Source organism: Diplotaxodon limnothrissa, linkage group LG7, assembly GCF_057381915.1.
Source record: "Diplotaxodon limnothrissa isolate DT_005_m linkage group LG7, D_limnothrissa_male_GT1.1, whole genome shotgun sequence".
Classification (NCBI taxonomy): Eukaryota; Metazoa; Chordata; class Actinopteri; order Cichliformes; family Cichlidae; genus Diplotaxodon; species Diplotaxodon limnothrissa.
Genome location: NC_140602.1, coordinates 31,056,793 through 31,196,857, shown reverse-complemented (window position 1 = coordinate 31,196,857; position 140,065 = coordinate 31,056,793). Strand labels below are relative to the sequence as shown.

Below are 140,065 nucleotides of genomic sequence, written 5' to 3'. Positions count from 1 at the left end.
CTTGACAATCCACATTGCTGGCATTGCATCTTTCAACATGCTTGTGGGTAGATTTGAATGCACATGATTTATGTGAGTGAAGTTGGCCCCCAAACGAAAAATTTTGCAGCACAAACGTAGCACAAACGTTTGATACCACTTTTGTTAGATTTGACGAAGGTGGGGGGCCAACTTCACTCACATGCCAGATGCAAGTGCAGCCACTCAGCCTCTACTCAATGTGGTGATAGAACCAGGTACAGATGTGTGTCTCAAGTTAATCTGGTCGTGAGATATGGCACCTGGCCACAGGTGGCAGTAGTGGACTGAGCTCCATTTGAGAGTGCTCCAGCTGCTAGGTGATAGTCAGTAGATCTGCTACAGACTGAAGATCATATGCAAGTTTTGGAAATTAAACTATGAATATTCTTAACTTGGCTTTAAAACCAAAAAATTCTAACTCACCGAAAAAATCAAAACCACACCACAAACCAACTGACACACGTAGGTCACTCACTTTCTTAAATCTACTCAAGCTCGACTCAATCTCACTGGCTCTGTTTATTACTAATCACTGTAACTGCTGTAAATTCACAGTAACAACCATCTCCCTACAAATGTTTGTTAAATTAACCAAATTTATACAGACTGTATATAACTACAAACTCTCTCCAGCCATCTTGATGAATTACCTATATTGGATCAAAATGTTCATTTCCGGAGAAAAGACGCAGATGTCTATTTATTTGCTGTTTTCGTAGTTGCCTCATGCATGAGAATATCACCACATAAACTTGCGACATTTTTAAAATACTTTGTTGTTCAAGAGCCAGGCAGACTAAAGGTTCAGTTAAGAAACAAGGGGACAGAGCGGTTGTAGCACAGTGTGGAGCACTAGTAAAATTACTGCTCACTCTAACCCCATGATTACACTCCAAAAACCACTACACACCATTCCAACCCCTAACTGCACTCAAGTAAATGCAAGTTTTTGGAAAAATATAGTTTTAAAAGTACTTTTATTGCACCATGTTCATTCACTCATGAGCTGCTGTAACATGAATCAGATGGCTGAATAGCCACTTCAGCATGTAGTCAAGTTCTATAGTCTTGATTTTATGAGCTTTATTTTATGACCAAATGATTTATTCTCTTGTAGATTTTTGGTTTTTCCGTGTTTTTTTCCACTGTGACATTTAGAAGAGCTAAGAAGATCTCTTCAGAGCAACAGTTAGTGTTTTGAAACAACCTTCTGTATCTCTGTAAACAATATTTTCAGTAAACTGACCGCTCTGTGACCATCACTAAATGAATATATTAACATGACTCCGGCTTAATCAGGATAATACTTTCCTGTTGTGACCACCTGAGCTTCAGATAAAGAACAAACTAACACAATACACATTTTTTTAAAAAAAGGTAAGAATTCACATTTACAGAGGTTCAAATTGTTATCAGCAGCTTTTGCCCTGCCAGGTTGTTTTTTATTTAACTTATTAGAATACACCAAGAAACATGAAAACATGCAAGGCTAATGCAGTTTCTGAAAACTGGATGGAAAAGTAGGTGAGCTGTGAATAATATTTAAGCTCCTGAAACTCAGGATTTTTATTTTTTTAAGTAAGTAACAACTGTGTTACATCTTCCAGTTAATAAAGGAAGCTTAGTTGGGCCAGACAGGAATATAAACTCATTACAAATAGTTAGGAGAAAATTAAAAATAGTTTAGGTCTCAGGGCTGCTATTTCTCTCACCCAAAACACCCTTTCACGTGAAATACATCAGCTCTAAACTTGTGCTGTCTATAAAAAAAATTAAATTCCATGTGATGACGTTTTCAGCTAAGTTTCTTCCTGAACAGTAATGGCGGCGCACTGCTGAAAACGTGGTTTGTGACTTTGGCATTCCTTTAGTTTTTAAAGTAGCCTGTGGCATTAACAGAAAACAATAACATACTCATAAAACAAAATACAGTCAGCTGATCTAGAAAGCACAAGAATGGCTGCCGAGTCATCTGCGTTGTTCCGCTGGTTCTTGTGGTTTTTCAGCATTGTCATGCTTGTCTCTGCAGGTGAGCGTTATTTCTTAAACATTCACATTTGGTTTATAGAAGTAGTAGTATCCGCCCATTTTACATATAAATACTGTTTCTTGAAGAATTATTTTCATAATGACTGAGTTTCTTTGTGTGTTGACACGAGGCTGGTGGTGGTTGTTATACACACAAAGCAAGGCTACGCTACGCTAAGGCAACACGAGGCTGGGTGGTGTCTGTGGCCTTGTAACGTTTTGACTCCATGTCTGACCACAGAGACCAAAGAACTTTACTGCCTGCAGCATCTGTAGTTTTCAGAATGAGTCTCCATTGAATAAAGCTTTTTGTTCAAAGAATAAAGGCCAGCAGTGGCTGCACTGAATAGACACAGTAACCTATAATGAGGGGACTGCATATTTAATTGTACCATGGCATGGTTTTGTTCTGTAATCTGTATGCACTGATTTACACTACTAGTAAAATGTTTTAGAACACAAATTCTTCTAGTTTTTAAATTTTTATTTCAGAATCCTACAAAAAAGCCTTTTTCAGGGAACAAGAAATAGCTTAACAACTTAAAGCTGTTCTGCAACAGTAGAGATTGATCAAGCCTTCAAAGTCGATGCTACCAATTGCTACAGGTGTCCCAATTTTTCTTGATTACTTACAAACTGGTCTGTCTGCTGGGGGCAGGGGGTTGTAAATGCAGTGTTGGAACACAATGAGGTACCATACCCTTAATGTACTCAGTTGTACTGCAGTAATGTACTGAAGAAATTTGTGTGTTGCTATAGAAAAAGAAAGAAAAAAGCAATTAACAATGGATGGCAGACAACTCATCATAAGGTTTAAAAGTCTTTCCTACAGTGAATTTGCAAAGAAAGTCACTGTGTTAGTTGGTACAGTTCCCTTCACCATCAAAGGGCACTCAGAACCTGGGGAATCTCAGACAGGAAGAGGTCTGGCAGACCACAATAAAAATCAACAGACAAGTTTCTGGGAGTCAACAGCTTATGTGACAGACTTCCCAACTTCAAGCACAGCGAGTTACAACAAGAAACCATTGGTAAGTCGTCAGAATAAGAAAACGAGACATGCCTGTGGCATGAAACACCACCGATAGACTACTGAAGACTGGAAGAAGGTGCTATGGACTGATCTATCAAAATTTTAACACTTCATCATGCATAATTTACGTAAACCACCGGGTATTGTTTTGCTGCGGTTGATGACTGTTACAGAATGAGAGGCAATGAAGCAACCACAAGGTGGACATTTTTCCCTCTTCATCCTTTCTGGGTTTTTTCCCACTAGTTTTGCTTTTGGCTAGTGTCAGTTTCATTACCTGTAGCATGAGGCGATACCTGGACCCCACAGTAACCAACTCGTCCAGAATGTCTCATCATTATGTGCCACTGCCACAAAGTTTGCTGTGTCTCAGCACAGTCTCAGAGGCACGGTACACTGACCCAACAGTGGTCTGTCTCACTCCTCACTGTGATTGGCTGTTGTAGAAGCAAGCAGTTATACAATGGTTGCTCTAACCCCTCTACTTTGTGTTGTTTCCTCTTTTAGAGCTGAAAAACATCACAGCTGAGTCTGGACTGAACGTCACTCTGCCATGTCGAGCTCCAAACAATAACATCCTGATCTCAGTTGTAGAGTGGAGCAGGCCTGACCTGAAGAGAGATGAGTATGTGATCTTATACCGGGACAACCAACTTCATCCAGATTACCAGGATCCATCCTTTAAGGGCCGGGTGGACCTGCAGGATAACCAGATGAAAGATGGAGACGTCTCATTGGTGCTGAAGGATGTGACGATTAGTGATGCTGGAACATATGAGTGTCGTATCATCCAGAGGACAGGAACAACTCGAATGAAGAGAACTTGGCTGACGACTGACCCCATAAATATCATCAACCTGAGTGTTGTTCCTTCAGGTGAGTTTGAGTTCAGTGTGTGCAGTTTGAAGAGGAAATTGATTCTGGTCTGTGCTTCAGTGATCACGTTCCTGTCCCTCACACCTATTTCTCACCTACAGATCCACCAGGAGGACACAGAGAGGACAGATGGGAGGAAGATGGATCTGTTGGACTGATAGTTGGTGTGCTAGTTTCTTCTACAACAGTGGTTGTTGTCAGTGGTCTATTGATTTACAGAAAACTTCAAAGGCAACAGAATCACGGCTCAGCAGCAACAACAGGATGAAGTGCAAGCCTCCTGGTGCCGTCTCCAGTGTTGACATTGAAGACTTGACTGAACGCTCAGTATTTGGTTTGATTTTTACATGCCTCTTATTATCCTCAGTGTTTATACACCAGTACTTTCTTTGGGTTTTCATTACTGTATTTTTCGGACCACAAGGTGCACTGAATTAAAAGCCGCAATAAGCAAAACAAAACAGTCAGATAAGTCAGACTTTATTCATGTAATTTTTCTTGCTTCCTTCACTTCTGTACCATTGATTCATTAATGTTGAATTCTCTCGCAGCTTCTCTGTTCCCATGTTGTTGCAGTTTATTAATGACTAACCTCGTATTGTGGATGGATCATCTCAGTTGTTCTCCTGACCGAAGTTTGGTCCGTTTACAGCATCCTGCCATGCGATTGCATTTTCCCCCAACCATCGGGAACCCTCGTGTTATCGTTTATTTAGTTGAAAAAGGTTAGCGTTCATCCTCCAGCTTCACTGTGTTTATGTTATGCTAACATAGCTGTGTCGCTAGCGATCACATAGCACATAATTATATACCAGCTAGTCCAACTTCAGTAACCCTGCAAACGTCACTGCTGTTTAATTTTCTGTCTTCATTTATGCTGGAAGTGATAGCACAGCTGTACGTTTGAATTTTTTAGAAATCTCTCAGACAGAACATGCTAAACTAATCTACGTTAGATCTTACAGACACTGAGCTGACTGACAACAAATACACTGTGTATTACTGTAGATTATAAACCAACAGTTGTTACTAAGCTGTTTAATGGTGCAGGACCTACTGGTTGATTACAGCTGAATGACCTCCAATTTCAGATGGGGGAGTCTTGTCTACGCCTCTTCCTGTTGGTACTCTCACTACAGATTGTGTAGCATGAGTTTGTGTACTGCTAATAAATGTCTGCATCACTTTTTGTAAGTCAGTCTAGTCTTTTGTTGTCCTTGGCTGTAAAAGTTAAAATTCATCTTCAACATTTAAATAGTTGTAATTAAACAGAGCTGGAATCAGTTCAAAGCAAAGAAATCATCACTGAACCTGAGTAAAATCTAGACCAACCAAGTGATAACTTCTAGACTGCAGTTTGCAGTCTAGAAGTTATCACCTGAAAAGCCATTTAGTTTATTTATTTATTCATTTAAAAAAAAAAATTATATTTAGTGGAGTCATCAGATCTGCTAATGTTAGCTAGCTTAGTTAGCGAGCTCCATTCATATGCACACACTTTTACATCCTCTCCTCGTGTCCCATCACAGATGTGAGCTTAAGTGTTAAGGTCAAATTGAAGCAACAGCTGGAACAAAAATATTTTCATAAATCATTCAATCGCTTTTAATGATCTCAGGCATAAAAGTGTTCATGGCATACTTTACACACCAGGCCAGTTCTAATTTAATCACAGCACGGCATAACTGACAGAATCAAACTTAAAAAAACCAAAAACTCAAAAAACAACAACAACAACATTAATCTTCAATAAACTCCGATGTGAAAATGAACATCTCTTCACGGGAGCCAAGAATCCAGCGACTGTGGCGTTATAGGTCGGAGCCCTCACTGTCTTCTCCGTTCGTCAGCTAACCTCACGTTAGTTACAAGCCGCCTCTGCTTCGTGTTCGTTGTTTCTAAACTACGTTTACCTTGTTTACCTTACTGCTGTTTCCTATGATCAAATCTGTGTTTGGGTCCACGTCCACGTCCTGGCCTCTGGGCTCCCTCTCTTCCGTGCCTCCTAACAGACTTCAGTCTTCAGTTACTCACCTTCACAGGCTCGTGCTGCAGCAGGACTTAATGTCGTTAAAGCAAACCTTCAGAGAGTGTTTTTCCTCACACACACAATCCAGACGTGTCTGCTTTAAAAAAAGTCAACATACAGCCAGAAACCACCTGTTACTTTGCTTAACAGCTTCTTGTAATGGACCGTGCTCTCCTGTGAAGGCTCAAAATGCACTCAGCACACCCAAATAAATACGACAATAAGAAAGATATTAAGGTGAAACTCAAACTCAAAACACACAGAAATGATAAAATTACTCAAGCAGCAGCAGAAATTTTTGCCCCATTGGTGTGAGAATCCATCTAACACAGGATCATGGCAGTTTGTGATACGGTCATCTCAAAACACTGATTTGTGTCTGTGTGTACAAAATAAATATTTTCCTATATAAGCAGGCATCAGCAATAATTTATATTTTAATTAGGGCAATGCGGTTCCTGTGTAGAGAAAAAAAAAAGTGTGTTGCACTGAGGTTTTCGGGTAATGTTATCAGTACATGTTACAGAGCTCTAGTATCAAAAATATCTCAGGTTGAGGACAGCAAAGAACCAAAGTTTGGGAACATGTTTCCAGCATTTTCTGGTAACATCTCCTGTGGTATTTCAAATAAATTAAGACAAATTTACATTTATTGATGGGGTGCACAAAAAGACATGCTGTTCTTGAGCATTAAATGTGGTGCAATTTAACTACTCTAATATACCAAAACATTTGCATTTTGAGGGAAACACCTACATATCCAATAACGTAAAAAAATGAGTGTAACCACACCTTTTATTTGGAAATATTGACCCCGGGCTTCTTCTTTTTTTCTTTTTTTTTAGCAAAAAAATAAATAAATCTTTTAATACCAAAAGACGGGTTTGTGCTGGTTGGATTTATTTAAGATGTTTTCAACAGAGTTCTTCACAGAAAAATTGTAAATAAATTGAAATATCTCAGATGTAGTTGAAGACAAAGCAAAACGAATATAAGAAAAGAAAAAAGGGGGGATTCTGACAGCCTTTTGATTAAAAAAAAATAGGGTATGTAACAATTAGAGAAAGACCAAGTTTACAGACAGCAAATGCTCAGAGAGAACCAAATTAATAAGGATCAGGTGAACAAAATCAGGCATTAACAAAGACTGGACAAAGAAGAAAAGGAAAATAGTAAAACAATATATTGTTAATGTAAGAGTGATGTTAGAAACCAAAATTATCAAAAGGTTTTTTAACAAATGTGATTTTCTTTTTTGAAACTAAATGTTGCTGCAGCTGTTTTTACATTAGTGTTACATGGCAGCTCAATAGAGGATTTACCTCGATGCTGCCCCAACATTTCGTTTTGTTTGCGGAGTGAGTCAAGTATACAGCGCCACATACTCTAAATATGGAGCAAAGCTGTGAGCATTAAAAACAAGGTATGTGTTTATAGTATCATTGAATAATAAATAACTTCTCTTAAAAACAACGTACAAATACCAATAATTATCAAGTTGTTGCAATAATTAAAATTAGTAGGCATTGTGTTAAGAAAGTGACGTTGACAGGATACCATTATGAGGTAAAAAAAAAAAAAAAGAATAAAAGTAAAATAAAACTATTTTTTACTATTTACTATTTTTTTTTTTATTTTCAGGTGTTACATATGGGACATACATGGCTGGTGGAAGGGAAAGGGAGAAAGAAAGAAACAGCAGGGAAGAGGAACAGTGATAAAGGGCACAAAACAAAAAATGAGGTGGGGGGACAAAAAAATACATATATATATATCACCTGGATCACCTGTTGAGAGAGAAAAAAAAGAAAGAAGAGAAAACAAGCAAAAAAGAGAGCGATATAATAAACAACATCATCACGATAATCTATGTGTATATAATATATAATATGGAATATTATTGTGCAGCACGTAGGATCGACAGCGCACAGTGTGCTTTGAGGTAGCAGCCAAAAAAGGTGTAGTTTGTGTGTGTGAGCACCCGTGTGCACACCTGTGAGCGTGAGCGCGCTTGTATTCAAAAGGTTCCTTCATGTAATGATCTGCTAGAGGGTGTGGGGGGCCATAGCCCCGTCCTCCAGGGCATGAAGCAGGTATGGAGGAGATCCAGGCTCCAGACATCCAGAGACCCTCAGAGTACAAGAGTCCAAGGAAGACTAACAGAGGGGCAGCCGCGCCACTATCCCGGAAAGAGCTGAGGAGAGTCCCAGATGAGGGCTCACCCAGCAGCCACGGAGCAGAAGCCAGATGGGGTTGCAATGACGTGCCCGTGAGCTCCGACGGCAGCCAGCTGTGCCAGAGTGACTGAGCCCTAGGCCCAGGGGCACTTTGTTGTACCTGTGACTTTTAAATGTGCTATAGAAATAAAATTGAAATTGAAATTGAATTATGATATCAAGAGAGCCAGTATATGGGACAGTATCGTTTCTCTTTCTACCAGGGTGTCAAAAAAATTATCTATTATTCTGGAAAAGATGGGCCTATGGGGGTAGGTCACCCCTTACATGCTAAAAAGAAGTGGGACAATTTAAAAAATCAAATACAAAACATGTATATGTGTTATCAATAATATGAATTTGGATGGATGCATAGATAACTGTCATCAGCATATTTTATTTAATTTTTTTTTACATCTATAACATAAAGATAATTTGGAACATTTTAAATGTCTGATTAATAAAATAGAAGAAAATGAAAAGGTAACAACAAAACGAGAATATATACAAGAAATCAAGAATATTTACAGGATAAGAAAACAACTATGTACAGGTATTTATAGTGCAGACCACAGGATTAATCTGACTGACCTGTACCTGGATTGTTTCTTTGAACTTTAATAGCACAGCAGGCCCGATGTTTGCCTGGACAGGAAGTCTCTGGCAGTTTCTGCTGAAGCTAGATCAGAGAGAGGGATGTTGTACTGCTCCTGAGACCCGTATCTTGTCTTTTCTGGTCGGGTGGTCTGTAGAGAGTGCTTTGGATGCTTCCTTCCATTGTCCATCGGTGGCTGCCACTAAGATGAAACAAAAAAAATGTGGATACTAGTCACTCTTCAACAAACAAAACAGGTTAACAAAGCACTAAAAAAAAACATAAGAGGAACCTATACTTAAATTTTTTAGCTTGCCTGTTAAAAGTAGTCGTGTTCTGGTGTACCTCCTCCAGGACAGCAGAGAGTTTGCTCTGACAGAGAGAACCCCTGACTGCCTCCAAACCAGCCATCCTCTCAACCACTCCTGCATATTTCTCAGGCTCATTCTGCGGGGCCATGATGTCACCAGCACGGAAGCAGAAGAAGCATATGCTGTTATGACCTCCAGCACTTGCAGGAAGATGGCTCAGAATCTGGTCTTCATAATAGAATGTGCCCTGGAATATTGGCTGTTGACGCGCTGGGCTCCCACAGCTTGTACTTGCCTTTTGTAGGGAGTGATGAGGCGTAATGGACATTAGAGTCATGGGTACACTCCATCTGCCAAGATAAAATGCCCTTGAGGAGGGTAGACTGACTGCCTGCACAGTGGGCTGTGGCGGAGCAGTCTGGACTCGTACACTGACCTGAGGCTGGTCAGGTACGCGTCAATAAAGCCCTGATGGTCACAAGCCGCCTGTAAGATGATGGGCCCTCAGAGGCTTAATGTAGATGTGGCAGCAATCGATTGCACCAGCTGCTTTCAGAAAAACTCTGAGGCATACTAGCCCTGCAAACGTATGGGACACTACCTCCATGTCTTTGACGGTCTTGGGGATCTGGAAGACCTGGTGTCCACGACCTCCTCTGTGAGTCTGTGGACTGTAGAAGACTCTAGAATGAGGCACCCCTAACACCTGAGAGCAGCCTGTGGGATGCTCCACTTGCCAACTAGCAAAGAAAAAGTCTCAATTGGGGCACCCCATCCATGCTTCCGATTCTGGTTCAGTGGATTAAGCAGCACTGCCAGAAACTACCAGCTCAGCTGAAATTCAGGCTTGGTGTCCTCATGGTTAAAGACACTGTCCAGCACTGGGACACTGCAGTACAGAGGTCTGCTCTGGTTAAGGAAAAGCTAAAGAACAACATAAACAGTTTTACTATTAAGGTACGATATGGGCTATCTTCAGAGATCAAAGCATTCAGAATTTTACACTTAATTAAACAAACTAACGCACAGTGAAAAGACTCCAATGTTGTACGCCTTACCTGTGCAAATCAGGTTTGTTGTGAACTCAAACATTAAAGAGTCTGTTTTCAGTTTTGTGACATTTTTCCACACACACAAGGAGATCAACTGAATCGGTGCCAAGGTTGCACATCTAATCTTGGACACTTTTAAACCTGACCCTTCCTGGCCGCCAGAGATTCTACGCGGCGCGGAGAACAACAAAGGACGGGCCGCTCATCCGAGGCGCAGAACAAAGAAGCGCCGGGGAAAACGCGCTGGTATTAGGAACAGACTGAGACAGCAGGCGCATCGCGCACCACTGCCCAGTATCCTACTGGCCAATGTACAATCCATGGAGAACAAGCTCGATGACCTAAGAGCAAGGGTCACCTTCCAACGTGACATGAGGGACTGCAACATTCTGTGCTTCACGGAGACATGGCTGTCCCCCACCGTGCCGGACCAGGCCGTAACTCCGTCGGATTCATTCTTTGTGCTCCGCGCGGACAGAACGGCAGAGTCGAACAAAACCAAAGGTGGAGGAGTGTGTTTCATGGTAAACAGAAAGTGGTGTGATGCCAGGAGCATTTCTACTCTCTCCAGCGGCTGCTCGCCACATCTGGAGTTCCTGAGCATTAAGTGCCGCCCTTTCTATCTGCCCCGTGAGTTCACCTCAGTCATCGCCACGGCGGTCTACATCCCACCCCAAGCGGACACAGGTATGGCTTTGTCCGAATTACATGATGTGCTGAGCTGGCTTCAAAACAAGGACCCGGGCGCAGCCCTCATTGTAGCAGGAGACTTTAACAAAGCGAACCTCAGACAAGTCATGCCAAACTTTTACCAGCATGTCTCGTGTCCAACGAGAGGGGATCGGATTTTGGATCACTGCTACACGCCATACAAGCAGGGCTACAAAGCTGTCTCACACCCGGCTTTTGGGAAGTCTGACCACAACGCCATCTTCCTCATTCCCCAGTATAAACAAAGCATACGGAGGGAAGACGTGACCACGAAGGAAGTAAAACGGTGGACTGCCCAATCAGAAGCTACGCTACAGGACGCACTCAACGACGTAGACTGGGACATGTTCAGAGCATGCGCAGTCGACATCAACAAGTTTACGGAAGTAGCAGTATGCTTCGTCAATATGCTAGCGGAGGAGATTATCCCCACTGCGAGAGTCACCACATTCCCAAACCAGAAACCGTGGATGGACAGATCGATCCGCACTGCAGTAAACGCCAGGACCACCTCCTACAACGCGGGTCTCGCCACTGGCGATATGAGCGCCTACAAAGCGGCCTCATACGGCGTGCGGCGCGCGGTGAGAGATGCCAAACGCAGGTACCGGGAACGTGTGGAGTCCCGCTTCCACCAGGGCGACACACGGAGTATGTGGCACGGACTACGCACCATTACGGACTACAAAGCCAGGGACACTGCGCCGATCAACGCCGACTCTGCATTCACCAACGAGCTGAATCGGTTCTACGCCCGTTTCGAGGTTAGCCAGGCGGCTAATGCTATCTACCGCCTGACTACCGAGGACAGTGACGTCATCAGCGAGAGACCGGTGACCAGCATCGCGGAGCATGACGTCCGAGCGGCACTGAGGAGAGTGAACACAAGGAAAGCGGCGGGGCCAGACGGCATCACCGGCCGTCTGCTGCGCTGCTGTGCTGACCAGCTAGCAGGTGTGTTCACTTACATCTTCAACGAGTCCCTGGCGAAGTCTGTGGTCCCCACATGCTTCAAAAGATCCACCATCATCCCTGTGCCCAAGAACAGCAAACCCTCATCCCTGAACAATTACCGGCCAGTTGCACTGACCTCAGTAGTAATGAAGGTGTTTGAGAGGCTGCTGAAGAACATCATCTCCTCCTCCATCCCAGACACCACAGATCCGCTGCAGTTCGCCTACAGATCCAACAGATCCACAGAGGATGCCATCGCCCACGTCCTACACACCACTCTCAGCCACGTGGACAAGAAACAGAGTAACTATGTGCGAATGCTGTTTGTTGATTACAGTTCAGCGTTTAACACAATAGTGCCCTGCAGACTGTTCACAAAGCTGAGGGATCTGGGACTTAACAGCCGTCTGTGTGCATGGGTGTTGGACTTCCTCACTGGCAGAACTCAGGTGGTGAGGGTGGGCAGGTGCTTCTCCAACAGCATCACCATCAACACAGGAACACCTCAGGGATCTGTCCTCTCGCCACTGCTCTACTCCCTCTACACTTCAGACTGTGTGGCCACCCATGGCTCCAACACCATTGTGAAGTTTGCTGACGACACAGTGGTGTTGGGTGCCATCTCCAACAACGATGAGGCGGCCTACATGGATGAAGTGAAGAATCTGGCATCGTGGTGCCAGGACAACCACCTCCAGCTGAACGTCAGCAAGACCAAGGAGCTGGTGGTGGACTTCAGAAGGGGTCAGCACAGAGACTACAAGCCCATTATCATCAATGGAGCTCCAGTGGAGAGGGTGCAGTCCTTCAAGTATCTTGGTGTCCACATCTCCTTAGACCTGACATGGGCTGCCCACATTCAGGTCCAGACCAAAAAGGCTAGGCAGCGCCTGTATCACCTACGACAACTGAGGAAGTTCAGGGTCTCTCCAAAGATCCTCAGGATTTTCTATACAGGCGCTGTGGAGAGCATCCTCACACAGAACATGACATCGTGGTTTGGGAACAGCTGTGTGAAGGACCAAAAAGCTCTCCAGAGAGTGATCCGTACAGCAGAACGCTGCTGCAGGATTGCTCTCCCCCCGCTTCAGGACACCTACACCAGGAGATGCCGGACTAGAGCAGCGCAGATACTGAAGGACCCGTCCCATCCTGGCAACAAACTGTTCCAACTTCTGCAATCTGGTAGAAGGTTCCGCATCTTCCGGACAAGGACAGAGAGACTCAAGAGGAGCTTCTATCCCCAAGCCATCCGTGCCCTAAACACACACACCCGCCCTCTCACATCATCTATAATTGACTGAGACAGGACTCTTCCAGACACTAAACCAAGGCACAATGTACATTTCAATTCCTTTAATTTTAAATATGTTTATATTGTCTATCCTGTAAAATAGTCAGATATCTATTATATATATATATATATATATATATATATATATATATATATATATATATATATATATATATATATATATTTTAGGGGTGCAACGATATTCGTATCGATATTGAACCGTTCGATACAGTGCTTTCGGTTCGGTACGCATATGTATCGAACAATACAACATTTGTAATTTATTTTATCAATTTTCCTTCTGACGATGCTGTCTGTGTTGAGCGCTCAGTGAATCTGTGTTCGACTACTCCGCCTAGGCTGCACTGTCGAGCGCAGATCCACTGAGCGCTCAACACAGACAGCATCGTCAGAAGGAAGAGCGCAGGGCAAGCTAGCGAGACAGAAGTTAAGCTCTCCTTGCAACAGGCAAATTGAACGTCATTCAGATCTGGCGTTTGGAATTATTTTGGTTTTCATGTGACGTATGACCCTGAAGGTAAGCGAGTCATGGACTAAAGTAAAACAGTATGTTGAATGTGCCATGCAATGCTCAATTACATTGGTGTGAACTAGTGTGTTAGCGCAGTTAGCTCGTTAACGTGTTGGCCGTCTAGCCCCATGCATGGAGTGATCGGCGGTAGCTCGTTAACGGAGATTTGCCGTGTTGTGGCGTTAAGGTAATTTCAACGAGATTAACCTGAAAGCACTAGTGGGAACACAACGAATATGACTGCACATTTACGCCGACATCATCGTAGTGCAAAGACAAGTGGAAGCAGACAAAAAAAAGCAAGCATGCTACTAACTTTAGCCGAGTCATTTAGACAGCTGTTAGCACATGATTCTCCTTATGCTGCTGAGAATATAGCCCAGAAGAAGCGGATGGTATAGCTTTTATTTTGGAAAGAGACATTTCTCTGTAATAAACTCTCTTTTCCAAAGATGAGTGAGTCCTCAATCAGATACAGGGCTTGCAATATCGCTAGCCCGACGTCCCGGAGCTAGCGATTTTTTCAGTTGGGCTACCAAAATCTATCTCTTCCCTGCCCGTCGGGCTATTGTAGGAAAAATATATGTCAATGCTTTTGCATTCTTTCAGAAATGTAGCTGGGTAATTATGTCATTGGCATCGGTGAGCCACTGTCAATATGTGACATATTGAAGTCGCGTTTGAATTTGCGCTTGTTTTTTTGCTTTCACTTTGCAATCGTGCGAACTGTGTATAGAGAGCGACAGCACTGATCTGTGAGTGATGATAATTTGTGCACCAATTCCTCTGACATCGTCTTATTAATCGTTAGCTTACTATGCAAACATGACAAGTGAAATCTCCCGCAGCTTAAACATGTGAGAGGTTGATCGTGCAGAGAATCGCTGAGCTTATGTGAGTGAGTGTGTAAAAGCATTTCAGTTCTGCTGAGCCAAATAAGACAGGTCAGGGTGAAGAAGTGACAGCCAAAGAAAAGCTTACCACAAAACGGAGAAGTTATGACAAATCAGACTATGAGGCAAAAAGAAAGTGCAGCTTTATGTTTCTGTAAAGCACTTTGAATCACCTTGTTGTTGAATTGTGCTATACAAATAAACTTGCCTTGCCTTGCCTTGCCTTTATGGTTTCATGGACAAAAGAATTTCTGTGGCTGCAATATGACGAGCTAAATAACCAGGGGTGCACATAAGTGGTCCGCAGGTGCGCATTCGCTGTCAAAATAAAAAACACGCACAAGGGTTAGGGTTAAATTCAAAAACTGTACTTTTGAGTTAAAATATATATTTATAATTTTAATAAATGACAAATTAAAAATGCATGAACATTTTTTTGTATCGAAAAAATATCGAACCGTGACACCAAAGTATCGAACCGAACCGAACCGTGAATTTTGTGTATCGTTGCACCCCTAATATATATATATATATATATATATATATATATATATAATATCCAGGTAAATAAATATATATATAAATATAAATATAAATATATATATATATATATATATATATACATATATATATATATATATATATAATGTTCTTCCTCTACACCCCCCCCCCCAATTTTTGCACATGTCGAGGAGCGTGTCAGGCTACATTTCACTGTGTGTTATACTTGTATAACTATGCATGTGACAAATAATAAAGAACCTTGAACCTTGAACCTTGAATATTAGAAAATGCTCTATTTTAAATTTGAAAGATATATTTAGTTTTTCTAGCTATAATAAATGTGTATATTTGATCACCAATGATTCAGTTCCTGAAATTAACCATAAAACTAGCTAAAAACTTACAGATTAATCAAACTATTTTACCTGGATATGATAATCTGTCAGCTTTAGATACAACGGTACAGCTCCTGCAGCTCTCTGAGGATTTTTTTTAAAGGGAAAATTTCAGGTTCCATTTTGACACCACTGCAGGTATTTCACATTTTCACAAATCTGCTCAACTCTTGTTGTGTGTTTGTGTTCTTTCCTTATACACACTGTGCTTATGTGCTACAAGTGAAATAATTTCCAATTAGTGAAACTAGCCTACTAAATGAACAATGGGCTGTGAGGTCAGTTCCATAAGGTTGTGAAAACCTGCAGTCAGCTGAGACTAAAGAAGTCACTTGAACCGAAAGTTTGTGCAACACAAACCAGCACAAACGTTTGAGCGTGCAGAAAGACATAACCCAGCTAGGGTTCACCACTCTCTGATGGCCTGTAGGAGGCAGCACGAGCAGTCAGCCGGTATACAAAGTATAGAAAAAGAAGTGTTTCCGGGTGGCAGGTAGATGTTTTGGTGTGGGTCGGGTTGATTAGGTCGTTACAGGTTCTCCATTAAACCGTGTCTTCTGTCCGTGCACACTTTGATGCGCTCCCCTGAGCTCTGCTAGCCGGATATCAGTGTCGCCCCCCTCACTCGCTCCGACCCTGACATGGCCTCCAGGCGGCCGGACAGCTTCGACGGGCTCGGGTACCGTGGCCGGGATGACCCGCTGTACGGAGCGGGCTACCCGGTTCGGAGCGCCGGAGCCCCCGCCGAACCGCAACTCCACCACTGGGTCACCACGCCGCCCGACATCCCCGGCAGCCGCAACCTGCACCCTGGAGAGCGGACACCTCTGTTCGATGACGCCCCGGGAGAGATCGCAGGTTCTGCAAGCGGCTGGGAAGCTCCAAATCCCAGCAGGCCCCCCGCTGGTAGGTTGTTGTGCAGGTTCAGAGTCACCTAGTCTAGCTGGCTAATGACAGGATGAAGCCAGAGCTGGCCAACTAAAGAGATAATGGTCTGATAGGCGCCGATGACCTGTCAGCATGCATGCTAACCGGAAGCTAGCGCACAAGCTAATCAAGCTCAGAGTAATTATGTAATAAACGGACTGGGCTAGCGGCTAGTTAACTAGAAGGCTAATTATATTAGCCAGTTGGCTAACAAAATGCACAAATAGTAAATACAGTAATATAGTAAAATTTTGACTCGCCCATCATTTCCTCAAATTTTGCAAGAAAAATGGGAAACGCAAAATGCAAAGATGTGTTAAAACATGCAAACATACCTGGAAATACAGTAAGTAACGCAAAACAGAGTCTAACTCCAACGAGCTTGACAGTAAATATCTGGTATGAGCAGCTTTATTCTGCAGCACCGCCTGAACTCTCAAAGGCAGCTTTCTGTAATTTGTGTTTGTTGTGCTATGTTTAGTTTACTACTTATTAACTAACTTTATTGGAGTTAAAAGTTATTAAAACAGTGGAATCATCCTCGGTGATGAATGAACTAGACAGCAGACTGTTTGGTAGCTTATGTGAATAAAGCCGTTATTGATTTTATTTATGGACGTCCTGCACTGTGCGAGTTTATCGTGTTTGCTTTTGTCGTTGCAGAGCAGTTGAATCGATTCGCTGGCTTCGGGGTTGGATTCGTCAGGTGAGGAAATCGTTTCTCATGGTTTCAAGATGAGCAGAGGCTCGGACCGAGTCACTGCATGTGGACCAAGCTTGAATGAGTTTATTCAGTCTGAACTGTTTGGACTCCATGGTTGGGAACAATCACACATCTTTCTGTTCTCAGTGTTTCCACTGAAGCTGAAGCTTCATTTAGTTTCAGCGACTCACTGCAACAAAAGTCTCCACTGTCGAGTCAAAGATGCTGGTGGTGATTTTGGTTCTAATCACAGGGAAAAATGAGAGCAAAAAAGGGACGAGACTGTGTCAGTGCTCGCCATTAGTGACAACCAAAAAGCGAGATGTTTTACTTTTTGACACTTTCATCCCAAAAACAGGCTGAAGTGTGAGTTTGGAGAAGTCAGGGGGTTTCTAACTAAAACGTGTGTGTGTGTGTGTGTGTGTGTGTGTGTGTGTGTGTGTGTGTGTGTGTGTGTGTGCACTCAGTCTGTTCACAGAGAACGTCCTCTCTCACCCCTGCATTGTGTTCCGCAGACAGTGCCAGGTATGACCTCACCTTCTTATCAATAAATGATCCATAAATAATGATGGCTATGGATTAAAATACTTTTATTAACGCTGTGGGAGAAACTTTTTTATTTCATTTTTGTGCGTTTTGAGACATTAAATGTTTTATTTTCCTCTTTCTGTTGCTGCACTCTGATTGGCTGTTTACATCAGGTGAACTACCACGCCCGGTGTTATCACCTGACTCCATTCAGCGCTGTCGCTGTAATGTACAGCATCACCAAAGCTCAGGTAACGGGACACACTAAAACCCAAAGATGAATAAAAATATATGTAAAAAGATCATTTTGAATATGTTTGATTGTTTCTTATAAATTATGATAATTATATTTGTATAAAAAGCAGTATAAAAATATTAATCAAATAGGAAAATCTAAATGTATTTGGACATAATGACATTTAGAATATTTCTTTTAATAATACAAAGTTAAATATATTAAAATTAAAATGGAAAATGAAAGTATTTTAACATTATTTACAAATAAGTTTAAAAAGTTTAAATATTGCAAAATAGTAAATGCAGATACAATATGGAGGTTTACAACTGATCAGAATAATCTAAATAAATAATAATACAGTATAATGTATTTATTATAAATACAATATGAAAACTCATAGATAAATATTAAAAGAATAAAAATAGAGACTTAATTATTGATGATGGAGGGGGCACTGTGATGTTGCCTCACAGGAAGGAGGACTACTACTGATCTACTCCGGCTTCCTCCCACTAACCTGAGTCGGCCTGTCCACACGCATTTATACTTCAGGATATAAATTGTGTTATTATGTTGTCGGTGATTAATATGTTGTGTTGATCAGGGTGTGAAGGCTCTGTGGAAGGGGATGGGCAGCACATTCATCGTTCATGGTGTTACGCTCGGAGCCGAGGGCATCATCAGCGAGTTCACGCCACTGCCACGGTAACCACCTGCTCCCACTAGCACATGGATACAGTATTGTACAACGTCACTCTGACGTGTGTGTGTGTGTGTGTGTGTGTGTGTGTGTGTGTGTGTGCGCGTGAAGGGAGCTTCCTCACAGGTGCAGCTGGAAACAGGTGGCTGGGCATTTGCTGCTTAAAGGGTCAGTTTTTCTTCTTCTTCATCTTCTTACCTGTCAGTTCTTTTTTTTTTTTTTTTTTTTTTTTTTTTTTGCTGTTAAACAGAGACTGAGATACAAACTGACCCCGCCTCCTCTTTCTCTCTCTCTCTCTTGCAGATTAACGGCAGTCGTCGCTCTTCCATTTTACTGTGCCAGCCTCATTGAGACCGTGCAGGTCACTGATTATTGTTTATTGAATAGCGATGCCTCTTTTATGACAGCAGTCAGTTAGCAGCAGCTCATTAGCTTTCCTTTTATCACATGATGAGGTTTACCAACTAGTGGTCTAGATCAGAACCTCTTTCTCTGTTCATGACATCACTCACAGAGCAACCAATGAGAGTGAGGTGTTGTTGCGACTTTTTGATGTTGGTTTATGCCTTCACTGCCATGAGATCACATAAAGTGGTGCATAATCTCTCCAACACCTTACCAGCGTTGTGTGAGATTGATGACGCCATCAGCCACACGGCTCCTGTTTGAAACAACGAGAGCATGATGATGTCACACAAACAGGAAGCTGAGAAGCAGCTGTTAGATGACCTGCTGTTCAGTCATTTAGAACAGCGGTCTCCAACCTTTTTTGCGCCACGGACCGGTTTATGCCCGACAATATTTTCACGGACCGGCCTTTAAGGTGTCGCGGATAAATACAATAAAATAAAACTAGTACCGGTACCGAAAAAAAGAAGATTTATTCATAACACACGTGAAAAGACCAAGGAAAACGAGTTAACGATAAAAACGATAACAAAATAACGCTGAAAACCGATAAAAACCCTTAAAACTATACATTTCACACCTGAGCCTCAACTCTTGTGGCCCGGCACCAAACGACTCACTCACGGTCCGAGGCCCGGGGGTTGGGAACCGCTGATTTAGAGCAATGATTAGCTGGATGTGTGTGTGTGTGTGTGTGTGTGTGTGTGTGTGTGTGTGTGTGTGTGTGTGTGTGTGTTTTTGTTTTTTTGTTGTTGTTGTTTGTTTTAAATTGATCATTTGATCGGACCTGTGTTCCTCTCTCCATCTTCAGAGCGAGATTGTGCGGGATGAGTCGTCCTCTGGCCTGCTGGACTGCGTCCGTGAGGGTGTTGCTCGACTGCTGGGTGTCGGCGCACCTCACAGTTGTCGCCTGCTTCCTCTCAGATGCCTGCTGCTTCCCGCTGCGCTGCATGCCATTCTGCGCTATGCCGTGGCTACCTCCATCCAGCGGGTGGTGCTGTGGCTGCACCAGCGTAGCAAGAAGCAGCGGGCAGAACCATCCAATCCACTGGATGCCTACTTCCCCGAGCTGGCGGCATCTTGGGCGGGTTCTCTGGTGGCTGACGTGGTGTTGTTTCCTCTTGAGACGGTGCTACATCGCCTGGCTCTGCAGGGTACGCGCACCATCATTGATGCCACCGATGGAGTGGTCGCGGTGGGAAATGGCGGGAGCCCGCTGGTAGTGCCCGTAAACACGCAGTATGATGGCTTCTCTGACTGCCTGCACGCCATCAGCCGCAAGGAAGGCGGGGCTGGCTTCTACCGAGGTTTTGGCGTGCTGGTAGCCCAGTATGCTTTGCACGGAGCGCTGCTGGCCGCCGCCAGGACGCTGATGAGGGTGCTGCTGCTGGATGCCAAGGCCAGCTAGGTTGTTACTACAGAGACTGTTGTCATGACAACAGGACATTTCTCATCTTGTAAATGAGACGAAAAAGACCTGCTCGTGTGACGACATCAGCACTTGAGTCCTGTTACCTAGCAACCACTAAGAATCACCAGATTGTGTCACCTCCTCCCCAATGATGTCACTTCCTGCTTATGTTTGGACAAACAGTGGTGGCAGTTGTTTTCCTTCACGTAAACTGAGCATCACTTCCTGTGTTTTTGTTCAGCTCTGACAGCTGATTGGTCACCCACTACTGATATACAAACAAACATGTAAACAGATGTTTTTGTATAAAGTTGTAAAAAAATAAAAAAAAGTTCAGTGTAGATTTAGACTAAATTATTTCTGATCGATTGGTCTCTAAAGCGATACTTGGATGAGATGAGCCTGGCTTTTCAAAATAAGTGTCTGTTTAAGCTGGTGTAAGGTGTAATGGTGTCTGTAAATGTTTAAATGTGAAATAAATCAATGTTAATTTGACATTTTTCTTCTTTTTGAAACATTTTTAAATGGATTAATTTGGATTATTTTGAAATTCAGCTTTTTAAGTTTCATAGAAGAAATTTCAAACTTTTCTGACTTATTTTGAAAGTTTTAAAAATGTGACTGCATCTGTGTCAAAGCACTGTGAAGGTAAAAACTCCTGCAGCCTCTTCTCTCCTTATGTCAGGAGCAGAGATCTCCCTCAGCATGATAAGGGTTTCTTGCTCAGAGGTGGAGGACAGACATTTGAGACGTGAGAAAAACCATCACAGAGGATCCTGTACGTGTCACAGGTAGCAGGGGTACTTTCTAAAGTCTGCTTCAATGTTTTCAGCTGCAGATAATAACCTGACCGGTGGAGACTGCAGCGTTACTGGTTGTAATAACTGTGTTCTTCCACAAGGTGAAGCTGTTTACAGTAAGGTAAAGCATTTCCCTGTAGAGCCCTTAGTTCAGTTCGATTATATTTATATAAGTTTCCTAAAAGCGCTTTATATTAAAGTGTAACACACTGTTTGCTACTACAGCTACACATGTTTCTTTTCCAACTATTTATTTATGAGTGACTTATGTATGTATATATATGTATATATTGTACTATTCTTAGTTAGTGTATTGTCTGTCTTGTCTTAATATTGGTTTAAAATGGAGCACTGTAACAAAAAATAATTTCCCCCAGGGATCAATAAAGTATTCTGATTCTGATTCTAAAGACTTTACAGTAATACAGAGAAAACATGTGGATTGACTTTTAATACAGATACTTTAACTGGGGTGAAAATAAGCATCTGTCTGAGATTCTCTTTATTTCCAAACAGGACTAAGGAGATGAGAGGAAAACATCACCAATGCTTTATTCTTAACCTCCAGCTTTATCTGGATAGTTCACATGGAACAGGAACAAACTCGTTATTGATCTGTGTAACTTTATTCAAAAGTAATTTGCAGAGTGCTGCGACATACAAGCAAAAGCCTGACAAATTCAGAAACTGACGGAAAAGTCTCTGAGAAACAGTTTCCATTTATTCACAAATGAAATACAAATTTCAAGATCATAACGTATAAGGTAGTTATTTGTAGAGTTATTTGGTTGTAATAGTTATTTGGCCCAAAACTTGAGATAATATACAGAAAAATACATCTACATTTTTAAATATGTAAACTATAACACCAAGCTAAATCACTAAATGATCCAGAAAAACACAATAATGATAAAAATTCAGTATATATAATCCAGTATATGTAGACAGAAATAATAGTACTCTATCACAAGAAAAATTCTTTCAAAATCAGACATATTTTACAGTATTCATAATTTGCATTATATAATAAAATATACAATTATATTTAAAAGATTTTGTTGCAACTGTTGTGTTGCATTTGAAGAGAAAGATGTTAATGTTTTTGAAGTGATTTGAAAATTATTCCAGATTTGTGGACCACTGCATGGTCACACTGCAGGCACAAATGATAATTAAGCTGTTATAACAAACACATTAAATATCTTCATCCTTTCATGAACATTAAAGCATTTTCTTTATCTTAAAATAAGCTCCTTGAGCCGACTGTTGTGATTTGGGGCTATATAAATAAAACTGCAGTGAATTAACTTCCTGTGCTAATCATGTGTTGTTAGACAATACCTGCTAAATATGTCCACCTCGGTCTCTTGTTACAGCAAAGAACAAATAACAGACAGACTCTGATAAAACATTGATGTGTTCCTCCGCTTCCTCTCTCAGCTGCTGCTTGTTAGACACATCGTCCTGCTTTCTTCAGCTTCCGGCTGCTCAAAGACTCCTCTTCGTCAGCCCACTTTCATTCAGTTCAGTTATAAAACAAACCAAACCGATAGCCTGCTTCTATATTTCACTGGTTTACTTTTTCTTTTCTACTTAATGTATTTAATTTAGAGGTAGGGTCAAGTTTTATTCATGCATTACTTTCAGTTTTTAAAATGTCATCATGTTTATCCAAAAGACAAAAGCAGGGAGGAGGTGAGGAAGCCGTCGCTCCCAAACCTGCGTCACTGCATTTCTCTGTGTTCTTAACTTTCATTGTCAAAGAGCATTTGCGTTGAATAGAAAACATCTGCTGTTTCTTTAAAATGTGCATTAGACTGAGAACGTCACCAGGTGAGTCAGACTATCTAATATAATAATGTAACACTGAAAACACCTCAGCTTTCTGTTTTTAACTCAGAATAAACTTGGCCAGTTTTCTAGAAATGAGATCTGCACCCTCGCGAGTTGGATAGATGTGGTTGCTCTCAATGAGACCAGGTTTTAACCCAAACATTTTCCAGTTATTTATGAAGCCTACATTGTTTTCTGGACACCAGTTAGACAGCCAGCAGTTAAACGATGACAGGCTTCTAATGATGTGAGCATTGGTTCGACTGGGGAGGGGACCAGAGAAACCTACAGAATCCGACATCGTTTTTGCAAAGTTACACACCGACTCAATTTTAGGTTTTATGACCTCCAGTTGATGATTCTGGATGTCGTTATTGCTGACATGAATTACAATTTTATCAAATCTATGTTCATCCTGAGCCAGGAGTTTCAGTTTAGCCTCAATGTCGCCTGCTGTGGCCCCTGATCTGTATGTGAGTGTAGTTGCTGGAATCTCTGGGTCCACATCTTCAAGAACACAGTCGCCGATAACCAGAGTTTTTTTCCGTGCGAGTAGATGAAAAATGGTCTTTAAATCCTGATATAATTTCTTCTTTTTTCCTCTCAGTGTTTTCAGTAGTTTTTCAAACGTCTCTTCATCTGCCAGCCGATGAAGGAGAGGTCCACAGTAAAGCCTGACAAAGCAGAAAATCTCAGTTAAAGTTGATGAAGTGTGTTACACATCTGTGGAGCGCATCATTGGTCTGGTGTTTACCGGGCACACTGAGGTTCTGGTAGAGGGGAACACAGCAGCTGGTTCAGGTGGAGGCTCTGCCTCATGCAGCACAGCCATTGGCTGAAAGCATGAGCCACACGGGGCTGCCATTTCCTCCTGATAGCTGCATCCTTTAAAGTTTTCATCTTCCTCTCAAACTCGTCCTCTACAGACAAAATAAGACAAAGTTTCAGTGACACAGAACCAGAGACCAGCAGCAGTTTGTGTGGAAGCATCAGGAACTCTGACTACAGTCCATCTGCTGACTGCTTTCAAAGAGACTATAACCTGCTGTAACATGCAGGGAAATATCCTCTGTATAAATAGTCTATGTGGACCCACTTCCTTAACCATAAAGAATGTAATTATGTAGATAACTGTAAAATTTAAATGTTTAGACTTAACTGTCTTTGTGAAACTGTAACAAAATGCCAATTTATAAGAAATACAGCTAATAAACTATGTTTCACAGAGTTACAGCAGAATAATGAACACTGATTTCCTTTTTTTTCCCTTTCAATCAGCAGTGGGACATATTGTCTTGAAAACAGTGTGATGCTTGCAGACCTGTGACCTTCATTCAGCTGTCTCTAAAACCATCTCTCCAGTCTGAGAGACAAACTAAGCCTAATCTAACTCTGCTCAGGTTATGATGTCATGTAGATGTCTACTTTATTAGCAAAATCTATGAAATATAATGTATAAATATAATGTATAAATATAATGTATTTTTCTCCTCATTCAATGATATTATTACTTACATAGTAATAGTAGTGGTAGAATAGTTACTTGCATATTTCCACAACCCTCTATCCATAATCACATACTGTGTATGCAACCATTGCATGTAGCGTATTATCTTACTTATTTTGTATTTGTTTATATTTTATTTGTATTTTTTTTTCAATTTTTCTTCTGCTATCCGTACCTGAGCTGAGGTAATGCACAAATTTCCCCACCACGGGATCAATAAAGTCTTATCTCTCTTATATCATCGAGGTCATATTGGGACCACTTAAACTGAAACATGCATCTCACCTTATTTCACACTTTTATATTATTTTTGATGCTTTTTGGGCTGAATCACATTTAGATGTTCCTAATAATTAGTCCACTTCAATGACAGACACAAAGAGAACAAAATAAACAACAACACTAATTAGGAGTGAAAACAATAGCAGGCGTATCACAAGTGTTACTAATAAAGTAATGAGTGAAAATACTGATTTACACATATTTCCATGTATTTGCTAGTAAAATATCAGTCATGTTGCTCAGTGAGCTCAGAGACTTACCTGGACCATCACGATCACACACAAACCCCAGTAGGAGGGCGTGGAGGCAGTGGACAGTTTCAGCTTTTTGGCCAAGCTTTAAGTTGTTAAACCAGAAAACAGTCACACAGACTGGCAGCTTCAGCTGGTCGGGGATGTTTTCTAAGGCTGAAGTCTGAACCTGCAGAGCTTCTTCAAACACTCTGCGACGCAAACCCTCAGGAGCCTGCACAGAAAGGTACCACACAGACAAGATGCTCACATGTACCACAGAAACACATCTATGACCTGTCAGAGTAATTAAACACATATTTCATGATTAACCTCAGTACCTTATGCAGATGCTCTAGTTGCAGTTGTTTCCCTATGGATGGGACACGTTTGTCTTTGATCTCTTCTCTATCCCTGTCATATTCAGTGCACATCTGACCTCCAGTTAACAGTCCATAGAAGTACTGTCTGATGGGGTAAGCAGCTGTGTAACTACTGTGCTGTGAAAAGTCCTCCACAAGAGCAGGCAGCATCATTATCTTCTGATCCACAACACTTATGACGAAAGTGGTGATTTCTCCACGCTCAACTTTTTTACTCACCCATGATGGCAACTCAGAACTTGTTTTTTCTGGTTGAACATACTTTTGAATGGAGAGTTTGAAAGTTTGGTTTTCTTCTTTACCAACATGACTTAAAGCTTGACTCAGAGCACGTTCTCTCTTCTGTGAGTCGTTCAAACCATGCAGATTCACTTTACTTAAAAACCTGAGTATACCATCCAGTCTTTTAATCCTGTACTCACCAGATGAAGATGATTCATTTGCAAAGGTACCATTGTCTTTTAATATTGAATAATCATTTCCTGCTATTGAAGCAAAGACTGGCATGAGAGCAGGGTCCAATTTAAAATGCTCACAAAACTTTGAACGTGTGTAGAGCTTAGCAGGAATCTTGCCATCCTTCTTTCTTTTCCACTCAAAGTTGTCAAGATGAAGGAAACCTTTGTTCACATCATAGATGCAGAAATCTGCGTCATGGGACAGCACAGCACATTGTTTCTGATTTGCAGCAGAAACAACTTCAGGGTCTGCCTCTCCTAAACACTGTTTAAACTCTATGTCTTTCTCCTTCAAGATTTCTATGAAGACATCTTTTACCAGAGGTGGTAAGACGTTACATCCTTGTGGTGCAGCGTCAGGCTCACTCTCTGCTATTGTCTTTGCATTTTCTAGTCTACGCTTTAGACGCGAATGAAGAGTTTTCTGCTTCTCTGATCCTGCAGCTCCATCCAAGAAGATGTATGGAGTGACTTCGCAGTCCTTCAAAGCCTCAAAGAACTTACAGACATCGTCTTTAAATCCAGGATAATCTCCTCCACAGCGCTGGTCCAGCTTTGGATCAGAATTATAATACAAACAATAATAAAGAGCTGCACCATCAATAATGAGACTTGTTTTTTCTACTTTAACCTCTTCACAGAAACACAAATCATCTATCATTCTCTGTAACTTTGAAATCCCCATGATTCCTTGAAGAGTATGAAGGCGAGCCGTAGTTATTGTGGTTTTGCCTCTGTGTCTGTAGATTTTTATGTACCTATGGAAACAACATATAGGTACACACCCACACAGAAACTGTCACACCCAGTGTTGGGGAGTAACGGAATACATGTACCGCTGTTACGTATTTAAAATACAAAATATGAGTAACTGTATTCCGTTAGTTACCGTTTAAAAAGGTGGTATTCAGAATACAGTTACTTTGTTGAAATAAATGGATTACACTGCGGTACTTTCCTGTTTCATTTTGTCAGGACTGTTTGGGTTTTGTTTGACAGCTACGCTCTTTGTTCCAGGCGGCATGCGGTTGCCATGGTTACAGGGCGACGCTCTCTCTCTCTCTCTGCGACTGTGTGTTTCTTACAACAAACGATTGATAGATTGATGCATATATACCATCAAAACAGCGTACATCACTGTGTTTATTTTCATTCAAAGGCTTTATGATTTTTCCTATAATGGTGGGCCAGTCTCTAGTCAAAATACCCGGGCCAACTTTCTGTCCCAGTCCAGCCCTGTATGCAGCTCATCTGCAGTCTGGTGTTACCTACATCTTCCTATTCGGAAGGCAGGATTTCCGAGTTCTGAGTACAATTGAAAGCACCACGACTGCAGTTTTTGTGTTGGATGTAAAAAGCGCACATGACGCTGTGACATAGGCTAGAATCATGGCAGCGTCAATGACGGTCCAGGCGTGGCATTTCTCTCGTGGAAATGTGCACATTTTTTTTCTTTATTGGTAGGTGGCACAGTGCACTTGTGGCAAGTAAGCAAGCTAGAAGACTGGCAAAGTTATGGAAGCAACACATTAACAAGAGAATTCTGAGTAAAACCAAAGTTACTTTCCCTAGTAACTAGTTACTTTGAAAGTAACAAGTAACTTGAAGTAACTGAGTTACTTTTGATAGAAGTAACTAGTAATGTAACTAAGTTACTAATTTAAAGTAACTTACCCAACACTGGTGTTCAGTAACTATGTGACTGAGTGTGCAAATAAGCATGTTGTTCCCAGGTCCAGTTTGCAGAAGATTTGTGGATGTTTGTCTTGTTTTTGAGTCTTTTGGTGAGTATTGTAAGGTGTTTGTAAAAGTGTTTGTGTATATCAGTCCTTTGGTGGTAGTCAGTTGAGGGCTCAGACTGCTTGAGGGTAAAAGCTCTTACAGTGTGTAGTCGTTACATTTTTGATGCTGCAAAACTGTCTGCCAGATGGAAGGAGGGAGAACACTTCATGTGAGGGGTGGAAAGTTTCCTTCACTATGCTGTTCGCACGTCGGATGATGTGTCTGTCGTCGAGTTGGGAGATGGGTGGGAGAGGCCTCCAATGATCCTCTCTGCTGTCCTCACTATCTGCTGCAGAGACTTCTTTTCAGCAAAGGTGCAGTTCCCGTACCAGATAGTGATGTAGCAGCAGAGGACACTCTCAATTAGAGCTGGGCGATATAAGATTTTTTCATATCACGATATGTTTTTTTCATTTCAGGCGATAACGATATCACTATATTTGTAAGATTTAAATGTGCTCACAAGTAAAATGTGAAATAATCAGCAGCGTGTTTTTATTTAAATATTTGTTTCCCATAATAAGTTCAACAGGGTAGATGTACTTAAGGAACATGAGACTTTTTCAGATAAATAAAGGCAAATATTTCAAACTACACAAAAGGCAGCCGCTAAAGTGTTTAAGTTTCAAAATAGAACAAACGAAACAGACTAAATTGTCAATTCCACTTAGAAACAAAATATTAATTCTAAAAATAAATCTTAGTTTGTTTTACAGAAGAACAGACAAAACTGACTAACTTTTGTCAATATCAAATAAACTGAGAACTAAAAGGAAATTCTCAATCTCTCCTTGTTGTATAGCTGAGCTTTTCAAACAGTTTTAACAGTTACTTTAGTCTGACAAAAGCCGAATGACGAATTAGCGCTTCCAGTCAGAGACTGAGGCTACGTCCACACGTACACGGGTATTTTTGAAAACGGAGATTTTCCGTTTTCGTTTTAAAAAATAATCCCGTCCACACATAAAGGCAGAAATGAAGGAAAACGCTGCTATGAACATGCCAAAGCAGCAGGTGGCGCTAGATTCCTAACCGTGCAGAAATGTTGGCCAATCAGAAGTCTAGAAGCCTCGGTGGGAAAAAGTAAACAAAGCTGGGGCATAGAAGCAGAACCGAGTCGTATGTGTGGAGGGACAGTAACTGTGTGTATATGTAAGCATTTAAACACTGCAGAGAGTAGAATTAACAGTAACAGTATTGTAGAAATTCATTTCACCGAAACAATAACGTGGCGCACAGTGTGACGTCAAAAAATGTGCACACCTTTGACGCTGCGTTTTCTCAGTTTTCCTAGTCCACACATAAATGCAAAAATGGAGTTTTCAAAAATCTTCGTTTTCAGTGACCAAAAACGCCGTTTACGTGTGGACGAAAGGTGCAAACGCATAGAAAAATCTGCGTTTTCAAAAATACCCGGGTACGTGTGGACGTAGCGCATGCACCAGTTCATTGTATTTCCAGACTTGCTTTCGGCACAATTTACAGTGCACGCTACTCTGTTTTTTGTCAGACTTGAAATAGCCGAAATACCTTCACACTACGGAACTTCTATGGCTCTTCCGTTCGACAATCTCTCCGGCATTGGAACCATCTGTTTTCTCTTCGGTCACGCTCGGTTGATTTTTCTAGTCGGCACACTCATTTCCTCCATTACCCGGGCGGTACGGTGGCTGGCTGCTTCCCAAACAAATACACATGTGCGGCTTGGCACTTGTGCTGTACGTATCAAGTCACGTGACGTGACGCACCTTTTTTTTTTTTTTTAAGAGGACAAGAGCGGCGAGGTCTATCGCGATAGTTTAATTTTTCTATCGAGAAAAAGTTCTATCGCAACACATATCGTTATCGTTCTATCGCCCAGCTCTACTCTCAATGCTTGCCTGGTAAAATGAGGATGGCAGGAGGGAGACTGTCCTTCTTCAGTTTTCTAAGAAAGTGAAGACGTTGTTGGGCTTTGTTCATGATGGTGGTGGTGTTCAGGTTCCAGGAGAGGTCATCTGATATGTGCACACCTAGGAACTTCACACTGTTGGCCATCTCAACAGCAGATCCGTTGATGTGCAGTGGGGTGTGAGTCGTTGAGCTCTTCCTGAAGTTAACAACCATTTCCTTGAGAGTTTGCTTGCTAAACATGATTGCGCCTGTGTGTTTGGCACGCCGTATACTGCTCTCTCGTATCTGTCTCATTTTATTGTTTTTAGCTAATCACTGGCACACAGCTTTGAAACCTCACCTGAGTTTTAGCTCTCAGTGGTTAAACACTGGACTTAATTCATTCAGGTTCTGTCTGTCGGGTCACATTTAGTTCGCTGTTTTATTTACAACTGAGCAAATCGGGTTGGCTCAGATTAAAGTTACGTAACTGCAGTTTTACTGAAGTTTAATGTCTCACTGGTACATGAACCAAGACTGGACCATTCATTTTTCTTTATTATCTGGTGTGATTTGGATTTTTAAACAGTGAATTAGGAGATTAAACTGACTTTTAATGTCTTTTTATACAAAGAGAAAAGAGAAGGTGTATTATCACCGAGAGGAGCAGAGCTTTCAACAGCATGTTCATCATAATGACTGCAACCTGTACAGAAATATTACATTATCTGTTTTTTAATAGTTATTCAACTGTATTATAAGGATCAGCTATCTGTTAGAATTTTCCGAGTTTACTAACAACGTAACAAATATATTCAAATAAACACATTTCTTATTTTGGAACTAATCTTTCAAGAAGTGAAAACAGTCTGTCCATCCTCTCCCTGCTCTTCTCTCCTCAGCATCTCTTTGCTGCCTCATGCTGGAAGTTTCTTCCTGTTAAAAGGGAGTTTTTCTGGATGAAGCTTGCAGCCATATGTTGTATTTGAGTTTTATACATTTTCTAGCTCAACACATGGCAAAATGTGAAAAAGTGAGAGGTGTGTTTAAAACATACTGAAAATAAGGAGGGAATTTCAAGTCCAGAAACAAAAACTAATAGATTAATTGTTGTGTTGTGCTGCTCTCTAACAACAGAGTCTGAAACAACCTTCCTGGAAAAACCAGGAAGGTTACTTAAACCTCTGATGCCATAAACACATTAACCTACAACTTTGCTATTGTTTAAGCAGTGAGGTCAGGTATCCAGGTGACCGTGTGCTCCAAAGAACAGCTTCAACCTGTTCACCCTGATCTGTGGAAGCCTTTGAGTGTTCAGGTCTGAAAAGACAAAACTGCTTGCACCTGTTTCAGATTTTCTGTTAAATCACATGACCCAGAGTCTCACCTAATCCTCCACCCTCCTCACTGATTCATGTCTGTTTCTCTGAGGAAAGAAAAATCAGCTATTGCAGACTAAAAACATCCTGTTCATATGTGCAAATCTACATTTGCTGTACAGGAAGTCGTGGTTTGTTCCCCGGTTGCTCTACTTTGTGTGTTTTAGTGTCCTTGGGTGAAATACTGAAACCCGAGTTCCCCCCAGTGCACCTACTGGAGGATGAGTGTGTGAATTTTAGGTCAAAACACTCTGAAATATAGAACTGTATGAATGGATTAATAAACCAATCAGTTTCTTTGTAAGAATTTAATAGCAACAGGTTGACCAAAGTGCTGTACAAAGTAAAAAAGTAAAACAAACACAGAAAAAACAAAAACAAAACAATTAAAAGCTAGGGAGTAAAGACGTGTTTTCAGACGGGATTTAAAAATGTTCAGTGTTGGAGAGATCTTAATTCGAAGAGGCACACCGTTCCAAAGTTTAGGTGCAGCAATCACAAAGGCCCGGTCTCCTCTGTGTTTCAGTCTGCTTCTAGGAAATAATCAGAAGCAACTGATCAGCTAACTTAAGAGTTCTGTTTGGAGTATTTTTAGTTAACAGATCAGAGAGGCACGAGGAGCTAATCCATTTAGAGACTTAAAAACAAGCAATAAAATCTTAAAATCAGTTCTAGAACGTACTGGAAGCCAGTGTGAACGAGCCAAGACTGGGAAATTATGGTCACGTTTACGTGTGCCTGTCAAGAGTCGGGCTGCAGCATTCTGAACAAGCTGAAGACGAGAGAGCAGAGCCTGGCTGAATGAGGTGTGCAGTGATAAACTGCTTTGCATGTTTAAGTAAAGGGTTAGTTCTTTATTCTGAATATAATCATACAAAACAATAAAACCACATTAATTATTCATCCATAATGCAAACACACATGCAGCCTCATAGCCTTCTTTCATTGCGGCTGAGTGATGCTGTGGACGCATGAATACATCAGTAATAAAAAAAGAGATTATAATCAGTCGGTACAAGTATGTTTACTTGCATCACAGAACTATGGTTCATCCCTTGTGCCTTCACAGGTCTGGTTACAGTTTAAATTTTTTTCTTTAATTTGGCTTCATTAATTACTTTAATAATTACTTGTTTAACACTGTTAAACTATTCTGTATAGTGTCTTTAAGTGTCCACGAGATTTCACTAATACCCAGTGTCTGATTTTGTAAATAACACATATGCACCATACAGTGGGGCAAAAAAGTATTTAGTCAGCCACCGATTGTGCAAGTTCCCCCACTTAAAATGATGACAGAGGTCAGTAATTTGCACCAGAGGTACACGTCAACTGTGAGAGACAGAATGTGAAAAAAAAATCCATTCACATGGTAGGATTTGTAAAGAATTTATTCGTAAATTAGGGTGGAAAATAAGTATTTGGTCACCTCAAACAAGGAAAATCTCTGGCTCTCACAGACCTGTAACGTCTTCTGTAAGAAGCTTTTCTGTCCCCCACTCGTTACCTGTATGAATGGCACCTGTTTGAACTCATCATCTGTATAAAAGACACCTGTCCACAGCCTCAAACAGTCAGACTCCAAACTCCGCCATGGCCAAGACCAAAGAGCTTTCGAAGGACACCAGGAAAAGTATTGTAGACCTGCACCAGACTGGGAAGAGTGAATCTACAATAGGCAAGCAGCTTGGTGTGAAAAAATCAACTGTGGGAGCAATCATCAGAAAATGGAAGACATACAAGACCACTGATAATCTCCCTCGATCTGGGGCTCCACGCAAGATCTCATCCCGTGGGGTCAAAATGATCATGAGAACGGTGAGCAAAGATCCCAGAACCACACGGGGGGACCTGGTGAATGACCTGCAGAGAGCTGGGACCAAAGTAACAAAGGTCACCATCAGTAACACACTACAACGGCAGGGAATCAAATCCCGCAGTGCCAGACGTGTTCCGCTGCTGAAGCCAGTGCATGTCCAGGCCCGTCTGAAGTTTGCCAGAGAGCACATGGATGACACAGCAGAGGATTGGGAGAATGTCATGTGGTCAGATGAAACCAAAGTAGAACTTTTTGGTATAAACTCAACTCGTCGTGTTTGGAGGAAGGAGAATACTGAGTTGCATCTCAAGAACACCATACCTACTGTGAAGCATGGGGGTGGAAACATCATGCTATGGGGCTGTTTTTCTGCCAAGGGGACAGGACGACTGATCCGTGTTAAGGACAGAATGAATGGGGCCATGTATCGTGAGATTTTGAGCCAAAACCTCCTTCCATCAGTGAGAACTTTGAAGATGAAACGAGGCTGAGTCTGCCAACATGACAATGATCCAAAACACACCGCCCGGGCAACAAAGGAGTGGCTCCGTAAGAAGCATTTGAAAGTCCTAGAGTGGCCTAGCCAGTCTCCAGACCTCAACCCCATAGAAAATCTGTGGCGGGAGTTGAAAGTCCGTGTTGCTCGGCGACAGCCCCAAAACATCACTGCTCTCGAGAAGATCTGCATGGAGGAATGGGCCAAAATACCAGCTACTGTGTGTGCAAACCTGGTAAAGACCTATCCGGTTGTTCAGTGATGACGCGACGAATCCTACTTCCGGGTCTAAAGTAGTCTGCGTTTAATATGGCTTTTGTGTTGTTAACATGTTTAATGTTATGTATTTTCTTCTATTTGATCTCAAAAAGCTCCTAAAACAGTCAGTGATCACTGTTGACCTCCCTCGGCTTTTATTACCGCTAATCATTTATTTAAGCTCAGTTTTTAAAACCTTAGGATGTAACTACAGCCCAGCCCATGCAGCAGTATATGAATGACTAACCTCGTATTGTGGATGGATTATCTCAGTTGTTCTCCTGGCTGAAGTTTGGTCCTTTTACAGCATCCTGCCATGCGATTACATTTGTTCCTGACCACCGAGAACACTCACGGTAACTTTTATCGAGTGGAAAAAAAAGTTAGCTTGTTTATATTATGCTAACGTAGCTGTGTCGCTAGCGGTCACGCAGCACATCATTATATACCAGCTAGCCCAACTTCAGTAACCCTACAAACGTTACTGCTGTTTAGTTTTCTGTCTTCATTTATGCTGGAAGTGATAACAGAGCTGTACGTTTTAATTTGTTTCCAAAACCCCGCAGTCAGGACATGCTATATTGTATTTAGATAGAAGCTAGCGAGCTAACTCCCTGCTAACTTCTAACTCCGTTAAATGTCATAAATTCCGTTTTCATGGATGCCTGGATGTTAAACTCAATTGTTACACCTGGTAGAGCAGAACGCTGATCATTTTATTAAAGATGAAAGACTTTAGACAGTTTTTCAACTCTCAGTAATGCCACAGTGATCGTTTGATATATGGACCTGCAGCGGAGTTTAGACCCAGACACGGCTAGTGACGTCAGACTGAACAACCGGATAGTAAACGTTTGACCTCTGTTATTGCCAACAAAGGTTATGTTACAAAGTATTGAGTTGTATTTTTGTTATTGACCAAATACTTATTTTCCACCCTGATTTACGAATAAATTCTTTACAAATCCTACCATGTGGATTCATGGATTTTTTTTTCACATTCTGTCTCTCACAGTTGAAGTGTACCTCTGGTGCAAATTACTGACCTCTGTCATCATTTTAGGTGGGGGAACTTGCACAATCGGTGGCTGACTAAATACTTTTTTGCCCCACTGTATATACTTAACACATCACATATTTTTCGTTACTCTGTTTCTGCACACAGGTTCTTAAATTCTTGATGTTGCTTGGACACAATAGCCTAAGATCGTTTATCAGCAGGGGTTAAAGTGGGATTTGGTAGGTGGAGGAACCCTAAGATCAGGTGTAGCCGTGCAGCGTAGGAACAAGAATCACTTAGAAATAAGTCATATAGTAATTTGCAGGGATAGAACGAATCAACAGTCCCAACATTTAAAGATCACCAGCTGCAGCAGGAGAAACAGAGAGGACAAGTTTAAGGCAAATGTTAAAGAATTACTTTTATAAATGAAGAGTTAAAATATAACTCGTGGATCATCAGTGCTCAAATTCATGAATATGAATGAACTCTGATCATTTTTGTTTGTAACTGCTGTGTCTGACTCAGAGCTGCATCACTGAGCGACAAAAAGTTCAGGCTCATGAATATTATTTATGAACAAACATGAATATAAAATCAGATCAGATCAGTGCTGGTGGGGAAAATGAAATTCTCACAGATTTAATCACACACTCGTCCTGTTTTGAGGGCTTTGGGTTTTTGATTCGTGTTCATCTTTCTTGTTTTTATGATGACAGTGTTGTGATACTATTCTGTTCTTGGCTTTTGTGTTCAGTCATTATTAGAGACAAATTGTTGAAAAGAGCTACTTTTTACTGTCTTGAACTGTTTTACGTTTTCTTGAGTTTAGCTTATACCGAGAAAAAAAACAGATTTACCAACATATAGAAATAAAATGACCTTTGACCCTTAGTTGTACCGCTAAATCCTCTACTTCAAACACTTCATTCAATCGTGCAGAAAAAATAAAGAACAAAAAATTAAATTTAAATATAAACTATTTGACCTGTATAATTATCATCTGTTTTCAGTATGGCTTCATGTCACATCTGAAGATCTTTTAAAAAAAGAGCATACAGAGGATGCAGTAAAAATAAAGTAAAAGGGGAAAAGGACACAGGATCCCTTTCCAAAAAGTTAATGACAAACAGTCTTTAGGTTCTCATACAATTCCTTCTTTTCTCCTCTCAGTGTTTTCTGTACTTCTTCAATCGTGTCTTCATCTGCCAGCCGATGAAGGAGAGGTCCACAGTAAAGCCTGACAAAGCAAAATCTCAGTTAAAGTTGATGAAGTGTGTTAAACATCTGTGGAGCGCATCATTGGTCTGGTGTTTACCGGGCACACTGAGGTTCTGGTAGAGGGGAACACAGCAGCTGGTTCAGGTGGAGGCTCTGCCTCATGCAGCACAGCCATTGGCTGAAAGCATGAGCCACACGGGGCTGCCATTTCCTCCTGATAGCTGCATCCTTTAAAGCTTTCATCTTCCTCTCAAACTCGTCCTCTACAGACAAAATAAGACAAAGTTTCAGTGACACAGAACCAGAGACCAGCAGCAGTTTGTCTTCTTGTTCAGGCTGATGTGGAAGCATCAGTGCTGCTGCTGTCACACAAACTCTGACTACAGGATGTCTGACTACAGTCCATCTGCTGACTGCTTTCAGAGAGACTAACCTGCTGACAGCTGACTGTGAATAATAAACAGAACTAGAAAAATTTGCATTTCCTGCGAAAATGCAGTGTGGATGCTTAAAGCTGAAGCTGTATGCAAAAAGTAGCTGAAAAAGCTGAAAAGTTGCAGAAATTGTAAAAACTTTGCAGAAGCAAAAGAAGTTTGCTAAAATGGAATAACTTAGCAGAACTGCAATATCTTAGAGGAAACATAATACTTGGCAGAAATACAATAGCATAGCAGAATTTAGCAGAAATATTGTAACTTACCAGAAACATGATAACTTCTCAAAAATACAAGAATTTAGGAGAAATAGTATAAGATAACAGAAAGAATATATTTAGCCAAAAATACTTAAACATTACAGAAACACTATGATTTAGAAAAATAGTACAACAGAGCAGAAATATTGTGATTTACCAGAGACACTGTGATGAACTATGAATATTGTAATTTTAAATTGAGACTATGTTTTAGCACAAATATTATAATTTGGCAGAAATACTATAATTTAGCAGAAATACTATATTAAGCACAAATCCTATAAAAAGCAGAAATGGTATGATTAAGCACAAATACTACATTTAGTAGAAATACTTTGTTTTAGCACAAATCCCATAAAAAGCAGAAATACTGTACTATGATTTAGTAGAAAAACTATAATTAATCAGAAATACTAAATTTAGCAGAAATACTATATTAAGCACAAATACTATGAAAAGCATAAATAGTATGATTAAGCATAAATACTACATTTAGCAGAAATACTATATTAAGCACAAATCCTATAAAAGCAGAAATAGTATATTAAGCACAAATCTTATAAAATAGCAGAAATAGTATGATTTAGCACAATAGTAATAAGTTAAACAGAAAAATTGGAAAAGCAAAATGGACAGCTGAAAAAATGCTGAACATGCTGAGGGTCCCTCAAATATACTTGTTAAATGACAAAAATCTGCAAAAAAATTTATTACAGCCACACAATCACAAATATGTACACATGAGGAAACACACATGCACAGAGAGACCCACACACAAGATCCAATTCAGTCAACCAGTCTAAATATATTGAATTTAAATCTTAGAATGAGATCATCCCATTAAAAGCCTCTCTCTCTCTCTCTCTCTCTCTCTCTCTCTCTCTCTCTCTCTCTCTCTCACACACACACACACAGGGAGAGAGAAGTAAGTTTCTAGGTCAGCCTGGGAGCTGGTGAATTTGAATCCACCAATCAGAGAGGCTGTGCACTTTTCCCCACCAAAACAGGTGCATCTGTTTACACACGCAGCAGCACAGAGAGACACAGGATTTTTGCAGTCTATTTCTCATAGTGACGACTCCCCTCAAACAAATGACCGTAATTTCCTAACCGTAGGGGCTAGAAGGGTCATTCTTACACCGTTTTGTTCAGAAGAGATGGGGGAATCTTCAAGTGTTGACAATTTAATATTAAAATATGAATTTTTAGAGATATATGACATGGATGACTTGTTGACTTAGAAGCCACGAATTCCCCAATATGCAAATTTGAATGCCTGAGACCACATATGTGATTGGCTGGCTGGGAAGCCGTGCAGGCCCTGATTTGTGGATTTGAATTCCTCAGCCCTCAGATATGATTGGCTGGCTTAGAAGCCACGAAGGCCCCAATATGCAAATTTGAATGCCTCAGGACACTTATTTGATTGGCTGGGAAACTGTGCAGGCCCTGATTTGAAAATTTGAATGTCTCAGTCCTCACAGAGGATTGGCTGCCTGGGGACCTGGCAGAAATATATAGAAATACTATTATTAAGCATAAATACTACATTTAGTAGAAATACTATGTTTTAGCACAAATATTATAAAAAGAAGAAAAACTATAATTTAGCAGAAATACTATATTAAGCACAAATCCTATAAAAAGCAGAAATACTATAATTTAGAACAAATAGTATAAAAAGCAGAAATACTATAATTTAGCAGAAATACTATGTTAGGCACAAATCCTATAAAAAGCAGAAATACTATAATTTAGCAGAAATACTATGTTAGGCACAAATCCTATAAAAAGCAGAAATACTATAATTTAGCAGAAATACTATATTAGGCATAAATCCTATGAAAAGCAGAAATAGTATGATTTAGCAGAAATACTGTATTTAGCACAAGTACCGAAAAGTACCAGAAATACTATGATTTAGCAGAATAGTAATAACTTATTGAAACACAAATGCACAGAGGGACACACAAACACAGGCTCTAATCCAGTCAACCAGTCTAACTATGTTCAATTTAAATCCTACAATGACATGCTGTCAAATAAGGGCAGGGTCCTCTCTCTCCCACTAAACACACACACACACACACACACACACACACACACACACACACACACAGGGAGAGAGGACTAAGTTTCTAGGTCAGCCTGGGAGCTGCTGAATTTGAATCCACCAATCAGAGAGGCTGTTTACGTTTTCCCGCCAAAACAGGTGCATCTTTTTACACACGCAGCACAGAGACATAGACCTGCTTCTTTCAGTTTATTTCACATAGTGAGGATTCCCCTCAAACAAATGACCATAATTTCCTAACCATAGCGGCTAGAGCGGTCATTCTTACACCGTTTTGTTCAGAAGAGATGGGGGAATCTTCAAGTGTTGACAATTTATCATTAAAATATGAATTTTTAGAGATATATGACATGGATGACTTGTTGACTTAGAAGCCACGAATTCCCCAATATGCAAATTTGAATACCTGGAGCCCACATACATGATTGGCTGGCTGGGAAGCTGTGCAGGCCCTGATTTGTGGATTTGAATTCCTCAGCCCTTAGATATGATTGGCTGGCTTAGAAGCCATGAAGGCCCCAATATGCAAATTTGAATGCCTCAGGACACATATATGATTGGCTGGGAAGCCGTGCAGGCCCTGATTTGAAAATTTGAATTTCTCAGTCCTCACAGAGGATTGGCTGCCTGGGGACCTGGCAGAAATATATAGAAATACTATGATTAAGCATAAATACTACATTTAGTAGAAATACTATGTTTTAGCACAAATACTATAAAAAGCAGAAATACTATAATTTAGCAGAAATACTATATTAAGCACAAATCCTATAAAAAGCAGAAACAGGATGATTAAGCATAAACACTACATTTAGTAGAAATACTATGTTTGAGCAAAAATCCTATAAAAAGCAGAAATACTATATTAGGCACAAATCCCATAAAAAGCAGAAATAGTATGATTAAGCATAAATACTACATTTAGTAGAAATACTATGTTTTAGCACAAATAGTATAAAAAGCAGAAATATTGTAATTTAGCAGAAATACTATATTAGGCACAAATCTTATAAAATAGCAGAAATAGTATTATTTAGCACAATAGTAATAAGTTAAACAGAAAAATTGGAAAAGCAAAATGGACAGCTGAAAAAATGCTGAACATGCTGAGGGTCCCTCAAATATACTTGTTAAATGGAAAAAATCAGCAAAAAAATGCACAGGGAGAGAGAAGTAAGTTTCTAGGTCAGCCTGGGAGCTGCTGAATTTGAATCCACCAATCAGAGAGCCTGTGTACTTTTTCCCGCCAAAACATGTGCCTCTTTTTACACACGCAGCACAGAGAGGCACAGGATTATTGCAGCCTATTTCTCATAGTGAGGACTCCCCTCAAACAAATGACCATAATTTCCAAACCGTAGGGGCTAGAGCGGTCATTCTTACACCGTTTTGTTCAGAAGAGATGGGGGAATCTTCCAGTGTTTACAATTTATCATTAAAATATGAATTATTAAAGATATTTGACTTCTAATGCACCATAACTGAGTAGAGCGAAGCAAAAACTGCCTTGACTTGCCCTCAAACAACGCTTTGTGACTTGAAATCTATTTGGAGTATCGATATCATTCTTTCACCGTAAGAGACAGCAGGCTTTGGTGAACAATCATGGAAATTTTCAGGTCTCTGTGGAAATCCAACAAAAAGTTATGACGAGAGAAAAAAGTGGTTCATTTCCACAGTTTGAAATCTGAAGAAATCTGAGCGAAGGACGAATTTCCTACCCTCAAACAAGTCCAACTCATTTCAGAACGGTAATAGGTGAGAAAGAAATTCTTGAATTGTGAGCGTCAGGGGTGTCTGAAGATATTCGGGGACAAGCCTCATGTCTTAACTTTGCTTCGTTAAGGAGATATGACGATTCGAATATGCCTCTCATTACAGAAATCCAGCGGTGATTTTGAACAAGCTCTCCATTCACTTTATATGGAGAGTTTTCTGACATTGTGTTGGTCTGAGGAGATTTGCGAAAATTCTATAAATCCCACAACAATGATGGTGACATTTTCTGAAAGCCAGCAAAAATACCTACGTTTTGATGTATAATTTGTGGAAGTTGAGTGAAAATTGAGCAAGTAGCAGGAAGTTGTTCGGACATGAAGAGAAGACTGCAAAACCTTCAGTGACACACTGGAAGCCAAGAGCATAGCAACCATAACAACGCATGTATTTTGTGAAAAATCACAATTTTGCAACTCAAAACTTTAAGAGGCATAAAAGTAAAACAGTAGAAGATTTGAAAAAGCTGAATCATACCTGAATAGCCCAATAATTTGTGAACATTTTAAAATTTGAATGGTTGTTCTAGGTGAAAATATGAGGAAGTAGTTAAGTTTCAAAAACAAGCAAATTTTAGCAGAATTGCAGAAGTTTCCCATTCATTTCAATGGGACAAATTAAAGGAAAAAAGTGGAATATTTTAAAAAGTATAATAGTTAAAAATAGCAAAAGTCATAGCCGGCATTAGCAAAAATAGCTGAATAGTTTAAAGTTTGAACGGTGAAAATAGCACAAAAATTGTGGAAGTAGTTCCACGGCGAAAAGTGTACGGAAGTCCTAAGAATAATAAAGAACTAGAAAAATTTGCATTTCCTGCGAAAATGCAGTGTGGATGCTTTAAAGCTGAAGCTGTATGCAAAAAGTAGCTGAAAAAGCTGAAAAGTTGCAGAAATTGTAAAAACTTTGCAGAAGCAAAGGAACTTTGCTAAAATGGAATAACTTAGCAGAACTGCAATATCTTAGAGGAAACATAATACTTGGCAGAAATACAATAGCATAGCAGAATTTAGCAGAAATATTGTAACTTACCAGAAACATGATAACTTCTCAAAAATACAAGAATTTAGGAGAAATAGTATAAGATAACAGAAAGAATATATTTAGCCAAAAATACTTAAACATTACAGAAACACTATGATTTAGAAAAATAGTACAACAGAGCATGAAATATTGTGATTTACCAGAGACACTGTGATGAACTATGAATATTGTAATTTTAAATTAAGACTATGTTTTAGCACAAATATTATAATTTGGCAGAAATACTATAATTTCGCAGAAATACTATATTAAGCACAAATCCTATAAAAAGCAGAAATGGTATGATTAAGCATAAATTCTACATTTAGTAGAAATACTTTGTTTTAGCACAAATCCCATAAAAAGCAGAAATACTGTACTATGATTTAGTAGAAAAACTATAATTAATCAGAAATACTAAATTTAGCAGAAATACTATATTAAGCACAAATCCTATGAAAAGCAGAAATAGTGTGATTAAGCATAAATACTACATTTAGCAGAAATACTATATTAAGCACAAATCCTATAAAAGCAGAAATAGTATATTAAGCACAAATCTTATAAAATAGCAGAAATAGTATGATTTAGCACAATAGTAATAAGTTAAACAGAAAAATTGGAAAAGCAAAATGGACAGCTGAAAAAATGCTGAACATGCTGAGGGTCCCTCAAATATACTTGTTAAATGACAAAAATCTGCAAAAAAATTTATGACAGCCACACAATTACAAATATGTACACATGAGGAAACACACATGCACAGAGAGACACACACACAAGATCCAATTCAGTCAACCAGTCTAAATATATTGAATTTGAATCTTACAATGAGATCATCCCATTAAAAGGCTTTCTCTCTCTCTCTCTCTCTCTCTCTCTCTCCCTGTCACACACACACACACACACACACACACACACACACACACACACACACACACACAGGGAGAGAGAAGTAAGTTTCTAGGTCAGCCTGGGAGCTGCTGAATTTGAATCCACCAATCAGAGAGGCTGTGCACTTTTCCCCACCAAAACGGGTGCTTCTGTTTACACACGCAGCACAGAGAGAGACACTGGATTATTGCAGTCTATTTCTCATAGTGACGACTCCCCTCAAACAAATGACCATAATTTCCTAACCGTAGGGGCTAGAACGGTCATTCTTACACCGTTTTGTTCAGAAGAGATGGGGGAATCTTCAAGTGTTGACAATTTATCATTAAAATATGAATTTTTAGAGATATATGACATGGATGACTTAGAAGCCACGAATTCCCCAATATGCAAATTTGAATGGCTGAGGCCACATATATGATTGGCTGGCTGGGAAGCTGTGCAGGCCCTGATTTGTGGATTTGAATTCCTCAGCCCTCAGATATGATTGGCTGGCTTAGAAGCCATGAAGGCCCCAATATGCAAATTTGAATGCCTCAGGACACTTATATGATTGGCTGGGAAACCGTACAGGCCCTGATTTGAAAATTTGAATGTCTCAGTCCTCACAGAGGATTGGCTGCCTGGGGACCTGGCAGAAATATATAGAAATACTATGATTAAGCATAAATACTACATTTAGTAGAAATACTATGTTTTAGCACAAATACTATAAAAAGCAGAAATACTATAATTTAGCAGAAATACCATATTAAGAACAAATCATATAAAAAGCAGAAATACTATATTAAGCACAAATTCTATAAAAAGCAGAAATACTATATTAAGCACAAATCCTATTAAAAGCAGAAATACTATATTAAGCACAAATCTTATGAAATAGCAGAAACAGTATGATTTAGCACAATAGTAATAAGTTAAACAGAAAAATTGGAAAAGCAAAATGGACAGCTGAAAAAATGCTGAACATGCTGAGGGTCCCTCAAATATACTTGTTAAATGAAAAAATCAGCATAAAAATGCACAGGGAGAGAGAAGTAAGTTTCTAGGTCAGCCTGGGAGCTGCTGAATTTGAATCCACCAATCAGAGAGCCTGTGTACTTTTTCCCGCCAAAACAGGTGCATCTTTTTACACACGCAGCAGAGAGAGGCACAGGATTATTGCAGCCTATTTCTCATAGTGAGGACTCCCCTCAAACAAATGACCATAATTTCCTAACCGTAGGGGCTAGAGCGGTCATTCTTACACCATTTTGTTCAGAAGAGATGGGGGAATCTTCCAGTGTTAACAATTTATCATTAAAATGTGAATTTTTAGAGATATACGACATGGATGACTTGTTGACTTAGAAGCCACGAATTCCCCCAATATGCAAATTTGAATGCCTGAGGCCACATATATGATTGGCTGCCTGGGAAGCCGTGCAGGCCCTGATTTGTGGATTTGAATTCCTCAGCCCTCAGATATGATTGGCTGGCTTAGAAGCCATGAAGGCCCCAATATGCAAATTTGAATGCCTCAGGACACATATATGATTGGCTGGGAAACCGTGCAGGCCCTGATTTGAAAATTTGAATGTCTAAGTCCTCACAGAGGATTGGCTGCCTAGGGACCTGGCAGAAATATATAGAAATACTATGATTAAGCATAAATACTACATTTAGTAGAAATACTATGTTTTAGCACAAATACTATAAAAAGCAGAAATACTATAATTTAGCAGAAATACTATATTAAGCACAAATCCTATAAAAAGCAGAAATACTATATTAAGCACAAATTCTATGAAAAGCAGAAATACTATATTAAGCACAAATTCTATAAAAAGCAGAAATACTATATTAAGCACAAATCCTATTAAAAGCAGAAAGACTATATTAAGCACAAATCTTATGAAATAGCAGAAACAGTATGATTTAGCACAATAGTAATAAGTTAAACAGAAAAATTGGAAAAGCAAAATGGACAGCTGAAAAAATGCTGAACATGCTGAGGGTCCCTCAAATATACTTGTTAAATGAAAAAATCAGCAAAAAAATGCACAGGGAGAGAGAAGTAAGTTTCTAGGTCAGCCTGGGAGCTGCTGAATTTGAATCCACCAATCAGAGAGCCTGTGTACTTTTTCCCGCCAAAACAGGTGCATCTTTTTACACACGCAGCAGAGAGAGGCACAGGATTATTGCAGCCTATTTCTCATAGTGAGGACTCCCCTCAAACAAATGACCATAATTTCCAAACCGTAGGGGCTAGAGCGGTCATTCTTACACCGTTTTGTTCAGAAGAGATGGGGGAATCTTCCAATGTTAACAATTTATCATTAAAATATGAATTTTTAGAGATATACGACATGGATGACTTGTTGACTTAGAAGCCACGAATTCCCCCAATATGCAAATTTGAATGCCTGAGGCCACATATATGATTGGCTGCCTGGGAAGCCGTGCAGGCCCTGATTTGTGGATTTGAATTCCTCAGCCCTCAGATATGATTGGCTGGCTTAGAAGCCATGAAGGCCCCAATATGCAAATTTGAATGCCTCAGGACACATATATGATTGGCTGGGAAACCGTGCAGGCCCTGATTTGAAAATTTGAATGTCTAAGTCCTCACAGAGGATTGGCTGCCTGGGGACCTGGCAGAAATATATAGAAATACTATGATTAAGCATAAATACTACATTTAGTAGAAATACTATGTTTTAGCACAAATACTATAAAAAGCAGAAATACTATAATTTAGCAGAAATACTATATTAAGCACAAATCCTATAAAAAGCAGAAATACTATATTAGGCACAAATCCTATAAAAAGCAGAAATAGTATGATTAAGCATAAATACTACATTTAGTAGAAATACTATGTTTTAGCACAAATAGTATAAAAAGCAGAAATATTATAATTTAGCACAAATAGTATAAAAAGCAGAAATATTATAATTTAGCACAAATAGTATAAAAAGCAGAAATACTACATTTAGTAGAAATACTATGTTTTAGCACAAATAGTATAATAAAGCAGAAATACTATAATTTAGCAGAAATACTGTATTTAGCACAAGTACCGAAAAGTACCAGAAATACTATGATTTAGCAGAATAGCAATAACTTACAAAATTACAAATATGGAGGCATATTGAAAAAGAAATGCAGAGAGGGACACACAAACATAGGCTCTAATCCAGTCAATCAGTCTAACTATATTCAATTTAAATCCTACAATGACATGCTGCCAAATAAGGGTAGGGTTCTCTCTCTCCCACTAAACACACACACACACACACACACACACACACACACACACACATACACACACAGACAGACACAGAGGGAGAGAGCTGCCGAATTTAAATCCACCAATCAGAGTGGCTGTTTACTTTTTCCCGCCAAAACAGGTGCATCTTTTTACACACGCAGCAGAGAGAGGCACAGGATTATTGCAGTCTATTTCTCATAGTGACGACTCCCCTCAAACAAATGACCATAATTTCCTAACCGTAGGGGCTAGAACGGTCATTCTTACACCGTTTTGTTCAGAAGAGATGGGGGAATCTTCCAGTGTTTACAATTTATCATTAAAATATGAATTATTAAAGATATTTGACTTCTAATGCACCATAACTGAGTAGAGCGAAGCAAAAACTGCCTTGACTTGCCCTCAAACAACGCTTTGTAACTTGAAATCTGTTTGGAGTATCAATATCATTCTTTCACCGTAAGAGACAGCAGGCTTTGGTGAACAATCATGGAAATTTTCAGGTCTCTGTGGAAATCCAACAAAAAGTTATGACGAGAGAAAAAAGTGGTTCATTTCCAGACTTTGAAATCTGAAGAAATCTGAGCGAAGGACGAATTTCCTACCCTCAAACAAGTCCAACTCATTTCAGAACGGTAATAGTTGAGAAAGAAATTCTTGAATTGTGAGCGTCAGGAGTGTCTGAAGATATGCCGGGACAAGCCTCATGTCTTAACTTTGCTTCGTTAAGGAGATATGACGATTCGAATATGCCTCTCATTACAGAAATGCAGCGGTGATTTTGAACAAGCTCTCCATTGACTTTATATGGAGAGTTTTCTGACCTTGTGTTAGTCTGAGGAGATTTGCGAAAGTTCTATGAATACCACAACAATGATAGTGACATTTTCTGAAAGCCAGAAAAAATACCTACGTTTTGATGTATAATTTGTGGAAGTTGAGTGAAAATTGAGCAAGTAGCAAACAGTTGTTCGGACATGAAGAGAAGACTGCAAAAGCTTCAGTGGCACACTGGAAGCCAAGAGCATAGCAACCATAACAACGCATGTATTTTGTGAAAAATCACAATTTTGCAACTCAAAACTTTAAGAGGCATAAAAGTAAAACAGTAAAACATTTGAAAAAGCTGAATCATACCTGAATAGCCCAATAATTTGTGAACATTTTAAAATTTGAATGGTTGTTCTAGGTGAAAGTATGAGGAAGTAGTTAAGTTTCAAAAACAAGCAAATTTTAGCAGAATTGCTGAAGTTTCCCATTCATTTCAATGGGACAAATTAAAGGAAAAAAGTGGAATATTTTAAAAAGTATAATAGTTAAAAATAGCAAAAGTCATAGCCGGAAAGAGCAAAAATAGCTGAATAGTTTAAAATTTGAACGGTGAAAATCGGCTGAAAATTGTGGAAGTAGTTCTACGGCGAAAAGTGTACGGAAGTCCTAAGAATAATAATAACTAGAAAAATTTGCATTTCCTGCGAAAATGCAGTGTGGATGCTTAAAGCTGAAGCTGTATGCAAAAAGTAGCTGAAAAAGCTGAAAAGTTGCAGAAATTGTAAAAACTTTGCAGAAGCAAAGGAACATTGCTAAAATGTAATAATTTAGCAGAACTGCAATATCTTAGAGGAAACATAATACTTGGCAGAAATACAATAGCATAGCAGAATGTCTCAGTCCTCACAGAGGATTGGCTGCCTGGGGACCTGTCAGAAATATATAGAAATAGTATGATTAAGCATAAATACTACATTTAGTAGAAATACTATGTTTTAGCACAAATCCTATAAAAAGCAGAAATACTATAATTTAGCAGAAATACCTATATTAAGCACAAATCCTATAAAAAGCAGAAATACTATATTAGGCACAAATCCTATAAAAAGCAGAAATAGTATGATTAAGCATAAATACTACATTTAGTAGAAATACTATGTTTTAGCACAAATAGTATAAAAAGCAGAAATATTATAATTTAGCACAAATAGTATAAAAAGCAGAAATATTATAATTTAGCACAAATAGTATAAAAAGCATAAATACTACATTTAGTAGAAATACTATGTTTTAGCACAAATAGTATAATAAAGCAGAAATACTATAATTTAGCAGAAATACTGTATTTACCACAAGTACCGAAAAGTACCAGAAATACTATGATTTAGCAGAATAGCAATAACTTACAAAATTACAAATATGGAGGCATATTGAAACACAAATGCAGAGAGGGACACACAAACACAGGCTCTAATCCAGTCAACCAGTCTAACTATATTCAATTTAAATCCTACAATGACATGCTGCCAAATAAGGGCAGGGTCCTCTCTCTCCCACTAAACACACACACACACACACACACACACACACACACACACACACACACACACACAGAGGGAGAGAGCTGCCGAATTTAAATCCACCAATCAGAGTGGCTGTTTACGTTTTCCCGCCAAAACAGGTGCATCTTTTTACACACGCAGGACAGAGAGGCACAGGATTATTGCAGCCTATTTCTCATAGTGAGGACTCCCCTCAAACAAATGACCATAATTTCCTAACCGTAGGGGCTAGAGCGGTCATTCTTACACCGTTTTGTTCAGAAGAGATGGGGGAATCTTCCAGTGTTAACAATTTATCATTAAAATATGAATTATTAAAGATATTTGACTTGTAATGCACCATAACTGAGTAGAGCGAAGCAAAAACTGCTTTGACTTGCCCTCAAACAACGCTTTGTAACTCGAAATCTATTTGGAGTATCAATATCATTCTTTCACCGTAAGAGACAGCAGGCTTTGGTGAACAATCATGGAAATTTTCAGGTCTCTGTGGAAATCCAACAAAAAGTTATGACGAGAGAAAAAAGTGGTTCATTTCCACAGTTTGAAATTTGAAGAAATCTGAGCGACGGACGAATTTCCTACCCTCAAACAAGTCCAACTCATTTCAGAACGGTAATAGGTGAGAAAGAAATTCTTGAATTGTGAGCGTCAGGAGTGTCTGAAGATATACCGGGACAAGCCTCATGTCTTAACTTTGCTTCGTTAAGGAGATATGACGATTCGAATATGCCTCTCATTACAGAAATCCAGCGATGATTTTGAACAAGCTCTCCATTGACTTTATATGGAGAGTTTTCCGACATTGTGTTGGTCTGAGGAGATTTGCGAAAGTTCTATGAATACCACAACAATGCTAGTGACATTTTCTGAAAGCCAGCAAAAATACCTACGTTTTGATGTATAATTTGTGGAAGTTGAGTGAAAATTGAGCAAGTAGCAGGAAGTTGTTCGGACATGAAGTGAAAATTGCAAAACCTTCAGTGGCACACTGGAAGCCAAGAGCATAGCAACCATAACAACACATGTATTTTGTGAAAAATCAAAAAAATGAAACTCAAAACTTTAAGAGGCATAAAAGTAAAACAGTATAAGATTTGAAAAAGCTGAATAATACATGAATAGCCCAATAATTTGTGAACATTTTAAAGTTTGAATGGTTGTTCTAGGTGAAAATATGAGGAAGTAGTTAAGTTTCAAAAACAAGCAAAATTTAGCAGAATTGCAGAAGTTTCCCATTCATTTCAATGGGACAAATTAAAGGAAAAAAGTGGAATATTTTAAAAAGTATAATAGTTAAAAATAGCAAAAGTCATAGCCGGAAAGAGCAAAAATAGCTGAATAGTTTAAAATTTGAACGGTGCAAATCGGCTGAAAATTGTGGAAGTAGTTTAACGGCGAAAAGTGTACGGAAGTCCTAAGAATAATAATAATAATAATAACTAGAAAAATTTGCATTTCCTGCGAAAATGCAGTGTGGATGCTTAAAGCTGAAGCTGTATGCAAAAAGTAGCTGAAAAAGCTGAAAAATTGCAGAAATTGTAAAAACTTTGCAGAAGCAAAAGAAGTTTGCTAAAATGGAATAACTTAGCAGAACTGCAATATCTTAGAGGAAACATAATACTTGGCAGAAATACAATAGCATAGCAGAATTTAGCAGAAATATTGTAACTTACCAGAAACATGATAACTTCTCAAAAATACAAGAATTTAGGAGAAATAGTATAAGATAACAGAAAGAATATATTTAGCCAAAAATACTTAAACATTACAGAAACACTATGATTTAGAAAAATAGTACAACAGAGCAGAAATATTGTGATTTACCAGAGACACTGTGATAACTATGAATATTGTAATTTTAAATTAATACTATTTTTTAGCACAAATACTATAATTTGACAGAAATACTATCATTTGGCAGAAATACTGTTTCAGCACAAATACTCTGGTTTAGCACAAATATTATAACATAGCAGAAATACTATTATATAGCAGAAATGCTATATTTAGAAAGAAAAATATAATATAGTAGAAATAGTATGATTTAGCAGAAATACTGTGTTTAGCACAAGTACCACAAAGTAGCAGAAATACTATCATTTAGCAGAAATACTATGATTGAGCAGAAGTACTAAGATGTAATAAAAGTACTTTGATTTAACAGAAATACAATTATGGAGGAGTAATACTTTAAAATGGGAGAAATATTGATACACACACACACATACACAGAGCGTAAAGGGAAGAGTATTTGTGCCATGGAGTGTTAACAAGAATGTGAGGTCTATATTAGAAAACCTGGTAAAATCATAAAAGTTTGCAGAAATGTAATAAATGATGAATATGAATTACTGGTCTGTGACAGTGTATTAATTTGTAGGGGAAAAAAAACACGTTGACCAAGGTGGAATCGAACCCACGATCTTTGGCTTGCAGACCCGTGTCATTACCAACTGCGCCACTGGGAAAGAGAGCAGGCGTTTTGAAAAACAGGCTGATGAGGAGTCAGAATTAGATCGCGGTGAGAGACAAAAAATGCCATTTTTGGAGTTACAAAACAGTGTGTAACTCAAAAACTAGGTGGACTAGAAGCATAATTCTTCTACTGGCTGAATCAGCGGACTTTGGTGTACTTTGACTGCGATTTTCATTGCTCTCTGTACATCTGTCGCTGAGATATGACGAGAGAGGAAACGGGAGACCTCAGATATGATTGGCTGGCTGGGAAGCCGTGCAGGCTGTGATCTGTATACTTGAATGTCTGAGTCCTCACAGAGGATTGGCTGCCTGGGGACCTGGCAGAAATATATAGAAATAGTATGATTAAGCATAAATCCTATAAAAAGCAGAAATAGTATATTAAGCACAAATCCTATAAAAAAGCAGAAATAGTATATTAAGCACAAATCCTATAAAAAGCAGAACTAGTATATTAAGCAGAAATCTTATGAAATAGCAGAAATAGTATGATTTAGCACAATAGTAATAACTTAAACAGAAAAATTGGAAAAGCAAAATGGACAGCTGAAAAAATGCTGAACGTGCTGAGGGTCCCTCAACTATACTTGTTAAATGAAAAAAATCAGCAAAAAAATCTATAACAGCCACACAATCACAAATATCTACACATAAGGAAACACACATGCACAGAGAGACACACACACAAGATCCAATTCAGTCACCCAGTCTAAATATATTGAATTTGAATCTTACAATGAGATCATCCCATTAAAAGGCTTTCTCTCTCTCTCTCTCTCTCTCTCTCTCTCTCTCTCTCCCTGTCACACACAGACACACACACACACACACACACACACACACACACACACACACACACAGGGAGAGAGAAGTAAGTTTCTAGGTCAGCCTGGGAGCTGCTGAATTTGAATCCACCAATCAGAGAGGCTGTGCACTTTTCCCCACCAAAACGGGTGCTTCTGTTTACACACGCAGCACAGAGAGAGACACTGGATTATTGCAGTCTATTTCTCATAGTGACGACTCCCCTCAAACAAATGACCATAATTTCCTAACCGTAGGGGCTAGAACGGTCATTCTTACACCGTTTTGTTCAGAAGTGATGGGGGAATCTTCAAGTGTTGACAATTTATCATTAAAATATGAATTTTTAGAGATATATGACATGGATGACTTGTTGACTTAGAAGCCACGAATTCCCCAATATGCAAATTTGAATGCCTGAGGCCACATATATGATTGGCTGGCTGGGAAGCTGTGCAGGCCCTGATTTGTGGATTTGAATTCCTCAGCCCTCAGATATGATTGGCTGGCTTAGAAGCCATGAAGGCCCCAATATGCAAATTTGAATGCCTCAGGACACTTATATGATTGGCTGGGAAACCGTGCAGGCCCTGATTTGAAAATTTGAATGTCTCAGTCCTCACAGAGGATTGGCTGCCTGGGGACCTGGCAGAAATATATAGAAATACTATGATTAAGAATAAATACTACATTTAGTAGAAATACTATGTTTTAGCACAAATACTATAAAAAGCAGAAATACTATAATTTAGCAGAAATACCATATTAAGCACAAATCACATAAAAAGCAGAAATACTATATTAAGCACAAATTCTATAAAAAGCAGAAATACTATATTAAGCACAAATCCTATTAAAAGCAGAAATACTATATTAAGCACAAATCTTATGAAATAGCAGAAACAGTATGATTTAGCACAATAGTAATAAGTTAAACAGAAAAATTGGAAAAGCAAAATGGACAGCTGAAAAAATGCTGAACATGCTGAGGGTCCCTCAAATATACTTGTTAAATGAAAAAATCAGCATAAAAATGCACAGGGAGAGAGAAGTAAGTTTCTAGGTCAGCCTGGGAGCTGCTGAATTTGAATCCACCAATCAGAGAGCCTGTGTACTTTTTCCCGCCAAAACAGGTGCATCTTTTTACACACGCAGCAGAGAGAGGCACAGGATTATTGCAGCCTATTTCTCATAGTGAGGACTCCCCTCAAACAAATGACCATAATTTCCAAACCGTAGGGGCTAGAGCGGTCATTCTTACACCGTTTTGTTCAGAAGAGATGGGGGAATCTTCCAGTGTTAACAATTTATCATTAAAATGTGAATTTTTAGAGATATACGACATGGATGACTTGTTGACTTAGAAGCCACGAATTCCCCCAATATGCAAATTTGAATGCCTGAGGCCACATATATGATTGGCTGCCTGGGAAGCCGTGCAGGCCCTGATTTGTGGATTTGAATTCCTCAGCCCTCAGATATGATTGGCTGGCTTAGAAGCCATGAAGGCCCCAATATGCAAATTTGAATGCCTCAGGACACATATATGATTGGCTGGGAAAAGGTGCAGGCCCTGATTTGAAAATTTGAATGTCTAAGTCCTCACAGAGGATTGGCTGCCTGGGGACCTGGCAGAAATATATAGAAATACTATGATTAAGCATAAATACTACATTTAGTAGAAATACTATGTTTTAGCACAAATACTATAAAAAGCAGAAATACTATAATTTAGCAGAAATACTATATTAAGCACAAATCCTATAAAAAGCAGAAATACTATATTAGGTACAAATCCTATAAAAAGCAGAAATACTATATTAAGCACAAATTCTATAAAAAGCAGAAATACTATATTAAGCACAAATTCTATAAAAAGCAGAAATACTATATTAAGCACAAATTCTATAAAAAGCAGAAATACTATATTAAGCACAAATCCTATTAAAAGCAGAAATACTATATTAAGCACAAATCTTATGAAATAGCAGAAACAGTATGATTTAGCACAATAGTAATAAGTTAAACAGAAAAATTGGAAAAGCAAAATGGACAGCTGAAAAAATGCTGAACATGCTGAGGGTCCCTCAAATATACTTGTTAAATGAAAAAATCAGCAAAAAAATGCACAGGGAGAGAGAAGTAAGTTTCTAGGTCAGCCTGGGAGCTGCTGAATTTGAATCCACCAATCAGAGAGCCTGTGTATTTTTCCCGCCAAAACAGGTGCATCTTTTTACACACGCAGCAGAGAGAGGCACAGGATTATTGCAGCCTATTTCTCATAGTAAGGACTCCCCTCAAACAAATGACCATAATTTCCAAACCGTAGGGGCTAGAGCGGTCATTCTTACACCGTTTTGTTCAGAAGAGATGGGGGAATCTTCCAGTGTTAACAATTTATCATTAAAATGTGAATTTTTAGAGATATACGACATGGATGACTTGTTGACTTAGAAGCCACGAATTCCCCCAATATGCAAATTTGAATGCCTGAGGCCACATATATGATTGGCTGCCTGGGAAGCCGTGCAGGCCCTGATTTGTGGATTTGAATTCCTCAGCCCTCAGATATGATTGGCTGGCTTAGAAGCCATGAAGGCCCCAATATGCAAATTTGAATGCCTCAGGACACATATATGATTGGCTGGGAAACCGTGTAGGCCCTGATTTGAAAATTTGAATGTCTAAGTCCTCACAGAGGATTGGCTGCCTGGGGACCTGGCAGAAATATATAGAAATACTATGATTAAGCATAAATACTACATTTAGTAGAAATACTATGTTTTAGCACAAATACTATAAAAAGCAGAAATACTATAATTTAGCAGAAATACTATATTAAGCACAAATCCTATAAAAAGCAGAAATACTATATTAGGCACAAATCCTATAAAAAGCAGAAATACTATATTAAGCACAAATTCTATAAAAAGCAGAAATACTATATTAAGCACAAATTCTATAAAAAGCAGAAATACTATATTAAGCACAAATTCTATAAAAAGCAGAAATACTATATTAAGCACAAATCCTATTAAAAGCAGAAATACTATATTAAGCACAAATCTTATGAAATAGCAGAAACAGTATGATTTAGCACAATAGTAATAAGTTAAACAGAAAAATTGGAAAAGCAAAATGGACAGCTGAAAAAATGCTGAACATGCTGAGGGTCCCTCAAATATACTTGTTAAATGACAAAAATCTGCAAAAAAATTTATTACAGCCACACAATTACAAATATGCACACATGAGGAAACACACATGCACAGAGAGACCCACACACAAGATCCAATTCAGTCAACCAGTCTAAATATATTGAATTTAAATCTTAGAATGAGATCATCCCATTAAAAGCCTTTCTCTCTCTCTCTCTCTCTCTCTGTCACACACACACACACACACACACACACACACACACACACACACACACACACACACAGGGAGAGAGAAGTAAGTTTCTAGGTCAGCCTGGGAGCTGGTGAATTTGAATCCACCAATCAGAGAGGCTGTGCACTTTTCCCCACCAAAACAGGTGCATCTGTTTACACACGCAGCAGCACAGAGAGACACAGGATTTTTGCAGTCTATTTCTCATAGTGACGACTCCCCTCAAACAAATGACCGTAATTTCCTAACCGTAGGGGCTAGAACGGTCATTCTTACACCGTTTTGTTCAGAAGAGATGGGGGAATCTTCAAGTGTTGACAATTTAATATTAAAATATGAATTTTTAGAGATATATGACATGGATGACTTGTTGACTTAGAAGCCACGAATTCCCCAATATGCAAATTTGAATGCCTGAGACCACATATGTGATTGGCTGGCTGGGAAGCCGTGCAGGCCCTGATTTGTGGATTTGAATTCCTCAGCCCTCAGATATGATTGGCTGGCTTAGAAGCCACGAAGGCCCCAATATGCAAATTTGAATGCCTCAGGACACTTATTTGATTGGCTGGGAAACCGTGCAGGCCCTGATTTGAAAATTTGAATGTCTAAGTCCTCACAGAGGATTGGCTGCCTGGGGACCTGGCAGAAATATATAGAAATAGTATGATTAAGCATAAATACTACATTTAGTAGAAATACTATGTTTTAGCACAAATACTATAAAAAGCAGAAATATTATAATTTAGCACAAATAGTATAAAAAGCAGAAATATTATAATTTAGCACAAATAGTATAAAAAGCAGAAATATTATAATTTAGCACAAATAGTATAAAAAGCAGAAATACTACATTTAGTAGAAATACTATGTTTTAGCACAAATAGTATAATAAAGCAGAAATACTATAATTTAGCAGAAATACTGTATTTAGCACAAGTACCGAAAAGTACCAGAAATACTATGATTTAGCAGAATAGCAATAACTTACAAAATTACAAATATGGAGGCATATTGAAAAAGAAATGCAGAGAGGGACACACAAACACAGGCTCTAATCCAGTCAATCAGTCTAACTATATTCAATTTAAATCCTACAATGACATGCTGCCAAATAAGGGTAGGGTTCTCTCTCTCCCACTAAACACACACACACACACACACACACACACACACACACACACACACAGACACAGAGGGAGAGAGCTGCCGAATTTAAATCCACCAATCAGAGTGGCTGTTTACGTTTTCCCGCCAAAAAAGGTGCATCTTTTTACACACGCAGCAGAGAGAGGCACAGGATTATTGCAGTCTATTTCTCATAGTGACGACTCCCCTCAAACAAATGACCATAATTTCCTAACCGTAGGGGCTAGAGCGGTCATTCTTACACCGTTTTGTTCAGAAGACATGGGGGAATCTTCCAGTGTTTACAATTTATCATTAAAATATGAATTATTAAAGATATTTGACTTCTAATGCACCATAACTGAGTAGAGCGAAGCAAAAACTGCCTTGACTTGCCCTCAAACAACGCTTTGTAACTTGAAATCTGTTTGGAGTATCAATATCATTCTTTCACCGTAAGAGACAGCAGGCTTTGGTGAACAATCATGGAAATTTTCAGGTCTCTGTGGAAATCCAACAAAAAGTTATGACGAGAGAAAAAAGTGGTTCATTTCCAGACTTTGAAATCTGAAGAAATCTGAGCGAAGGACGAATTTCCTACCCTCAAACAAGTCCAACTCATTTCAGAACGGTAATAGTTGAGAAAGAAATTCTTGAATTGTGAGCGTCAGGAGTGTCTGAAGATATGCCGGGACAAGCCTCATGTCTTAACTTTGCTTCGTTAAGGAGATATGACGATTCGAATATGCCTCTCATTACAGAAATGCAGCGGTGATTTTGAACAAACTCTCCATTGACTTTATATGGAGAGTTTTCTGACCTTGTGTTAGTCTGAGGAGATTTGCGAAAGTTCTATGAATACCACAACAATGATAGTGACATTTTCTGAAAGCCAGAAAAAATACCTACGTTTTGATGTATAATTTGTGGAAGTTGAGTGAAAATTGAGCAAGTAGCAAACAGTTGTTCGGACATGAAGAGAAGACTGCAAAAGCTTCAGTGGCACACTGGAAGCCAAGAGCATAGCAACCATAACAACGCATGTATTTTGTGAAAAATCACAATTTTGCAACTCAAAACTTTAAGAGGCATAAAAGTAAAACAGTAAAAGATTTGAAAAAGCTGAATCATACCTGAATAGCCCAATAATTTGTGAACATTTTAAAATTTGAATGGTTGTTCTAGGTGAAAGTATGAGGAAGTAGTTAAGTTTCAAAAACAAGCAAATTTTAGCAGAATTGCTGAAGTTTCCCATTCATTTCAATGGGACAAATTAAAGGAAAAAAGTGGAATATTTTAAAAAGTATAATAGTTAAAAATAGCAAAAGTCATAGCCGGAATAAGCAAAAATAGCTGAATAGTTTAAAATTTGAACGGTGAAAATCGGCTGAAAATTGTGGAAGTAGTTCTACGGCGAAAAGTGTACGGAAGTCCTAAGAATAATAATAATAAAGAATAAAGAGAAACAGGAACTCAATAGTGTGGATGCTTAAAGCATCCACACAATAACTAGAAAAATTTGCATTTCCTGCGAAAATGCAGTGTGGATGCTTAAAGCTGAAGCTGTATGCAAAAACTAGCTGAAAAAGCTGAAAAGTTGCAGAAATTGTAAAAACTTTGCAGAAGCAAAAGAAGTTTGCTAAAATGGAATAACTTAGCAGAACTGCAATATCTTAGAGGAAACATAATACTTGGCAGAAATACAATAGCATAGCAGAATTTAGCAGAAATATTGTAACTTACCAGAAACATGATAACTTCTCAAAAATACAAGAATTTAGGAGAAATAGTATAAGATAACAGAAAGAATATATTTAGCCAAAAATACTTAAACATTACAGAAACACTATGATTTAGAAAAATAGTACAACAGAGCAGAAATATTGTGATTTACCAGAGACACTGTGATGAACTATGAATATTGTAATTTTAAATTAAGACTATGTTTTAGCACAAATATTATAATTTGGCAGAAATACTATAATTTAGCAGAAATACTATATTAAGCACAAATCCTATAAAAAGCAGAAATGGTATGATTAAGCATAAATTCTACATTTAGTAGAAATACTTTGTTTTAGCACAAATCCCATAAAAAGCAGAAATACTGTACTATGATTTAGTAGAAAAACTATAATTAATCAGAAATACTAAATTTAGCAGAAATACTATATTAAGCACAAATCCTATGAAAAGCAGAAATAGTATGATTAAGCATAAATACTACATTTAGCAGAAATACTATATTAAGCACAAATCCTATAAAAGCAGAAATACTATATTAAGCACAAATCTTATAAAATAGCAGAAATAGTATGATTTAGCACAATAGTAATAAGTTAAACAGAAAAATTGGAAAAGCAAAATGGACAGCTGAAAAAATGCTGAACATGCTGAGGTTCCCTCAAATATACTTGTTAAATGACAAAAATCTGCAAAAAAATTTATGACAGCCACACAATTACAAATATGTACACATGAGGAAACACACATGCACAGAGAGACACACACACAAGATCCAATTCAGTCAACCAGTCTAAATATATTGAATTTGAATCTTACAATGAGATCATCCCATTAAAAGGCTTTCTCTCTCTCTCTCTCTCTCTCTCTCTCTCTCTCTCTCCCTGTCTCACACACACACACACACACACACACACACACACACACACACACACACACAGGGAGAGAGAAGTAAGTTTCTAGGTCAGCCTGGGAGCTGCTGAATTTGAATCCACCAATCAGAGAGGCTGTGCACTTTTCCCCACCAAAACGGGTGCTTCTGTTTACACACGCAGCACAGAGAGAGACACTGGATTATTGCAGTCTATTTCTCATAGTGACGACTCCCCTCAAACAAATGACCATAATTTCCTAACCGTAGGGGCTAGAACGGTCATTCTTACACCGTTTTGTTCAGAAGAGATGGGGGAATCTTCAAGTGTTGACAATTTATCATTAAAATATGAATTTTTAGAGATATATGACATGGATGACTTGTTGACTTAGAAGCCACGAATTCCCCAATATGCAAATTTGAATGCCTGAGGCCACATATATGATTGGCTGGCTGGGAAGCTGTGCAGGCCCTGATTTGTGGATTTGAATTCCTCAGCCCTCAGATATGATTGGCTGGCTTAGAAGCCATGAAGGCCCCAATATGCAAATTTGAATGCCTCAGGACACATATATGATTGGCTGGGAAGCCGTGCAGGCCCTGATTTGAAAATTTGAATGTCTCAGTCCTCACAGAGGATTGGCTGCCTGGGGACCTGGCAGAAATATATAGAAATAGTATGATTAAGCATAAATACTACATTTAGTAGAAATACTATGTTTTAGCACAAATACTATAAAAAGCAGAAATACTATAATTTAGCAGAAATACCATATTAAGCACAAATCATATAAAAAGCAGAAATACTATATTAAGCACAAATTCTATAAAAAGCAGAAATACTATATTAAGCACAAATCCTATTAAAAGCAGAAATACTATATTAAGCACAAATCTTATGAAATAGCAGAAACAGTATGATTTAGCACAATAGTAATAAGTTAAACAGAAAAATTGGAAAAGCAAAATGGACAGCTGAAAAAATGCTGAACATGCTGAGGGTCCCTCAAATATACTTGTTAAATGAAAAAATCAGCAAAAAAATGCACAGGGAGAGAGAAGTAAGTTTCTAGGTCAGCCTGGGAGCTGCTGAATTTGAATCCACCAATCAGAGAGCCTGTGTACTTTTTCCCGCCAAAACAGGTGCCTCTTTTTACACACGCAGCACAGAGATGCACAGGATTATTGCAGCCTATTTCTCATAGTGAGGACTCCCCTCAAACAAATGACCATAATTTCCAAACCGTAGGGGCTAGAGCGGTCATTCTTACACCGTTTTGTTCAGAAGAGATGGGGGAATCTTCCAGTGTTTACAATTTATCATTAAAATATGAATTATTAAAGATATTTGACTTCTAATGCACCATAACTGAGTAAAGCGAAGCAAAAACTGCCTTGACTTGCCCTCAAACAACGCTTTCTAACTCGAAATCTATTTGGAGTATCGATATCATTCTTTCACCGTAAGAGACAGCAGGCTTTGGTAAACAATCATGGAAATTTTCAGGTCTCTGTGGAAATCCAACAAAAAGTTATGACGAGAGAAAAAAGTGGTTCATTTCCACAGTTTGAAATCTGAAGAAATCTGAGCGAAGGACGAATTTCCTACCCTCAAACAAGTCCAACTCATTTCAGAACGGTAATAGGTGAGAAAGAAATTCTTGAATTGTGAGCGTCAGGGGTGTCTGAAGATATTCGGGGACAAGCCTCATGTCTTAACTTTGCTTCGTTAAGGAGATATGACGATTCGAATATGCCTCTCATTACAGAAATCCAGCGGTGATTTTGAACAAGCTCTCCATTCACTTTATATGGAGAGTTTTCTGACCTTGTGTTAGTCTGAGGAGATTTGCAAAAATTCTATAAATCCCACAACAATGATGGTGACATTTTCTGAAAGCCAGCAAAAATACCTACGTTTTGATGTATAATTTGTGGAAGTTGAGTGAAAATTGAGCAAGTAGCAGGAAGTTGTTCGGACATGAAGTGAAAATTGCAAAACCTTCAGTGGCACACTGGAAGCCAAGAGCATAGCAACCATAACAACACATGTATTTTGTGAAAAATCACAATTTTGCAACTCAAAACTTTAAGAGGCATAAAAGTAAAACAGTAAAAGATTTGAAAAAGCTGAATCATACCTGAATAGCCCAATAATTTGTGAACATTTTAAAGTTTGAATGGTTGTTCTAGGTGAAAATATGAGGAAGTAGTTAAGTTTCAAAAACAAGCAAATTTTAGCAGAATTGCTGAAGTTTCCCATTCATTTCAATGGGACAAATTAAAGGAAAAAAGTGGAATATTTTAAAAAGTATAATAGTTAAAAATAGCAAAAATCATAGCAGGAATTAGCAAAAATAGCTGAATAGTTTAAAATTTGAACGGTGAAAATCGGCTGAAAATTGTGGAAGTAGTTTAACGGCGAAAAGTGTACGGAAACACCCGGAATAATAATAATAAAGAATAAAGAGAAACAGGAACTCTATAGTGTGGATGCTTAAAGCATCCACACAATAACTAGAAAAATTTGCATTTCCTGCGAAAATGCAGTGTGGATGCTTAAAGCTGAAGCTGTATGCAAAAAGTAGCTGAAAAAGCTGAAAAGTTGCAGAAATTGTAAAAACTTTGCAGAAGCAAAAGAAGTTTGCTAAAATGGAATAACTTAGCAGAACTGCAATATCTTAGAGGAAACATAATACTTGGCAGAGATACAATAGCATAGCAGAATTTAGCAGAAATATTGTAACTTACCAGAAACATGATAACTTCTCAAAAATACAAGAATTTAGGAGAAATAGTATAAGATAACAGAAAGAATATATTTAGCCAAAAATACTTAAACATTACAGAAACACTATGATTTAGAAAAATAGTACAACAGAGCAGAAATATTGTGATTTACCAGAGACACTGTGATGAACTATGAATATTTTAATTTTAAATTGAGACTATGTTTTAGCACAAATATTATAATTTGGCAGAAATACTATAATTTAGCAGAAATACTATATTAAGCACAAATCCTATAAAAAGCAGAAATAGTATGATTAAGCACAAATCTTATAAAATAGCAGAAATAGTATGATTTAGCACAATAGTAATAAGTTAAACAGAAAAATTGGAAAAGCAAAATGGACAGCTGAAAAAATGCTGAACATGCTGAGGGTCCCTCAAATATACTTGTTAAATGACAAAAATCTGCAAAAAAATTTATTACAGCCACACAATCACAAATATGTACACATGAGGAAACACACATGCACAGAGAGACCCACACACAAGATCCAATTCAGTCAACCAGTCTAAATATATTGAATTTATCTCTCTCTCTCTCTCTCTCTCTCTCTCTCTCTCTCTCTCTCTCTCTCTCTCTAAGTAAGTAAGTTTCTAGCAGCAGCACAGAGAGACACAGGATTTTTGCAGTCTATTTCTCATAGTGACGACTCCCCTCAAACAAATGACCGTAATTTCCTAACCGTAGGGGCTAGAACGGTCATTCTTACACCGTTTTGTTCAGAAGAGATGGGGGAATCTTCAAGTGTTGACAATTTATCATTAAAATATGAATTTTTAGAGATATATGACATGGATGACTTGTTGACTTAGAAGCCACGAATTCCCCAATATGCAAATTTGAATGCCTGAGACCACATATGTGATTGGCTGGCTGGGAAGCCGTGCAGGCCCTGATTTGTGGATTTGAATTCCTCAGCCCTCAGATATGATTGGCTGGCTTAGAAGCCATGAAGGCCCCAATATGCAAATTTGAATGCCTCAGGACACTTATTTGATTGGCTGGGAAACTGTGCAGGCCCTGATTTGAAAATTTGAATGTCTCAGTCCTCACAGAGGATTGGCTGCCTGGGGACCTGGCAGAAATATATAGAAATACTATTATTAAGCATAAATACTACATTTAGTAGAAATACTATGTTTTAGCACAAATATTATAAAAAGAAGAAAAACTATAATTTAGCAGAAATACTATATTAAACACAAATCCTATAAAAAGCAGAAATACTATAATTTAGAACAAATAGTATAAAAAGCAGAAATACTATAATTTAGCAGAAATACTATGTTAGGCACAAATCCTATAAAAAGCAGAAATACTATAATTTAGCAGAAATACTATGTTAGGCACAAATCCTATAAAAAGCAGAAATACTATAATTTAGCAGAAATACTATATTAGGCATAAATCCTATGAAAAGCAGAAATAGTATGATTTAGCAGAAATACTGTATTTAGCACAAGTACCGAAAAGTACCAGAAATACTATGATTTAGCAGAATAGTAATAACTTATTGAAACACAAATGCACAGAGGGACACACAAACACAGGCTCTAATCCAGTCAACCAGTCTAACTATGTTCAATTTAAATCCTACAATGACATGCTGTCAAATAAGGACAGGGTCCTCTCTCTCCCACTAAACACACACACACACACACACACACACACACACACACACACAGGGAGAGAGGACTAAGTTTCTAGGTCAGCCTGGGAGCTGCTGAATTTGAATCCACCAATCAGAGAGGCTGTTTACGTTTTCCCGCCAAAACAGGTGCATCTTTTTACACACGCAGCACAGAGACATAGACCTGCTTCTTTCAGTTTATTTCACATAGTGAGGATTCCCCTCAAACAAATGACCATAATTTCCAAACCGTATGGGCTAGAGCGGTCATTCTTACACCGTTTTGTTCAGAAGCGATGGGGGAATCTTCAAGTGTTGACAATTTATCATTAAAATATGAATTTTTAGAGATATATGACATGGATGACTTGTTGACTTAGAAGCCACGAATTCCCCAATATGCAAATTTGAATACCTGGAGCCCACATACATGATTGGCTGGCTGGGGAGCTGTGCAGTTCCTGATTTGTGGATTTGAATTCCTCAGCCCTCAGATATGATTGGCTGGCTTAGAAGCCATGAAGGCCCCAATATGCAAATTTGAATGCCTCAGGACACATATATGATTGGCTGGGAAGCCGTGCAGGCCCTGATTTGAAAATTTGAATTTCTCAGTCCTCACAGAGGATTGGCTGCCTGGGGACCTGGCAGAAATATATAGAAATACTATGATTAAGCATAAATACTACATTTAGTAGAAATACTATGTTTTAGCACAAATACTATAAAAAGCAGAAATACTATAATTTAGCAGAAATACTATATTAAGCACAAATCCTATAAAAAGCAGAAATACTATATTAGGTACAAATCCTATAAAAAGCAGAAATACTATATTAGGCACAAATCCTATAAAAAGCAGAAATACTATATTAGGCACAAATAGTATAAAAAGCAGAAATACTATAATTTAGCAGAAATACTATGTTAAGCACAAATCCTATAAAAAGCAGAAATACTATAATTTAGCAGAAATACTATGTTAGGCACAAATCCTATAAAAAGCAGAAATACTATAATTTAGCAGAAATACTATATTAGGCATAAATCCTATGAAAAGCAGAAATAGTATGATTTAGCAGAAATACTGTATTTAGCACAAGTACCGAAAAGTACCAGAAATACTATGATTTAGCAGAATAGTAATAACTTATTGAAACACAAATGCACAGAGGGACACACAAACACAGGCTCTAATCCAGTCAACCAGTCTAACTATATTCAATTTAAATCCTACAATGACATGCTGCCAAATAAGGGCAGGGTCCTCTCTCTCCCACTAAACACACACACACACACACACACACACACACACACACACACACACACACACACACACAGAGGGAGAGAGCTGCCGAATTTAAATCCACCAATCAGAGTGGCTGTTTACGTTTTCCCGCCAAAACAGGTGCATCTTTTTACACACGCAGCAGCACAGAGAGGCACAGGATTATTGCAGCCTATTTCTCATAGTGAGGACTCCCCTCAAACAAATGACCATAATTTCCTAACCGTAGGGGCTAGAGCGGTCATTCTTACACTGTTTTGTTCAGAAGAGATGGGGGAATCTTCCAGTGTTAACAATTTATCATTAAAATGTGAATTTTTAGAGATATATGACATGGATGACTTGTTGACTTAGAAGCCACGAATTCCCCAATATGCAAATATGAATGCCTGAGACCACATATATGATTGGCTGGCTGGGAAGCCGTGCAGGCCCTGATTTGTGGATTTGAATTCCTCAGCCCTCAGATATGATTGGCTGGCTTAGAAGCCATGAAGGCCCCAATATGCAAATTTGAATGCCTCAGGACACATATATGATTGGCTGGGAAGCCGTGCAGGCCCTGATTTGAAAATTTGAATTTCTCAGTCCTCACAGAGGATTGGCTGCCTGGGGACCTGGCAGAAATATATAGAAATACTATGATTAAGCATAAATACTACATTTAGTAGAAATACTATGTTTTAGCACAAATACTATAAAAAGCAGAAATACTATAATTTAGCAGAAATACTATATTAAGCACAAATCCTATAAAAAGCAGAAATAGGATGATTAAGCATAAACACTACATTTAGTAGAAATACTATGTTTGAGCAAAAATCCTATAAAAAGCAGAAATACTATATTAGGCACAAATCCCATAAAAAGCAGAAATAGTATGATTAAGCATAAATACTACATTTAGTAGAAATACTATGTTTTAGCACAAATAGTATAAAAAGCAGAAATATTGTAATTTAGCAGAAATACTATATTAGGCACAAATCTTATAAAATAGCAGAAATAGTATTATTTAGCACAATAGTAATAAGTTAAACAGAAAAATTGGAAAAGCAAAATGGACAGCTGAAAAAATGCTGAACATGCTGAGGGTCCCTCAAATATACTTGTTAAATGAAAAAATCAGCAAAAAAATGCACAGGGAGAGAGAAGTAAGTTTCTAGGTCAGCCTGGGAGCTGCTGAATTTGAATCCACCAATCAGAGAGCCTGTGTACTTTTTCCCGCCAAAACATGTGCCTCTTTTTACACACGCAGCACAGAGAGGCACAGGATTATTGCAGCCTATTTCTCATAGTGAGGACTCCCCTCAAACAAATGACCATAATTTCCAAACCGTAGGGGCTAGAGCGGTCATTCTTACACCGTTTTGTTCAGAAGAGATGGGGGAATCTTCCAGTGTTTACAATTTATCATTAAAATATGAATTATTAAAGATATTTGACTTGTAATGCACCATAACTGAGTAGAGCGAAGCAAAAACTGCCTTGACTTGCCCTCAAACAACGCTTTCTAACTCGAAATCTATTTGGAGTATCGATATCATTCTTTCACCGTAAGAGACAGCAGGCTTTGGTGAACAATCATGGAAATTTTCAGGTCTCTGTGGAAATCCAACAAAAAGTTATGACGAGAGAAAAAAGTGGTTCATTTCCACAGTTTGAAATCTGAAGAAATCTGAGCGAAGGACGAATTTCCTACCCTCAAACAAGTCCAACTCATTTCAGAACGGTAATAGGTGAGAAAGAAATTCTTGAATTGTGAGCGTCAGGGGTGTCTGAAGATATTCGGGGACAAGCCTCATGTCTTAACTTTGCTTCGTTAAGGAGATATGACGATTCGAATATGCCTCTCATTACAGAAATCCAGCGGTGATTTTGAACAAGCTCTCCATTCACTTTATATGGAGAGTTTTCTGACCTTGTGTTAGTCTGAGGAGATTTGCAAAAATTCTATAAATCCCACAACAATGATGGTGACATTTTCTGAAAGCCAGCAAAAATACCTACGTTTTGATGTATAATTTGTGGAAGTTGAGTGAAAATTGAGCAAGTAGCAGGAAGTTGTTCGGACATGAAGTGAAAATTGCAAAACCTTCAGTGGCACACTGGAAGCCAAGAGCATAGCAACCATAACAACACATGTATTTTGTGAAAAATCACAATTTTGCAACTCAAAACTTTAAGAGGCATAAAAGTAAAACAGTAAAAGATTTGAAAAAGCTGAATCATACCTGAATAGCCCAATAATTTGTGAACATTTTAAAGTTTGAATGGTTGTTCTAGGTGAAAATATGAGGAAGTAGTTAAGTTTCAAAAACAAGCAAATTTTAGCAGAATTGCTGAAGTTTCCCATTCATTTCAATGGGACAAATTAAAGGAAAAAAGTGGAATATTTTAAAAAGTATAATAGTTAAAAATAGCAAAAATCATAGCAGGAAAGAGCAAAAATAGCTGAATAGTTTAAAATTTGAACGGTGAAAATCGGCTGAAAATTGTGGAAGTAGTTTAACGGCGAAAAGTGTACGGAAACACCCGGAATAATAATAATAAAGAACTAGAAAAAATTGCATTTCCTGCGAAAATGCTGTGTGGATGCCTTACGCTGAAGATTTCTGCTGAAAAAAGCAGAAAAAGTTGAAAAAACAAAAAACATTGCCCTGAGCGAGATTCGAACCTGGCCTTTCTGATCTATAGGCGGCGTCTCACCTTACTGGACCAAACTGATTCTTACAAAGAAGAGGTGGAGAGACTGACAATTCTGGTGAAATTAGCAGAAGCTGCTTAGTATTGTGCTAATAAGAGGTGAAAAGGCTAAACATTTAGCAGAAAAGAGGTGAATCAGAAGAAGTTCTGCTGAAAAGAGGTAAAGAAGCAAAAAGATGAGTTGAAAAGAGGTGTAGAAGTGCTTGCTGAAGATGGCTGTATGTGTAATGACACACTGGAGAGTGTCAAGAAAGCAGAGCGCATGCAAGCAGGGAACATGTGTAGCAACTGTCACAGGTAGGATTCGAAACTCTGCCCCCGGGTCTCACGGCAGCTGCCCTACCCTCTGAGCCAAATGAGTTCTGGTCTCAAGCAAATATATGATGAGAGAGAAAATGTGCACTGTGGAGCAGAAGCTCAAATTAGCAGAAAAGAGGTGAAGAGGAAGAACTTTGTTGTGAAATGAGGTAAAGAAACTGAAATTTGTGCTTAAAACAAGTGAAAAAGCTGAACTCTGAAATCCTGCTAAAACAGTAGTAGAGGCTGATATTTTTCAGCTACTCACTGAGCCAAACTGGTTCTCACGTAACTGAAAAAAGGTGGAAAAGCTTAAAATTCTAATGAAAACAGCAGAAGAGGCTAAGTGCACTGTGGAGCAGGAGCTCTAATTAGCAGAAAAGAGGTGAAGAGGAATAATTTCTGCTGAAAAGAGGTAAAGAAGCAAAAAGCCGAGTTGAAAAGAAGTGTAGAAGCAGAAGTGCTTGCTGAAGATGGCTGTATGTGTAATGACACACTGGAGAGTGTCAAGAAAGCAGAGCGCATGCAAGCAGTGAACATGTGTAGCAGCTGTCACAGGTAGGATTCGAACCTCTGCCACCGGGTCTCACGACAGATGCCCTACCCTCTGAGCCAAATGAGTTCTGGTCACAAGCAAAGATATGATGAGAGGGAAAATGTGCACTGTGGAGCAGCAGCTCAAATTAGCAGAAAAGAGGTGAAGAGGAAGAACTTTGTTGTGAAATGAGGTAAAGAAACTGAAATTTGTGCTTAAAACAAGTGAAAAAGCTGAACTCTGAAATCCTGCTAAAACAGCAGAAGAGGCTGATATTTTTCAGCTACTCATTGAGCCAAACTGGTTCTCACGTAACTGAAAAAAGGTGGAAAAGCTTAAAATTCTAATGAAAACAGCAGAAGAGGCTGAGTGCACTGTGGAACAGAAGCTCAAATTAGCAGAAAAGAGGTGAAAACAGCAGAAGAGGGTGAGATTTGTGCTGATAAGAGGTGAAACTGCGGAACCAATCAGAGGTACTGCTTCTGTCTGCTTCATCAGGCTGTGTACTTGTATGTATTTCTGCCATAGACTGTTAACCAGAATCTGAGGTCCATATTAGAAAAGCTGCTAAAATCATTAAACTTTGCAGAATTGTAATAAATTATCAATATGAATTACCGGTCTGTGATAGTGTATAAATTTGTAGTTAAAAAAAAAACATGTGGGCCAAGGTGGAATCGAACCCACGACCTCTGGTCTGAAGAGCGGTGTCATTACCAATCGCGCCACCTCTAAGGGGGCGGGCGCTTTGAAAAAAAGGGTGATGAGGAGTCAGAATTAGATCGCGGTGAGACGCGAAAAACGCCGTTTTTTGGAGTTACAAAACGTCGTGTAACTCAAAAACTAGGTGGGATAGAAGCATAATTCTTGCACTGGGTGAATCAGCGGACGTTGGTGTACTTTGACTGCGATTTACATAGCTCTTTGTATCTCCGTCGCGGAGATATGACGAGAGAAGAAACGGCTTCATTTTCGGAATTTGAAAAATGAGAGGAGGACAGATTTCCACCCCTCAAACAAGTCTAACTCATCTCAGAACGGTAATAGGTGAGAAAATAATTCTTGAATTGTGAGTGTCAGGAGTGTCTGAAGATATACAGGGACAAGCCTCATGTCTTAACTTTGCTTCGTTAAGGAGATATGACGATTTGAAAATGCCTTCAGTTTCAGTATTTCAGCTCTGAGTTTCACAACCTCCCCATAGACTTTGAATGGGGAGTTTTTAGACCATGTGTCACTTCGAGGCAAATTGTGAAAAAAACGTAACTCTCACAATAATTATAGTGACACTGTCTTAAAGCCAGCAAAAATACCTACGTTTTGATGTATAATTTGTGGAAGTTGAGTGGAAATTGAGCGAGTAGCAAGGAGTTGTTCAGACATGAAGAGAAAATTCAGAACGGACGAGTGTGCAGTGGGAGTTAATTGCATAGCAACCATAGCAACACATGTATTTTCTGAAAAATCACAAAGTTGTAACTGAAAACTTAAAGAGTCATTACATGAAAACGGTAACAGATATGAAAAAGCTGAATCACACAGGAATAGCCCAATCATCTGAGAACGTTTTAAAGTTTGAATGGAGTTTCTAGGTGAAAGTATGAGGAAGTAGTTAAGTTTCAAAGACAAGCAAGTTTTAGCAGAATTGTAGAAGTTTCCCATTCATTTCAATGGGACAAATTAAAGGAAAAAAGTGTAATATTTTAAAAAGTATAATAGTAATAAGTACCAAAAGATATAGCAGTCGAAAGCAGAAATAGCAGAACAGTTTAGAGTTTGAATGGTAAAAATCGGCTGAAAACTGAGGGAGTAGTTAAGCGGCAAAGAAACGGAGCAACTAGAATAATAAAGGATAAAGAATAACTAGAAAAATTTGCATTTCCTGCGAAAATGCAGTGTGGATGCTTTAAAGCTGAAGCTGTATGCAAAACGTACAAAAATACAAGAATTTAGGAGAAATAGTATAAGATAACAGAAAGAATATATTTAGCCAAAAATACTTAAGCATTACAGAAACACTATGATTTAGAAAAATAGTACAACATAGCAAAAATACTGTGATTTACCAGAGACACTGTGATGAACTATGAATATTGTAATTTTAAATTAAGACTATGTTTTAGCACAAATACTATGATTTGACAGAAATACTATCATTTGGCAGAAATACTATGTTTCAGCACAAATACTCTGGTTTAGCACAAAAATTATAACATAGCCGAAATACAATTATATAGCAGAAATGCTATATTTAGAAAGAAAAATATAATATAGTAGAAATAGTATGATTTAGCAGAAATACTACAATATAGCATAATAACAATGATTTAGAACAAATACTATGATTGAGCAGAATAGTAATAACTTAAGAGAAAATACTGGAAAAGCAAGATGACAAGCTGAAAAAAAAAAAAAAACGGAACATGGTTAAGTTCCCTCAAAACTAATTGTTGTTCACCTGTGAAAAAAAATAAAGAAATAAAAATAAATTTAAAAAACAAGAAGGAACAGCCAACAGATACACACAAAATCAAATATGTATACACAAATGCACAGAGAGAGACACACACGGAGGGTCTATGCCAGTCAACCAGTCTGAATATATTATAATTTTTTCCAACAATGAGATGCTGTCCTAAAGAGGGTCTCTCTCTCTCTCTCACGCACACACACACACACACACACACACACATGGAGAGAGAAGCATGTTTTCAGTCAAGCAGCCTGGGAGCTGCTAAATTTGAATTCACAGAGGCTGTGTACTTTTTCCCGCCAAAACAGGTGCACACACGCAGCACAGAGACAGGATTTTTGTAGTCTATGGTCGTGTCCAAATTCATGGGCCGCATCCTCCTGAGGACCCGGCCTTCGTGGTCTACGTGGGCCGGGTCCTCAGAAGGTCGGGTAGGCCGGAAGTAAACGGCCATGAAATTGGACGGTCTAGCCTTCTGATTAGCGTCACCGCTGTCTCGATGGAGTTTAATAAACTCAGCCGTCTGCTCCTTGCTATCTAAAATATAACAGGACACTGGTGTAAATTCTCGACCGTCTCACACTTCTGTTTAATCAGTTTTCTGTTTCACGTTTAGTCAGCTGTGTAAAAACCAAGGAGGAACCCACCCGGGGGATTAATAAAGTTTTATTTTATCTAATCTAATCCAATAACTTTAATCTCAGCCAAACCGATTTACTCACGAACAAACAAAACACTGAAAAAAAGCCCAACAATAACATTTTTAGGTTGTCTAAGTGACTTATATATTACGTTTAACTCGAGCAGCGAAAGTCCGCGGTGATCTGAAAATGATGTGCCGGGAGTTGTGCCGTTCTCGGCCGCATCAGTAACCCTCGAGCTCCCGGCTAGCTATCGAGCTGGTGGGTAGCAGACGTCTCCGAAAACATCGAAGCACTTTTGCAAATATGCGATATCTTGATAAACCGAGCAGATATTTGATGTTTACACAGCTACTTGCTCGCCTGAAAATATATTAAAAGTTTCTTTTGTGACCCAGAAAGATTAGTATGAGTAATTTTAAAACTTAGTAGCGGCCACCATTGTTGGAAACTGGAGTTTGGCTGGGCCGCGCTATGAATTCTGGGATATGGTAGGCCACGAAGGACACACCCGACCCATCCTTCAAATTCGGGGGAAAAGGAGGACGCATTTGTCGGCTGCATTCGGAGGAGTCTACGAATTTGGACAGCCTTTGGCGCGTCGCTGTGAAATAATCGGTCTACAAATGCGGCCTCAGGAGGATGCAGCCCATGAATTTGGACACGACCTATTTCTCATAGTGGGGATTCCCCTCAAACAAATGACCATAATTTCCTAACTGTATTGGCCAGAACGGTCATTCTTACACCGTTTTGTTCAGAAGAGATGGGGAATCGTCAAGTGTTGACAATTTATCATTAAAATATGAATTTTTAGAGATATATGACATCGATGACTTGTTGGCTTAGAAGCCACAAAGGCCCCAATATGCAAATTTGAATGCCTCAGCCCACATATATGATTGGCTGGCTGGGAAGCCGTCCAGGCCCTGATTTGTAAATTTGAATGTCTCATCCCTCAGATATGATTGGCTGGCTGGGAAGCCGTGCAGGCCCTGATATGTAAATTTGAATGCCTCAGTCCTCACAGAGGATTGGCTGCCTGGGGACCTGGCAGAAATATATAGAAATACTATGATTAAGCATAAATACTACATTTAGCAGAAATACTATATTAAGCACAAATCCTATAATAAGCAGAAGTACTATATTAAGCAATATAAATATCCTATAAAAATCCTATAAAAAGCAAAAATACTGTACTATGATTTGGTAGAAAAACTATAATTAATCAGAAATACTATATTTAGCACAAATCTTATAAAACAGCAGCAATGCTATGATTTAGCGCAATAGTAATAACTTAAACAGAAAAATTGGAAAAGCAAAATGGACAGCTGAAAAAATGCTGAACATGCCAAGGTATACTTGTTAAATGAAAAAAATCGGCAAAAAAAAAAAATATATAACAGCCACGCAATCACAAATATGGACACATATGGAAACACACATGCACAGAGAGAGACACACACAAGATCCAATTCAGTCAACCAGTCTAAATATATTGAATTTGAATCTTACAATGAGATCATCCCATAAAAAGGCTCTCTCTCTCTCTCTCTCTCTGTCACACACACACACACACACACACACACACACACACACACACACACACACACACACAATCCAATTCAGTCAACCAGTCCAAATATATTGAATTTAAATCTTACAATGAGATCATCCCATAAAAAGGCTTTCTCTCTCTCTCTCTCTCTCTCTCTCGCTCTCTGTCACACACACACACACGCACACACACACACGCACACACAGGGAGAGAGAAGTAAGTTTCTAGCTCAGTCAAGCAGCCTGGGAGCTGCTGAATTTGAATCCACCAATCAGAGAGCCTGTGCACTTTTTCCTGCCAAAACAGGTGCACGCAGCACAGAGAGACACAGGATTTTTGCAGTCTATTTCTCATAATGACGACTCCCCTCAAACAAATGACCATAATTTCCTAACCGTAGGGGCTAGAACGGTCATTCTTACACCGTTTTGTTCGGAAGAGATGGGGGAATCTTAAAGTGTTGACAATTTATCATTAAAATGTGAATTATTAAAGATATTTGACTTCTAATGCACCATAACTGAGTAGAGCAAAGCAAAAACTGCCTTGACTTGCCCTCAAACAACGCTTTCTAACTCTAAATGTATTTGGAGTATCGATATCATTCTTTCACTGTATGAGACAGCAGGCTTTGGTGAACAATCATGGAAATTTTCAGGTCTCTGTGGAAATCCATTAAAAAGATATGACGAGAGAAAAAAGTGGTTCATTTCCAGAGTTTGAAATCTGAAGAAATCTGAGCGAAGGACGAATTTCCTACCCTCAAACAAGTCTAACTCATCTCAGAACAGTAATAGGTGAGAAAATAATTCTTGAATTGTGAGCGTCAGGAGTGTCTGAAGATATACTGGGACAAGCCTTATGTCTTAACTTTGCTTCGTTAAGGAGATATGACGATTCGAATATGCCTCTCATTACAGAAATCAAGCGGTGATTTTGAACAAGCTCTCCATTGACTTTCTATGGAGAGCTTTGCGACTTTGTGTTGGTCTGAGGAGATTTGGCAAAATTCTATAAATCTCACAACAATGATAGTGACATTTTCGGAAAGCCAGCAAAAATACCTACGTTTTGATGTATAATTTGTGAAAGTTGAGTGAAAATTGAGCAAGTAGCAAGAAGTTGTTCGGACATGAAGAGAAGACTGCAAAACCTTCAGTGGCACACTGGAAGCCAAGTGCATAGCAACCATAACAACGCATGTATTTTGTGAAAAATCACAATTGTGCAACTGAAAACTTTAAGAGGCATAAAAGTAAAACGGTAAAAGATTTGAAAAAGCTGATTTATACCTGAATAGCCCAATAATTTGAGAACATTTTAAAGTTTGAATGGTTGTTCTACGTGAAAATATGAGGAAGTAGTTAAGTTTCAGAAACAAGCAAATTTTAGCAGAATTGCAGAAGTTTCCCATTCATTTCAATGGGACAAATTAAGCTTAATATTTTAAAAAGTATAATAGTGAAAAATACCAAAAGACATAGCACACATTAGCAGAAATAGCAGAATAGTTTAAAATTTGAACGGTGAAAATCGGCTGAAAATTGCGGAAGTAGTTAAGTGCCAAAAAGTGTACGGAAGTCCCAAGAGGAACTCAATAGTGTGGATGCTTAAAGCATCCACACAACTAGAAAAAATTGCATTTCCTGCGAAAATGCTGTGTGGATGCCTTACGCTGAAGATTTCTGCTGAAAAAAGCAGAAAAAGTTGAAAAAACAAAAAACATTGCCCTGAGCGAGATTCGAACCTGGCCTTTCTGATCTATAGGCGGCGTCTCACCTTACTGGACCAAACTGATTCTTACAAAGAAGAGGTGGAGAGACTGACAATTCTGGTGAAATTAGCAGAAGCTGCTTAGTATTGTGCTAATAAGAGGTGAAAAGGCTAAACATTTAGCAGAAAAGAGGTGAATCAGAAGAAGTTCTGCTGAAAAGAGGTAAAGAAGCAAAAAGATGAGTTGAAAAGAGGTGTAGAAGTGCTTGCTGAAGATGGCTGTATGTGTAATGACACACTGGAGAGTGTCAAGAAAGCAGAGCGCATGCAAGCAGGGAACATGTGTAGCAACTGTCACAGGTAGGATTCGAAACTCTGCCCCCGGGTCTCACGGCAGCTGCCCTACCCTCTGAGCCAAATGAGTTCTGGTCTCAAGCAAATATATGATGAGAGAGAAAATGTGCACTGTGGAGCAGAAGCTCAAATTAGCAGAAAAGAGGTGAAGAGGAAGAACTTTGTTGTGAAATGAGGTAAAGAAACTGAAATTTGTGCTTAAAACAAGTGAAAAAGCTGAACTCTGAAATCCTGCTAAAACAGTAGTAGAGGCTGATATTTTTCAGCTACTCACTGAGCCAAACTGGTTCTCACGTAACTGAAAAAAGGTGGAAAAGCTTAAAATTCTAATGAAAACAGCAGAAGAGGCTAAGTGCACTGTGGAGCAGGAGCTCTAATTAGCAGAAAAGAGGTGAAGAGGAATAATTTCTGCTGAAAAGAGGTAAAGAAGCAAAAAGCCGAGTTGAAAAGAAGTGTAGAAGCAGAAGTGCTTGCTGAAGATGGCTGTATGTGTAATGACACACTGGAGAGTGTCAAGAAAGCAGAGCGCATGCAAGCAGTGAACATGTGTAGCAGCTGTCACAGGTAGGATTCGAACCTCTGCCACCGGGTCTCACGACAGATGCCCTACCCTCTGAGCCAAATGAGTTCTGGTCACAAGCAAAGATATGATGAGAGGGAAAATGTGCACTGTGGAGCAGCAGCTCAAATTAGCAGAAAAGAGGTGAAGAGGAAGAACTTTGTTGTGAAATGAGGTAAAGAAACTGAAATTTGTGCTTAAAACAAGTGAAAAAGCTGAACTCTGAAATCCTGCTAAAACAGCAGAAGAGGCTGATATTTTTCAGCTACTCATTGAGCCAAACTGGTTCTCACGTAACTGAAAAAAGGTGGAAAAGCTTAAAATTCTAATGAAAACAGCAGAAGAGGCTGAGTGCACTGTGGAACAGAAGCTCAAATTAGCAGAAAAGAGGTGAAAACAGCAGAAGAGGGTGAGATTTGTGCTGATAAGAGGTGAAACTGCGGAACCAATCAGAGGTACTGCTTCTGTCTGCTTCATCAGGCTGTGTACTTGTATGTATTTCTGCCATAGACTGTTAACCAGAATCTGAGGTCCATATTAGAAAAGCTGCTAAAATCATTAAACTTTGCAGAATTGTAATAAATTATCAATATGAATTACCGGTCTGTGATAGTGTATAAATTTGTAGTTAAAAAAAAAACATGTGGGCCAAGGTGGAATCGAACCCACGACCTCTGGTCTGAAGAGCGGTGTCATTACCAATCGCGCCACCTCTAAGGGGGCGGGCGCTTTGAAAAAAAGGGTGATGAGGAGTCAGAATTAGATCGCGGTGAGACGCGAAAAACGCCGTTTTTTGGAGTTACAAAACGTCGTGTAACTCAAAAACTAGGTGGGATAGAAGCATAATTCTTGCACTGGGTGAATCAGCGGACTTTGGTGTACTTTGACTGCGATTTACATAGCTCTTTGTATCTCCGTCGCGGAGATATGACGAGAGAAGAAACGGCTTCATTTTCGGAATTTGAAAAATGAGAGGAGGACAGATTTCCACCCCTCAAACAAGTCTAACTCATCTCAGAACGGTAATAGGTGAGAAAATAATTCTTGAATTGTGAGTGTCAGGAGTGTCTGAAGATATACAGGGACAAGCCTCATGTCTTAACTTTGCTTCGTTAAGGAGATATGACGATTTGAAAATGCCTTCAGTTTCAGTATTTCAGCTCTGAGTTTCACAACCTCCCCATAGACTTTGAATGGGGAGTTTTTGGACCATGTGTCACTTCGAGGCAAATTGTGAAAAAAACGTAACTCTCACAATAATTATAGTGACACTGTCTTAAAGCCAGCAAAAATACCTACGTTTTGATGTATAATTTGTGGAAGTTGAGTGGAAATTGAGCGAGTAGCAAGGAGTTGTTCAGACATGAAGAGAAAATTCAGAACGGACGAGTGTGCAGTGGGAGTTAATTGCATAGCAACCATAGCAACACATGTATTTTCTGAAAAATCACAAAGTTGTAACTGAAAACTTAAAGAGTCATTACATGAAAACGGTAACAGATATGAAAAAGCTGAATCACACAGGAATAGCCCAATCATCTGAGAACGTTTTAAAGTTTGAATGGAGTTTCTAGGTGAAAGTATGAGGAAGTAGTTAAGTTTCAAAGACAAGCAAGTTTTAGCAGAATTGTAGAAGTTTCCCATTCATTTCAATGGGACAAATTAAAGGAAAAAAGTGTAATATTTTAAAAAGTATAATAGTAATAAGTACCAAAAGATATAGCAGTCGAAAGCAGAAATAGCAGAACAGTTTAGAGTTTGAATGGTAAAAATCGGCTGAAAACTGAGGGAGTAGTTAAGCGGCAAAGAAACGGAGCAACTAGAATAATAAAGGATAAAGAATAAAGAGAAACAGGATCTCAATAGTGTGGATGCCTACGGCATCCACCCAACTAGAAAAAATTGCATTTCCTGCGAAAATGCTGTGTGGATGCCTTACGCTGAAGATTTCTGCTGAAAAAAGCAGAAAAAGTTGAAAAAACAAAAAACATTGCCCTGAGCGAGATTCGAACCTGGCCTTTCTGATCTATAGGCGGCGTCTCACCTTACTGGACCAAACTGATTCTTACAAAGAAGAGGTGGAGAGACTGACAATTCTGGTGAAATTAGCAGAAGCTGCTTAGTATTGTGCTAATAAGAGGTGAAAAGGCTAAACATTTAGCAGAAAAGAGGTGAATCAGAAGAAGTTCTGCTGAAAAGAGGTAAAGAAGCAAAAAGATGAGTTGAAAAGAGGTGTAGAAGTGCTTGCTGAAGATGGCTGTATGTGTAATGACACACTGGAGAGTGTCAAGAAAGCAGAGCGCATGCAAGCAGGGAACATGTGTAGCAACTGTCACAGGTAGGATTCGAAACTCTGCCCCCGGGTCTCACGGCAGCTGCCCTACCCTCTGAGCCAAATGAGTTCTGGTCTCAAGCAAATATATGATGAGAGAGAAAATGTGCACTGTGGAGCAGAAGCTCAAATTAGCAGAAAAGAGGTGAAGAGGAAGAACTTTGTTGTGAAATGAGGTAAAGAAACTGAAATTTGTGCTTAAAACAAGTGAAAAAGCTGAACTCTGAAATCCTGCTAAAACAGTAGTAGAGGCTGATATTTTTCAGCTACTCACTGAGCCAAACTGGTTCTCACGTAACTGAAAAAAGGTGGAAAAGCTTAAAATTCTAATGAAAACAGCAGAAGAGGCTAAGTGCACTGTGGAGCAGGAGCTCTAATTAGCAGAAAAGAGGTGAAGAGGAATAATTTCTGCTGAAAAGAGGTAAAGAAGCAAAAAGCCGAGTTGAAAAGAAGTGTAGAAGCAGAAGTGCTTGCTGAAGATGGCTGTATGTGTAATGACACACTGGAGAGTGTCAAGAAAGCAGAGCGCATGCAAGCAGTGAACATGTGTAGCAGCTGTCACAGGTAGGATTCGAACCTCTGCCACCGGGTCTCACGACAGATGCCCTACCCTCTGAGCCAAATGAGTTCTGGTCACAAGCAAAGATATGATGAGAGGGAAAATGTGCACTGTGGAGCAGCAGCTCAAATTAGCAGAAAAGAGGTGAAGAGGAAGAACTTTGTTGTGAAATGAGGTAAAGAAACTGAAATTTGTGCTTAAAACAAGTGAAAAAGCTGAACTCTGAAATCCTGCTAAAACAGCAGAAGAGGCTGATATTTTTCAGCTACTCATTGAGCCAAACTGGTTCTCACGTAACTGAAAAAAGGTGGAAAAGCTTAAAATTCTAATGAAAACAGCAGAAGAGGCTGAGTGCACTGTGGAACAGAAGCTCAAATTAGCAGAAAAGAGGTGAAAACAGCAGAAGAGGGTGAGATTTGTGCTGATAAGAGGTGAAACTGCGGAACCAATCAGAGGTACTGCTTCTGTCTGCTTCATCAGGCTGTGTACTTGTATGTATTTCTGCCATAGACTGTTAACCAGAATCTGAGGTCCATATTAGAAAAGCTGCTAAAATCATTAAACTTTGCAGAATTGTAATAAATTATCAATATGAATTACCGGTCTGTGATAGTGTATAAATTTGTAGTTAAAAAAAAAACATGTGGGCCAAGGTGGAATCGAACCCACGACCTCTGGTCTGAAGAGCGGTGTCATTACCAATCGCGCCACCTCTAAGGGGGCGGGCGCTTTGAAAAAAAGGGTGATGAGGAGTCAGAATTAGATCGCGGTGAGACGCGAAAAACGCCGTTTTTTGGAGTTACAAAACGTCGTGTAACTCAAAAACTAGGTGGGATAGAAGCATAATTCTTGCACTGGGTGAATCAGCGGACTTTGGTGTACTTTGACTGCGATTTACATAGCTCTTTGTATCTCCGTCGCGGAGATATGACGAGAGAAGAAACGGCTTCATTTTCGGAATTTGAAAAATGAGAGGAGGACAGATTTCCACCCCTCAAACAAGTCTAACTCATCTCAGAACGGTAATAGGTGAGAAAATAATTCTTGAATTGTGAGTGTCAGGAGTGTCTGAAGATATACAGGGACAAGCCTCATGTCTTAACTTTGCTTCGTTAAGGAGATATGACGATTTGAAAATGCCTTCAGTTTCAGTATTTCAGCTCTGAGTTTCACAACCTCCCCATAGACTTTGAATGGGGAGTTTTTGGACCATGTGTCACTTCGAGGCAAATTGTGAAAAAAACGTAACTCTCACAATAATTATAGTGACACTGTCTTAAAGCCAGCAAAAATACCTACGTTTTGATGTATAATTTGTGGAAGTTGAGTGGAAATTGAGCGAGTAGCAAGGAGTTGTTCAGACATGAAGAGAAAATTCAGAACGGACGAGTGTGCAGTGGGAGTTAATTGCATAGCAACCATAGCAACACATGTATTTTCTGAAAAATCACAAAGTTGTAACTGAAAACTTAAAGAGTCATTACATGAAAACGGTAACAGATATGAAAAAGCTGAATCACACAGGAATAGCCCAATCATCTGAGAACGTTTTAAAGTTTGAATGGAGTTTCTAGGTGAAAGTATGAGGAAGTAGTTAAGTTTCAAAGACAAGCAAGTTTTAGCAGAATTGTAGAAGTTTCCCATTCATTTCAATGGGACAAATTAAAGGAAAAAAGTGTAATATTTTAAAAAGTATAATAGTAATAAGTACCAAAAGATATAGCAGTCGAAAGCAGAAATAGCAGAACAGTTTAGAGTTTGAATGGTAAAAATCGGCTGAAAACTGAGGGAGTAGTTAAGCGGCAAAGAAACGGAGCAACTAGAATAATAAAGGATAAAGAATAAAGAGAAACAGGATCTCAATAGTGTGGATGCCTACGGCATCCACCCAACTAGAAAAAATTGCATTTCCTGCGAAAATGCTGTGTGGATGCCTTACGCTGAAGATTTCTGCTGAAAAAAGCAGAAAAAGTTGAAAAAACAAAAAACATTGCCCTGAGCGAGATTCGAACCTGGCCTTTCTGATCTATAGGCGGCGTCTCACCTTACTGGACCAAACTGATTCTTACAAAGAAGAGGTGGAGAGACTGACAATTCTGGTGAAATTAGCAGAAGCTGCTTAGTATTGTGCTAATAAGAGGTGAAAAGGCTAAACATTTAGCAGAAAAGAGGTGAATCAGAAGAAGTTCTGCTGAAAAGAGGTAAAGAAGCAAAAAGATGAGTTGAAAAGAGGTGTAGAAGTGCTTGCTGAAGATGGCTGTATGTGTAATGACACACTGGAGAGTGTCAAGAAAGCAGAGCGCATGCAAGCAGGGAACATGTGTAGCAACTGTCACAGGTAGGATTCGAAACTCTGCCCCCGGGTCTCACGGCAGCTGCCCTACCCTCTGAGCCAAATGAGTTCTGGTCTCAAGCAAATATATGATGAGAGAGAAAATGTGCACTGTGGAGCAGAAGCTCAAATTAGCAGAAAAGAGGTGAAGAGGAAGAACTTTGTTGTGAAATGAGGTAAAGAAACTGAAATTTGTGCTTAAAACAAGTGAAAAAGCTGAACTCTGAAATCCTGCTAAAACAGTAGTAGAGGCTGATATTTTTCAGCTACTCACTGAGCCAAACTGGTTCTCACGTAACTGAAAAAAGGTGGAAAAGCTTAAAATTCTAATGAAAACAGCAGAAGAGGCTAAGTGCACTGTGGAGCAGGAGCTCTAATTAGCAGAAAAGAGGTGAAGAGGAATAATTTCTGCTGAAAAGAGGTAAAGAAGCAAAAAGCCGAGTTGAAAAGAAGTGTAGAAGCAGAAGTGCTTGCTGAAGATGGCTGTATGTGTAATGACACACTGGAGAGTGTCAAGAAAGCAGAGCGCATGCAAGCAGTGAACATGTGTAGCAGCTGTCACAGGTAGGATTCGAACCTCTGCCACCGGGTCTCACGACAGATGCCCTACCCTCTGAGCCAAATGAGTTCTGGTCACAAGCAAAGATATGATGAGAGGGAAAATGTGCACTGTGGAGCAGCAGCTCAAATTAGCAGAAAAGAGGTGAAGAGGAAGAACTTTGTTGTGAAATGAGGTAAAGAAACTGAAATTTGTGCTTAAAACAAGTGAAAAAGCTGAACTCTGAAATCCTGCTAAAACAGCAGAAGAGGCTGATATTTTTCAGCTACTCATTGAGCCAAACTGGTTCTCACGTAACTGAAAAAAGGTGGAAAAGCTTAAAATTCTAATGAAAACAGCAGAAGAGGCTGAGTGCACTGTGGAACAGAAGCTCAAATTAGCAGAAAAGAGGTGAAAACAGCAGAAGAGGGTGAGATTTGTGCTGATAAGAGGTGAAACTGCGGAACCAATCAGAGGTACTGCTTCTGTCTGCTTCATCAGGCTGTGTACTTGTATGTATTTCTGCCATAGACTGTTAACCAGAATCTGAGGTCCATATTAGAAAAGCTGCTAAAATCATTAAACTTTGCAGAATTGTAATAAATTATCAATATGAATTACCGGTCTGTGATAGTGTATAAATTTGTAGTTAAAAAAAAAACATGTGGGCCAAGGTGGAATCGAACCCACGACCTCTGGTCTGAAGAGCGGTGTCATTACCAATCGCGCCACCTCTAAGGGGGCGGGCGCTTTGAAAAAAAGGGTGATGAGGAGTCAGAATTAGATCGCGGTGAGACGCGAAAAACGCCGTTTTTTGGAGTTACAAAACGTCGTGTAACTCAAAAACTAGGTGGGATAGAAGCATAATTCTTGCACTGGGTGAATCAGCGGACTTTGGTGTACTTTGACTGCGATTTACATAGCTCTTTGTATCTCCGTCGCGGAGATATGACGAGAGAAGAAACGGCTTCATTTTCGGAATTTGAAAAATGAGAGGAGGACAGATTTCCACCCCTCAAACAAGTCTAACTCATCTCAGAACGGTAATAGGTGAGAAAATAATTCTTGAATTGTGAGTGTCAGGAGTGTCTGAAGATATACAGGGACAAGCCTCATGTCTTAACTTTGCTTCGTTAAGGAGATATGACGATTTGAAAATGCCTTCAGTTTCAGTATTTCAGCTCTGAGTTTCACAACCTCCCCATAGACTTTGAATGGGGAGTTTTTAGACCATGTGTCACTTCGAGGCAAATTGTGAAAAAAACGTAACTCTCACAATAATTATAGTGACACTGTCTTAAAGCCAGCAAAAATACCTACGTTTTGATGTATAATTTGTGGAAGTTGAGTGGAAATTGAGCGAGTAGCAAGGAGTTGTTCAGACATGAAGAGAAAATTCAGAACGGACGAGTGTGCAGTGGGAGTTAATTGCATAGCAACCATAGCAACACATGTATTTTCTGAAAAATCACAAAGTTGTAACTGAAAACTTAAAGAGTCATTACATGAAAACGGTAACAGATATGAAAAAGCTGAATCACACAGGAATAGCCCAATCATCTGAGAACGTTTTAAAGTTTGAATGGAGTTTCTAGGTGAAAGTATGAGGAAGTAGTTAAGTTTCAAAGACAAGCAAGTTTTAGCAGAATTGTAGAAGTTTCCCATTCATTTCAATGGGACAAATTAAAGGAAAAAAGTGTAATATTTTAAAAAGTATAATAGTAATAAGTACCAAAAGATATAGCAGTCGAAAGCAGAAATAGCAGAACAGTTTAGAGTTTGAATGGTAAAAATCGGCTGAAAACTGAGGGAGTAGTTAAGCGGCAAAGAAACGGAGCAACTAGAATAATAAAGGATAAAGAATAAAGAGAAACAGGATCTCAATAGTGTGGATGCCTACGGCATCCACCCAACTAGAAAGCGAAAATTTCTGAAGAAATTTTAAGTGTGCCTATGCCGCCGCTAATCAGTATAGTTTGCCATTCAAACGGCTACAGAGAGCAAAACTCACCGGAGCAGCCATTCTCCACCATGAACTATGGTAAAACCAAACACCGCTCGCGCCTCACAGATGACAGCTTACAGTTTTGTGTAAAGATGAGGTGACTTCGTACAGCCCCAATTTGTAGACGCTGTGCGCAGAGGTTCATAAGCAGACCCGACAATGTTTGCATGAACACACTTTGAAGCATTACGTTATGGACCACTTTTCACACATAGTTGCTGTACCCACACAGCCGGCTGTAGCTTTTCATCTCATAGCCCGACACATACACACAAAAAAAAAAAAAAAAAGCAGAGAGAGCACAGACTTTACACCTGAGAGGCGTGATTGCAGATGCCGCTGAGGTGGGTCCACCTCCCCTGCAGCGGCACTGCAGACCACGCCCTGCCACACACATCAAACACGTAAAATAAATATTTATGCACTTTTCATTCACTTTTTGTTTTTTGTTATTTTTACACAGTGTTCTGAATGATTAACAATGGTCTACAGCCAATCTTGTGTATTATTATACAAACTTTGGTTGTAAGATTCAGATAACTATTTAATAAAAGCTAAATATTTTATATGAGAGTAAGAAAGAAAAGTATATCTTTGTCTCATACTCTCATCAGACAATACATGAACCTCTCAATAAACAAAATATTTGCTCGGCTTAAATGACAAACCGCTATTTTACACAGTGGAACACTTATTTTTAAACAAAACCAATGCAGTTCGCCACTGACAGTGCTTACCTTTGCACATCACAGTAAACACTGAACCAAGATGGCGCCCACGCGAACGAGAAATCTGAACTACGGTGTCCTGCAGAGGACAAATGGTCAAAATTGCTAAAATTTACAACATATATGCAGCTCAACAGCGACACCTTGTGACTTATTCCAGTCACTACCTTACATATACATAACGTCTTACCTGACATTCAGTTCACCGGACACTCATACTGAATCACCAGCCCATATAAATGAAAAATAAGTCCAGCAGCCAACCAAGAGTCATCACGAAAGACTAGGGGTGACACGACAGCGTGAGCGGGCCTGGGTGTCAGCCAGCCCAGCCTGGGTGTCAGCCAGCCCGACCTGGGTGGCAGCCAAGCCGCGCTAGCCAGCTAGCCGCCATGCGGCGGTGAAACGAGAGCGTGAGCCGGCCTGGGTATCAGTCAGCCCGGCCTAGGTGTCAGCCAAGCCGCCCTAGCCAGCTAGCTGCCATGCGGCGCTAGCAGTAACATCGTGAGAGATATGGGACTTCTTGATAAAATATGGGACTTCTTGATAAAATGAGCAGATATTTGAAGTTTACACCCCTACATTCTCGCCTGAAAATACGGGAGGCTGTCATAAAGTTCAAAATCAGTAACTTAGCGCGCACAGCTGTATAGAAACTCCGTCGTGCTAGCTAGCACGCAGTACAGTTATTGTAACTGTCAGCACAACGAAAATAAACTACACCTAAACTCGGTTTATATCTGACCCAAATAGAGTGCAGTTAATAACGTCTTACCTGAAATTCAGTTCACCAGCCGCCTGCTTCTCCTGCATTGGGTTTCCCTTATCCACGATTGAGCTCCGCGTTAGCCACCACCGGTCGATCGGTGTTTCTTTCCCCGCATACGAGGGGAAGAGACATATACCGGTGGCTAACGCGGAGCTAGCTAGTCACCGGTATATGAACAACTCAGTTATTTTTTCCACATCGACCAGCATCATCGGCCCATATAAACGAAAAATAAGTCCAGCTAAGACAAAGACTGTTTGCGGAGCGATCGGGGGTGAAAGGAGTTAGAGACGCCTCACTGAAAGCCAAGCCTGGGTGCTTTTGAGCGAAGCGGCGCTAGCTAGCCGAGCTAGCTAGCCGGCCGGCCAAACTAGCTAGCCGGCTAGCAGCAACATCGTGAGAAATCTGTTGCTAATATGGGATGTTTTGACAAAACGAGCAGATATTTGACGTTTACACACCTACATTCTCACCTGAAAACCGGTCGATCGGCGGCCGCCTCACATGTTTCTTTCCCCACATATGAGGGGAAAGAGACACATACCGGTGGCTAGCTAGCTCCGCGTTAGCCACCACCAAACAACTCAGTTAGTTTTTCCTCATCGACCAGCATCATCGGCCCATATAAACGAAAAATAAGTCCAGTGTGAAACAGTCGCTTGGCGAGCGATCGGGTGGTTTAGCGAGTGTCAGCCTCTTAAGTTTAAGCTTTTTAAGCGACGCGGCGCTAGCTACCCAGCTAGCGTCAGTACACAGGAACTACTTCCGGTAGTTATACAAAATAAAAGCGTCCCCCATTATAATCCGCTATAATGCTCTTATTGTGAAGGGCAAGCGGGACGCCATACTTCCGCTGTGCGCGCCGTTGATATATACCTTGGCTTTACATTAATTGTGAGAAAACAAAACAAACAAATAACTCACCGTTGAGTCGATTGTGAGGTAGTGTAAAGACGAATGAATCGGCTGGGTTATTGCACGCTGTCAACTGGTCTGTAGTGTAGGATTTGTCGATATCTGACAAGTAGGCCAACCACAGGGACACAGCGGCCGCCTCGCATTACTCCCGACATACCACTAGAGTGAGCCAGCACACCACAAATGAAGTTTTCTTGTTCTCCATTCATTTCAATGGGAAAAAACTTGCATTAAAATATTCATATTTAAAAAACTATAGAAGTAATAAACACCAAAAGTCATAGCAACTCATTCCAGCTCCAGCCGCACACAATGATATATCATATGTGAACCTTGTCTCAAAACTGTGGGGCGAGTTAAGGTCCAAAATTTCAGGCGGAAAAAGAATAATAATAATAACTAGAAAAAATTGCATTTCCTGCGAAAATGCTGTGTGGATGCCTTACGCTGAAGATTTCTGCTGAAAAAAGCAGAAAAAGTTGAAAAAACAAAAAACATTGCCCTGAGCGAGATTCGAACCTGGCCTTTCTGATCTATAGGCGGCGTCTCACCTTACTGGACCAAACTGATTCTTACAAAGAAGAGGTGGAGAGACTGACAATTCTGGTGAAATTAGCAGAAGCTGCTTAGTATTGTGCTAATAAGAGGTGAAAAGGCTAAACATTTAGCAGAAAAGAGGTGAATCAGAAGAAGTTCTGCTGAAAAGAGGTAAAGAAGCAAAAAGATGAGTTGAAAAGAGGTGTAGAAGTGCTTGCTGAAGATGGCTGTATGTGTAATGACACACTGGAGAGTGTCAAGAAAGCAGAGCGCATGCAAGCAGGGAACATGTGTAGCAACTGTCACAGGTAGGATTCGAAACTCTGCCCCCGGGTCTCACGGCAGCTGCCCTACCCTCTGAGCCAAATGAGTTCTGGTCTCAAGCAAATATATGATGAGAGAGAAAATGTGCACTGTGGAGCAGAAGCTCAAATTAGCAGAAAAGAGGTGAAGAGGAAGAACTTTGTTGTGAAATGAGGTAAAGAAACTGAAATTTGTGCTTAAAACAAGTGAAAAAGCTGAACTCTGAAATCCTGCTAAAACAGTAGTAGAGGCTGATATTTTTCAGCTACTCACTGAGCCAAACTGGTTCTCACGTAACTGAAAAAAGGTGGAAAAGCTTAAAATTCTAATGAAAACAGCAGAAGAGGCTAAGTGCACTGTGGAGCAGGAGCTCTAATTAGCAGAAAAGAGGTGAAGAGGAATAATTTCTGCTGAAAAGAGGTAAAGAAGCAAAAAGCCGAGTTGAAAAGAAGTGTAGAAGCAGAAGTGCTTGCTGAAGATGGCTGTATGTGTAATGACACACTGGAGAGTGTCAAGAAAGCAGAGCGCATGCAAGCAGTGAACATGTGTAGCAGCTGTCACAGGTAGGATTCGAACCTCTGCCACCGGGTCTCACGACAGATGCCCTACCCTCTGAGCCAAATGAGTTCTGGTCACAAGCAAAGATATGATGAGAGGGAAAATGTGCACTGTGGAGCAGCAGCTCAAATTAGCAGAAAAGAGGTGAAGAGGAAGAACTTTGTTGTGAAATGAGGTAAAGAAACTGAAATTTGTGCTTAAAACAAGTGAAAAAGCTGAACTCTGAAATCCTGCTAAAACAGCAGAAGAGGCTGATATTTTTCAGCTACTCATTGAGCCAAACTGGTTCTCACGTAACTGAAAAAAGGTGGAAAAGCTTAAAATTCTAATGAAAACAGCAGAAGAGGCTGAGTGCACTGTGGAACAGAAGCTCAAATTAGCAGAAAAGAGGTGAAAACAGCAGAAGAGGGTGAGATTTGTGCTGATAAGAGGTGAAACTGCGGAACCAATCAGAGGTACTGCTTCTGTCTGCTTCATCAGGCTGTGTACTTGTATGTATTTCTGCCATAGACTGTTAACCAGAATCTGAGGTCCATATTAGAAAAGCTGCTAAAATCATTAAACTTTGCAGAATTGTAATAAATTATCAATATGAATTACCGGTCTGTGATAGTGTATAAATTTGTAGTTAAAAAAAAAACATGTGGGCCAAGGTGGAATCGAACCCACGACCTCTGGTCTGAAGAGCGGTGTCATTACCAATCGCGCCACCTCTAAGGGGGCGGGCGCTTTGAAAAAAAGGGTGATGAGGAGTCAGAATTAGATCGCGGTGAGACGCGAAAAACGCCGTTTTTTGGAGTTACAAAACGTCGTGTAACTCAAAAACTAGGTGGGATAGAAGCATAATTCTTGCACTGGGTGAATCAGCGGACTTTGGTGTACTTTGACTGCGATTTACATAGCTCTTTGTATCTCCGTCGCGGAGATATGACGAGAGAAGAAACGGCTTCATTTTCGGAATTTGAAAAATGAGAGGAGGACAGATTTCCACCCCTCAAACAAGTCTAACTCATCTCAGAACGGTAATAGGTGAGAAAATAATTCTTGAATTGTGAGTGTCAGGAGTGTCTGAAGATATACAGGGACAAGCCTCATGTCTTAACTTTGCTTCGTTAAGGAGATATGACGATTTGAAAATGCCTTCAGTTTCAGTATTTCAGCTCTGAGTTTCACAACCTCCCCATAGACTTTGAATGGGGAGTTTTTGGACCATGTGTCACTTCGAGGCAAATTGTGAAAAAAACGTAACTCTCACAATAATTATAGTGACACTGTCTTAAAGCCAGCAAAAATACCTACGTTTTGATGTATAATTTGTGGAAGTTGAGTGGAAATTGAGCGAGTAGCAAGGAGTTGTTCAGACATGAAGAGAAAATTCAGAACGGACGAGTGTGCAGTGGGAGTTAATTGCATAGCAACCATAGCAACACATGTATTTTCTGAAAAATCACAAAGTTGTAACTGAAAACTTAAAGAGTCATTACATGAAAACGGTAACAGATATGAAAAAGCTGAATCACACAGGAATAGCCCAATCATCTGAGAACGTTTTAAAGTTTGAATGGAGTTTCTAGGTGAAAGTATGAGGAAGTAGTTAAGTTTCAAAGACAAGCAAGTTTTAGCAGAATTGTAGAAGTTTCCCATTCATTTCAATGGGACAAATTAAAGGAAAAAAGTGTAATATTTTAAAAAGTATAATAGTAATAAGTACCAAAAGATATAGCAGTCGAAAGCAGAAATAGCAGAACAGTTTAGAGTTTGAATGGTAAAAATCGGCTGAAAACTGAGGGAGTAGTTAAGCGGCAAAGAAACGGAGCAACTAGAATAATAAAGGATAAAGAATAACTAGAAAAAATTGCATTTCCTGCGAAAATGCTGTGTGGATGCCTTACGCTGAAGATTTCTGCTGAAAAAAGCAGAAAAAGTTGAAAAAACAAAAAACATTGCCCTGAGCGAGATTCGAACCTGGCCTTTCTGATCTATAGGCGGCGTCTCACCTTACTGGACCAAACTGATTCTTACAAAGAAGAGGTGGAGAGACTGACAATTCTGGTGAAATTAGCAGAAGCTGCTTAGTATTGTGCTAATAAGAGGTGAAAAGGCTAAACATTTAGCAGAAAAGAGGTGAATCAGAAGAAGTTCTGCTGAAAAGAGGTAAAGAAGCAAAAAGATGAGTTGAAAAGAGGTGTAGAAGTGCTTGCTGAAGATGGCTGTATGTGTAATGACACACTGGAGAGTGTCAAGAAAGCAGAGCGCATGCAAGCAGGGAACATGTGTAGCAACTGTCACAGGTAGGATTCGAAACTCTGCCCCCGGGTCTCACGGCAGCTGCCCTACCCTCTGAGCCAAATGAGTTCTGGTCTCAAGCAAATATATGATGAGAGAGAAAATGTGCACTGTGGAGCAGAAGCTCAAATTAGCAGAAAAGAGGTGAAGAGGAAGAACTTTGTTGTGAAATGAGGTAAAGAAACTGAAATTTGTGCTTAAAACAAGTGAAAAAGCTGAACTCTGAAATCCTGCTAAAACAGTAGTAGAGGCTGATATTTTTCAGCTACTCACTGAGCCAAACTGGTTCTCACGTAACTGAAAAAAGGTGGAAAAGCTTAAAATTCTAATGAAAACAGCAGAAGAGGCTAAGTGCACTGTGGAGCAGGAGCTCTAATTAGCAGAAAAGAGGTGAAGAGGAATAATTTCTGCTGAAAAGAGGTAAAGAAGCAAAAAGCCGAGTTGAAAAGAAGTGTAGAAGCAGAAGTGCTTGCTGAAGATGGCTGTATGTGTAATGACACACTGGAGAGTGTCAAGAAAGCAGAGCGCATGCAAGCAGTGAACATGTGTAGCAGCTGTCACAGGTAGGATTCGAACCTCTGCCACCGGGTCTCACGACAGATGCCCTACCCTCTGAGCCAAATGAGTTCTGGTCACAAGCAAAGATATGATGAGAGGGAAAATGTGCACTGTGGAGCAGCAGCTCAAATTAGCAGAAAAGAGGTGAAGAGGAAGAACTTTGTTGTGAAATGAGGTAAAGAAACTGAAATTTGTGCTTAAAACAAGTGAAAAAGCTGAACTCTGAAATCCTGCTAAAACAGCAGAAGAGGCTGATATTTTTCAGCTACTCATTGAGCCAAACTGGTTCTCACGTAACTGAAAAAAGGTGGAAAAGCTTAAAATTCTAATGAAAACAGCAGAAGAGGCTGAGTGCACTGTGGAACAGAAGCTCAAATTAGCAGAAAAGAGGTGAAAACAGCAGAAGAGGGTGAGATTTGTGCTGATAAGAGGTGAAACTGCGGAACCAATCAGAGGTACTGCTTCTGTCTGCTTCATCAGGCTGTGTACTTGTATGTATTTCTGCCATAGACTGTTAACCAGAATCTGAGGTCCATATTAGAAAAGCTGCTAAAATCATTAAACTTTGCAGAATTGTAATAAATTATCAATATGAATTACCGGTCTGTGATAGTGTATAAATTTGTAGTTAAAAAAAAAACATGTGGGCCAAGGTGGAATCGAACCCACGACCTCTGGTCTGAAGAGCGGTGTCATTACCAATCGCGCCACCTCTAAGGGGGCGGGCGCTTTGAAAAAAAGGGTGATGAGGAGTCAGAATTAGATCGCGGTGAGACGCGAAAAACGCCGTTTTTTGGAGTTACAAAACGTCGTGTAACTCAAAAACTAGGTGGGATAGAAGCATAATTCTTGCACTGGGTGAATCAGCGGACTTTGGTGTACTTTGACTGCGATTTACATAGCTCTTTGTATCTCCGTCGCGGAGATATGACGAGAGAAGAAACGGCTTCATTTTCGGAATTTGAAAAATGAGAGGAGGACAGATTTCCACCCCTCAAACAAGTCTAACTCATCTCAGAACGGTAATAGGTGAGAAAATAATTCTTGAATTGTGAGTGTCAGGAGTGTCTGAAGATATACAGGGACAAGCCTCATGTCTTAACTTTGCTTCGTTAAGGAGATATGACGATTTGAAAATGCCTTCAGTTTCAGTATTTCAGCTCTGAGTTTCACAACCTCCCCATAGACTTTGAATGGGGAGTTTTTAGACCATGTGTCACTTCGAGGCAAATTGTGAAAAAAACGTAACTCTCACAATAATTATAGTGACACTGTCTTAAAGCCAGCAAAAATACCTACGTTTTGATGTATAATTTGTGGAAGTTGAGTGGAAATTGAGCGAGTAGCAAGGAGTTGTTCAGACATGAAGAGAAAATTCAGAACGGACGAGTGTGCAGTGGGAGTTAATTGCATAGCAACCATAGCAACACATGTATTTTCTGAAAAATCACAAAGTTGTAACTGAAAACTTAAAGAGTCATTACATGAAAACGGTAACAGATATGAAAAAGCTGAATCACACAGGAATAGCCCAATCATCTGAGAACGTTTTAAAGTTTGAATGGAGTTTCTAGGTGAAAGTATGAGGAAGTAGTTAAGTTTCAAAGACAAGCAAGTTTTAGCAGAATTGTAGAAGTTTCCCATTCATTTCAATGGGACAAATTAAAGGAAAAAAGTGTAATATTTTAAAAAGTATAATAGTAATAAGTACCAAAAGATATAGCAGTCGAAAGCAGAAATAGCAGAACAGTTTAGAGTTTGAATGGTAAAAATCGGCTGAAAACTGAGGGAGTAGTTAAGCGGCAAAGAAACGGAGCAACTAGAATAATAAAGGATAAAGAATAAAGAGAAACAGGATCTCAATAGTGTGGATGCCTACGGCATCCACCCAACTAGAAAAAATTGCATTTCCTGCGAAAATGCTGTGTGGATGCCTTACGCTGAAGATTTCTGCTGAAAAAAGCAGAAAAAGTTGAAAAAACAAAAAACATTGCCCTGAGCGAGATTCGAACCTGGCCTTTCTGATCTATAGGCGGCGTCTCACCTTACTGGACCAAACTGATTCTTACAAAGAAGAGGTGGAGAGACTGACAATTCTGGTGAAATTAGCAGAAGCTGCTTAGTATTGTGCTAATAAGAGGTGAAAAGGCTAAACATTTAGCAGAAAAGAGGTGAATCAGAAGAAGTTCTGCTGAAAAGAGGTAAAGAAGCAAAAAGATGAGTTGAAAAGAGGTGTAGAAGTGCTTGCTGAAGATGGCTGTATGTGTAATGACACACTGGAGAGTGTCAAGAAAGCAGAGCGCATGCAAGCAGGGAACATGTGTAGCAACTGTCACAGGTAGGATTCGAAACTCTGCCCCCGGGTCTCACGGCAGCTGCCCTACCCTCTGAGCCAAATGAGTTCTGGTCTCAAGCAAATATATGATGAGAGAGAAAATGTGCACTGTGGAGCAGAAGCTCAAATTAGCAGAAAAGAGGTGAAGAGGAAGAACTTTGTTGTGAAATGAGGTAAAGAAACTGAAATTTGTGCTTAAAACAAGTGAAAAAGCTGAACTCTGAAATCCTGCTAAAACAGTAGTAGAGGCTGATATTTTTCAGCTACTCACTGAGCCAAACTGGTTCTCACGTAACTGAAAAAAGGTGGAAAAGCTTAAAATTCTAATGAAAACAGCAGAAGAGGCTAAGTGCACTGTGGAGCAGGAGCTCTAATTAGCAGAAAAGAGGTGAAGAGGAATAATTTCTGCTGAAAAGAGGTAAAGAAGCAAAAAGCCGAGTTGAAAAGAAGTGTAGAAGCAGAAGTGCTTGCTGAAGATGGCTGTATGTGTAATGACACACTGGAGAGTGTCAAGAAAGCAGAGCGCATGCAAGCAGTGAACATGTGTAGCAGCTGTCACAGGTAGGATTCGAACCTCTGCCACCGGGTCTCACGACAGATGCCCTACCCTCTGAGCCAAATGAGTTCTGGTCACAAGCAAAGATATGATGAGAGGGAAAATGTGCACTGTGGAGCAGCAGCTCAAATTAGCAGAAAAGAGGTGAAGAGGAAGAACTTTGTTGTGAAATGAGGTAAAGAAACTGAAATTTGTGCTTAAAACAAGTGAAAAAGCTGAACTCTGAAATCCTGCTAAAACAGCAGAAGAGGCTGATATTTTTCAGCTACTCATTGAGCCAAACTGGTTCTCACGTAACTGAAAAAAGGTGGAAAAGCTTAAAATTCTAATGAAAACAGCAGAAGAGGCTGAGTGCACTGTGGAACAGAAGCTCAAATTAGCAGAAAAGAGGTGAAAACAGCAGAAGAGGGTGAGATTTGTGCTGATAAGAGGTGAAACTGCGGAACCAATCAGAGGTACTGCTTCTGTCTGCTTCATCAGGCTGTGTACTTGTATGTATTTCTGCCATAGACTGTTAACCAGAATCTGAGGTCCATATTAGAAAAGCTGCTAAAATCATTAAACTTTGCAGAATTGTAATAAATTATCAATATGAATTACCGGTCTGTGATAGTGTATAAATTTGTAGTTAAAAAAAAAACATGTGGGCCAAGGTGGAATCGAACCCACGACCTCTGGTCTGAAGAGCGGTGTCATTACCAATCGCGCCACCTCTAAGGGGGCGGGCGCTTTGAAAAAAAGGGTGATGAGGAGTCAGAATTAGATCGCGGTGAGACGCGAAAAACGCCGTTTTTTGGAGTTACAAAACGTCGTGTAACTCAAAAACTAGGTGGGATAGAAGCATAATTCTTGCACTGGGTGAATCAGCGGACTTTGGTGTACTTTGACTGCGATTTACATAGCTCTTTGTATCTCCGTCGCGGAGATATGACGAGAGAAGAAACGGCTTCATTTTCGGAATTTGAAAAATGAGAGGAGGACAGATTTCCACCCCTCAAACAAGTCTAACTCATCTCAGAACGGTAATAGGTGAGAAAATAATTCTTGAATTGTGAGTGTCAGGAGTGTCTGAAGATATACAGGGACAAGCCTCATGTCTTAACTTTGCTTCGTTAAGGAGATATGACGATTTGAAAATGCCTTCAGTTTCAGTATTTCAGCTCTGAGTTTCACAACCTCCCCATAGACTTTGAATGGGGAGTTTTTAGACCATGTGTCACTTCGAGGCAAATTGTGAAAAAAACGTAACTCTCACAATAATTATAGTGACACTGTCTTAAAGCCAGCAAAAATACCTACGTTTTGATGTATAATTTGTGGAAGTTGAGTGGAAATTGAGCGAGTAGCAAGGAGTTGTTCAGACATGAAGAGAAAATTCAGAACGGACGAGTGTGCAGTGGGAGTTAATTGCATAGCAACCATAGCAACACATGTATTTTCTGAAAAATCACAAAGTTGTAACTGAAAACTTAAAGAGTCATTACATGAAAACGGTAACAGATATGAAAAAGCTGAATCACACAGGAATAGCCCAATCATCTGAGAACGTTTTAAAGTTTGAATGGAGTTTCTAGGTGAAAGTATGAGGAAGTAGTTAAGTTTCAAAGACAAGCAAGTTTTAGCAGAATTGTAGAAGTTTCCCATTCATTTCAATGGGACAAATTAAAGGAAAAAAGTGTAATATTTTAAAAAGTATAATAGTAATAAGTACCAAAAGATATAGCAGTCGAAAGCAGAAATAGCAGAACAGTTTAGAGTTTGAATGGTAAAAATCGGCTGAAAACTGAGGGAGTAGTTAAGCGGCAAAGAAACGGAGCAACTAGAATAATAAAGGATAAAGAATAAAGAGAAACAGGATCTCAATAGTGTGGATGCCTACGGCATCCACCCAACTAGAAAAATTTGCATTTCCTGCGAAAATGCTGTGTGGATGCCTTAACGCTGAAGATGTCTGCTGAAAAAAGCTGAAAAAGTTGAAAAAAAAAAAAAAAAACATTGCCCTGAGCAGGATTTGAACCTGGCCCTTCTGGTCTAAAGGCAGCGATTCACCTCACTGCACCAAACTCATTCACACAAAGCAGAGGTGGAGAGAGTGACAATTGTGGTGAAATTAGCAGAAGCTGCTTAGAATTGTGCTGATAAGAGGTGAAAAAGCTAAACATTTGGCAGAAAAGAGGTGAATCAGAAGAATTTCTGCTGAAAAGAGGCAAAGAAGCAAAAAGATGAGCTGAAAAGAGGTGTAGAAGCAGAAGTGCTTGCTGAAGATGGCTGTATGTGTAATGACACACTGGAGAGCAGTGACACACAAGAAAGCAGAGCGCATGCAAGCAGGGAACATGTGTAGCAACTGTCACAGGTAGGATTCAAACCTCTGCCACCGGGTCTCACTGCAGATGCCCTACCCTCTGAGCCAAATGAGTTCTGGTCACAAGCAAAGATATGATGAGAGGGACAATGTGCACTGTGGAGCAGAAGCTCAAATTAGCAGAAAAGAGGTGAAGAGGAAGAACTTTGTTGTGAAATGAGGTAATGAAACTGAAATTTGTGCTTAAAACAAGTGAAAAAGCTGAACTCTGAAATCCTGCTAAAACAGAAGAAGAGGCTGATATTTTTCAGCTACTCATTGAGCCAAACTGGTTCTCACGTAACTGAAAAAAGGTGGAAAAGCTTACAATTTTAATGAAAACAGCAGAAGAGGCTGAGATTTGTGCTGATAAGAGGTGAAAATTCTGAACCAATCAGAGGTACTGCTTCTGTCTGCTTCATCAGGCTGTGTACTTGTATGTGTTTCTGCCATAGACTGTTAACAAGAATCTGAGGTCCATATTAGAAAAGCTGGTAAAATCATAAAACTTTGCAGAATTGTAATAAATTATCAATATGAATTACCGGTCTGTGATAGTGTATAAATTTGTACTCAAAAACTAGGTGGGATAGAAGCATAATTCTTGCACTGGGTGAATCAGCGGACTTTGGTGTACTTTGACTGCGATTTACATAGCTCTTTGTATCTCCGTCGCGGAGACATGACGAGAGAAGAAATGGCTTAATTTTCGGAGTTTGAAAAATGAGAGGAGGACAGATTTCCACCCCTCAAACATGTTTTTGCAGAAACACTGTAATTTCGCTTAAATAGTATGAAATAGCAGTAATACTATGATTTGGCAGAAATACTACTTTTTAGCACAAATACTATTGTACAGAATGGTGTACGTCAGTTTAATGCTGGGTGGTGCTGCAATAGTAACTATCCTCGGTCAGAAGGAGAGGCTGACATCCAGGGATTAGATTACCACAGGTGGAGTTTATTGGCGGTCAGATGGATGGTACAGGGAGGCATGGCATACAGTAGGAGGATGTGGAGAGGTGATATGGTGTGGTTTCTATGATTAAGAAAACTGGCAACAAATTCCTCCACTACAAATCAGTCTGATACCACTTCTTACAGGGTTCACGTTTACTAAGGCACTACCCAAAAGGTGCCACAAGAGGGCACTCCAACACAAGAGATGACCTATTTACACTGTAAACACCCCCTACTTAGCCACTACATACTACAGTGATATTACAGTATACAAATTCACACAAATACTATGATTTGGCAGAAATACTATGACTTAGTAGTAATACTATAACATAACAGTTCAATGTTCTAGCACAAATACCACAATATGGCAGAAATACTATGTTTTAGCATAAATACTGTGATTTGGTATAAATACTACGATTTGGCACACATACTATATTCCGCAGATACACTATAACATAACAGATATTCTACGACTTAGTAGTAATACTATAACATAACAGAATTATTAATTGGGCACAAATACCACAATTTGGCAAAAATACTATGATTGGGTACAAATACTATGATTTGGCAATAATACTGCATTTTAACACAAGTACTGAGATTTGATTGAAATACTATGATTTTGAAGAAATACTATTACTCCATACAAATACGATGCTTTGGGACAAATACTATGTTTTGGTTCCAATACTATGATGTGCAACAAATACTATGATTTGGCACAAGTACTATGATTTAGTACAAATACTATGATTTGGCAGAAATACTATGCCTTAGTAGTAATACTATAACATAAGAGATATACTATGGTTTTGCAGACATACTATGTTTTTGCACAAATACCATGATTTGGAACAAATGCTATGATTTAGCAGAAATACTAAGATTGGGTACAAATACTATGATTTGGCAATAATACTGCGTTTTCACAACAACTACTGAGATTTGATTGAAATACTATGACTCCATACAAATACGATGCTTTGGCACAAATACTATGATTTGGCAGAAATACTATGACTTAGTAGTAATACTATAACATAACAGATTTCCTAAAAAAACTATGAAATTGCAGTAATTCTATGACTTGGCAGAGATACTACGTTTTAGCACAAATACTATAACAACGCAGAAATACTATGACTTAGTAGTAATACTATAACATAACAGTTCAATATTCTTGCACAAATACCACAATATGGCAGAAATACTATGTTTTAGCACAAATACTGTGATTTGGTATAAATACTACGATTTGGCACACATACTATATTCCGCAGATACACTATAACATAACAGATATTCTACGAGTTAGTAGTAATACTATAACATAACAGAATTATTAATTGGGCACAAATACCACGATTTGGCAAAAATACCATGATTCGGCACAAATACAATGACATGGCAAAAATACTATGATTGGGTACAAATACTATGATTTGGCAATAATACTGCATTTTAACACAACTACTGAGATTTGATTGAAATACTATGATTTTGAAGAAATACTATTACTCCATACAAATACGATGCTTTGGGACAAATACTATGTTTTGGTTCCAATACTATGATGTGCAACAAATACTATGATTTGGCACAAGTACTATGATTTAGTACAAATACTATGATTTGGCAGAAATACTATGCCTTAGTAGTAATACTATAACATAAGGGATAAACTATGGTTTTGCAGACATACTATGTTATTGCACAAATACCATGATTTGGCACAAATGCTATGATTTAGCAGAAATACTATGAATGGGTACAAATACTATGATTTTGCAATAATACTGCGTTTTAACAACAACTACTGAGATTTGATTGAAATACTATGATTTAGAAGAAATACTATGACTCCATACAAATACGATGCTTTGGCACAAATACTATGATTTGGCACAAGTACTATCACTTAGTACAAATAATATGATTGGGCAGAAGTACTATGTTTCAGTACAAATACTATGATTTGGCAGGAATACTCTGATTTAGCAGAAATACTATGTTTTAACATAAATACTATATTTTGGCAGAAATTCCTGCTAAAAAGGACTATTTCTGCTTTTTAGCAGAAATACTGTAATTTGGCATAAATACTATAATTTGGTATAAATACTGTGATTTGGCACATATAATATATTCAGCACATATATTATAAAATAACAGAAATATTATGATTTGGCCCCAAAACCATGATTTTGCACAAATACCATGATTTTGCAAAAATACTATGATTTTTCAAAAATACTATGATTTAGCAGAAGTACTAAGATGTAGCAGAAGTACTTTGTTTTAGCAGAAATACTATGATTGAGGAGTAATACCTAAACATAGGAGAAATATTGATATACAGACACACATACACAGAGACTAAAGGGAACAGGAGCTGTGGAGAGTCTGGGCTTGGTATATGTAGGTCAGTTAAATTAGCTGCACCTGCTGTAGTCAGCCCTTACACACGCAGACACAGAGAGAGGTGTGAGTTTTCTTCAGTGTATTTCTGACATTCAGGATTCCCCTCGAACAAATGGCCATAATTTCCTAACCGTAGAGGCTAGAACGTTCATTCAGACATTGTTTTGTTCAGAAGAGATGGGGGAATCTTCAGGTCTTCATAATTCAGAGATAAAATATAAATTATTAAAGATATATGACTTGTAATACACTGTAACTGAGTAGAGGCGAAGCAAAAACTGCCTTGACTTGCTCTCAAACAACCTTTGGTAACTCTAAATCTATATGGAGCATCAAAATCATTCTTTCACCGTAAGAAACAGCAGGCTTTGGTGAACAGTCATGGAAATTTTCAGGGCTCTGTGGAAATCCATCAAAAAGATATGACGAGAGAAAAAAGTGGTTCATTTCCAGAGATTGAAATCTGATGAAATCTGAGCGAGGGACAAATTTCCTACCCTCAAACAAGTCTAACTCATCTCCTAACGGTAATAGGTGAGAAAGAAATTCTTGAATTGTGAGCGTCAGGAGTGTCTGAAGATATACGGGGACAAGCATGATGTCTTAACTTTGCTTCGTTAAGGAGATATGACAATTTGAAAATGCCTCTCATCAGAGAAATCCAGCGGTGATTTTGAACAAACTCTCCATTGAGTTTATATGGAGAGTTTTCTGACTTTGTGTTACTCTGAGGAGATTTGCAAAGTATCTATAAGTCCCACAACAATGATAGTGACATTTTCTGAAAGCCAGCAAAAATACCTACGTCTTGATGTATAATTTGTGGGGCTTGAGTGGAAATTGAGCGAGTAGCAAGAAGTTGTTTGGACATGAAGAGAAAATTTAAACAGTTTCACTGTCCCCTCTGAGTTAATTGCATAGCAACCATAGCAACGCATGTATTTTCTGAAAAATCACAATTTTGCAACTGAAGACTTAAAGAGAGATAAGATGAAAACGGTAGAAGATCTGAAAAAGCTGAATCACACAGGAATAGCCCAATCATTTGAGAACGTTTTAAAGTTTGAATGGAGTTTCTAGGTGAAAGTATGAGGAAGTAGTTAAGTTTCAAAGACAAGAAAGTTTTAGCAGAATTGTGGAAGTTTCCCATTCATTTCAATGGGACAAATTAAAGGAAAAAAGTGTAATATTTTAAAAAGTATAATAGTAATAAACACCAAAAGTCATAGCCGGCATTAGCAGAAAGAGCAGAACAGTTTAGAGTTTGAACGGTGAAAATAGCACAAAAATTGTGGAAGTAGATCCACGGCGAAAAGTGTACGGAAACACCCGGAATAATAAAGAATAAAGAGAAACAGGAACTCAATAGTGTGGATGCCTATTAAGGCATCCACACAACTAGAAAAAATTGCATTTCCTGCGAAAATGCTGTGTGGATGCCTTACGCTGAAGATTTCTGCTGAAAAAAGCAGAAAAAGTTGAAAAAACAAAAAACATTGCCCTGAGCGAGATTCGAACCTGGCCTTTCTGATCTATAGGCGGCGTCTCACCTTACTGGACCAAACTGATTCTTACAAAGAAGAGGTGGAGAGACTGACAATTCTGGTGAAATTAGCAGAAGCTGCTTAGTATTGTGCTAATAAGAGGTGAAAAGGCTAAACATTTAGCAGAAAAGAGGTGAATCAGAAGAAGTTCTGCTGAAAAGAGGTAAAGAAGCAAAAAGATGAGTTGAAAAGAGGTGTAGAAGTGCTTGCTGAAGATGGCTGTATGTGTAATGACACACTGGAGAGTGTCAAGAAAGCAGAGCGCATGCAAGCAGGGAACATGTGTAGCAACTGTCACAGGTAGGATTCGAAACTCTGCCCCCGGGTCTCACGGCAGCTGCCCTACCCTCTGAGCCAAATGAGTTCTGGTCTCAAGCAAATATATGATGAGAGAGAAAATGTGCACTGTGGAGCAGAAGCTCAAATTAGCAGAAAAGAGGTGAAGAGGAAGAACTTTGTTGTGAAATGAGGTAAAGAAACTGAAATTTGTGCTTAAAACAAGTGAAAAAGCTGAACTCTGAAATCCTGCTAAAACAGTAGTAGAGGCTGATATTTTTCAGCTACTCACTGAGCCAAACTGGTTCTCACGTAACTGAAAAAAGGTGGAAAAGCTTAAAATTCTAATGAAAACAGCAGAAGAGGCTAAGTGCACTGTGGAGCAGGAGCTCTAATTAGCAGAAAAGAGGTGAAGAGGAATAATTTCTGCTGAAAAGAGGTAAAGAAGCAAAAAGCCGAGTTGAAAAGAAGTGTAGAAGCAGAAGTGCTTGCTGAAGATGGCTGTATGTGTAATGACACACTGGAGAGTGTCAAGAAAGCAGAGCGCATGCAAGCAGTGAACATGTGTAGCAGCTGTCACAGGTAGGATTCGAACCTCTGCCACCGGGTCTCACGACAGATGCCCTACCCTCTGAGCCAAATGAGTTCTGGTCACAAGCAAAGATATGATGAGAGGGAAAATGTGCACTGTGGAGCAGCAGCTCAAATTAGCAGAAAAGAGGTGAAGAGGAAGAACTTTGTTGTGAAATGAGGTAAAGAAACTGAAATTTGTGCTTAAAACAAGTGAAAAAGCTGAACTCTGAAATCCTGCTAAAACAGCAGAAGAGGCTGATATTTTTCAGCTACTCATTGAGCCAAACTGGTTCTCACGTAACTGAAAAAAGGTGGAAAAGCTTAAAATTCTAATGAAAACAGCAGAAGAGGCTGAGTGCACTGTGGAACAGAAGCTCAAATTAGCAGAAAAGAGGTGAAAACAGCAGAAGAGGGTGAGATTTGTGCTGATAAGAGGTGAAACTGCGGAACCAATCAGAGGTACTGCTTCTGTCTGCTTCATCAGGCTGTGTACTTGTATGTATTTCTGCCATAGACTGTTAACCAGAATCTGAGGTCCATATTAGAAAAGCTGCTAAAATCATTAAACTTTGCAGAATTGTAATAAATTATCAATATGAATTACCGGTCTGTGATAGTGTATAAATTTGTAGTTAAAAAAAAAAACATGTGGGCCAAGGTGGAATCGAACCCACGACCTCTGGTCTGAAGAGCGGTGTCATTACCAATCGCGCCACCTCTAAGGGGGCGGGCGCTTTGAAAAAAAGGGTGATGAGGAGTCAGAATTAGATCGCGGTGAGACGCGAAAAACGCCGTTTTTTGGAGTTACAAAACGTCGTGTAACTCAAAAACTAGGTGGGATAGAAGCATAATTCTTGCACTGGGTGAATCAGCGGACTTTGGTGTACTTTGACTGCGATTTACATAGCTCTTTGTATCTCCGTCGCGGAGATATGACGAGAGAAGAAACGGCTTCATTTTCGGAATTTGAAAAATGAGAGGAGGACAGATTTCCACCCCTCAAACAAGTCTAACTCATCTCAGAACGGTAATAGGTGAGAAAATAATTCTTGAATTGTGAGTGTCAGGAGTGTCTGAAGATATACAGGGACAAGCCTCATGTCTTAACTTTGCTTCGTTAAGGAGATATGACGATTTGAAAATGCCTTCAGTTTCAGTATTTCAGCTCTGAGTTTCACAACCTCCCCATAGACTTTGAATGGGGAGTTTTTAGACCATGTGTCACTTCGAGGCAAATTGTGAAAAAAACGTAACTCTCACAATAATTATAGTGACACTGTCTTAAAGCCAGCAAAAATACCTACGTTTTGATGTATAATTTGTGGAAGTTGAGTGGAAATTGAGCGAGTAGCAAGGAGTTGTTCAGACATGAAGAGAAAATTCAGAACGGACGAGTGTGCAGTGGGAGTTAATTGCATAGCAACCATAGCAACACATGTATTTTCTGAAAAATCACAAAGTTGTAACTGAAAACTTAAAGAGTCATTACATGAAAACGGTAACAGATATGAAAAAGCTGAATCACACAGGAATAGCCCAATCATCTGAGAACGTTTTAAAGTTTGAATGGAGTTTCTAGGTGAAAGTATGAGGAAGTAGTTAAGTTTCAAAGACAAGCAAGTTTTAGCAGAATTGTAGAAGTTTCCCATTCATTTCAATGGGACAAATTAAAGGAAAAAAGTGTAATATTTTAAAAAGTATAATAGTAATAAGTACCAAAAGATATAGCAGTCGAAAGCAGAAATAGCAGAACAGTTTAGAGTTTGAATGGTAAAAATCGGCTGAAAACTGAGGGAGTAGTTAAGCGGCAAAGAAACGGAGCAACTAGAATAATAAAGGATAAAGAATAAAGAGAAACAGGATCTCAATAGTGTGGATGCCTACGGCATCCACCCAAAGAGAAACAGGATCTCAATAGTGTGGATGCCTACGGCATCCACCCAACTAGAAAAAATTGCATTTCCTGCGAAAATGCTGTGTGGATGCCTTACGCTGAAGATTTCTGCTGAAAAAAGCAGAAAAAGTTGAAAAAACAAAAAACATTGCCCTGAGCGAGATTCGAACCTGGCCTTTCTGATCTATAGGCGGCATCTCACCTTACTGGACCAAACTGATTCTTACAAAGAAGAGGTGGAGAGACTGACAATTCTGGTGAAATTAGCAGAAGCTGCTTAGTATTGTGCTAATAAGAGGTGAAAAGGCTAAACATTTAGCAGAAAAGAGGTGAATCAGAAGAAGTTCTGCTGAAAAGAGGTAAAGAAGCAAAAAGATGAGTTGAAAAGAGGTGTAGAAGTGCTTGCTGAAGATGGCTGTATGTGTAATGACACACTGGAGAGTGTCAAGAAAGCAGAGCGCATGCAAGCAGGGAACATGTGTAGCAACTGTCACAGGTAGGATTCGAAACTCTGCCCCCGGGTCTCACGGCAGCTGCCCTACCCTCTGAGCCAAATGAGTTCTGGTCTCAAGCAAATATATGATGAGAGAGAAAATGTGCACTGTGGAGCAGAAGCTCAAATTAGCAGAAAAGAGGTGAAGAGGAAGAACTTTGTTGTGAAATGAGGTAAAGAAACTGAAATTTGTGCTTAAAACAAGTGAAAAAGCTGAACTCTGAAATCCTGCTAAAACAGTAGTAGAGGCTGATATTTTTCAGCTACTCACTGAGCCAAACTGGTTCTCACGTAACTGAAAAAAGGTGGAAAAGCTTAAAATTCTAATGAAAACAGCAGAAGAGGCTAAGTGCACTGTGGAGCAGGAGCTCTAATTAGCAGAAAAGAGGTGAAGAGGAATAATTTCTGCTGAAAAGAGGTAAAGAAGCAAAAAGCCGAGTTGAAAAGAAGTGTAGAAGCAGAAGTGCTTGCTGAAGATGGCTGTATGTGTAATGACACACTGGAGAGTGTCAAGAAAGCAGAGCGCATGCAAGCAGTGAACATGTGTAGCAGCTGTCACAGGTAGGATTCGAACCTCTGCCACCGGGTCTCACGACAGATGCCCTACCCTCTGAGCCAAATGAGTTCTGGTCACAAGCAAAGATATGATGAGAGGGAAAATGTGCACTGTGGAGCAGCAGCTCAAATTAGCAGAAAAGAGGTGAAGAGGAAGAACTTTGTTGTGAAATGAGGTAAAGAAACTGAAATTTGTGCTTAAAACAAGTGAAAAAGCTGAACTCTGAAATCCTGCTAAAACAGCAGAAGAGGCTGATATTTTTCAGCTACTCATTGAGCCAAACTGGTTCTCACGTAACTGAAAAAAGGTGGAAAAGCTTAAAATTCTAATGAAAACAGCAGAAGAGGCTGAGTGCACTGTGGAACAGAAGCTCAAATTAGCAGAAAAGAGGTGAAAACAGCAGAAGAGGGTGAGATTTGTGCTGATAAGAGGTGAAACTGCGGAACCAATCAGAGGTACTGCTTCTGTCTGCTTCATCAGGCTGTGTACTTGTATGTATTTCTGCCATAGACTGTTAACCAGAATCTGAGGTCCATATTAGAAAAGCTGCTAAAATCATTAAACTTTGCAGAATTGTAATAAATTATCAATATGAATTACCGGTCTGTGATAGTGTATAAATTTGTAGTTAAAAAAAAAACATGTGGGCCAAGGTGGAATCGAACCCACGACCTCTGGTCTGAAGAGCGGTGTCATTACCAATCGCGCCACCTCTAAGGGGGCGGGCGCTTTGAAAAAAAGGGTGATGAGGAGTCAGAATTAGATCGCGGTGAGACGCGAAAAACGCCGTTTTTTGGAGTTACAAAACGTCGTGTAACTCAAAAACTAGGTGGGATAGAAGCATAATTCTTGCACTGGGTGAATCAGCGGACTTTGGTGTACTTTGACTGCGATTTACATAGCTCTTTGTATCTCCGTCGCGGAGATATGACGAGAGAAGAAACGGCTTCATTTTCGGAATTTGAAAAATGAGAGGAGGACAGATTTCCACCCCTCAAACAAGTCTAACTCATCTCAGAACGGTAATAGGTGAGAAAATAATTCTTGAATTGTGAGTGTCAGGAGTGTCTGAAGATATACAGGGACAAGCCTCATGTCTTAACTTTGCTTCGTTAAGGAGATATGACGATTTGAAAATGCCTTCAGTTTCAGTATTTCAGCTCTGAGTTTCACAACCTCCCCATAGACTTTGAATGGGGAGTTTTTAGACCATGTGTCACTTCGAGGCAAATTGTGAAAAAAACGTAACTCTCACAATAATTATAGTGACACTGTCTTAAAGCCAGCAAAAATACCTACGTTTTGATGTATAATTTGTGGAAGTTGAGTGGAAATTGAGCGAGTAGCAAGGAGTTGTTCAGACATGAAGAGAAAATTCAGAACGGACGAGTGTGCAGTGGGAGTTAATTGCATAGCAACCATAGCAACACATGTATTTTCTGAAAAATCACAAAGTTGTAACTGAAAACTTAAAGAGTCATTACATGAAAACGGTAACAGATATGAAAAAGCTGAATCACACAGGAATAGCCCAATCATCTGAGAACGTTTTAAAGTTTGAATGGAGTTTCTAGGTGAAAGTATGAGGAAGTAGTTAAGTTTCAAAGACAAGCAAGTTTTAGCAGAATTGTAGAAGTTTCCCATTCATTTCAATGGGACAAATTAAAGGAAAAAAGTGTAATATTTTAAAAAGTATAATAGTAATAAGTACCAAAAGATATAGCAGTCGAAAGCAGAAATAGCAGAACAGTTTAGAGTTTGAATGGTAAAAATCGGCTGAAAACTGAGGGAGTAGTTAAGCGGCAAAGAAACGGAGCAACTAGAATAATAAAGGATAACTAGAAAAAATTGCATTTCCTGCGAAAATGCTGTGTGGATGCCTTACGCTGAAGATTTCTGCTGAAAAAAGCAGAAAAAGTTGAAAAAACAAAAAACATTGCCCTGAGCGAGATTCGAACCTGGCCTTTCTGATCTATAGGCGGCGTCTCACCTTACTGGACCAAACTGATTCTTACAAAGAAGAGGTGGAGAGACTGACAATTCTGGTGAAATTAGCAGAAGCTGCTTAGTATTGTGCTAATAAGAGGTGAAAAGGCTAAACATTTAGCAGAAAAGAGGTGAATCAGAAGAAGTTCTGCTGAAAAGAGGTAAAGAAGCAAAAAGATGAGTTGAAAAGAGGTGTAGAAGTGCTTGCTGAAGATGGCTGTATGTGTAATGACACACTGGAGAGTGTCAAGAAAGCAGAGCGCATGCAAGCAGGGAACATGTGTAGCAACTGTCACAGGTAGGATTCGAAACTCTGCCCCCGGGTCTCACGGCAGCTGCCCTACCCTCTGAGCCAAATGAGTTCTGGTCTCAAGCAAATATATGATGAGAGAGAAAATGTGCACTGTGGAGCAGAAGCTCAAATTAGCAGAAAAGAGGTGAAGAGGAAGAACTTTGTTGTGAAATGAGGTAAAGAAACTGAAATTTGTGCTTAAAACAAGTGAAAAAGCTGAACTCTGAAATCCTGCTAAAACAGTAGTAGAGGCTGATATTTTTCAGCTACTCACTGAGCCAAACTGGTTCTCACGTAACTGAAAAAAGGTGGAAAAGCTTAAAATTCTAATGAAAACAGCAGAAGAGGCTAAGTGCACTGTGGAGCAGGAGCTCTAATTAGCAGAAAAGAGGTGAAGAGGAATAATTTCTGCTGAAAAGAGGTAAAGAAGCAAAAAGCCGAGTTGAAAAGAAGTGTAGAAGCAGAAGTGCTTGCTGAAGATGGCTGTATGTGTAATGACACACTGGAGAGTGTCAAGAAAGCAGAGCGCATGCAAGCAGTGAACATGTGTAGCAGCTGTCACAGGTAGGATTCGAACCTCTGCCACCGGGTCTCACGACAGATGCCCTACCCTCTGAGCCAAATGAGTTCTGGTCACAAGCAAAGATATGATGAGAGGGAAAATGTGCACTGTGGAGCAGCAGCTCAAATTAGCAGAAAAGAGGTGAAGAGGAAGAACTTTGTTGTGAAATGAGGTAAAGAAACTGAAATTTGTGCTTAAAACAAGTGAAAAAGCTGAACTCTGAAATCCTGCTAAAACAGCAGAAGAGGCTGATATTTTTCAGCTACTCATTGAGCCAAACTGGTTCTCACGTAACTGAAAAAAGGTGGAAAAGCTTAAAATTCTAATGAAAACAGCAGAAGAGGCTGAGTGCACTGTGGAACAGAAGCTCAAATTAGCAGAAAAGAGGTGAAAACAGCAGAAGAGGGTGAGATTTGTGCTGATAAGAGGTGAAACTGCGGAACCAATCAGAGGTACTGCTTCTGTCTGCTTCATCAGGCTGTGTACTTGTATGTATTTCTGCCATAGACTGTTAACCAGAATCTGAGGTCCATATTAGAAAAGCTGCTAAAATCATTAAACTTTGCAGAATTGTAATAAATTATCAATATGAATTACCGGTCTGTGATAGTGTATAAATTTGTAGTTAAAAAAAAAACATGTGGGCCAAGGTGGAATCGAACCCACGACCTCTGGTCTGAAGAGCGGTGTCATTACCAATCGCGCCACCTCTAAGGGGGCGGGCGCTTTGAAAAAAAGGGTGATGAGGAGTCAGAATTAGATCGCGGTGAGACGCGAAAAACGCCGTTTTTTGGAGTTACAAAACGTCGTGTAACTCAAAAACTAGGTGGGATAGAAGCATAATTCTTGCACTGGGTGAATCAGCGGACTTTGGTGTACTTTGACTGCGATTTACATAGCTCTTTGTATCTCCGTCGCGGAGATATGACGAGAGAAGAAACGGCTTCATTTTCGGAATTTGAAAAATGAGAGGAGGACAGATTTCCACCCCTCAAACAAGTCTAACTCATCTCAGAACGGTAATAGGTGAGAAAATAATTCTTGAATTGTGAGTGTCAGGAGTGTCTGAAGATATACAGGGACAAGCCTCATGTCTTAACTTTGCTTCGTTAAGGAGATATGACGATTTGAAAATGCCTTCAGTTTCAGTATTTCAGCTCTGAGTTTCACAACCTCCCCATAGACTTTGAATGGGGAGTTTTTAGACCATGTGTCACTTCGAGGCAAATTGTGAAAAAAACGTAACTCTCACAATAATTATAGTGACACTGTCTTAAAGCCAGCAAAAATACCTACGTTTTGATGTATAATTTGTGGAAGTTGAGTGGAAATTGAGCGAGTAGCAAGGAGTTGTTCAGACATGAAGAGAAAATTCAGAACGGACGAGTGTGCAGTGGGAGTTAATTGCATAGCAACCATAGCAACACATGTATTTTCTGAAAAATCACAAAGTTGTAACTGAAAACTTAAAGAGTCATTACATGAAAACGGTAACAGATATGAAAAAGCTGAATCACACAGGAATAGCCCAATCATCTGAGAACGTTTTAAAGTTTGAATGGAGTTTCTAGGTGAAAGTATGAGGAAGTAGTTAAGTTTCAAAGACAAGCAAGTTTTAGCAGAATTGTAGAAGTTTCCCATTCATTTCAATGGGACAAATTAAAGGAAAAAAGTGTAATATTTTAAAAAGTATAATAGTAATAAGTACCAAAAGATATAGCAGTCGAAAGCAGAAATAGCAGAACAGTTTAGAGTTTGAATGGTAAAAATCGGCTGAAAACTGAGGGAGTAGTTAAGCGGCAAAGAAACGGAGCAACTAGAATAATAAAGGATAAAGAATAAAGAGAAACAGGATCTCAATAGTGTGGATGCCTACGGCATCCACCCAAAGAATAAAGAGAAACAGGATCTCAATAGTGTGGATGCCTACGGCATCCACCCAACTAGAAAAAATTGCATTTCCTGCGAAAATGCTGTGTGGATGCCTTACGCTGAAGATTTCTGCTGAAAAAAGCAGAAAAAGTTGAAAAAACAAAAAACATTGCCCTGAGCGAGATTCGAACCTGGCCTTTCTGATCTATAGGCGGCGTCTCACCTTACTGGACCAAACTGATTCTTACAAAGAAGAGGTGGAGAGACTGACAATTCTGGTGAAATTAGCAGAAGCTGCTTAGTATTGTGCTAATAAGAGGTGAAAAGGCTAAACATTTAGCAGAAAAGAGGTGAATCAGAAGAAGTTCTGCTGAAAAGAGGTAAAGAAGCAAAAAGATGAGTTGAAAAGAGGTGTAGAAGTGCTTGCTGAAGATGGCTGTATGTGTAATGACACACTGGAGAGTGTCAAGAAAGCAGAGCGCATGCAAGCAGGGAACATGTGTAGCAACTGTCACAGGTAGGATTCGAAACTCTGCCCCCGGGTCTCACGGCAGCTGCCCTACCCTCTGAGCCAAATGAGTTCTGGTCTCAAGCAAATATATGATGAGAGAGAAAATGTGCACTGTGGAGCAGAAGCTCAAATTAGCAGAAAAGAGGTGAAGAGGAAGAACTTTGTTGTGAAATGAGGTAAAGAAACTGAAATTTGTGCTTAAAACAAGTGAAAAAGCTGAACTCTGAAATCCTGCTAAAACAGTAGTAGAGGCTGATATTTTTCAGCTACTCACTGAGCCAAACTGGTTCTCACGTAACTGAAAAAAGGTGGAAAAGCTTAAAATTCTAATGAAAACAGCAGAAGAGGCTAAGTGCACTGTGGAGCAGGAGCTCTAATTAGCAGAAAAGAGGTGAAGAGGAATAATTTCTGCTGAAAAGAGGTAAAGAAGCAAAAAGCCGAGTTGAAAAGAAGTGTAGAAGCAGAAGTGCTTGCTGAAGATGGCTGTATGTGTAATGACACACTGGAGAGTGTCAAGAAAGCAGAGCGCATGCAAGCAGTGAACATGTGTAGCAGCTGTCACAGGTAGGATTCGAACCTCTGCCACCGGGTCTCACGACAGATGCCCTACCCTCTGAGCCAAATGAGTTCTGGTCACAAGCAAAGATATGATGAGAGGGAAAATGTGCACTGTGGAGCAGCAGCTCAAATTAGCAGAAAAGAGGTGAAGAGGAAGAACTTTGTTGTGAAATGAGGTAAAGAAACTGAAATTTGTGCTTAAAACAAGTGAAAAAGCTGAACTCTGAAATCCTGCTAAAACAGCAGAAGAGGCTGATATTTTTCAGCTACTCATTGAGCCAAACTGGTTCTCACGTAACTGAAAAAAGGTGGAAAAGCTTAAAATTCTAATGAAAACAGCAGAAGAGGCTGAGTGCACTGTGGAACAGAAGCTCAAATTAGCAGAAAAGAGGTGAAAACAGCAGAAGAGGGTGAGATTTGTGCTGATAAGAGGTGAAACTGCGGAACCAATCAGAGGTACTGCTTCTGTCTGCTTCATCAGGCTGTGTACTTGTATGTATTTCTGCCATAGACTGTTAACCAGAATCTGAGGTCCATATTAGAAAAGCTGCTAAAATCATTAAACTTTGCAGAATTGTAATAAATTATCAATATGAATTACCGGTCTGTGATAGTGTATAAATTTGTAGTTAAAAAAAAAACATGTGGGCCAAGGTGGAATCGAACCCACGACCTCTGGTCTGAAGAGCGGTGTCATTACCAATCGCGCCACCTCTAAGGGGGCGGGCGCTTTGAAAAAAAGGGTGATGAGGAGTCAGAATTAGATCGCGGTGAGACGCGAAAAACGCCGTTTTTTGGAGTTACAAAACGTCGTGTAACTCAAAAACTAGGTGGGATAGAAGCATAATTCTTGCACTGGGTGAATCAGCGGACTTTGGTGTACTTTGACTGCGATTTACATAGCTCTTTGTATCTCCGTCGCGGAGATATGACGAGAGAAGAAACGGCTTCATTTTCGGAATTTGAAAAATGAGAGGAGGACAGATTTCCACCCCTCAAACAAGTCTAACTCATCTCAGAACGGTAATAGGTGAGAAAATAATTCTTGAATTGTGAGTGTCAGGAGTGTCTGAAGATATACAGGGACAAGCCTCATGTCTTAACTTTGCTTCGTTAAGGAGATATGACGATTTGAAAATGCCTTCAGTTTCAGTATTTCAGCTCTGAGTTTCACAACCTCCCCATAGACTTTGAATGGGGAGTTTTTAGACCATGTGTCACTTCGAGGCAAATTGTGAAAAAAACGTAACTCTCACAATAATTATAGTGACACTGTCTTAAAGCCAGCAAAAATACCTACGTTTTGATGTATAATTTGTGGAAGTTGAGTGGAAATTGAGCGAGTAGCAAGGAGTTGTTCAGACATGAAGAGAAAATTCAGAACGGACGAGTGTGCAGTGGGAGTTAATTGCATAGCAACCATAGCAACACATGTATTTTCTGAAAAATCACAAAGTTGTAACTGAAAACTTAAAGAGTCATTACATGAAAACGGTAACAGATATGAAAAAGCTGAATCACACAGGAATAGCCCAATCATCTGAGAACGTTTTAAAGTTTGAATGGAGTTTCTAGGTGAAAGTATGAGGAAGTAGTTAAGTTTCAAAGACAAGCAAGTTTTAGCAGAATTGTAGAAGTTTCCCATTCATTTCAATGGGACAAATTAAAGGAAAAAAGTGTAATATTTTAAAAAGTATAATAGTAATAAGTACCAAAAGATATAGCAGTCGAAAGCAGAAATAGCAGAACAGTTTAGAGTTTGAATGGTAAAAATCGGCTGAAAACTGAGGGAGTAGTTAAGCGGCAAAGAAACGGAGCAACTAGAATAATAAAGGATAAAGAATAAAGAGAAACAGGATCTCAATAGTGTGGATGCCTACGGCATCCACACAATAAAGAGAAACAGGATCTCAATAGTGTGGATGCCTACGGCATCCACCCAACTAGAAAAAATTGCATTTCCTGCGAAAATGCTGTGTGGATGCCTTACGCTGAAGATTTCTGCTGAAAAAAGCAGAAAAAGTTGAAAAAACAAAAAACATTGCCCTGAGCGAGATTCGAACCTGGCCTTTCTGATCTATAGGCGGCGTCTCACCTTACTGGACCAAACTGATTCTTACAAAGAAGAGGTGGAGAGACTGACAATTCTGGTGAAATTAGCAGAAGCTGCTTAGTATTGTGCTAATAAGAGGTGAAAAGGCTAAACATTTAGCAGAAAAGAGGTGAATCAGAAGAAGTTCTGCTGAAAAGAGGTAAAGAAGCAAAAAGATGAGTTGAAAAGAGGTGTAGAAGTGCTTGCTGAAGATGGCTGTATGTGTAATGACACACTGGAGAGTGTCAAGAAAGCAGAGCGCATGCAAGCAGGGAACATGTGTAGCAACTGTCACAGGTAGGATTCGAAACTCTGCCCCCGGGTCTCACGGCAGCTGCCCTACCCTCTGAGCCAAATGAGTTCTGGTCTCAAGCAAATATATGATGAGAGAGAAAATGTGCACTGTGGAGCAGAAGCTCAAATTAGCAGAAAAGAGGTGAAGAGGAAGAACTTTGTTGTGAAATGAGGTAAAGAAACTGAAATTTGTGCTTAAAACAAGTGAAAAAGCTGAACTCTGAAATCCTGCTAAAACAGTAGTAGAGGCTGATATTTTTCAGCTACTCACTGAGCCAAACTGGTTCTCACGTAACTGAAAAAAGGTGGAAAAGCTTAAAATTCTAATGAAAACAGCAGAAGAGGCTAAGTGCACTGTGGAGCAGGAGCTCTAATTAGCAGAAAAGAGGTGAAGAGGAATAATTTCTGCTGAAAAGAGGTAAAGAAGCAAAAAGCCGAGTTGAAAAGAAGTGTAGAAGCAGAAGTGCTTGCTGAAGATGGCTGTATGTGTAATGACACACTGGAGAGTGTCAAGAAAGCAGAGCGCATGCAAGCAGTGAACATGTGTAGCAGCTGTCACAGGTAGGATTCGAACCTCTGCCACCGGGTCTCACGACAGATGCCCTACCCTCTGAGCCAAATGAGTTCTGGTCACAAGCAAAGATATGATGAGAGGGAAAATGTGCACTGTGGAGCAGCAGCTCAAATTAGCAGAAAAGAGGTGAAGAGGAAGAACTTTGTTGTGAAATGAGGTAAAGAAACTGAAATTTGTGCTTAAAACAAGTGAAAAAGCTGAACTCTGAAATCCTGCTAAAACAGCAGAAGAGGCTGATATTTTTCAGCTACTCATTGAGCCAAACTGGTTCTCACGTAACTGAAAAAAGGTGGAAAAGCTTAAAATTCTAATGAAAACAGCAGAAGAGGCTGAGTGCACTGTGGAACAGAAGCTCAAATTAGCAGAAAAGAGGTGAAAACAGCAGAAGAGGGTGAGATTTGTGCTGATAAGAGGTGAAACTGCGGAACCAATCAGAGGTACTGCTTCTGTCTGCTTCATCAGGCTGTGTACTTGTATGTATTTCTGCCATAGACTGTTAACCAGAATCTGAGGTCCATATTAGAAAAGCTGCTAAAATCATTAAACTTTGCAGAATTGTAATAAATTATCAATATGAATTACCGGTCTGTGATAGTGTATAAATTTGTAGTTAAAAAAAAAACATGTGGGCCAAGGTGGAATCGAACCCACGACCTCTGGTCTGAAGAGCGGTGTCATTACCAATCGCGCCACCTCTAAGGGGGCGGGCGCTTTGAAAAAAAGGGTGATGAGGAGTCAGAATTAGATCGCGGTGAGACGCGAAAAACGCCGTTTTTTGGAGTTACAAAACGTCGTGTAACTCAAAAACTAGGTGGGATAGAAGCATAATTCTTGCACTGGGTGAATCAGCGGACTTTGGTGTACTTTGACTGCGATTTACATAGCTCTTTGTATCTCCGTCGCGGAGATATGACGAGAGAAGAAACGGCTTCATTTTCGGAATTTGAAAAATGAGAGGAGGACAGATTTCCACCCCTCAAACAAGTCTAACTCATCTCAGAACGGTAATAGGTGAGAAAATAATTCTTGAATTGTGAGTGTCAGGAGTGTCTGAAGATATACAGGGACAAGCCTCATGTCTTAACTTTGCTTCGTTAAGGAGATATGACGATTTGAAAATGCCTTCAGTTTCAGTATTTCAGCTCTGAGTTTCACAACCTCCCCATAGACTTTGAATGGGGAGTTTTTAGACCATGTGTCACTTCGAGGCAAATTGTGAAAAAAACGTAACTCTCACAATAATTATAGTGACACTGTCTTAAAGCCAGCAAAAATACCTACGTTTTGATGTATAATTTGTGGAAGTTGAGTGGAAATTGAGCGAGTAGCAAGGAGTTGTTCAGACATGAAGAGAAAATTCAGAACGGACGAGTGTGCAGTGGGAGTTAATTGCATAGCAACCATAGCAACACATGTATTTTCTGAAAAATCACAAAGTTGTAACTGAAAACTTAAAGAGTCATTACATGAAAACGGTAACAGATATGAAAAAGCTGAATCACACAGGAATAGCCCAATCATCTGAGAACGTTTTAAAGTTTGAATGGAGTTTCTAGGTGAAAGTATGAGGAAGTAGTTAAGTTTCAAAGACAAGCAAGTTTTAGCAGAATTGTAGAAGTTTCCCATTCATTTCAATGGGACAAATTAAAGGAAAAAAGTGTAATATTTTAAAAAGTATAATAGTAATAAGTACCAAAAGATATAGCAGTCGAAAGCAGAAATAGCAGAACAGTTTAGAGTTTGAATGGTAAAAATCGGCTGAAAACTGAGGGAGTAGTTAAGCGGCAAAGAAACGGAGCAACTAGAATAATAAAGGATAAAGAATAAAGAGAAACAGGATCTCAATAGTGTGGATGCCTACGGCATCCACCCAACTAGAAAAAATTGCATTTCCTGCGAAAATGCTGTGTGGATGCCTTACGCTGAAGATTTCTGCTGAAAAAAGCAGAAAAAGTTGAAAAAACAAAAAACATTGCCCTGAGCGAGATTCGAACCTGGCCTTTCTGATCTATAGGCGGCGTCTCACCTTACTGGACCAAACTGATTCTTACAAAGAAGAGGTGGAGAGACTGACAATTCTGGTGAAATTAGCAGAAGCTGCTTAGTATTGTGCTAATAAGAGGTGAAAAGGCTAAACATTTAGCAGAAAAGAGGTGAATCAGAAGAAGTTCTGCTGAAAAGAGGTAAAGAAGCAAAAAGATGAGTTGAAAAGAGGTGTAGAAGTGCTTGCTGAAGATGGCTGTATGTGTAATGACACACTGGAGAGTGTCAAGAAAGCAGAGCGCATGCAAGCAGGGAACATGTGTAGCAACTGTCACAGGTAGGATTCGAAACTCTGCCCCCGGGTCTCACGGCAGCTGCCCTACCCTCTGAGCCAAATGAGTTCTGGTCTCAAGCAAATATATGATGAGAGAGAAAATGTGCACTGTGGAGCAGAAGCTCAAATTAGCAGAAAAGAGGTGAAGAGGAAGAACTTTGTTGTGAAATGAGGTAAAGAAACTGAAATTTGTGCTTAAAACAAGTGAAAAAGCTGAACTCTGAAATCCTGCTAAAACAGTAGTAGAGGCTGATATTTTTCAGCTACTCACTGAGCCAAACTGGTTCTCACGTAACTGAAAAAAGGTGGAAAAGCTTAAAATTCTAATGAAAACAGCAGAAGAGGCTAAGTGCACTGTGGAGCAGGAGCTCTAATTAGCAGAAAAGAGGTGAAGAGGAATAATTTCTGCTGAAAAGAGGTAAAGAAGCAAAAAGCCGAGTTGAAAAGAAGTGTAGAAGCAGAAGTGCTTGCTGAAGATGGCTGTATGTGTAATGACACACTGGAGAGTGTCAAGAAAGCAGAGCGCATGCAAGCAGTGAACATGTGTAGCAGCTGTCACAGGTAGGATTCGAACCTCTGCCACCGGGTCTCACGACAGATGCCCTACCCTCTGAGCCAAATGAGTTCTGGTCACAAGCAAAGATATGATGAGAGGGAAAATGTGCACTGTGGAGCAGCAGCTCAAATTAGCAGAAAAGAGGTGAAGAGGAAGAACTTTGTTGTGAAATGAGGTAAAGAAACTGAAATTTGTGCTTAAAACAAGTGAAAAAGCTGAACTCTGAAATCCTGCTAAAACAGCAGAAGAGGCTGATATTTTTCAGCTACTCATTGAGCCAAACTGGTTCTCACGTAACTGAAAAAAGGTGGAAAAGCTTAAAATTCTAATGAAAACAGCAGAAGAGGCTGAGTGCACTGTGGAACAGAAGCTCAAATTAGCAGAAAAGAGGTGAAAACAGCAGAAGAGGGTGAGATTTGTGCTGATAAGAGGTGAAACTGCGGAACCAATCAGAGGTACTGCTTCTGTCTGCTTCATCAGGCTGTGTACTTGTATGTATTTCTGCCATAGACTGTTAACCAGAATCTGAGGTCCATATTAGAAAAGCTGCTAAAATCATTAAACTTTGCAGAATTGTAATAAATTATCAATATGAATTACCGGTCTGTGATAGTGTATAAATTTGTAGTTAAAAAAAAAACATGTGGGCCAAGGTGGAATCGAACCCACGACCTCTGGTCTGAAGAGCGGTGTCATTACCAATCGCGCCACCTCTAAGGGGGCGGGCGCTTTGAAAAAAAGGGTGATGAGGAGTCAGAATTAGATCGCGGTGAGACGCGAAAAACGCCGTTTTTTGGAGTTACAAAACGTCGTGTAACTCAAAAACTAGGTGGGATAGAAGCATAATTCTTGCACTGGGTGAATCAGCGGACTTTGGTGTACTTTGACTGCGATTTACATAGCTCTTTGTATCTCCGTCGCGGAGATATGACGAGAGAAGAAACGGCTTCATTTTCGGAATTTGAAAAATGAGAGGAGGACAGATTTCCACCCCTCAAACAAGTCTAACTCATCTCAGAACGGTAATAGGTGAGAAAATAATTCTTGAATTGTGAGTGTCAGGAGTGTCTGAAGATATACAGGGACAAGCCTCATGTCTTAACTTTGCTTCGTTAAGGAGATATGACGATTTGAAAATGCCTTCAGTTTCAGTATTTCAGCTCTGAGTTTCACAACCTCCCCATAGACTTTGAATGGGGAGTTTTTAGACCATGTGTCACTTCGAGGCAAATTGTGAAAAAAACGTAACTCTCACAATAATTATAGTGACACTGTCTTAAAGCCAGCAAAAATACCTACGTTTTGATGTATAATTTGTGGAAGTTGAGTGGAAATTGAGCGAGTAGCAAGGAGTTGTTCAGACATGAAGAGAAAATTCAGAACGGACGAGTGTGCAGTGGGAGTTAATTGCATAGCAACCATAGCAACACATGTATTTTCTGAAAAATCACAAAGTTGTAACTGAAAACTTAAAGAGTCATTACATGAAAACGGTAACAGATATGAAAAAGCTGAATCACACAGGAATAGCCCAATCATCTGAGAACGTTTTAAAGTTTGAATGGAGTTTCTAGGTGAAAGTATGAGGAAGTAGTTAAGTTTCAAAGACAAGCAAGTTTTAGCAGAATTGTAGAAGTTTCCCATTCATTTCAATGGGACAAATTAAAGGAAAAAAGTGTAATATTTTAAAAAGTATAATAGTAATAAGTACCAAAAGATATAGCAGTCGAAAGCAGAAATAGCAGAACAGTTTAGAGTTTGAATGGTAAAAATCGGCTGAAAACTGAGGGAGTAGTTAAGCGGCAAAGAAACGGAGCAACTAGAATAATAAAGGACTAGAAAAAATTGCATTTCCTGCGAAAATGCTGTGTGGATGCCTTACGCTGAAGATTTCTGCTGAAAAAAGCAGAAAAAGTTGAAAAAACAAAAAACATTGCCCTGAGCGAGATTCGAACCTGGCCTTTCTGATCTATAGGCGGCGTCTCACCTTACTGGACCAAACTGATTCTTACAAAGAAGAGGTGGAGAGACTGACAATTCTGGTGAAATTAGCAGAAGCTGCTTAGTATTGTGCTAATAAGAGGTGAAAAGGCTAAACATTTAGCAGAAAAGAGGTGAATCAGAAGAAGTTCTGCTGAAAAGAGGTAAAGAAGCAAAAAGATGAGTTGAAAAGAGGTGTAGAAGTGCTTGCTGAAGATGGCTGTATGTGTAATGACACACTGGAGAGTGTCAAGAAAGCAGAGCGCATGCAAGCAGGGAACATGTGTAGCAACTGTCACAGGTAGGATTCGAAACTCTGCCCCCGGGTCTCACGGCAGCTGCCCTACCCTCTGAGCCAAATGAGTTCTGGTCTCAAGCAAATATATGATGAGAGAGAAAATGTGCACTGTGGAGCAGAAGCTCAAATTAGCAGAAAAGAGGTGAAGAGGAAGAACTTTGTTGTGAAATGAGGTAAAGAAACTGAAATTTGTGCTTAAAACAAGTGAAAAAGCTGAACTCTGAAATCCTGCTAAAACAGTAGTAGAGGCTGATATTTTTCAGCTACTCACTGAGCCAAACTGGTTCTCACGTAACTGAAAAAAGGTGGAAAAGCTTAAAATTCTAATGAAAACAGCAGAAGAGGCTAAGTGCACTGTGGAGCAGGAGCTCTAATTAGCAGAAAAGAGGTGAAGAGGAATAATTTCTGCTGAAAAGAGGTAAAGAAGCAAAAAGCCGAGTTGAAAAGAAGTGTAGAAGCAGAAGTGCTTGCTGAAGATGGCTGTATGTGTAATGACACACTGGAGAGTGTCAAGAAAGCAGAGCGCATGCAAGCAGTGAACATGTGTAGCAGCTGTCACAGGTAGGATTCGAACCTCTGCCACCGGGTCTCACGACAGATGCCCTACCCTCTGAGCCAAATGAGTTCTGGTCACAAGCAAAGATATGATGAGAGGGAAAATGTGCACTGTGGAGCAGCAGCTCAAATTAGCAGAAAAGAGGTGAAGAGGAAGAACTTTGTTGTGAAATGAGGTAAAGAAACTGAAATTTGTGCTTAAAACAAGTGAAAAAGCTGAACTCTGAAATCCTGCTAAAACAGCAGAAGAGGCTGATATTTTTCAGCTACTCATTGAGCCAAACTGGTTCTCACGTAACTGAAAAAAGGTGGAAAAGCTTAAAATTCTAATGAAAACAGCAGAAGAGGCTGAGTGCACTGTGGAACAGAAGCTCAAATTAGCAGAAAAGAGGTGAAAACAGCAGAAGAGGGTGAGATTTGTGCTGATAAGAGGTGAAACTGCGGAACCAATCAGAGGTACTGCTTCTGTCTGCTTCATCAGGCTGTGTACTTGTATGTATTTCTGCCATAGACTGTTAACCAGAATCTGAGGTCCATATTAGAAAAGCTGCTAAAATCATTAAACTTTGCAGAATTGTAATAAATTATCAATATGAATTACCGGTCTGTGATAGTGTATAAATTTGTAGTTAAAAAAAAAACATGTGGGCCAAGGTGGAATCGAACCCACGACCTCTGGTCTGAAGAGCGGTGTCATTACCAATCGCGCCACCTCTAAGGGGGCGGGCGCTTTGAAAAAAAGGGTGATGAGGAGTCAGAATTAGATCGCGGTGAGACGCGAAAAACGCCGTTTTTTGGAGTTACAAAACGTCGTGTAACTCAAAAACTAGGTGGGATAGAAGCATAATTCTTGCACTGGGTGAATCAGCGGACTTTGGTGTACTTTGACTGCGATTTACATAGCTCTTTGTATCTCCGTCGCGGAGATATGACGAGAGAAGAAACGGCTTCATTTTCGGAATTTGAAAAATGAGAGGAGGACAGATTTCCACCCCTCAAACAAGTCTAACTCATCTCAGAACGGTAATAGGTGAGAAAATAATTCTTGAATTGTGAGTGTCAGGAGTGTCTGAAGATATACAGGGACAAGCCTCATGTCTTAACTTTGCTTCGTTAAGGAGATATGACGATTTGAAAATGCCTTCAGTTTCAGTATTTCAGCTCTGAGTTTCACAACCTCCCCATAGACTTTGAATGGGGAGTTTTTAGACCATGTGTCACTTCGAGGCAAATTGTGAAAAAAACGTAACTCTCACAATAATTATAGTGACACTGTCTTAAAGCCAGCAAAAATACCTACGTTTTGATGTATAATTTGTGGAAGTTGAGTGGAAATTGAGCGAGTAGCAAGGAGTTGTTCAGACATGAAGAGAAAATTCAGAACGGACGAGTGTGCAGTGGGAGTTAATTGCATAGCAACCATAGCAACACATGTATTTTCTGAAAAATCACAAAGTTGTAACTGAAAACTTAAAGAGTCATTACATGAAAACGGTAACAGATATGAAAAAGCTGAATCACACAGGAATAGCCCAATCATCTGAGAACGTTTTAAAGTTTGAATGGAGTTTCTAGGTGAAAGTATGAGGAAGTAGTTAAGTTTCAAAGACAAGCAAGTTTTAGCAGAATTGTAGAAGTTTCCCATTCATTTCAATGGGACAAATTAAAGGAAAAAAGTGTAATATTTTAAAAAGTATAATAGTAATAAGTACCAAAAGATATAGCAGTCGAAAGCAGAAATAGCAGAACAGTTTAGAGTTTGAATGGTAAAAATCGGCTGAAAACTGAGGGAGTAGTTAAGCGGCAAAGAAACGGAGCAACTAGAATAATAAAGGATAAAGAATAAAGAGAAACAGGATCTCAATAGTGTGGATGCCTACGGCATCCACCCAACTAGAAAAAATTGCATTTCCTGCGAAAATGCTGTGTGGATGCCTTACGCTGAAGATTTCTGCTGAAAAAAGCAGAAAAAGTTGAAAAAACAAAAAACATTGCCCTGAGCGAGATTCGAACCTGGCCTTTCTGATCTATAGGCGGCGTCTCACCTTACTGGACCAAACTGATTCTTACAAAGAAGAGGTGGAGAGACTGACAATTCTGGTGAAATTAGCAGAAGCTGCTTAGTATTGTGCTAATAAGAGGTGAAAAGGCTAAACATTTAGCAGAAAAGAGGTGAATCAGAAGAAGTTCTGCTGAAAAGAGGTAAAGAAGCAAAAAGATGAGTTGAAAAGAGGTGTAGAAGTGCTTGCTGAAGATGGCTGTATGTGTAATGACACACTGGAGAGTGTCAAGAAAGCAGAGCGCATGCAAGCAGGGAACATGTGTAGCAACTGTCACAGGTAGGATTCGAAACTCTGCCCCCGGGTCTCACGGCAGCTGCCCTACCCTCTGAGCCAAATGAGTTCTGGTCTCAAGCAAATATATGATGAGAGAGAAAATGTGCACTGTGGAGCAGAAGCTCAAATTAGCAGAAAAGAGGTGAAGAGGAAGAACTTTGTTGTGAAATGAGGTAAAGAAACTGAAATTTGTGCTTAAAACAAGTGAAAAAGCTGAACTCTGAAATCCTGCTAAAACAGTAGTAGAGGCTGATATTTTTCAGCTACTCACTGAGCCAAACTGGTTCTCACGTAACTGAAAAAAGGTGGAAAAGCTTAAAATTCTAATGAAAACAGCAGAAGAGGCTAAGTGCACTGTGGAGCAGGAGCTCTAATTAGCAGAAAAGAGGTGAAGAGGAATAATTTCTGCTGAAAAGAGGTAAAGAAGCAAAAAGCCGAGTTGAAAAGAAGTGTAGAAGCAGAAGTGCTTGCTGAAGATGGCTGTATGTGTAATGACACACTGGAGAGTGTCAAGAAAGCAGAGCGCATGCAAGCAGTGAACATGTGTAGCAGCTGTCACAGGTAGGATTCGAACCTCTGCCACCGGGTCTCACGACAGATGCCCTACCCTCTGAGCCAAATGAGTTCTGGTCACAAGCAAAGATATGATGAGAGGGAAAATGTGCACTGTGGAGCAGCAGCTCAAATTAGCAGAAAAGAGGTGAAGAGGAAGAACTTTGTTGTGAAATGAGGTAAAGAAACTGAAATTTGTGCTTAAAACAAGTGAAAAAGCTGAACTCTGAAATCCTGCTAAAACAGCAGAAGAGGCTGATATTTTTCAGCTACTCATTGAGCCAAACTGGTTCTCACGTAACTGAAAAAAGGTGGAAAAGCTTAAAATTCTAATGAAAACAGCAGAAGAGGCTGAGTGCACTGTGGAACAGAAGCTCAAATTAGCAGAAAAGAGGTGAAAACAGCAGAAGAGGGTGAGATTTGTGCTGATAAGAGGTGAAACTGCGGAACCAATCAGAGGTACTGCTTCTGTCTGCTTCATCAGGCTGTGTACTTGTATGTATTTCTGCCATAGACTGTTAACCAGAATCTGAGGTCCATATTAGAAAAGCTGCTAAAATCATTAAACTTTGCAGAATTGTAATAAATTATCAATATGAATTACCGGTCTGTGATAGTGTATAAATTTGTAGTTAAAAAAAAAACATGTGGGCCAAGGTGGAATCGAACCCACGACCTCTGGTCTGAAGAGCGGTGTCATTACCAATCGCGCCACCTCTAAGGGGGCGGGCGCTTTGAAAAAAAGGGTGATGAGGAGTCAGAATTAGATCGCGGTGAGACGCGAAAAACGCCGTTTTTTGGAGTTACAAAACGTCGTGTAACTCAAAAACTAGGTGGGATAGAAGCATAATTCTTGCACTGGGTGAATCAGCGGACTTTGGTGTACTTTGACTGCGATTTACATAGCTCTTTGTATCTCCGTCGCGGAGATATGACGAGAGAAGAAACGGCTTCATTTTCGGAATTTGAAAAATGAGAGGAGGACAGATTTCCACCCCTCAAACAAGTCTAACTCATCTCAGAACGGTAATAGGTGAGAAAATAATTCTTGAATTGTGAGTGTCAGGAGTGTCTGAAGATATACAGGGACAAGCCTCATGTCTTAACTTTGCTTCGTTAAGGAGATATGACGATTTGAAAATGCCTTCAGTTTCAGTATTTCAGCTCTGAGTTTCACAACCTCCCCATAGACTTTGAATGGGGAGTTTTTAGACCATGTGTCACTTCGAGGCAAATTGTGAAAAAAACGTAACTCTCACAATAATTATAGTGACACTGTCTTAAAGCCAGCAAAAATACCTACGTTTTGATGTATAATTTGTGGAAGTTGAGTGGAAATTGAGCGAGTAGCAAGGAGTTGTTCAGACATGAAGAGAAAATTCAGAACGGACGAGTGTGCAGTGGGAGTTAATTGCATAGCAACCATAGCAACACATGTATTTTCTGAAAAATCACAAAGTTGTAACTGAAAACTTAAAGAGTCATTACATGAAAACGGTAACAGATATGAAAAAGCTGAATCACACAGGAATAGCCCAATCATCTGAGAACGTTTTAAAGTTTGAATGGAGTTTCTAGGTGAAAGTATGAGGAAGTAGTTAAGTTTCAAAGACAAGCAAGTTTTAGCAGAATTGTAGAAGTTTCCCATTCATTTCAATGGGACAAATTAAAGGAAAAAAGTGTAATATTTTAAAAAGTATAATAGTAATAAGTACCAAAAGATATAGCAGTCGAAAGCAGAAATAGCAGAACAGTTTAGAGTTTGAATGGTAAAAATCGGCTGAAAACTGAGGGAGTAGTTAAGCGGCAAAGAAACGGAGCAACTAGAATAATAAAGGATAAAGAACTAGAAAAATTTGCATTTCCTGCGAAAATGCAGTGTGGATGCTTAAAGCTGAAGCTGTATGCAAAAAGTAGCTGAAAAAGCTGAAAAGTTGCAGAAATTGTAAAAACTTTGCAGAAGCAAAAGAAGTTTGCTAAAATGGAATAACTTAGCAGAACTGCAACATCTTAGAGGAAACACTAGAAAAAATTGCATTTCCTGCGAAAATGCTGTGTGGATGCCTTACGCTGAAGATTTCTGCTGAAAAAAGCAGAAAAAGTTGAAAAAACAAAAAACATTGCCCTGAGCGAGATTCGAACCTGGCCTTTCTGATCTATAGGCGGCGTCTCACCTTACTGGACCAAACTGATTCTTACAAAGAAGAGGTGGAGAGACTGACAATTCTGGTGAAATTAGCAGAAGCTGCTTAGTATTGTGCTAATAAGAGGTGAAAAGGCTAAACATTTAGCAGAAAAGAGGTGAATCAGAAGAAGTTCTGCTGAAAAGAGGTAAAGAAGCAAAAAGATGAGTTGAAAAGAGGTGTAGAAGTGCTTGCTGAAGATGGCTGTATGTGTAATGACACACTGGAGAGTGTCAAGAAAGCAGAGCGCATGCAAGCAGGGAACATGTGTAGCAACTGTCACAGGTAGGATTCGAAACTCTGCCCCCGGGTCTCACGGCAGCTGCCCTACCCTCTGAGCCAAATGAGTTCTGGTCTCAAGCAAATATATGATGAGAGAGAAAATGTGCACTGTGGAGCAGAAGCTCAAATTAGCAGAAAAGAGGTGAAGAGGAAGAACTTTGTTGTGAAATGAGGTAAAGAAACTGAAATTTGTGCTTAAAACAAGTGAAAAAGCTGAACTCTGAAATCCTGCTAAAACAGTAGTAGAGGCTGATATTTTTCAGCTACTCACTGAGCCAAACTGGTTCTCACGTAACTGAAAAAAGGTGGAAAAGCTTAAAATTCTAATGAAAACAGCAGAAGAGGCTAAGTGCACTGTGGAGCAGGAGCTCTAATTAGCAGAAAAGAGGTGAAGAGGAATAATTTCTGCTGAAAAGAGGTAAAGAAGCAAAAAGCCGAGTTGAAAAGAAGTGTAGAAGCAGAAGTGCTTGCTGAAGATGGCTGTATGTGTAATGACACACTGGAGAGTGTCAAGAAAGCAGAGCGCATGCAAGCAGTGAACATGTGTAGCAGCTGTCACAGGTAGGATTCGAACCTCTGCCACCGGGTCTCACGACAGATGCCCTACCCTCTGAGCCAAATGAGTTCTGGTCACAAGCAAAGATATGATGAGAGGGAAAATGTGCACTGTGGAGCAGCAGCTCAAATTAGCAGAAAAGAGGTGAAGAGGAAGAACTTTGTTGTGAAATGAGGTAAAGAAACTGAAATTTGTGCTTAAAACAAGTGAAAAAGCTGAACTCTGAAATCCTGCTAAAACAGCAGAAGAGGCTGATATTTTTCAGCTACTCATTGAGCCAAACTGGTTCTCACGTAACTGAAAAAAGGTGGAAAAGCTTAAAATTCTAATGAAAACAGCAGAAGAGGCTGAGTGCACTGTGGAACAGAAGCTCAAATTAGCAGAAAAGAGGTGAAAACAGCAGAAGAGGGTGAGATTTGTGCTGATAAGAGGCGAAACTGCGGAACCAATCAGAGGTACTGCTTCTGTCTGCTTCATCAGGCTGTGTACTTGTATGTATTTCTGCCATAGACTGTTAACCAGAATCTGAGGTCCATATTAGAAAAGCTGCTAAAATCATTAAACTTTGCAGAATTGTAATAAATTATCAATATGAATTACCGGTCTGTGATAGTGTATAAATTTGTAGTTAAAAAAAAAACATGTGGGCCAAGGTGGAATCGAACCCACGACCTCTGGTCTGAAGAGCGGTGTCATTACCAATCGCGCCACCTCTAAGGGGGCGGGCGCTTTGAAAAAAAGGGTGATGAGGAGTCAGAATTAGATCGCGGTGAGACGCGAAAAACGCCGTTTTTTGGAGTTACAAAACGTCGTGTAACTCAAAAACTAGGTGGGATAGAAGCATAATTCTTGCACTGGGTGAATCAGCGGACTTTGGTGTACTTTGACTGCGATTTACATAGCTCTTTGTATCTCCGTCGCGGAGATATGACGAGAGAAGAAACGGCTTCATTTTCGGAATTTGAAAAATGAGAGGAGGACAGATTTCCACCCCTCAAACAAGTCTAACTCATCTCAGAACGGTAATAGGTGAGAAAATAATTCTTGAATTGTGAGTGTCAGGAGTGTCTGAAGATATACAGGGACAAGCCTCATGTCTTAACTTTGCTTCGTTAAGGAGATATGACGATTTGAAAATGCCTTCAGTTTCAGTATTTCAGCTCTGAGTTTCACAACCTCCCCATAGACTTTGAATGGGGAGTTTTTAGACCATGTGTCACTTCGAGGCAAATTGTGAAAAAAACGTAACTCTCACAATAATTATAGTGACACTGTCTTAAAGCCAGCAAAAATACCTACGTTTTGATGTATAATTTGTGGAAGTTGAGTGGAAATTGAGCGAGTAGCAAGGAGTTGTTCAGACATGAAGAGAAAATTCAGAACGGACGAGTGTGCAGTGGGAGTTAATTGCATAGCAACCATAGCAACACATGTATTTTCTGAAAAATCACAAAGTTGTAACTGAAAACTTAAAGAGTCATTACATGAAAACGGTAACAGATATGAAAAAGCTGAATCACACAGGAATAGCCCAATCATCTGAGAACGTTTTAAAGTTTGAATGGAGTTTCTAGGTGAAAGTATGAGGAAGTAGTTAAGTTTCAAAGACAAGCAAGTTTTAGCAGAATTGTAGAAGTTTCCCATTCATTTCAATGGGACAAATTAAAGGAAAAAAGTGTAATATTTTAAAAAGTATAATAGTAATAAGTACCAAAAGATATAGCAGTCGAAAGCAGAAATAGCAGAACAGTTTAGAGTTTGAATGGTAAAAATCGGCTGAAAACTGAGGGAGTAGTTAAGCGGCAAAGAAACGGAGCAACTAGAATAATAAAGGATAAAGAATAAAGAGAAACAGGATCTCAATAGTGTGGATGCCTACGGCATCCACCCAATAATACTTGGCAGAGATACAATAGCATAGCAGAATTTAGCAGAAATATTGTAACTTACCAGAAACATGATAACTTCTCAAAAATACAAGAATTTAGGAGAAATAGTATAAGATAACAGAAAGAATATATTTAGCCAAAAATACTTAGACATTACAGAAACACTATGATTTAGAAAAATAGTACAACAGAGCAGAAATATTGTGATTTACCAGAGACACTGTGATGAACTATGAATATTGTAATTTTAAATTAAGACTATGTTTTAGCACAAATATTATAATTTGGCAGAAATACTATAATTTAGCAGAAATACTATATTAAGCACAAATCCTATAAAAAGCAGAAATGGTATGATTAAGCATAAATACTACATTTAGTAGAAATACTTTGTTTTAGCACAAATCCCATAAAAAGCAGAAATACTGTACTATGATTTAGTAGAAAAACTATAATTAATCAGAAATACTAAATTTAGCAGAAATACTATATTAAGCACAAATCCTATGAAAAGCAGAAATAATATGATTAAGCATAAATACTACATTTAGCAGAAATACTATATTAAGCACAAATCTTATAAAAAGCAGAAATACTATATTAAGCACAAATCCTATAAAAGCAGAAATAGTATATTAAGCACAAATCTTATAAAATAGCAGAAATAGTATGATTTAGCACAATAGTAATAAGTTAAACAGAAAAATTGGAAAAGCAAAATGGACAGCTGAAAAAATGCTGAACATGCTGAGGGTCCCTCAAATATACTTGTTAAATGACAAAAATCTGAAAAAAAATTTATGACAGCCACACAATTACAAATATGTACACATGAGGAAACACACATGCACAGAGAGACACACACACAAGATCCAATTCAGTCAACCAGTCTAACTATATTCAATTTAAATCCTACAATGACATGCTGCCAAATAAGGGCAGGGTCCTCTCTCTCCCACTAAACACACACACACACACACACACACACACACACACACACACACACACACACAGACAGAGGGAGAGAGCTGCCGAATTTAAATCCACCAATCAGAGTGGCTGTTTACGTTTTCCCGCCAAAACAGGTGCATCTTTTTACACACGCAGGACAGAGAGGCACAGGATTATTGCAGCCTATTTCTCATAGTGAGGACTCCCCTCAAACAAATGACCATAATTTCCTAACCGTAGGGGCTAGAGCGGTCATTCTTACACCGTTTTGTTCAGAAGAGATGGGGGAATCTTCCAGTATTGACAATTTATCATTACAATATGAATTATTAAAGATATTTGACTTCTAATGCACCATAACTGAGTAGAGCGAAGCAAAAACTGTCTTGACTTCCCCTCAAACAACGCTTTGTAACTCGAAATCTATTTGGAGTATCGATATCATTCTTTCACCGTAAGAGACAGCAGGCTTTGGTGAACAGTCATGGAAATTTTCAGGTCTCTGTGGAAATCCAACAAAAAGTTATGATGAGAGAAAAAAGTGGTTCATTTCCACAGTTTGAAATCTGAAGAAATCTGAGCGAAGGACAAATTTCCTACCCTCAAACAAGTCCAACTCATTTCAGAACGGTAATAGGTGAGAAAGAAATTCTTGAATTGTGAGCGTCAGGGGTGTCTGAAGATATTCGGGGACAAGCCTCATGTCTTAACTTTGCTTCGTTAAGGAGATATGACGATTCGAATATGCCTCTCATTACAGAAATGCAGCGGTGATTTTGAACAAACTCTCCATTGACTTTATATGGAGAGTTTTCTGACCTTGTGTTAGTCTGAGGAGATTTGCAAAAGTTCTATGAATACCACAACAATGATAGTGACATTTTCTGAAAGCCAGCAAAAATACCTACGTTTTGATGTATAATTTGTGGAAGTTGAGTGAAAATTGAGCAAGTAGCAAACAGTTGTTCGGACATGAAGAGAAGACTGCAAAAGCTTCAGTGTCACACTGGAAGCCAAGAGCATAGCAACCATAACAACGCATGTATTTTGTGAAAAATCACAATTTTGCAACTCAAAACTTTAAGAGGCATAAAAGTAAAACAGTAAAAGATTTGAAAAAGCTGAATTATACCTGAATAGCCCAATAATTTGTGAACATTTTAAAATTTGAATGGTTGTTCTAGGTGAAAGTATGAGGAAGTAGTTAAGTTTCAAAAACAAGCAAATTTTAGCAGAATTGCTGAAGTTTCCCATTCATTTCAATGGGACAAATTAAAGGAAAAAAGTGGAATAATTTAAAAAGTATAATAGTTAAAAATACCAAAAGATATAGCAGGAATTAGCAAAAATAGCTGAATAGTTTAAAGTTTGAACGGTGAAAATAGCACAAAAATTGTGGAAGTAGTTAAACGGCGAAAAGTGTACGGAAGTCCTAAGAATAATAACTAGAAAAATTTGCATTTCCTGCGAAAATGCTGTGTGGATGCCTTAACGTTGAAGATGTCGGCTGAAAAAAGCAGAAAAAGTTGAAAAAACAAAAAATATTACCCTGAGCAGGATCCAAACTTGGCCCTTCTGGTCTAAACGCAGCGACTCACCTCACTGCACCAAACTCATTCGCACAAAGAAGAGGTGGAGAGACTGACAATTCTGGTGAAATTAGCAGAAGCTGCTTAGAATTGTGCTGATAAGAGGTGAAAAGGCTAAACATTTGGCAGAAAAGAGGTGAATCAGAAGAATTTCTGCTGAAAAGAGGTAAAGAAGCAAAAAGATGAGCTGAAAAGAGGTGTAGAAGCAGAAGTGCTTGCTGAAGATGGCTGTATGTGTAATGACACACTGGAGAGTGTCAAGAAAGCAGAGCGCATGCAAGCAGGGAACATGTGTAGCAACTGTCACAGGTAGGATTCAAACCTCTGCCACCGGGTCTCACGGCAGCTGCCCTACCCTCTGAGCCAAATGAGTTCTGGTCACAAGCAAAGATATGATGAGAGGGAAAATGTGCACTGTGGAGCAGAAGCTCAAATTAGCAGAAAAGAGGTGAAGAGGAAGAACTTTGTTGTGAAATGAGGTAAAGAAACTGAAATTTGTTCTTAAAACAAGTGAAAAAGCTGAACTCTGAAATCCTGCTAAAAAAGCAGAAGAGGCTGATATTTTTCAGCTACTCATTGAGCCAAACTGGTTCTCACGTAACTGAAAAAAGGTGGAAAAGCTTAAAATTCTAATGAAAACAGCAGAAGAGGCTGAGTGCACTGTGGAGCAGAAGCTCAAATTAGCAGAAAAGAGGTGAAGAGGAAGAACTTTGTTGTGAAATGAGGTAAAGAAACTGAAATTTGTGCTTACAGTTTTTTCTGTATGCTTAAGCACATTTTTTGTAACTATTGGCTAATTTTGCAAAACTCTTCACACAAATAAGAAAACCTGTCACCCAATAATCAAAACATTGTAGTTCTCTTGCAAAAGCAAACACAGCTAGATTAACTCCTCACACCTTTGTAAAAATGGTGTTTCCGTATCAAACAGTACACACAAGCCATCATCTACTAAGCACACAATGCGCCAACTGCACACTGATGGTATGAATACAAAACACATCTGGCTTTTGCTTTCTCTGTGCACAAGGTAGGCTATGTCAGTTTGAGCTCATACTTCTGTCATAGATCCATAAGCATAGAGGGATCCAAACTTCAAGTACTGGTGTTTATTCAAACACATCAAAACAAACACAAGTGTTCATTTCCAAGTATAGGATTATTTGCAATCGCCATAATGACTATATGGGTTACTTGGTCTGCAGTGAACATGCTTCCTCTGCCCCCAGCATCTGGTCATCTAGCAATTCTGTAAAGTAACAATTTCAGTATTTTTACATCAATGGTATTGGTGTGTTTCTCATTGGCATACGGCAGTGCTACAAATCTTTGTGCGAAGTGACTGTACTCACCGATTCTCATTTCAAGATGTCCTTATGGTGCTTGCTACAGTGTAGCGGCTCGAGTTAGGCTGGACCCGTTGGCCAGCTACCCTCAGGGTCATTCCACGGTTGATTACATGGTCCACTATTGTAGCTCTGATGTCATCAGCAATTCTATTTCTTACTCTTCCTACCCTTCCTCTCCCCCCTCCTCATCTTCCTCTCCCTCCTCCTCGTCTTCCTCTTGCTCCTCCTTGTCCTTGTCGTCCTCTTCATCCTACTTCTTCACCTCCACGTCCTCTTCCTCGGCCTCCTCTACTTCTCACTCTTTCTGCTCCCTCCATTGTACTCCGCACACACAGCTTACCTGTATCATAGTGCTTAGGCTGATTGCAAAGTGAACTAATTATCTAAAAAAGTTTTCACATGTGAAAGTGTGCCAGACAGTTGGCAAATTAGTGTTAATGATAGCCATACATGTGTATACTTTTGCTAGGAGTGTGTTGGAAATTTGGTAATTGAGTGTTGTGCAGTGAATTGTGCCTACAGTTTTGTAAAGTGTGTGTTACAAAATTGCAAACTGAGTGCAAAGCAGTTTTTGTGCTTTTAGTTTTGCAAACTCAGTGAGTGGTTTTGCTATAAGTCTGAATAGTTTTAGAGATTGTGCTACAGGAATCACAGTTAGGGTTTAAGCATTCAGAAAAAACTGTAAAACAAGTGAAAAAGCTGAACTCTGAAATCCTGCTAAAACAGCAGAAGAGGCTGATATTTTTCGGCTACTCATTGAGCCAAACTGGTTCTCACGTAACTGAAAAAAGGTGGAAAAGCTTAAAATTCTAATGAAAACAGCAGAAGAGGCTGAGATTTGTGCTGATAAGAGGTGAAAATGCTGAACCAATCAGAGGTACTGCTTCTGTCTGCTTCATCAGGCTGTGTACTTGTATGTATTTCTGCCACAGACTGTTAACAAGAATCTGAGGTCCATATTAGAAAAGCTGGTAAAATCATAAAACTTTTCAGAATTGTAATAAATTATCAATACGAATTACCGGTCTGTGATAGTGTATAAATTTGTAGTTAAAAAAAACATGTTGACCAAGGTGGAATCGAACCCAGGACCTTTGGTCTGAAGAGCCGTGTCATTATCAATCGCGCCACCTGAAAAGGGGGCGGGGCGCCTTAAAAAACAGGGTGATCAGCAGTCAGAATTTGATCGCGGTGAGCGGTGGAAAAACGCCGTTTTTTGGAGTTACAAAACGTCGTGTAACTCAAATACTAGGTGGGATAGAAGCATAATTCTTGCACTGGGTGAATCAGCGGACTTTGGTGTACTTTGACTGCGATTTACATAGCTCTTTGTATCTCCGTCGCGGAGATATGACGAGAGAAGAAACGGCTTCATTTTCGGAATTTGAAAAATGAGAGGAGGACAGATTTCCACCCCTCAAACAAATGTAATTTATGGCTCAACGGTAAGATGACTGCAAAAACTGCTTAGACCGTGAGTGTCAGCAGTGTCTGAAGATGAATTGGCACAAGCCTCATGTCTTAACTTCGCTTTGTCAAGGAGATATGACGATTTGAAAATGCCTTCAGTTTCAGTATTTCAGCTCTGAATTTCACAACCTCCCCATAGACTTTGAATGGGGAGTTTTTAGACCTTGTGTCACTTCGAGGCAAATTGTGAAAAAACCGTAACTCTCACAATAATTATAGTGACACTGTCTTAAAGCCAGCAAAAAATACCTACGTTTTGATGTATAATTTGTGGAAGTTGAGTGGAAATTGAGCGAGTAGCAAGAAGTTGTTCAGGCATGAAGAGAAAATTCAGAACGGACGAGTGTGCACTGGGAGTAAATTGCATAGCAACCATAGCAACGCATGTATTTTCTGAAAAATCACAAAGCTGCAACTGAAAACTTAAAGAGGGATAAGATTAAAATGGTAGAAGATCTGAAAAAGCTGAATCAGACAGGAATAGCCCAGTCATTTGAGAACATTTTAAAGTTTGAATGGAGTTTCTAGGTGAAAGTATGAGGAAGTAGTTAAGTTTCAAAGACAAGCAAGTTTTAGCAGAATTGTAGATGTTTCCCATTCATTTCAATGGGACAAATTAAAGGAAAGAAGTGTAATATTTTAAAAAGTATAATAGTAATAAGTACCAAAAGATATAGCAGTCGAAAGCAGAAATAGCAGAACAGTTTAGAGTTTGAATGGTAAAAATCGGCTGAAAACTGAGGGAGTAGTTAAGCGGCAAAGAAACGGAGCAACTAGAATAATAAAGGATAAAGAATAAAGAGAAACAGGAACTCAATAGTGTGGATGCTTAAAGCATCCACACAATAAAGAGAAACAGGATCTCAATAGTGTGGATGCCTACGGCATCCACCCAAAGAGAAACAGGATCTCAATAGTGTGGATGCCTACGGCATCCACCCAATAAAGAGAAACAGGAACTCTATAGTGTGGATGCTTAAAGCATCCACACAATAAAGAATAAAGAGAAACAGGAACTCTATAGTGTGGATGCTTAAGCATCCACACAATAAAGAATAAAGAGAAACAGGAACTCAATAGTGTGGATGCTTAAAGCATCCACACAATAAAGAGAAACAGGAACTCAATAGTGTGGATGCTTAAAGCATCCACACAATAATCAGATTTATGGAGCTGAAACTGTAGAAATTTCATCAGAATGGCAGAGCTGTCACAGGTGTTCCTAATAAAGTGACATGTAGCTAGGGCTGCTCAATTAATCGAATTTTAATCTCGATTACAATCTGGGCTTTCAACGATCATTAAAAATGACTGAGTCGATTATTAGCCCCTCCCTCGTGCTTTACTCTCGCGCTGCTCCCTGTGGCAAATCGAGCGCACCTCTCTGCATTTCGAACACGTGTCACAACAATTAATTAATCACTGATTATTGTTTATTGAATAGCGATGCCTCTTTTATGACAGCAGTCAGTTATCAGCAGCTCATTAGCTTTCCTTTTATCACATGATGAGGTTTACCAACTAGTGTTCTAGATCAGAACCTCTTTCTCTGTTCATGACATCACTCACAGAGCAACCAATGAGAGTGAGGTGTTGTTGCGGCTTTTTGATGTTGGTTTATGCCTTCACTGCCATGAGATCACATAAAGTGGTGCATAATCTCTCCAACACCTTACCAGCTTTGTGTGAGATTGATGACGCCATCAGCCACACGGTTCCTGTTTGAAACAACGAGAGCATGATGATGTCACACAAACAGGAAGCTGAGAAGCAGCTGTTAGATGACCTGCTGTTCAGTCATTTAGAGCAGCGGTCTCCAACCTTTTTTGTGCCACGGACCGGTTTATGCCCGACAATATTTTCATGGACCGGCCTTTAAGGTGTCGCGGATAAATACAACAAAATAAAACTAGTACCGGTACCGGTAAATTTATTCATAACACACGTGAAAAGACCAAGGAAAACCGAGTAAACGATAAAAACAATAACAAAATAATGCCAAAAACCGATAAAAACCCTGAAAATCACACATTTCACACCTGAGCCTCAACTCTCGTGGCCCGGTACCAAACGACTCATGGACCGGTCCGAGGCCCGGGAGTTGGGGACCGTTGATTAAGAGGACCCGAGGGAAGCTCGGAAAGCTAAGCGGAAGTTATTTGGGACGACCGTGGCTCAGGGGGTTGGGAAGTGCATTTGTAACTGGAAGGTCGCCGGTTCGATCCCCGGGCTCTCTGTCCTGGTCGTTGTGTCCTTGGGCAAGACACTTTACCCTACTGCCTACTGGTGTTGGCCAGAGGGCCGATGGTGCGATATGGCAGCCTCGCTTCTGTCAGTCTGCCCCAGGGCAGCTGTGGCTACAACCGTAGCTTACCTCCACCAGTGTGTGTGAATGTGAGAGTGAATGAATAATGGCATTGTAAAGCGCTTTGGGTGCCTTGAAAAAGCGCTATATAAATCCAATCCATTATTATTTGGAGAGGAGAGTGACTGCTGCTGGTTGAAAAGAGAGGTAAAAAAAACTTCAGTGGTGTGGAAACATTATGGGTTCGCGGAGTCAGACGTGGATCAAGTAGACATAGTGTGTAAACTTTGCTATGGTGTCGTAGCTGCACCACAGAGCAACACTGCAAAGTTCACTAAACATAGATGTTTACATTTTTCATTTATTTTTTATATTGCAAACATTTGCACTGTTATCAGTATTTGCACACTATTTTATATTATTTTTTGACAATCTTCAAAGTCACTATTCAATACATTCTTATTGTTAAATAAATATCGTCAAATAATCGAGATCTCAATTTCAGTGAAAATAATCGTGATTATCATTTTTGCCATAATCGAGCAGCCCTACATGTAACTATGCATTTCATTGTAAATATCCATCATTGTATCAAGTAAGACTTACCTGGACCATGTTGGTCAAACACAAACCCCAACAGGAGGGCGTGGAGGCAGTGGACAGTTTCAGGTTTTGGGTGGTGTTGTAGCCTCTTGAACCAGAAAACAGTCACACAGACTGGCAGCTTCAGCTGGTCGGGGATGTTTCCTAAGTCTAAAGTCTGAACCTGCAGAGCTTCTTCAAACACTCTGCGACGCAAACCCTCAGGAGCCTGCACAGAGAGGTACCACACAGACAAGATGCTCACGTGTACCACGGAAACACATCTATGACCTGTCAGAGTAATTAAACACATATTTCATGATTAACCTCAGTACCTTATGTAGACGCTGTAATTTCAGTTGTTTCTGTTCATCACTGCTGAGGAGTATTGATGGGACACGCTTGTCTTTGATCTCTTCTCTATCCCTGTCATATTCAGTGCACATCTGACCTCCAGTTAACAGTCCATAGAAGTACTGTCTGATGGGGTAAGCAGCTGTGTAACTACTGCGCTGTGAAAAGTCCTCCACAAGAGCAGGCAGCAGAATAGTCTTCTGATCTAAAACACTTATGACGAAAGTGGTGATTTCTCCACTCTCAACTTTTTTACTCACCCATGTCGGCAACTCAAGACATTTTTTTTCTGGTTGAACATACTTTTGAATGGCGAGTTTGAAAGTTTGGTTCTCTTTTTTACCAACATGATTTAAAGCTTGACTCAGAGCACGTTCTCTCTTCTGTGAGTCGTTCAAACCATCCAGATTCGCTTTAGTTAAAAAGCTGAGCATACCATCCAGTCTTTTAATCCTGTACTCACCAGGTGAAGATGATTCATTTGCAAAGGTACCATTGTCTTTTAATCTTGAATAATCATTTCCTGCTATTGAAGCAAAGACTGGCATGAGAGCAGGGTCTAATTTGAAATGCTCACAAAACTTTGAACGTGTGTAGAGCTTAGCAGGAATTTTTTCATCCTCTTTGCTTTTCCACTCAAAGTTGTCAAGATGAAGGAAACCTTTGCACAAATCAAAGATGTAAAAATCCTTATCAATGGACAGCACAGCACATTGTTTCTGATTTGCAGCAGAAACAATTACAGGGTCTGCCTCTCCTAAACACTGTTCAAACATGATGTCTTTCTCCTTCAAGATTTCTATGAAGACATCTTTTACCAGAGGTGGTAAGACGTTACATCCTTGTGGTGCAGCGTCAGGCTCAGTCTCTGCTACTGTCTTTGCTTTTTCCAGTTTATGTTTTAGACGAGACACAAGATGTTCACGCTTCTCAGGCCCTGAGCCTCCATCCAGGAAGACGTACGGAGTGACTTCACAGTCCTGCAGAGTCTTAAAGAAGTTACAGACCTCATCTTTGAATCCAGGATAATCTCCTCCACAGCGCTGGTCCAGCTTTGGATCAGACGTATAATACAAAGAATAGTACAGAGCTGCACCATCAATGATGAGACCTGTTTTTTCTATGTTAACCTCTTCATAGAGACACAAATCATCTATCATTTTCTTTAAGGTTGAAACCTCCATGATTCCTTAAAGTGTTGTGAAGGTGAGTGGTGGTTATTGTGCTAATGCCTCTGTGTCTGCAGATATTTACACACCTGCTAGAACATCATACAGGTACACACCCACACTGACAAAACCAGTCACACCTGTTCTGACTAATCTAACATACCTATGTTACTCTTTGGTTTCATTTCTTTTATCTTCATGTCGTGGTCTTCTGTTTTATTTCATTTGATTTGATTTGATTTCAAGTAAACTCAGGTGCCCTGGCTTTTTGTGAAACAATTAATTGGTTCTCGACCCGTCAGAGCATTCACCCATACTTTTAAATGACAGAGTAAAAACGGTGTTAGTGATAAGTTAGACAGAATCATTACCTCGGACTGTCTTCTGATTATTGAGAGAAATAGAAGTGGAGATACTTCTGTTACAAATGCAATATTAATATAATATCAATAGATAATAATACAAATTTTATTTCAATGAATGTAATCACTCTGATCATCTTTTATGTAGAACATAAGCAAAGAAAAACACTGTACAGCTGTGGTCAGAAGATCTTAATAATAACCCCGAACCACCAAGGCTGCAAACAAGTCGACAGCTGAGCTACTAAGTTATACATGAAAAAACACTATTTTTTTTAAAAGAAAGATAGCGATGTAGAAATACACACGACTGTGTTTTCAGATAAAAGTAACAGTTACACAAAGAAAGGCAGAAATAGATGAGGAACAAACGGTGCTAAAAGAGAAAGTTATCATATTCATGAAGCTAAACTTAATAAATTGTGCGTTATTGATCAGTATTTACTCAGGTGTGGATTTACGCATTTGTAATATAGTCTTACATGTGTTTATATTGATTATTTGTGTGTGGACTGAAGCACGCATTTCCTGAAAAGTTACACACAAATCATTGTACACATTTGTGAGTCTAATTTTAAGCTTTTGGGTGATCCTTGAATGAATGTTTGGATGAAACACCCTCGCTTTCGCAGAGAATTCATTCCAACAGCATTTTGATTCTATAACTCCTCAATCACAATATCATGAGTCACAGGACATTCTGGACATTCATGGACACGCTTCATGCAAAATGCACCTTTTATTTGTATGGATGTGTGCAGGTATATGTATACGTATGTATATTTAGTGTACATGTAGTATAGACATGTACATGTGTATATTAATATTTACATATATCTATATGTAAATATTACATAATATTACTTACATAGTAATAGGGGCGATCGTGGCTCAAGAGTTGGGAGTTCGCCTTGTAATTGGAAGGTTGCCAGTTCGAGCCCCGGCTTGGACAGTCTCGGTCGTTGTGTCCTTGGGCAAGACACTTCACCCGTTGCCTACTGGTGGTGGTCAGAGGGCCCGGTGGCGCCAGTGTCCGGCAGCCTCGCCTCTGTCAGTGCGCCCCAGGGTGGCTGTGGCTACAATGTAGCTTGCCATCACCTGTGTGTGAATGTGTGTGTGAATGGGTGGATGACTGGATATGTAAAGCGCTTTGGGGTCCTTAGGGACTAGTAAAGCGCTATATAAATACAGGCCATTTACCATTTACCATTTAATAGTAGTAGTAGCATAGTTAAATTCATGTGAATCTCTGCTACACTTCATGTAACCTACCTGTGACCATGAAACCACCGACACTGTGCAGCAGTCACACACAGTTCTTTACTTTGAATCCATCACAGTGCAGCAAACTAACCTGTTTATCCTGCACTAACCTGCAGAGGATGTTCATGTAACCTTTAACACAGTTTACCTCAGTTCGTTTAGCAGCAGGTTTCACAATATGAAAAAGCCCAAGTCTCATGTATGCAATGTGTGATTTAAAAACATGAGAACTTACATGTAAGCTTTAACCCTTGGATGCACAACCTACCAATACCTACGCTCTTTCTTTTTGTGGGGTCAAAAATGACCCCAAATAAAATCTGTTTTTGCAATAAACTGGGTGTTATTCTTCAAAATCTTTAAAACAAAGAGTTGTAATATATTCATATTCCAGGTGTTCCTCATAAAACACATATGTGACATGAGGCCATTTGCATTTTTATGTATTTTTTCATTAATTTTAAGAAATTGCAGTTTTTGTATCACTACCTAAGTCTTCACAAAAAATCAATGCTTTTTTGCAATAAACTAAAGACATTTCTCTCATTTTGGTTAAGATGATATATCTTGTTCAAACAAAAGAGTAATTTCATTTTTGACATGTACATTTTTTTATTTTCATTCACATTTTAGCACTTAGCAATCAATCAATCAGGCGTCAAAACATGTTTGTGTTCAGAACTACAAATTAAATGTCTTTTATCAATTATTTTTTTTAATGTCTCAATTCCAACCCTCCTCCTTTATCCGGGCTTGGAGCAAGAAAAAAGTGACCCGAAATAGGCTCTCTGTGTTTGCATTTATAAGTAGTTTTAAATCTTGTGATCCACAAAACATCATAACAGTAAAAGAAGAAGTGACTGCGTTACAGTCATTACGGGAGCAGCGGCTTCACTCATGCACGATTCATTTGGAGGTGTGAACGTCTTCTGCCCTGATAGCAGCTGGGGGAGGACTATCCTCCACCTGTGAGCGCTTTGGCACGGGTGAGGTGCCCACGGCAGCACCTGTTGCTTGTTGAGATTAAGAGTGATACACACTTTCACGTCAAAAAGTTGTCATAAATAAGTCTCCAATAACACCAGAAAAAGTCGCCAGATTTGTCGCTAGTCGCTTTTTAGAAAAATAAGTCGCTATGGGGGTCTGAAAACTCACTAAATATAGCGACAAAGTCGCTAAGTTGGCAACACAGGTCCTGGATCATTTGTAGGGCAAGGTCCACAGGGATCCTAGCTGGCCTTCGAGCAGCCATGTTTAGATCAGAGGTTCCCAAAGTGTGGGGCACCTAGATAAACACAAAGCAGGAGATGAAACATCGCCAAATATGTTTCCAAACCAACTTCATTCCAAGCCAAAGACTAGAAAATATGATGAAGCTTGATTGAACTGCTCCAGTAGGAGAAACTTAAGTTATTTTACTTTTCCTTTCTTGTTATTTTTCCTTGCTTTTGTGCAGACATGGTACCTGCACAATCGTTTTGTGTTGTGTTTATTTATTGATTATTGAACATCAGCTCCAGTAGCCCTTCTTAAGTCTAACGATCGAGGCAACTGATAATCGCACAATATCTAGCTTAATACCTGGTTTCTATGAATTCATTAGCACTTCATCAGTGTTACATGAGGTTATAGTCTGAGAAGCAGTGCCAAGACAAAAGGTATTGATATTTATGCAAACAAAAAGAGAAAATAAAATGTCTTTATCTTAAATAATATTTTCTTTTTTCCTGCTAATGTGCCCGGTAAACTCTGTAACATTGTTCATGGTGTTACATGTGATTTCTGTGTCATAAATCTTTTACATGTTGGTTAAACTGCAATAAAAATGATGGGGCACATAAGGATGTTGAGTAACTTGAATTCAATAGTATAATGTGGACTCATAAAAATATTAATCCTTGATGATATTAGTGAACAAAAAAACCTCCAAAATCATATTTTCAAATTTGTTGTCCATAACGCAGTTGAAAAATAACAAATTTGAATGATAATTTAAATTTTATTTTGTTTTTTATTCCAACATTTTATATCCCACTACGTTTTTCTGACCAATCCCAAAACAAAATAGAAAACATTCTTTTAAAACAATTTATTACTTAGACTGTAAATTAGTATTTACAAACTCATAAAGCATAAAACTCCTAACAACATGTCTCCTGTACTTGATGAGGTACGGGCTACAGCATGGAGATACAAATGACATGCAACACACACACACAGCATTAACCTTGTACAACAGCAGCACAAGCTGAAGCACAATATGCAACACAAACTGTGCTCACCCGACTTTATTGATCATCAATGACACGTTCTATTAAAAGGGTCCAGGTGATCAGGAAAATTGACAAAATGTGTCCCAGTCAGAAAAAGGAGATAGGGAGGCAAAAGGGTTAAATTAAAGAGTTTTATTTAAGTTTCTATTAATAACTCAACTAAAAGAGAAGGACAAGCCGCTATGACCAGTTAAAGAAACAAACAACTCAGACATTGGTCAGAAAACTGAAAAGTAAATAAAAAGAAAAAAAAAAAAAAGAGTTTGGTCACCAAACACTCCTCTCCACAGAGCAGGCGTAAACAATCACCAAACATAGCTCTCTAGCTGCAACAACCAGAGCTCACCGTTCTCCTGCCTTAAATACCTTTAATTGCTGATGGGAGTCAGCTGTTCAAAAGCAAAAAGGTGGCAGCTCAGGCAGGACATACGTAGGACACGCCCACACAGGCAACTTCAGGAGAAGGCCCTGCTAGGGCCGTAACAGAAACAAACACCCCTACAATCAAACACCAGTGAAACACACACACACACACACACACACAGGGACATTAAACAGAGCAAAACAATGTATTTATTTTTCATCACCTTTTATTTCCTGAACTAGCAAAACTGAGGCTGGTCCAAGTTTGTATTTGTTAAACTGAGCATAAAGGGGGGGTGGGGTGGGGGGGATCTGATGAAAAGAAAATCACCGGAGAATAGCATGAAATCACAGAGTTAACAGGATTAGGGGCTGTATGTCAGTATGAGCAAACAGAATGTAAGATGGCTGATTACAGACACCACCTGAGATTCAGCCTCAGATGCAGAAAAAACAGGATTACTCCTAAGAGTCTGCAAATGAGCTCTGTTAAGGCCTTGAAGCAACAAAAATACTCCAGAAGGCACAGCACCAGCTGAACGGGTAAGATAAAGACATTTTTACCATCAACATGCTAAAATTTAAAGAGGACCGGATCTGACAGAGACTACAGTTTTTCTGGATGAGAATACTCTCCAAAAGGTGTTTGATTTTACAAAAAAAACTTGTCTATACCAAATGATTTGTCTGATAAATTCTTGAAAGGCTC

General features: G+C 39.4%; 4 protein-coding genes and 1 pseudogene across 4 annotated transcripts; 2 read left to right on the top strand and 3 right to left on the bottom strand.

Moving 5' to 3' along the window:
• Positions 1-2,034: 2,034 nt before the first annotated feature.
• On the top strand, positions 2,035-4,226 carry LOC146628548 (coxsackievirus and adenovirus receptor-like). The gene is made up of 3 exons (XM_085357900.1): positions 2,035-2,050; positions 3,590-3,958; positions 4,060-4,226. Exons 1-3 carry the CDS (start codon positions 2,035-2,037, stop codon positions 4,224-4,226), a joined length of 552 nt encoding a protein of 183 aa, XP_085214026.1.
• Positions 4,227-8,820: 4,594 nt separating this feature from the next.
• Positions 8,821-9,888, bottom strand: LOC146628547 (uncharacterized; annotated as a pseudogene).
• Positions 9,889-15,942: 6,054 nt separating this feature from the next.
• Positions 15,943-20,804, top strand: slc25a46 (solute carrier family 25 member 46). Its single transcript, XM_085357899.1, has 8 exons — positions 15,943-16,350; positions 17,035-17,077; positions 17,542-17,599; positions 17,776-17,853; positions 18,445-18,545; positions 18,652-18,708; positions 18,844-18,901; positions 19,760-20,804. Exons 1-8 carry the CDS (start codon positions 16,086-16,088, stop codon positions 20,354-20,356), a joined length of 1,257 nt encoding a protein of 418 aa, XP_085214025.1. The 5' UTR covers positions 15,943-16,085; the 3' UTR covers positions 20,357-20,804.
• Positions 20,805-23,050: 2,246 nt separating this feature from the next.
• LOC146628545 (single-strand DNA endonuclease ASTE1-like) lies at positions 23,051-26,537 on the bottom strand. Its single transcript, XM_085357051.1, has 4 exons — positions 25,353-26,537; positions 25,042-25,246; positions 23,747-23,912; positions 23,051-23,666 (listed from the first exon to the last, which is right to left on the bottom strand). Exons 1-4 carry the CDS (start codon positions 26,535-26,537, stop codon positions 23,051-23,053), a joined length of 2,172 nt encoding a protein of 723 aa, XP_085213177.1.
• Positions 26,538-35,577: 9,040 nt separating this feature from the next.
• Positions 35,578-135,110, bottom strand: LOC146628544 (single-strand DNA endonuclease ASTE1-like). The gene is made up of 4 exons (XM_085359597.1): positions 133,908-135,110; positions 133,597-133,801; positions 35,777-35,942; positions 35,578-35,698 (listed from the first exon to the last, which is right to left on the bottom strand). Exons 1-4 carry the CDS (start codon positions 135,108-135,110, stop codon positions 35,578-35,580), a joined length of 1,695 nt encoding a protein of 564 aa, XP_085215723.1.
• Between the last annotated feature and the right edge of the window lie 4,955 nt (positions 135,111-140,065).

What these genes read in the sequence shown, in the direction of transcription:
- LOC146628545 (XM_085357051.1), bottom strand. Translation starts at nt 26,537, where the DNA reads ATGGGGATTTCAAAGTTACAGAGAATGATAGATGATTTGTGTTTCTGT. An exon ending in AACTAGAGCATCTGCATAAG is followed by an intron (nt 25,247 to 25,352) that starts GTACTGAGGTTA and finishes CTTTCTGTGCAG; the next exon opens with GCTCCTGAGGGTTTGCGTCG. An exon ending in GTGTGATCGTGATGGTCCAG is followed by an intron (nt 23,913 to 25,041) that starts GTAAGTCTCTGA and finishes TTTTGTCTGTAG; the next exon opens with AGGACGAGTTTGAGAGGAAG.
- slc25a46 (XM_085357899.1), top strand. Translation starts at nt 16,086, where the DNA reads ATGGCCTCCAGGCGGCCGGACAGCTTCGACGGGCTCGGGTACCGTGGC. An exon ending in TCCCAGCAGGCCCCCCGCTG is followed by an intron (nt 16,351 to 17,034) that starts GTAGGTTGTTGT and finishes TTGTCGTTGCAG; the next exon opens with AGCAGTTGAATCGATTCGCT. An exon ending in TGTTCCGCAGACAGTGCCAG is followed by an intron (nt 17,600 to 17,775) that starts GTATGACCTCAC and finishes TGTTTACATCAG; the next exon opens with GTGAACTACCACGCCCGGTG.
- LOC146628548 (XM_085357900.1), top strand. An exon ending in CCTGAGTGTTGTTCCTTCAG is followed by an intron (nt 3,959 to 4,059) that starts GTGAGTTTGAGT and finishes TCTCACCTACAG; the next exon opens with ATCCACCAGGAGGACACAGA.
- LOC146628544 (XM_085359597.1), bottom strand. Translation starts at nt 135,110, where the DNA reads ATGGAGGTTTCAACCTTAAAGAAAATGATAGATGATTTGTGTCTCTAT. An exon ending in AATTACAGCGTCTACATAAG is followed by an intron (nt 133,802 to 133,907) that starts GTACTGAGGTTA and finishes CTCTCTGTGCAG; the next exon opens with GCTCCTGAGGGTTTGCGTCG. An exon ending in CCAGAACCTCAGTGTGCCCG is followed by an intron (nt 35,699 to 35,776) that starts GTAAACACCAGA and finishes TTGCTTTGTCAG; the next exon opens with GCTTTACTGTGGACCTCTCC.